Below are 117,850 nucleotides of genomic sequence, written 5' to 3'. Positions count from 1 at the left end.
TCTTACTTATTTTTGTATTTCCCTTAGTGACTTGCTGGCATGTGTGTCATAGACTATAGATGGTCAGTAAATACATGTTGAAGAAGTACCACAGAATATTTCCAATATTAGACCATCTGTGAACTTATCCTTAGGTAAAATCCGAAGCTGTTGTTTTGAACCTCTCTGAAATATGTTTTTCTTCTCTTTGGAAATCGCTCAAACTGGAGTTTCTGACTGGGGTCCATGATAATGCCTTAGTGGTCATGGACAGGAAGCAGGGAGGGAGAGCACATGGTTATTCTTCAGAAAAGCTGCATGCTCCAGTCCACAATGAAGAGCACCAGTTAAAACTGCGTGCTTTCATGTGCTGCCCTACCGCACACGTAGCCCTCTCCTTTACTCTTCTGCTCTTGGGATTTCTATGTAGTCTGCATCAGCGGAACTTCTCTTCCTTTTTTTTTTTTTTTTTTTAATATGAGGAAAACTTTTTTTTTTTTTTGAAGATTTATGTATTTATTTGACAGATCACAAGTAGGCAGAGAGAGAGGAGGAAGCAGGCTCCCCATGGAGCTGAGAGCCCAATGTGGGGCTCAATTCCAGGACCCTGAGATCACAACCCAAGCCAAAGGCAGAGGCTTTAACCCACTAAGCCACCCAGGCAGTCCTCTTCCATTTTAATTATAAATGCCTTAGTATATGTTTCTAAAATATGAGAACTATGGTATGTTTACACCTAAAAAATTAAGTTCTTTAATACCAGAAAGTGTCATTCTCAAAAAAAAATTTTTTTTTTACAATTTGTTTCAATCAGGACCCAGTTGAGATTTATTACACATTGCAGTTGCTTGATTTGTCTTTAAAATTTTAATATATAGGCTTCCCTTGCCATCTCCCCCGCCCACCACCACCTAGTTTATTTATTTATTTTTTTTATTAATTTTTTATTTTTTATAAACATATATTTTTATCCCCAGGGGTACAGGTCTGTGAATCACCAGGTTTACACACTTCACAGCACTCACCAAAGCACATACTCTCCCCAATGTCCATAACCCCAGCCCCTTCTCCCAACCCCCCTCCCCCCAGCAACCCTCAGTTTGTTTTGTGAGATTAAGAGTCACTTATGGTTTGTCTCCCTCCCAATCCCATCTTGTTTCATTTATTCTTCTCCTACCCACTTAAGCCCCCATGTTGCATCACCACTTCCTCATATCAGGGAGATCATATGATAGTTGTCTATTTTTTAAAGAAACCAATTGTTTGTTCTAAGAAGTTTCCCACATTCAGGGTTTTGCTGATTATTTCCCTTAGGTGCCATTTACATGTTTCTGTTTCTTGAATATGCCGTGAACTGTTAGGTTGAGAGGTTTGGTCAAATTCAAGATTGATTTTTTGTCAAGAATGTGTCATCAGTGGTAGTGTATACTTCCATTAGGAAACGCAGGAAGTACACACTTTTTGATGGGCCTTAATTAGGTCAGTAATTCTTGAAGTACCCCAAGGTACTTTCAGGGGCCCACAAGGTCAAAACTAATATAATCTGGGACACCTGGGTGACTTAGTTAAGTGTCTGCCTTTGGCTCAGGTTATGATCCCAGAGTCCTTGGATAGAGTCCCACATGGGGCTCCTTGTTCAGTAGGGAGCCTGCTTCTCCCTCTGCCTGCTACTGCCTCTGCTTGTGCTTTCTCTCTTAAAAATAAATAAAATCTTAAAAGAAAAAGTAGCTGTGAGCACAAATGTAAAGCGAAAACATCAAGATAATTTAAATAAAGTAACATCATATGAGTGCTCAATCATAACACATGTAAGAAAGTAAAAAACAGTGGAAAATATTTGGTAAGAGTTGAAAGCACAGAATAAATCCAAGTGATCAATAGATTGTAAGCTATGTGAGGGTAAAGATTTGTATTTTATGCTATTAAACATCTAGCACAGTGACTGACATGAAGTAGATACACAATAAGTATTTTCTGAATTAATGAATGAGATGCGACAACTATTTGATGCAAGACCTAGAAAGGAGGAAATAAAAGTCACCTACTTCATGCCACAGTTTGGTTAACTCTGCAAATAATGGCAAAAATAGTAATGAGTTTACAAAAAAAAATGGATTGACAAAAGAATTCTCACCTGTCATATAGTATCCAAGAGGTAGGAAAGCACAATTATTAGGAGAAAGGGAGGTTTTGAACACAGCCATGTGATGGCATTCCCAGAAAGTTTACCATTTTCTCAGAAAATGTCAATCGAGGATATACTCAAGCAAAAAGAAAGATAGGATCCAAATAGGAAGACGAGATAAAAGAGGCAAGCAAATATTCATAAAATATATAAATTCTAATACTTGCTGGCAAATACTTATACATGGTATAAAATTTTAAATAGAATAAAATATTTTTAAATATTAAAAGATTCACAGGAAGATGATAGTTAAGCACACTAATGGCCTCATCTATTTGGGTAAAGTTAACTGATTTTAATTGATCAAAAACTACTTTTAAGTATGGGTACTATCCTGACTGATTATATGATCTCAAGAAACTAAATAAAATTTCACACACAGTCAATACAAGCCATCTAGAGCTTAAAAACCAAGTAGACTGACAAAATAATGGTATCCCTTGTTATTCAAACTTTGGACCCAAATAGATGAAGGTAATAAGGGGCTACTTGTACGTTTGTTAAAATACTTAAACAATCCAAGAATATAAAAACAATGTACAACTTCTAGACAAGAGTCGGAGGTGAGGTTTTAAAAAGTTAATCCAGGTGTGCCTGGGTGGCTTGCACCTGGGTGGCTCAGTGGGTTAAGCCTCTGCCTTCAGCTCGGGTCATGATCTCAGGGTCCTGGGATCGAGCCCCACACGTCGGGCTCTCTGCTCAGCAGGGAGCCTGCTTCCCCCTCTCTGCCTGCCTCTCTGCCTACATGTGATCTCTCTTCTCTCTCTCTCTCTCTGTCAAATAAATAAATAAAATCTTAAAAAAAAAAAAAGTTAATCCATCAAAGAAAGAAACAAAAAATAACAGAGCCAGATTCCTTTCTTTTCTTCCTTTAGACATTCACAATTTGGTTTAAAAACCATTAGTTGAGACCAATTTTGGTGGGCCTGGGATTGTTGCTAAGCAGCAGTGATCTAGTATAAGGTGTCAAGGAAGCAGGGTGAGGATGAGGTGTGTGTAATGTAATTGGGGGGTGGTGGAGAGGGGCAGCAGCAGCAGATCAGTTACATGCCTAGGGGTTGATCAAAAGGAAACATACTGAAGACAACAGTGAGCTGTGACTCTGTAATAGCATGAGTACATCTAGCTTCTAGATCTTGGCTTCTATATACTAATCTCTAAAAGGAACCAGGGCTCTTAAAGAAATGATTAACTTCAGGACGGGGGCAGGTTAGTCTAGAAGATCTTACTTCGCCAAAAGTAAGGAAGTATTCAAAGAATGATGGGGACCTATCAAACAGGTACAGAAAACCTCTTTTTTCTTTTTAAGATATTTATTTATTTATTTATTTGACAGACAGAGAGGGAAGGCAGGCTTCCCTCCAAGCAGGGAGCCTGATGTGGGGCTCAATCCCAGGACTCTGGGATCAGGACCTTAGCTGAAAGCAGATGCCTAACGACTGAGCCACCCAGGCACCCTGGCACAGAAAACATCTTACAGAGCCCCTCTGCTGGCTAATCTTGAAAAAATTTGTGCTCAAAAATAAATTTTAATGGACTATAATCTACTGAATAATGTAGGAATTTATGAGTCCACACTGATTTTTTAAAAAATCTTTGAAGATTTTATTTATTCATTTGACAGAGAGATCACAAGTAGGCAGAGAGGCAGGCAGAGAAAGGGAAGAAGGCTCCCCGCTGAGCAGAGAGCCCGATGTGGGGCTCAATCCCAGGACCCTGGGATCATGACCTGAGCTGAAAGTAGAGGCTTAACCCACTGAGCCACCCAGGCGCCCCTACACTGATTAAAAGAATAAATGAATGGGGAAAAAAATTCTCTTTATAGTATGTTACCAGCTGATAAATGTAGTTGGAATAATGGCATTAGAAAAATCACCATTTGGGGACGCCTGGGTGGCTCAGTTGGTTAAGCAGCTGCCTTCGGCTCAGGTCATGATCCTAGCGTCCTGGGATCGAGTCCCACATCAGGCTCCTTGCTCAGCAGGGAGCCTGCTTCTCCCTCTGCCTCTGCCTGCCATTCTGTCTGCCTGTGCTTGCTCTCTCCCCCTCTCTCTCTCTGATGAATAAATAAAATTAAAAAAAAATCACCATTTGGCAAGCACTATAGTTATAATTAATTCAGCCAAGCAACAGCAATTAATGTTAAAACTAGTTTGTGAAAGTTTGATGAGAAACAGATCATTTATATTGTCTCAAAGTTCTCCCTACAGAATACTGATTACAGAAGGGAGAAGTAACTACAGTAAAGGAAACTGGCAGACTTTTTCACTTAATCACTTTTTTCACTTATTCACTTTTGAATGATTACAGTGAATATCAGTGTTGGAACAATTCAAAATTATGTAGTACCTAGTACAATGCAGTAAGAAGAGCACAGCATTACTACTGTGATATTCCTACTAGAAATGCATAGTGTGAATCTTATCGTGAGCAAACATCAGACAAATTCAGGGATATTCTTCAAAATAACTAGTCAGTAGTTTTCAAAAGTGTCAAGCTCTTGAAAGTCAAGGGGATGCTTAAGAAAGATTTCAGGATAAAGGACCCTAAAGAGATAAGAAAACTGAATGCAACATGTGATGCCAGCTAAGCCATGCCTGGACCCTGACCTACAGAAACTATAGATAATCGACGTGTGTGTGTATGTTTTTAAAGATTTTATTTATTTATTTGACAGAGATCACAAGTAGGCAGAGAGGCAGGCAGAGAGAGGGAAGCAGGCTCCCTGCTGAGCAGAGAGCCCGATGTGGGGCTCAATCCCAGGACCCTGGGATCATGACCTGAGCCGAAGGCAGAGGCTTTAACCCACTGGAGCCACCCAGGCGCCCCTTGTGTTGTTTTAAACCACTAAGTTGGTGACAATTTGTTACACAGCACCGAACACTACTACATGGGTCATTTTACTCATGAACACAGATATAAAACTCTTGAACCAAAGATTAACAAATAGAAAGCGGCAATTCATGAAAATGATACTACATCTCTAACAAGGTAAGTTTATCTGAGGAATAGGAGACTGGTTTAATATGTGACCCATCAATTATTAACCACAACAACAGACTAAAGAAGAAAAATCTCATGATTTAAATCAAAAGATACAGAAAAACCTGATCGCACTCAATCTCTGTTCATGATTACAACTCTCAAAAAAACTATGCCTTTAGGGGCACATGAGTGGCTCAGTTGGTTAAGTGTCCAACTCTTGATTTCCGCTCAGGTCGTGATCTCAGGGTCTTGAGATCAAGGGCCACATCATGTGGAGCCTGCTTAAGATTCTCTCTCTTAGGGCGCCTGGTTGGCTCAGTGGGTTAAAGCCTTTGCCTTCAGCTCAGGTCATGATCCCAGGGTCCTGGGATTGAGCCCCGCATTGGGGGGGGGGGTTCCCTGCTCAGCAGGAAGCCTACTTCCTCCTCTCTCTCTCTCTGCCTGCCTCTCTGCCTACTTGTGATCTCTGTCAAATAAATAAATAAAATCTTAAAAAAAAAAACAAAGAAATATTCTCTCTCTTTCTGCACCCCTCCCTACTCTCTGTCTCTGCCCCTCCCCCCTCTCACTTTCTCTGTGCCTCTCCCCCTCTAAAGAACAACAACAACAAAACTATGCCTTCATTCATACTTACTGGTGAATTATTCAAAGCCTTCCCTCTTAGTTCAAGAGTGAGCTAAGGGTGACTACTATCTCCACTTCTATTCGGCATTTTACCGGAGATGCTAGCTAGTTCAAAGGATAAGAAATAAAAAACATAAAGTTCTGGGGCGCCTGGGTGGCTCAGTGGGTTAAGCCGCTGCCTTCGGCTCAGGTCATGATCTCAGGGTCCTGGGATCGAGTCCCGCATCGGGCTCTCTGCTCAGCAGGGAGCCTGCTTCCTTCTCTCTCTCTCTCTCTGCCTGCCTCTCAGTGTACTTGTAATTTCTCTCTGTCAAATAAATAAATAAAATCTTTAAAAAAAAAAAAAAACAAAATTCGGATAGGAAAAAAGAAGACTGATTTTTTTTTTTTTGCTGATGACTTGAATGTTTGTAGAAAATCCAAAGCACCTATATAAAAATTAGACTTCGAGTTTTGAAAGGCCCCTGGATATAACAGTGTCAACATACGAATATGAGTTGTTTTTTTACCTGTAAATATCAATCATAAAATGAAATTTTAACAAGACTCCATTGATGAGAAACTGAAGTATTTGGAAGAAGTTCACTGACCGAAGGAGGAGCAGGGTGACAGGATTTAAGTCCTGCAGAATCACCACTGAGGTGACTTCATGAAACCCCTTTGTAAATAGACCACAAATACAAAATAGCTGTAAGACTCAGCACCTCTAGTTGCCAGGATCCCTTATACAGGCAGCAAAGAATGATCGTTCTTAATGTCTCTGGGCAGTCTGACATAAAGCATTTGGAGATAAATGGGATGACTGCTATAGAGAGACTCTTTCAGAACCTTGCTTTTCTGATGGCCCAGCAATATATCTTGGAGATAAATCCATACAAAAATGATACTTACTACATTCTTGTTTCTTTGAACTCTGTAGTTTGAGATAATTTCAGACGTAGAGAAGAACTGCAAGAATCACACAAAGAACTCCTATACCTTCACCCAGAATCACCCATTGCTGACATCAGGCTGTATTTGCTTCATCTTTATCACTTTATCCCCTTCTCTCCTTTCTTTATGTGCATCTATGTCTCTGTGTGTTTCCCTGAACCATTTCAGAGCATATATCAGGCCCTTTTAGCCCTAAATCCTTCAGTGTGTATTTCCTAAGAACAAAGGCATTCTCTTTCATAAACAGGATACCATCTTATAAATTTCAGAAGATTTGGTGCGCCTGGGTGGCTCAGTCGGTTAAGCATTTGCCTTCGGCTCGGCTTATAATCTCAGGGTCCTGGGATTGAACCCCTCATCACACTCCCTGCTCAGTGGGGAGTCTGCTTCTCTCTCTCCCTTTGCCCCCCTGACTAGTGTTTTCTCTCTCTATCAAATAAATAAATAAATAAATCTCTTAAACATTTTTCACAGGATTCAACACTGGTACAAAACTATTCCTATATAATCCTATTTAGATTTTATCCTTTTACAGCAATTTTTTTCCTGATCCAGGATCCTACTCTGCATTGGATACTATATGTAATTGTCCTGTTTCTCCAGTTTTTAAATTTTTTTTATTTGTTTGTTTATTTCTTTTTGAGAGAGAGAGCAGGAGGGGAGAGGGAGAGAGAGAACCACAAGCAGCCTTCACACTAGCACGGAGCCCAATGCAGAACTCGATCTCACAACCCTGAGATCATGACCTCAACCAGATGCTCAGCCAGCCGAGCCACTCAGGTGCCCCTTCAGGTCTGAAGCCAAGAGCTGGACGCTAACCAGCTGAACCACCCAGGCACCCCTATATCTAATACTTTTAAAGTTTTTAAGCATCTGAGTCATGGTATCTCATGGCAACATGCTAGAATCTTGAGGGTGAATGGAAATTATTATGATGCGTAGGAAATCCAACTTAGAAGGTACCAGAGTACAGAGAGAAATCAGTCTGCAGCTCCTGCAAGGGGAGAGAAACACATACATTGTTGATTACAAACAAAAAGAGCCAAAGTAACAAGTTTGGAGAAATGAAGTTAAAAGGATTCGATGCAGCACCTGAGTAGAAGTGAAAGTTCACCGTGGTCTCACTACAATGACCTCACGGCGGCCCCTCCCTGCAGATGACTTCAGCATCTACTATGTCCTGTGAGCCACTCTCTACTATAGCTTTCTCAAGACCTCGGGGGGTGTGGGGCAGCACAAAATGCCATGTCGAAGGAGTCAGGGGGTACATGCTGCATTTGGGAGGGTTCCCTCAGGTTTGACCCCATGGAGCTCCCCCAAGAGGAAGGGAAGATGCTCTTTGATATTTAGGCAATAGACACCCCTAACAAGGGACCGTGCAGGACCTCTGAAGACGTCAGAAAATAAACATGAAAATGACCATGTGGTAATAGCGGACATGTTTCAAACTGGCAGAATTGTAAATAAAGATGCTGAGGTGAGGTAACAGTCTCATGGAGACCCAGTTTTAGATCCTGCACATGGGAAGAAAAGTCATAAAGGATGCCAGGCTGCCTTGAGCAATAGCTAAAGGACAAAAGGAAGCTGTGTGTGGACAGAGGAGCCCCCCCCACCCCCCCGGAGCCTCTGGCGTTCTCTCTGCACAGGACTGGCCCCTGCAAAGAACTCTCTAACTCCATAGCTTCCTGTTGAGGACATCCTACATCAGTCACTTGGTCAAAAATGGGTTTAGGTTTCTGTTTATTAACTATGTAATCTGCACCTTCTTCATAGATGTATTTATGCTCTTAGAATGTGCATATGCTCTCAATATGTATATATGCCATATATATGTATGTGTACACACGCACACACGCACACACACACACACTGTTAATGTACGATACATAAATCCAAGTAACTCGATAGGTAGGTAGGTAGGTGGATATTCCTTCTCTCCACATACCATCACACATAATATATATATTCTAGGCAAATGACTAAATTATTTAAATGTGGTATCTGCTCTGTAAAACAGGATTTATTTTTTTTAAAGATTTTATTTATTTATTTGACAGAGAGAAATCACAAGTAGATGGAGAGGCAAGCAGAGAGAGAGAGAGGGAAGCAGGCTCCCTGCTGAGCAGAGAGCCCGATGCGGGACTCGATCCCAGGACGCTGAGATCATGACCTGAGCTGAAGGCAGCGGTTCAACCCACTGAGCCACCCAGGCGCCCCTGTAAAACAGGATTTAAAAACAAATATACACACCCCATAAAATTGTGGAAAGAATTAAATGGGAAAATGCAAAATCCATCCATAATAGCTCTTGTTATTATTAACTACTATCTATTGCTATTATTGTTACTACTAATAATAATTAAATTACTTGCCCAGAAAAAAAAAAAAGAAGTACTTTGGTATTGATTTATTTAAGATTTATTTATTTATTTTAGAGCGAGACAGAGCGTGTGGGTGAGCAGGGGGAGGGACCGAGGGGGAGGGATAAGCAGGGTCCCTGCTGAGTGCAGAGCCCCACAGGGGGCTCAATCTCACAACCCTGAGACAATGACCTGAATTGCAATCAAGATGACTGAGCCACCCAGGTGCCCCAATACTTTAGTATTTAGAGGGAAATTCTGCATTTTTAGCCAAGCAATTCTAGGTCTCTGAAAGGCCACTGTTTTCTGTCCTCTGGCTGTGGTTTCAGGAAGAGATTTTTACTTCTGCTGCTTCAGCCGCTGGCACTGTTCAGAGTTCCAGAATAAGTGATGGGATTTTAGACTCGGGTTCGACATTCTGTCCCTGGTCAGGAATGTCTTCAGCAGAAGTCTCGCTGAGAACTATAGGAGGCATGGGCTTGAGAGGTCCTTTCGATCATGGGTACATATTTTGGTCCTTCAAGATGCTTTCCTTTCCTCCCACATGGCGCCCACACAGCGCAGAGTGCACAGATCATTATGATAACTGCCCTGTGAACGAGGCCGAAGAGAACCAGCCCCATTTCCAGGGAGTGACCGGCCTGCGGAACTTGGGCAACACGTGCTACATGAACACCATCTTACAGTGTCTTGGCAGCATTTCGCCGCTGGTGGAATACTTTCTCTCGGGAAAGTACATTACTGCTCTTCAAAAGTAAGACCATTTGTGTTCCCTGCCACCCAGCCCCCACTCCCTGCTCCCCCAAGGTGAAGTTAGAGAGGGAGACCTCTGAAACCCGTACTTAGGGCTAACCAAGAGCCCCAGAGACCCCTGAAGACCATTGCTGGGGTGAGTAATGACGTGAGAAATTCAACTAAGAAAGGAATTCTTTTTTGGTCTGATGCCGCATGCTTGAGTTTTTAGGTGCCTTCCTGTCATTGAATCAGCTGGAAACATTTTCTGTCCCTCTTCCAAGGGAGTGCAGTGAGGTTGCCACCGCTTTTGCCTATGTGATGACAGACATGTGGCTTGGAGACTCAGAATGTGTCTCACCAGAAATATTTCGGTCAGCTCTTGGCAACCTCTACCCAGCATTTATGAAGAAGACACAGCAAGATGCTCAGGAATTCTTGATTTATGTCTTGAATGAACTTCATGAAGCCCTGAAAAAGGTATGTAGAATTAATGGCCTTTGAAATAAGAGGGACCCTTCAGCTCTGTCAGCAACTTTCGTTTTTTTGTTCTTTCATCTGTCCTGTCAACATGTCCTGCCCCCTCTCTGCCAAGCACAGGTCCTGGAGTACTGCAGGGCACATTCAAGTTGTATTTGAATTGGTCTGTGTTTACCAAATAATCATCCGAATCACCTGGGAAGAGTTTTACGACACACATCCTAAGCCCCTCACTCAGTGTTACTGAATTAGAATGTCTTGGGCTGTCCCTTGGGAAAGCTCACATGGTGTTTCAAGTAATCATCAGGTGTGGGAACCACCAATCTGTTCCCTTTGCAAATAACATCTGCACAGACTAGTTTTTTTTGAAGTGAAAATCTCATTTTTAAAAAATATATTCTTCGTGAGATATACAGAGCTTTACAATATACAACATGCAATATAACATACAGAGCTTTACAATACATGTTCTTTAAGTACAAACCCAAGAAAATATGAAGCTGGGTATCAAAGGAGACACCCAAACTGCAAAGTTTCATCTTCATGCCAAACATTCCAAATTGGAGTTCTTCACCGATCAGCATGTATCACTATTTAATAAAACATGAGCTGGCCAGTTACGAAGGGTTTTACTCTTCTTCGTAAGACTCATTGTCTTCAGCCTTGATCTGAGTCACATACCCTCCAAAGATAGGTCCTTGGTTTTATGCAGTGTCCTTGTGCTGATGTTAGCTTACCTCATACTTCCCATCCAGGAAATGCTTTGGCAAAAGATCACAAACGATAACCATTAATCATTCTCATCTGCAATCCTCAGTTCCATTTTTCATTTTTACTGCTACTAAGATACTCACAGTAGCACTTTTTTCTTTTTTTTTTTTTTTTAGCCAAAGGGTAGGGCGGTGGTCAGCAAAAACACGTAGGTCCTCATCTGCAGCCAATAAATAAATAGCATTCTCACTCCCAAGACCAGAGCTGGAATTAGGGGCATCAGAAGACCATCAGGTGGAAGACCTCGGCAGCAGAGCCTGATGAAAGCAGCAAGGGGGTGGGGGGGTGGGAACAGTGTGCATGGCTCAAAGCAGAGCTGGCTGTGGGCTAACGTGTCTTCCAAATGGACCTTCTAGTGAGGCCGTTCAGACACTGAGAAGTCAGGCTACGCTCCCGGGAATGGTACCCTTCAATGTGAGTGAAGTTCAAATCAGTCCGCAAGGCTAACTTGGGCTGCCTTAAGAATTTAAGATTTGCTCTTTTAAAAAAGTGTTTTCTAACAATAAAAGTAAAAGAGGGCCAATCTGAAGGGGCTGGAAGGAGGACAGTTTCCTCCATTTCACTCCTCCACCAGTCTGCATGACCGAAAGCTAGCTCAGAACCCTACTCAGCCTCTTCCCAGGAAGAACTGCCTCTAGGAGCCTGCACCACGTTATCACAGGCTGGAGTCTTCTGGGGCTCAGACATGTGTTTTCACAGGTTAGCATGTCATCATCCTCCGCTTCGCTGAAGGAGGAAAATAATTGAATTATCAGAAATCAAACCTAATAGATACCTTTATAAAAGGTTTTATGTATTTATTTGACAGGCACAGAAGAGAGGGAATACAAGCAGGGGGACTGGGAGAGGGAGAAGCAAGTTTCCTGCCGAGCAGGGAGCCCGATGCGGGGCTCAATCCCAGAACCCTGGGACCATGACCTGAGCTGAAGGTAGATGCTTAACGACTGAGCCAGCCAGGTGCCCCCATTATATACCTTTTTTTTTTTTTTTAGATTTTATTTATTTGCTTAACAGACAGAGATCACAAGTAGGCAGAGAGGCAGGCAGAGGGAGAGAGGAGGAAGCAGGCTCCCCAAGGAGCAGAGAGCCCGATGTGGGGCTCGATCCCAGGACCCTGGGATCATGACCTGAGCTGAAGGCAGAGGCATTAACCCACTGAGCCACCAAGGCACCCCAATATATACCTTTTTAAGAAAGATTTATTTAGAGAGACAGCATTGTGGGGGGAGGGGCAGAGAGAGAATCTGAAGCCGACTGATTCAGACTCCCCGCTGAGTGTGGATTTTTTTTTTTTTTCCCCATGCAGAGCCCACTGTGGAACCCCACTGGGGCTCCACACAGGGCTGGATCTCACAACCCTGAGATCGTGACCTGAACTGAAAGCTGGAGTCGTAGGCTTACCCTACTGAGCCACCCAGGCGCCCCACCTAACATGTATCCTTAAGAGGATCTGACTCTATGTATCGTCTAAATCCAAAACTAACTGGTTTCTGGTAGCAATGTATCATCCTGATAGAAAAAAATGTCAAGTCATTCCATCAAAAGATTTTTTTGATAACCAAGAGTTGATCCGGGGCTAATTTGTTCCTTGATTCAGTACCATCGGAGAAGATCATCCGAGAAAGGGTCTATTCCAAGGTGCTGCAGGAAGGTTATTACCAGTGAGTCCTCCATCATCACACAGCTGTTTGAAGGGCAGCTCAACTACAGCTTCATGTGTTTGAAGTGTGAGAGCTGCACCTTCAAGAATGAAGTCTTCACCGTCCTCTCTCTCCCCATTCCATCTGAATACGAGTGCTCTCTTCAGGTAGGGAGTGATTCTTGCTCCTGGATGCTCCCTCTCAGGGCTGTTCCCCACACTGTGTTATGAGGATGCTGCTTTGTCACTTAAAGCAAATTGGAAGCCCATGAGGACAACATTTATAGCCGAAAGTGACTGTGAATTTGGTTGTAATCCTTTTTTTTCGCAAGTTTTTAAAATTAACATGTATTATTTGCCCTGGGGGTACAGGTCTGTGATTCGTCAGTCTTACACAATACACAGTGCTCACCACAACACATACCCTCCCCAATGTCCGTCACCCAGCCACCCCATCCCGCCCAGGCCCCTTCCCCTCTAGCAACCCTCAGTTTGTTTCCTGAGATTAAGAGTCTCTTATGGTTCGTCTCCCTCTCTGGTTTCATCTTGTTTCATTTTTCCCTCCCTTCCCCCACGATCCTCTGTTTTGTTTCTCAAATTCCTCCTATCAGTGAGATTATATGACAATTGTCTTTCTCTAACTGACTTAGCAATAACACCCTCTAGTTCCACCCACATTATTGCAAATATCTTGATTTCATATTTTGATGGCTGAATATAATTCCATTGTGTGTGTATATGTGTGTGTGTGTATTTATCACATCATCTTTATCCATTCATCTGTTGATGGACATCTAGGTTCTTTCCATAGTTTGGCTATTGTGGACATTGCTGCTATCAACATGTGGGTGCACATGACCCTTTGGATCACTACATTTGTATCTTTGGGGTAAATACCCAGTAAATTTGTATCTTTGCTGGGTCCTAGGGTAGCTGTATTTTCAACTTTTTTTTTTTTTAGATTTTATTTATTTATTTGACAGAGAGAAATCACAAGTAGATGGAGAGGCAAGCAGAGAGAGAGAGGGAGGAGGAAGCAGGCCCCCCGCTGAGCAGAGAGCCCAATGCGGGACTCGATCCCAGGACCCTGAGATCATGACCTGAGCCGAAGGGAGCGGCTTAACCCACTGAGCCACCCAGGAGTCCTGTATTTTCAACTTTTTGAGGAACCTCCATATTGTTTTCCAGAGTGGCTGCACCAGCTTGCATTCCCAGAATTCGGTGGTATTTCTAAATGTACTCATTAATACAGCCTCACTGTAAAAGTGAAATGACAGGTGGGCTTTATTCAGTCTACTGAGATGGCTTGGTGCATATAGGGAATTTACCTCTTGAATTTTATTCACCGTCATACCTAAGATTAATCTGTAAATCGGAGTGGTTGTGGAAGGCAGAGAGCAGTAAGTTTCCCTGCAGAATAATACCCATTTGATTCTTCTACCTCAATTATGAAAGCACATCTGCGAAAAGTTTTCACATACCAGAATTGGAGAACAGAATCCTACTACTTATTTAGAAGTGGGCGTTGTTCTCAGAATAAATTGTTAAAGATGACTGGAAACAAATTCCCAAGAGACTAACATGTATACTGAACACATGATCTGTGCTCATCGTCCTTGTGAGGTTAGTGGCTGGCAGAGCTGGGGGTCTGGCTACACTCAGGGTGGCTCCCATGCGCACAGGATCAAATTCTGTCCGTTCCACTGTCTTTATTACGGGCCACCCCCCAAAACACTGCATATGGTCATTTTTCAGTCTCTGGATCGCTTCTGTGATGAGACGCATAACATAAAACAGCTGCCTGACTTGGTTAGTGGAAACTGCACCGTCAATATTATTCTGAAATAAACCAGAAAGATTATAATGCTGACCCAGAGATTGGAAGTGAGATGGGCACTTGGATCCATTTCAGTAACTGAGGGAGAAAGAAGCCCCTCCTTCATCAGGTAGACTTTACAGCTGTGCAGGCTGCCGCTTGTGACGCTGGGACCTCCTGGGTATGTTGACTTTGAGGAAAGCGCTGAGGATCACTTTTCCACAGCTGTTACAAAGTTGTAAACAGAGAACCCTAGCTGTCCTTGATCCAATGTAGTCACCAAATTTGTTTTTCCTCCACAGGACTGTCTCCAGTGTTTTTTTCAGCAAGACACACTGGCCTGGAATAACCAAATTCACTGTTCCTTCTGTGAAACCAAGCAAGAAACAGCTGTAAGAGCCAGTATCTCCAAGGCACCAAAAATAATTATCTTTCACTTAAAAAGGTATGGATTTTGGCATTTTGTGAGATTTTTTTAAGCCTTTATCAAAATATCACATATCATGCAGTTCACCCATTTAAAGTGTATAATTCAGGGGAGCCTGGGTGGTTCAGCCGGTTAAGTGTCCGACTGTTGGTTTTGGCTCAGGCTGTGATCTCAGGATCATGAGATCGAGCCCTGTGTTAGGCTCTGAGTGCTTGTGTTAGGCTCTGAGTGCTTGAGATGCTCTCTCCCTCTGCCCCTACTGCTTGTTCATGCTCTCTCTCTCTCAAATAAACAAAAATAAAAAGTGTATAATTCAGTGGCATTCAGTTTATTACACTAATTTTTAAAAATCTGTGATAAAATGTATGTAACATAAAATCTGCCATTTTAACGTTTTTTATTGAACTCGAACAGTGTTATATTAGTTTCAGGTGTACAATAGTGATTCAGCAATTCTATACTTTACTCAGTGCCCAGCACGATAAGTGTGCTCCTAATCCCCCTCACCTGTTTCACCAATCCCCCTCCCTTCCCCTCCTCTGGTAACCATTAGTTTTGTATTTGAATCTGTTTTTGTGGGTGTATGTGTTCGTCCTTTGTTCATTTGTTTTGTATCTTAAATTCCACACAGGGTATTTGTCTTTCTCTGACTGATTTTACTCAGATTTACACCCTTTAGATCCATCGTGTTGCAAATGACAAAATTTCATTCTTTTTTATGGTTGGGTAATATTCCACTGTATATATACACCACATTGTCTTTAGTCGTTCATCTATTCATAGACACTTACGTTGCTTCCATATCTTGGCTACTGTAAATAATGCTGCAATAAATATAGGGGTACGTATATCTTTTCGAATTAGTGTTTTTGTTTTCTTTGAGTAAATACCCAGTAGTGGAATTACTGGTTCATATGGTAATTCTATTTTTAATTTTTTGAGGAAACTTCATACAGTTTTCCCCAGTGACTGCTCTAGTTTGCATTCCCACCAATGGTGCATGAGGGTTTTTCTCCGCATCTTCACCAATACTTGTTATTTCTTATCTTTTTAAATTTTAACCATTCTGACAGGTGGGAGGTGATACCTTACTGTGGTTTTGATTTGCATTTCCTTGATGAGTGATGCTGAGCATCTTTTCATGTGTCTGTTGGCCATCTGGATGTCTTCTTTGGAGAAATGTTTATTCAGATCCTCTGCCCTTTTCAAATTGGGTTTTGTTTTGTTTTGTTTCTTTTTAAGTAAACTGTACCCTGAGACCAAGAGTCCCACGCTTTACTGACTGAGCCAGCCAGGGCCCTGGGATTATTTGTTTTTTTGGATGAGTTGTGTAAGTTCTTTTTTGGTAGTAAGAAGTCTAACGTGAGTCTCACAAGGCTAAACTCAAAGTGTCTGTAGGGCTGCATTCCTTTCTAGAAGTTCTAGAGAACAATCTGATGCCTTCCCTTTCCAGCCAGAGACTGCCCAAGTTCTTTGTGTTGTGACCCTTTCCTGCCATTTTCAAGCCTGCAGCCATTTTAAGTGTATAATTCATTGGCATTCATCACATTCACAATATTGTGCAAAAATTACCCCTGCTTCCAAAACTTTTTCATTTTTGTAGCAAGAATCCATCTGGGGGGATGTTCTGTATTTGTCACCACATTATATCAGGAGGCACATTGTAAAAGTTTGTCTCACTATTGGTGATGTTAAGTTTGACCCTGAGTTAAGGTAGTGACTCTAAGATCCCATCATTCAGAAAAGTCTAGTTTCCCCTCTGTAATCAGTGTGACTCTGGACTCTTGGATATTTTTAAACTTAATGGGCTTAATATCCAATACTATCATCATTCTTAATGTTTAAGTTGTTCAAAACTGGCCTGTGGGAGCTCCTTCAAGTCTGTTCCTCTGAGCCCATCAGTTAGTATATGTTTATTAAAGTATAATTGCAAGTATAAAATGTATCCTTCTTAGGCATACAGTTCTGTGAACTGTAACAAATCCATGCAGTCCTGTAACTATCAGAGCCAACATACAGACTATGTCCATCACCCCAAAAAGTTTCTCATGTTTTTTCATAATCCACCCTTTCTCCCACCGTCAGCCCCTGGAAAAGTCTGATCTGTTTCCATCTCTATAGTTTTACCTTTTCCAGAATGCCCTATGTTATACCATATGTTTGTGTGGTTTACTTCTCTCTCTCTCTCTTTTTTTGATTTAAACTTCTTTCACTTACCATAGTGTTTCTGAGATTAATTCATTAATGGCAGAAGTTAGTGGTTCTTTCTTTTTATTGCTGTGTAGAATTCCCTTTTGTGAATGTACCACACTTCTTTTTTTTTTTTTTTTAAATTCAGTAGTCTTCACGCCCAGTGTGGGGCTTGAACTCATGACCCTGACATCAGGAGTCACATGCTGTACCAACTAAGCCAGCCAGGCACCCCTTATATCATAATTGTTTATCCGTTCATCAGTTGATGAACATTTGGGTTGATTCCAACTTGTGGATGGTATGAACACAGCTGCGGTAAACGTTAGCATATAGGTTTTTATGTGGGTATAAGTCTTCATTTCTTTTACTGTGATGCATAGGCATGGGATTGCTGGGTCAGATGGTATTCCCTTAGTTTTTGCAAACAAGTTTTCTTGCTTTTTGGCATGAGACTGTCTCAGGTTCACACACTAATTTCCCTGCACTAGACCTAAATCAGCCATTCAGTCATTTTTCCAAAAGAAACTTTGTTTACTTACTCCCTACTTATTTACTTATTTAGAGGGGGGAGGGGCAGAGGGAAAGAGAGAGAGACAGCGAGTGAGCATTTAGGTAGGTTCCATGTCCAGCTCAGGGTGCAGTGTGGGGCTCTACCCCCCAACCCTGAGATCATGAGCTGTGCCAACCCTGAGTTGGATGCTTAGCTGACTGAGCCAACCAAGTGCCACCGAAATTTATTTTTTAAAAAGCTCTAGGGAGTCTACTATGAGTTCATATTTGGGAGCTGTTGATCTATATAGCAAATGGAGAATGTGACAAGATTTTCAGAAAATTTTATCTTATTAAAGATATATTGAAACCTCAGAGCTGGGAAACAGGACACTGCTGAGATAACAACGTGTTAAAAACTGAGTCAGTCAATGTGATTCCTACTCCCTGATGCCAAGCCTGGCTTTGTCCCTGTCTTCTTTTGTGCTGGACTCTGCACCATCTCACCCCTGGACTCACAGCCCAGGCACAGTTTCATTTCAGGTGACACTGTGGAGTTGCCCATTATTAATACACATAGAAAAGAAAGAAATGTATGTACAGGTCTGTGCCAAATTAGCTTTCCAAGAAATTCCTTCTAACTGTAGTTGGAATTTACCAAGGTATGTAGACTTCATTTACAAATGATTTACAAACTTACTTTATATTTTGCACATTTATTCTCTCTCCAGATTTGACATTCTGGGCACAATGAAAAGGAAACTGAGAACAGACATTCATTACCCACTCACTAACTTGGACCTTACCCCTTACATTTGTCCAGTTTTTCGGAAACACCCGAAATATAACCTCTGTGCAGTGGTGGTAAGTAAAATACTATTTAAAACAGCATAAATTTAAAGAAAACTGAAGCATTATCTACTTGAACATCCACTCTCACCTTTCCCTTGCTTCTCCTATATTCTCTTTTTCAAAGCAAAATATATAGCCTGGAACTTTCTGTGTTGACTTCAAACAGTAGAATAACGAAAGAATAAAATGTTCTGTCCACAGCTTTGTTACTTTCCCTCCACTCACTGGCTATTTCAGATCGGAGGCATTTGCAAGTTGGGCTGTGGGGGCAGCAGAAGTTAGTATGGATAGCTTTGTGTTGAATATTCGTGAGCCATTCTATGGCTAAAGTCCCCTGACACTCCACGCAGAATAGTCCCAGAGTCACTGCCTGTGTGCTTCCAGTCCTAAGGAAACTCTGGCTGGGTTGGGGAGGGGGTCCCCTTTGGCTCTAAGTCAACCATCACTATTGAGGATTCCCTGAAGGAAAGAAAACATGGAGTATAATTCAGACCAAATCACCCAAGAACTTCCCACAACATCAAACAGCCCCAGGCACCAAGCCATTCTCCAGGTTTCTGTTCGGGATCACAGTGTTAAGAGTCTTTAGAACCTGGAGGTCCAGTGTGGTGCACAGCAGATGGTGCACAGAATGTTAGTCCTGCTCTTTAACCTCTTTCACATCTCAGAACCATAACTTCAACCTTTAAAAAATAATCCTTTTTTTTTTCTTTTTATTTCAAGCCTTGACATTCCCCCTCTTTCTCATTTATCCTGACCTCATAGGAGCTTTTCCTTCTCTCATTTCCCTCCTGGAGATCTAAAGTGATGTCCTCTTCTCTGTCATATCAAATATAGACTCTACTGTGGATTCCAAAAGGAGCTGCCCCCTTGTATTTCACTGTTTACATTTCTCATTACATGTTTCTTCTTTAAGAAAATCCAAGAGACAGAAAGTTGAATTTGTCAAAAAAAATGTAATTATCTACATCATGAGAAGATAGACATTTGTAAAAAGAGTCACCCCAAGCCTCCTATAAATTTGTGATCTTTCTAGTGTTTAAATCATTATTAACTGAGGGGCCAAAAATTGGTTTCCAAAGAGAAATAGATTTAGAATTTAGAATCAACTGCCAGATGATGATGGAAAATCAGCTGATAATCTTATTGGGGTCCCTTGTACACAACAAGCTGTTTTCTCATGCTGTTTTTAAGATTCTCTCCTTATCTTTCACTTTTGACCTTTAATTTAATTTAATAATTTAATTTTTTTTGAGGTGGGGAGGAACAGAGGGAGAGAGGGAGTAAGAGACTTTTTAAAAAAACTTATTTATTTGACAGAGAGATCACAAGTAGGCCGAGAGGCAGGCAGAGAGAGGGGGAAGCAGGCTCCCTGCTGAGCAGACAGCCCAAAGTGGGGCTAAAACCCAGGACCCTGAGATCATGACCTGAGCCGAACCTAGAACCTTAACCCACTGAGCCACCCAGGTGCCCAGGAATAAGAGAATCTTAAGCAGGCTCAATGTCCAGCACCAATATAGTACAGACTCAACGTGGGGCTCAGGACACTGAGATCATGACCTGAGCTGAAATCAAGAGTAGGACTTTTGACCAACTGAGCCATCTAGGTGTCCCCACTTTTGACATTTTAATTATAATGTGTGTTGGTATGGGTCTCTTTGGAAATCTCTGGACCTGGATTGTCTGTTTCTTTCCCTAAGTTAGAAAATTTTTCAGTCATTATTTCTTCAAATAAGTTTTCTTCCCCTTTCTCTCCCTCTTCCTTCTGGAACCCCCATCATGCGAATGTTAGTCTGTTCAGTGTTATGCCGTAAGTCCCTTAGCTCTCTTCATTTTAAAATTTCATTTATTTTTGTTGTTGTTGCTCTGACTGGGTGAATTCCACTGCCCTGTCTTTAAGTTAACTGACCCTTTTTTTCTGCCTCAGCTAGTCGCTGCTGAACCCCTCCTGTATTTTTCAGTTCAGTTACGGTGTTCTTCACCTCTATGACTTCTGTTTGCTACTTTCTTCTATTTTCTGTCTGTCGAAGTTCTCACTGTATTCATTCATTCAGTTCCTGAGTTTCGTGAGCATTTTTATGACCGATACTTTAAACTCTTAATAAGGTAAATTACTTACCCCTGTTTCATTAAGGTCTTTTTTGGGGTTATCTTGTTCTTCTAAGACATATTTCTCTTTTATTTTGCTTAATTTCCTGTGTTGGTTTCTGTACAACAGAAGCAACGGCCACCTCCTGTAGCCTTGAAGAAATGGCTGTATACAGCGCAGGAAACTTACTGTTCAACCATGCCCTAGCTTTTGTCTTTCAACTATTTGTGATTTATCCAAGCTGCCTATTTGATTTTTGATGGTTCCCAGTAGTTGACAGTGTTAAATGTCCCAAAGGGGAGGATCTTGGTCAGCAGCTAGATTTAGGCATACTGGAAGCCAGACCCTCGGACAGCAGCTTTTAAAGTATGACAGTACATACCTACAGTTCTGTGGGACCACATGCATAAAGGCTTGCTGGCCACCAGAGGCTGGACAATCTGGAGGTGTTCCAGAGTTGGCTGGACAATCTGGAGATGTTCCAACAGTTGGGGAAATCAGGGCCCCAGATGAATGTAGAAGCTCCCTCCTGAGAGACAGCAGTAAGTTGTAGCAAGGCAGAGGGAGAACACAAAGATGGCATCTACCAGCCCAGGACCTGGACGGCACCTCTGCTGGACCCTAGTTGTGTGCCAAACCTAAAGCCTTCTCCTCAGGCTTCATGAAGCCCCAGGAGAAGAAAATAGGCCTCTTTCACAGAAAGACTGGGTGTGTATCTCATTCTGCCATCTGTCTGTCCAGTGCCCTGGGGGCGATAGCCAGCCAGGAACTGTCTCTGATGGTTATAATCCTGTAGGACCCAGGAACACAAGCCGTCGTGCCCACCAGAGCCAGGTAGTTATAGAGAATCCCTTGGTTGGCATTCACAAAAACCAGGGCACCAGACAAGGGTTAAAGCTGCACTCTGGGAAACATCAGCACTCTGGAGCATGGAGAGGGGAGGGCAGGGAGGGGGTCTTGAAGATGGCTCTCGCTGGCCAGCAGGACTCTCCATGTGTGCTGCATTAGATGCCTGCCTTTCAGGCCAGGGCTTTGAAATTAGCAAATGAGCTGCATTCACGTAATGCTGCAATTGTCTGCCTCTTGCACCCTGGGACAAGCGAGTCTGAACCCTTTAAGAGCCGCGATAGCTCGCTATAGCCTTGTGGGTCTCATGGATGCAAGCGGTGCTGGGTTTTGGTGTGTTCCTGGGAGGAGGTGAGCCCAGGATTCTACCGTCGCTGTCTTGGGTGAGTATCCCTTTTTTCTTGTTTTTTTTTAAAGGGAATAATCAAGAATAATGCTTGCCGTGTTTTAGTAGCTGTACTTTGTCAGGTAATTGATATTCCCTTCTATTTTGATTTTGCTAACACTTTTTGTGCCTGTTTGTAAAGGGGGTGATTTTATTAAATCTGTGTCTCTACAACAACTGAGAAATGGCCCTCCTGAACCCTTTTTAATTCTGTTAATATGTTGAATTATATTTATAGATGTTCCAACTTATCTACCCTTTATTTTTGTTACTCTTGTGCTGCTGGGATAAATACTATTTGGTCATTATTATCTGAGATGTATTTTGCTTGATTTGGTTTACCACACTTTAAGATTTTTGCAATAGTCTCTCAAATGAGCTTTATCTCTGCTTTTCTTCCTTATACCCTTTGTCTAGAAACTTATCATAGCCTTATACACAAACTTCTATACGAAAGGAAGAAAAGCTCCTCTAACTCAGAAGGTTAGAGGAGCTTTTCTTCCTTTCGTATAGAAGTTTGTGTATAAGGCTATGATAAGTTTCTTTACGAATTGATAGAACTTACCTGTAAACGCCTCTGGGCATGCGTTCCCCTTTGAGGGGTGATTGTTAACTCCTGGTATAATTTCTTTAATGCTTGTAGGTCTATACAGGCTTTGTATTTTCTTCTTCCATCGGTTTGGTAAGTTATAATTTCCTGTGTATTTGTCCATTTCATCCGAGTGTTCAGTTTTCTGGCATAACTTTTTTTGGGTATTAAAAATTTTTTAAATTTGGGTGCGCCTGGGTGGCTCAGCAGGTTAAAGCCTCTGCCTTCGGCTCAGGTCATGATCCCAGGGTCTTGGGATCAAGCCCCACATCGGGCTCTCTGCTCGGCGAGGAGCCTGCTTCCTCCTCTCTCTCTCTGCCTGCCTCTCTGCCTACTTGTGATTTCTGTCTGTCAAATAAATAAAATAAAATCTTAAAAAAAATTTTTTTTTAATTTCTGCTGGATCTGTAGATATCTGTACTTCTTTCATTTCTAATTTTATGTACTTAATATTGTTTTGTATTTTTTCTTGATTAATCTTATGTCTATATTGTTGAAGCCTTTTCAAAGGACCAACTTTTGATTTTTGATCCTCCTTATTATATCTTTGTTTTCTGGTTCATTAATCTAATTTTATTATCTATTTCCACTTAGGTTCATTCTCTTTCTTACTGTTTTTAATTAGGAACTTAGTTCCTTAACATTCACTCTCTTCTTTCATATATAAGCCTTAAAACTCAAAAGTTTCTCTGGATAATACTTTCACTGCCTACCACATTTTAAATTCTCGAACCCTTGAATACAAAATAGAGAGGGTAATAATCATCCATTACCAGCATTATAGATGAGCTATCAATTCACCTGTAACACCTGGCCCGCTCTGCTCCCTGGACCATATTATCTTTGTATTACATATCTCTTATGCATTAGTTTTATTGTGTTAAAAGATTATGATCTGTATGAATCCAATTCTTTTACATCTGTTGAGGCTTGTGTTTGTCTGTTTATAGGAGCCAGCTTCCTTATGTCCTGGAAGTTAAATTTGTGTTATTCAAAGCTATCTCAACTGTTTTTTTGTTTGTTTGTTTGTTTGACTAATTGGTGGTTGAAAGAAATGTGTTGAAATCTTTATTCATTTTGTTAAGAACAATCATGAATGATGCTGTAGTTTTTAGTAGCTACACTTTATCAGGGTATGGATTTTTCCTTTTCTCTGGTTTTGCTAATAGTTTTGTGCATGTTTGTAAAGGCATTGAATTTTATTAAACTTTTTCCCCCAACAATTGAGATGCTTTGGTTTTCCTGAAATCTTTATAATCTGTTAATATGGTCAATTACATTTACAGATTTTCTAATTTTACTATATTTTCCTTGCTGGGATAAATACTATTTGGTCATTTTAAAATTTTTTATTTAAATTCAATTAATTAACACATAATGTATTATTACTTTCAGAGGTAGAGATCAATGATTCATCAGTCTTATATAATACCTATGCTCTTTACATCACGTACCACCTTAATGTCCGTCATCCAGTTACTCCAACCCCTCTACCTCAGCCCTCCAGCAACCTTCATTTTGTTTCCTATGATTAAGAGTTTTTTACGGTTTATCTCCCTCTCTGTTTTCATCTTGTTTTGTCTCTTTTTCTCTTCCCCTATATTCCTCTGTTTTGTTTCTTAAATTCCCCATATGAGTGAGATCATGTGATAATTGTCTTTCTCTAAGACTCATTTGCTTAGCCTGATACCCTCTAGTTCCATCCATTTTATTATAGCTATTTTGCAAATGGCAAAATTTCATTTTTTGATGTCAGAGTAGTATTCCATTGTGTATGTATATATACATATATATACACACCACATCTTCTTTATTCATTCATCTATCAGTGGACATCTGGGCTCTTCCCACAGTTAGCTATTGTGGACATTACTGCTATAAACATTGAGGTGCAGGTCCCCTTTCATTTAACTACATTTGTATCTTTGGGGTAAATCCCTGATAGTGCAATTGCTGGGTCATAGGGCAGTTCTATTTTCAACTTTTTGAGGACCCTCCATACTGTTTTCCAGAGTGGCTCCACCAGCTTGCATTCCCACCAACACTGTAGGAGGGTTCCCCTTTCTTTGCATCCTCGCCAACATCTGTTGTTTCCCAACTTGTTAATTTTAGTCATTCTGACTGGTGTGAGCTGGTATCTCTTTGTGCTTTTGATTTGTATTTCCATGATGCTGAGTGATGTTGAGCATTTTTTCATGTGTCTGTTGGCATCTGGATGTCTTCCTTGCAGAAATGTCTGTTCATGTCTTCTGCCCAATTCTTGATTGGATTATTCTTCAGGTGTTGAGTTTGGTAAGTTCTTCACGGATTTTTGGATACTAGCCCTTCATCTGATATGTCATTTGCAAATATCTTTTCCCATTGTGTTGGTTGTCTTTTGGTTTTGTTGACTATTGCCTTCACTATGCAAAAGCTTTTTATCTTGATGAAGTCCTAGTAGTTCATTTTAAATAAACTTTTTTTTTTAAGATTTATTTATTTGACACAGAGAGATCACAAGTAGGCAGAGAGGCAGGCAGAGAGAGAGAGGAGGAGGAAGCAGGTTCCTTGCTGAGCAGAGAGCCCCATGTGGGGCTTGATCCCAGGACCCTGGGATCATGACCCGAGCCGAAGCCACCCAGGTGCCCCCCTAGTAGTTCATTTAAAATCTTTGTATACTTACCTTTGGAGACGTGTCCAGCAAGAAGCCATTGCGGCCAAAGTCACAGAGCTTGCTGCCTGTGTTCTCCTCTAGGATTTTGGTGGATTCCTGTCTCACAATGAGGTCTTTCATCCATTTGAGTCTATTTTTGTGTGTAAGGAAATGGTATAGTTTTATTCTTCTGCCTGTGGCTGTCTAATTTTCCCAACACCGCTTGTTGAAGAGACTCTTTTTTCCATTAGATATTCTTTCCTGCTTTGTCAAAGATTAGTTGACCATAGAGTTGAGGATCCATTTCTGGGTTCTCTATTCTGTTCTATTGATTTAGGTGTCTGTTTTTGTGCCAGTAGCATACTGTCTTGATGATCAAAGCTTTCTAACGGAGCTTGAAGTCTGGAATTGTGAGGCCACCAATTTTGGTTTTCTTATTCAACATTCCTTTGGCTATTCATGGTCTTTTCTGGTTCCATACAAATTTTAGGATTATTTCTTTTAGTTCTGTGAAAGAAAGTTGGTATTTCGATAGGGGTTGCATTGAATGTATAGATTGTTCTAGGTAGCATAGAGATTCTAACAATATTTGTTCTTTCAATCCATCTTTCATCAGTGTTTTATAGTTTTCAAAGTACTGGTCTTTCACCCCTTTGGTTAAGTTTATTCCTAGGTATTTTATAGTTCTGGTGTAGTTGTAAATGGAATTGTTTTCTTTCTTTTTTTTTTAAGATTTTATTTATTTATTTGACAGACAGAGATCACAAGTAAGCAGGGAGGCAGGCAGAGAGAGGAGGAAGCAGGCTCCCTGCCAAGCAGAAAGCCCGATATGGGGCTCGATCCCAGGGCACTGATCATGACCTGATCCAAAGGCAGAGGCTTTAACCCACTGAGCCACCCAGGCACCCCTGGAATTGTTTTCTTAATTTCACTTTATTCTGCCTCATTATTAGTGTACAAGAATGCCGCAGATTTCTGGACATTGATGTTTATATCCTGCAACTTTACTGAAATCATTTATCAGTTCCAATAGTTTTTGAGTGGAGTCTTTAGGGTTTTCTACATGTCATCTGCAAATAGGATTTTACTTCTTCCTTACAAATTTGGATGACTTTTATTTCCTTATATTGTCTAATTTCTGTGGCTAGAACTTTCCTGTACTATGTTGAATAAAACTGAGAACCGACATTCTTGTCTTATTCCTGACCTTAGGAGGAAGCTCTCACGTTGTTCCCATTGGGTGGCTCAGATGGTTAAGCCTTTGCCTTTGGCTCAGGTCATGATCTCTGGGTCCTGGGATCAAGCCCCATGTTGAGCTCCCACCTCAGCGGGAAGTCTGCTTTTCCTTCTCCCTCTGCCTCTCCCCGTGTTTCTGTGCTCTCTCTCTCTCTCTAATGAATAAATAAAATCTTAAAAAAAAAAAAAAGGATGATTGTTAGCATCCAGTTATACAACATTTATTATGTGGCAAATATCGATTGCTTTATATATTTGAAAAATATGTTGTCTCTGGATTTTCACTTATGGCCTTTATTATGTTGAGATTATTGTTCCCTCTAAGCCTACTTTGCAGAGTGTTGTTATGAGTGAATAAGGTATTTGGTCAAATGCTTTTTCTGTATCTATTGGAGTGATCATATAGTTTTTATCATTTCTCTTATTGATGAAATGAATAACACTGATTGTTTTGCAAATTATGAATGACCTTGCATCCTAGTATTGAATCCACTTGTGGTATATGATTTTTTAAATGTGCTGTTTGATTTGGTTTGCTAATATTTTGTTGAGGATTTTTGGATCTATAGTCCTGAGAGATATTGGCCTATAGTTTTCTCTTATTGATTTTTTTTAAACTGATTTTAGGATCAGGACAATACTGGCCTCATAGAATGAATTTTAAAATTTCTTTCCTCTTAAATTTTTTGGAATAGTTTGAGAACAATGGCATTGGTTCTTCTTTACATGCTTGGTAGAATTCACCTCTGAAGCCATCTGGTCCTGGACTTTTGTTTTTGGGCAGTTTTTTGGTTACTGTTACAGTTTCATTGCTGGTCATTGATCTGTTCGAATTCTCCATTTCTTCTTGCTTTAGTTTTGGTAGGTTTTATCTTTCTAGATATTTATCCATTTTTCTATGCTGTCCAATTTGTTGGCATACAGCTTTTCATAATACTCTTACAATTGTTCTTATTTCTGTAGTGTTGTTCCTCCTTTTTGTTGGTAATTTTCTTTATTTGGGTTTTTTTTTTTTTTTTTTGTAAATGAGTCTTGCTAGAGATTTATTAAATATGTTCACTTTTCAAAGAATCAGCTCCTGGTTTTATTGACCTGTCTTATTGTTTCTTTTAGTTTATCATTTATTTTTGCTCTAATCTTTATTATTTCTTTCAGTCTTCTGTTTTGGGGTTGTGTTTGTTCTTCTTTTTTCTAGCTCCTTTAGGCATAAGGTTAGGTTTTGAGCTTTTTTTTTCCTTCTTGAGGTAGGCCTGTATTGCTATAAACTTCCCTCTTAGAACAGCTTTTGCTGCATCTCAAAGATTTTGGACCATTGTTTTTCATTTTCATTTAATTCCATGTAATTTTTAAAAAAGATTTTATTTATTTATTTGAAAGAGAGCACAGCAAGAGACACAGCAAGAGAGGGAACACAAGCAGGGACAGTGGGAGAGGGAGAAGCAGGTTTCCCGCTGAGAAGGAAGCCGGATGTGGTGCTTGATCCCAGGATTCTGGGATCACAACCTGAGCGGAAGGCAGACGCTTAATGACTGAGCCACCTAGGCGTCCCTCCATGTAACTTTTAATTTCTTCTTTGATTTCTTGGTTGACCCACTCATTGTTTAGTAACATGTTATTTAACCTCCAGGTATTTGTGCTCTTTCCTGATTCTTTCTTGTTGATTTCTAGTTTCATAGCGATGTGGTCAGAAAAGATGCATGATATGCTTTGATCTTCCTGAATTTGTCAAGACTTGTTTTGTGACCTAACATGTGATCTATTCTGGAGAATGTTCCTTCCCCATTTGAAAAGAATGTATAATCTGACATTTTAGGATGGAATATTTGAATATATATGGTGAATCCATCTGGTCCATTGTGTCATCAATCAAAGCCATTGTTTTCTTGTTGATTTTCTGTTTAGATAATTTGTCCATTGATGTAAGAGGGGTGTATAATAAGATACAATTATTATCAATTAGTTCCTCTAGTGTGTTGTTAACCATTTTATGTGTTCGGGTGATTCCATGTTGGGTGCATAAATATGTACAATTGTTACAGCCTCTTGTTGGATCATCCTCTTTATTATTATATAGTGATGTTCTTTGTCCCTGTTAGTCTTTGCTTTAAAGTCTATTTTGTCTGACATAGGTACTGCTACCCCAGATTTCTTTTGGCATCTATTGGCATGATAAATGTTTCTGCATCCCCTCAGTTTCAATCTGCAGATCTCTCTTGGTCTGAAATGAGTTTCTTGTAAGCAGCATATAGACGGGTCTAGTTTTTGTATATTTTGTTTTGTTTTGTTTTTTATCCATGCTGTCATCTTATGTCTTTTGGCTAGAGCATTCAGTCCTTTTACATTCAAAATAATTAGTGATAGATATGCATTTATTGCTATTTTGTTACTTGGTTTGTGGTTGTTTGTATAGATATTCTCTGATCCTTTCTTGACTCTTTAATGTTTTGTAGTCTTTCTTAGATATACTTGGATTCCTTTCTCTTTATTCTTTGCATATACAGCATTGTTTTTTAATTTATGGTTATCATTAGGTTTGCATATAACATCTTCTGCTAATAGCAGCCTATATTAAGTTGATGGTCACTTAAGTTTAATCCCGTTCTTTTCTTCACTGCCCCCACGTTTTAGGTATATGATGTCTTATTTTGCATCATTTTATTTTGAGTCCCCTGACTGATTTACAGAAATACTTAATTTTACTGCTTTTGTGTTTCTTACTTTTCATATTCTCACTGATGGTCCTTTTTTCCACTCAAAGTGTCCCCATTTAATATTCCTTGTAAGGCTGGTTTAGTGGTCCTGAAGTCCTTCAGTATTTGTCTGTGAAACTATTTATTTCTCCTCTTTTGAATGATAGCCTTGCTGGATAGAGTGTTCTTGGCTGTAGAATTTCCTTTTTTCAGCACTTAGCAGGCCAGAAGGGAGTGGCATCACATATTCAAAGTTCCTGCTGAAAAACCCTCTTACAGGGGTGCCTGGGTGGTTCAGGGGATTAAGCCTCTGCTTTTGGCTTGGGTAAGGATCTCAGGGTCTTGGAATCGAGCCTGTGTAGGGCTCCCTGCTCAGCAGGGAGCCTGCTCCCCCACCCACTGCCTGACTCTCTGCCTACTTGTGATCTCTCTCTCTGTGTCAAATAAATAAATAAAATCTTAAACAAAACCGAACTCTTTTATAGCCTTACGGGGTTTATCTTGTATAACTGTCTTCTTTTTCTTGCTTTTTTTTTTAAGATTTTATTTATTTATTTGACAGAGATCACAAGTAGGCAGAGAGGCAGGTAGAGAGGGGGAGAAGCGGGCTCCCTGCTGAGCAGAGAGTCCGATGCAGGGCTCGATTCTAGGACCCTGGGATCATGACCTGAGCTGAAGGCAGAGGCTTTAACCCACTGAGCCACCCAGGCACCCCTTTTTCTTGCTTCTTTATAAACATTTTTATCACTATTTTTTTTTTGCCATTTTAATTACCTTTTGTCTTGATGTGGACTTCCTTGTGTTGAATTTTGGTGGGAAATCCCTGTCCTCCCTAGATCTGGGTATTTGGGTCATTCCACAGATTAAGGAAGTTTTTAGTTATTTGTCAAATAATTTTTATGCCCCCTTACCTCTGTTTCTTCTGAGATCCCTATAATGTGGATGTTATTATACTTGATGGGAGTCACTGATTTACCTAGTACTACTCCCAATTTAAATAATTTTCTTTCTTCTCCTTTGCTCAGCTTTTTTACTTTCCATTATTCTGCCTTCCAGGTCATTGATTTGTTCCTTTGTTTCATCTAGCCTGCTATTTATGCCATCAAGTGTATTTTTAATTTCATTTTTTGCATTCTTCATTTCTGATTGGTCAGAAAATAAATCTTATAAATATTTTTTTAAAAGAACCAAAGTACAATGATTTTTTATTTTTAAATCTCCTTAATAACCAAAAATGTATTCAAGAATGTAAAACACAAATATGACATTAAACATTAGATGTTTTTACTTCATACCAACCCGACATTTAGTCTAGAAAATAAACAAAAACATGTTGAATGAAGTGTTACTAAAATGCTAACAAAATCATTTTATCATAAACCTAATACATGCACTTGAAGGTTCGACTGCTAGGAATTTTAAGATCGGGTTTTTAAAAAAATTTTTTTGTCACTTATTTATCCTTTTTGTTTTTTTCTTTTTAAAAAATTTTTAATTAATTTTTATTAACATATAATGTGCTATTTGCCTCAGGGATACAGGTCTGTGAATTGTCAGGCTTACACACTTTACCGCACTCACCATAGCACATACCCTCCCCCATGTCCATAACCCAACCACCCTCTCCAACCACCTCACCACCAGTAACCCTCACTGTTTTGTAAGATTAAGAATCTCTTATGATTTGTCTCCCTCCTGATTCCATTTTCTTTCATTTCTTCCTTCCCTAACCCCCCCAACCCCTACTCTGCCTCTCAAATTCCTTATATCAGGGAGATCATATGATAACTGTCTTTCTCCGATTGACTTATTTTGCTCAGTGGAATACCTTCTAGTTCCGTCCATGTTGTTGCAAATGGCAAGATTTCATTTCTTTTGATGGCTACATAGTATTCCATTGTGTACATATACCACATAATATCAGTTTAGTCATTAATAACAGTATATAATAAAGCACAGGAACACAGGCCCATAGATGTCATCCTTGCCCCTTCCCCTCAGAATCATGTCAGAATGAAGTTGACAGTTTTGCCAGGCTCTGAATCCCCAGTGACCCCTGTCCCTGGAAGCAAAGAGGATACTGTCCCTCAGCTCCATATAAGCCGTAATAAAACAAAGCCTAAGCTTTCTTACCTTCATAAAGGAAATGGCCAGTTTTTTGATAAATACAGAAACACTCTAGGAATTCACTTTATGAGTTTACTAAACACATTTTGCAAGAACCAACTACACAAAAGTTTCCTTTGAAATTTGGTCTGCAAATTCATGTAACAGGTTGGAAATTCAAAACCTATAAGAAAATGAGAAGTAGGGAATCCCTAATCCTAACCTGTTGCAATTATTAAAGAGATATACACACATACTAAAAAGTTTTGCTCACGGAACGCACAAACTAGAAAAGGGATATGCTTTTTGAGTAAAAACAAAGAACTAGCCGATATCCTTCTTTGTTTTTTATCTCTGTGTTAAGGGTCTCACGGATGCCCTCTACTCCAGTGAATTTCTTTGTGGTCATTACTTTAAATTCTCTATCAGGCATATCACTTGTATCCATTTCACTTTGGTCTCTTTCTGTGGTTTGATCCTGATCTTTCATTTGGGAGATACTTCTCTGTCCCTTCATTTTGTCTAACTCTCTGTGTCTATTTCTGTGTGTTTGGAAAGTCAGCTACATCTCTTGCTCTTAGTGGTAACAGTTCTATGAAGAAGAGGTCCTGCAGCACAGTGTCGGCAGTCTCCCAGCACCTGGTGCATCAGGGAGTATGTATGTTGTATGTGCTTTGCTGTTGAATCATGGCCCCTTTTTTCTTCAGTCCTGTTGTCAGCAGAGGCTGTCTTTGCCTGTTGTGGGTGGGCCCTGAGGTGTGTCTGCTTGCAAAAGGAGACCTCCCCCCATCGCTGCTGGAAGTGATGTCCCGTGAAACACGCAGTTCAGGAGGTGTGGGGTAACAGGTTTGCGACGGTCTTCTGCGGGGCCTGACCGACGTGAGTGGGTCTGGGAAAGGTAGATCCGCCCAAGTGTAAGGGGCTGGGGTTTGATGCAGGCATGCTAGGAGCATCGGTGCCATGCTCTGGCCTCCATGTGGCCTCTTTCCTGTCTTTAGTTGTGGAGTTTGTTGGCAGACTTTGGGTTGTTTTTTGGGTGATTCATGCTGATATGGGTGTTATCCGTGAGATGAGCTCAACTTCAGGTCCTTCTACTCCACCATCTTCCCAGCCCTCTGGGCATTAGTTTTGTATCTTGCAACTTTACTGAATTCATTTATTCTGGTCACTTTTTGGTAGAGTCGTTAGGTTGTCTACGTATAGCTTCATGTCATCTGCGAATAATGACAGTGTAACTTCTTTACCAGTACAGATGCCCCTTTTTTCTTTTGGTTGTCTGCTTGCTATAGCTAGGGCTTCCAGTATTATGTCGAATAAAAGTGACAGTGGGCATCCTTGTCTTGTTCCTGATTTTAGAGGAAAAGTTCTGTTTTTCACCATTGAATATGGACCTGTCATATATGGCCTTTGTTATGTTGAGGTATGTTCCTTCTAAACCCACTATTGAGACTTTTAAAAATGAATGTTGTACTTTGTACTTTGTTGATGATGTTGTACTTTGTCAAATGCTTTTTCTGCATCTATGGAGGTGATCATATGATTTTTATGCTTTATTGATTTGTGAATATTAAACCATCCTTGCATTCCTTGCATCTCCAGGATAAATTCTACTTGATTGTGGTGAATGATTTTTTTTTTTTTTTTACAAAATGTTACAAATTTGAATGTCATTCTGAAGCAGGGGTCATGCTAATTCCTATCCTTCCAATTTTAGTATATGTGCTGTTGAAGTGAGCATAGTGAATTAGCCTTTAACATGTAGTTGATGCAGTTTAATATTTTGTAGGGTTTTTAAAAAAAATTTTTATTTATGAGAGAGCATGAGAGATAACAAGTAAGCACAATCATTGGGGGTGAGGTTTGGAGGAAGGGCAGAGGAAGAGGGAGCAGCAGACTCTCCAGTGAGCAAAGAGCCTGATGGGGGGCTTGATATCAGGCCCCTGGGATCATGACCTGAGCTGAAGACAGCCACCTAAGGACTGAGCCACCCAGGTGCTTTTATGGGGGGATTTTGCATCTATGTTCATCAGGGATATTGGCCTGTGGCATTTTTATGGTGTCTTAGTTCTGGTATCAGGATGATCCTGGCTTCACAGAATCAATAAATTTGGAAGCTTTCTTTTGTCTTCTATTTTTTGGAATAGTTTAAGAAGAATGGGTATTAATTTTTCTTTAAATGTTGGGCAGAATTCCCCTCTGAAGCCATCTGATCTGGAATTTTAATTGGTAGTTCTGTTCTTTTTCTTTTATTTTTTTCTTTCTTTCTTTCTTTTTTTTTTTTTAAGATTTTATTTATTCATTTGAAAGAGTGCACAGCACCAGCTGTGGGGAGAGGCAGAAGGAGAAGCAGACTCCCTGTTGAGTAGGGAGCCAGATCCCAGGCTTGATCCCAGGACCTGGAGATCATGACCTGAGTGAAGGCAGATGCTCAACTGACTAAGCCACCCAGGTACCCCTTTAGTAGTTTTTTAAATCCAATTCACTTTTGTTACTAGTGATTGGTCTCTTCAGGTTTTCTATTTCCTCCTGATTGAATTTTGGAAGATTATGTTTCTAGGAATTTATCCATTTCTTCTAGGTTTGTCTAATTTTTAGTGCATAATTTTTCATAAATTTTTAAAGATTTTTATTTATTTGACAGAGATCACAACTAGGCAGAGAGGCAGGCAGAGAGAAAGGAAGGGAAGCAGGCTCCCTGCTGAGCAGAGAGCCTGATGCGGGGCTCGATTCCAGGACCCTGGGATCATGGTGTGAGCTAAAAGCAGAGGCTTTAACCCACTGAGCCACCCAGGCGCCCTGTCCCTTTCCTATTTTTTTTTTTTTTTAATCTCTCTACCTCTAGAAGGAGAGGAGAAGGGAGTCAGGAAAATTGGAGGGGGAGAAGACTCCATAGGAGACTGTGGACTTTGAGAAACAAACTGAGGATTTTGGAGGCGGATGGGTTGGTTGGGTGAGAGCCTGGTGGTGGGTATTAAGGAGGGCACATATTGCATGGAGCACTGGGTGTGATGCATAAACAATGAATCTTGGAACACTGAAAAAATAAGATAGAGTTTAAAAAAATAAGATAGCAAATTCTATCATTTGCATTTTTTAACAAATCTTTTCCTACTACAAGTATTAAAATGCTGAACCTTTCAAAAAAAAATCTCTATACCTCTGTTTCTGCTCTGATCTTCATTACTTTTTCCTTCTACTAAACTTGGGCTTTATTTGTTATTTTTCTAGTTTCATTGGTGTGAGATTAGATTGTTGGAGATTTTTCTTGTCTTTGAGGCAGGCCTGTATTACTATAACTTCCCTCTTCGAGCTGCTTTTGCTGAATCCCAAAGATTTTGGACCATTTGTGTTTTCATGTATTTTTTTTAATAACTTCTTTGATTGCTTCATTGACCTCTTTGTTGTTTAGTATCATGTTTATTAGCCTCCCTGTTTTTTGTGGTTTTTTTTTTCAGGTTTTTTCTTATGATTAATTTCTATTTTCATACTGTTGTGGTCTGAAAAGATGAATGGTATGGTTTCAGTCTTCTTAAATTTACTGCCAATTTTTTGTGGCCTATCATCTGTTTCAGAGAATATTCTGTATGAACTCGAATGTGTATCCTGTTGTTTTGTATGCAATGTTTGTTTATATCTGTTATGTCTGCTGGTATAAGGTTTCATTCAAAGACATGGTTTCCATATTGATTTTTCTTCCTGGATGATCTACCCATTGATGTAAATAGGGTTTTAAGGTTCCCTACTATTATTGTATTAAGTTATCTCTTTATGTCTGTTGATATTTACTTTATATATTTAGGTACTCCAATGTTGGGTGCATAGATATGTACAATTGTTATGTTCTCTTGTTGAATCGATCACTTCCCTGTTACATAATGCCCTTGTGTCTTCTTAGTCTTTGTTGTAAAGTCTGTTTTATCTGTGCTACAAAGTATTGCTACTTTGCTTTTTTTCTTGGCACTTCCATTTGCTTGGTAAATGTTTTTCCATCTCTTCACTTTCAGTCTATAGGTGTACTGAGGTGTGAGAGGTCTCTTATAGGCAGCATGTAGATGGTTTGTGTTGTTGCTGTTTTTAATCAATTCCACCACCCTATGTATAGGCCATTTACATTTTATTACTGATAGGTATGCATATGTTTTCTGGTTGTTTTTGTAGTTTTGTTCTGGTCCTTTATTGTGATTGATTTTCGGGGTGTGTTATGTTTGGCTTTTTCACTCTCCAAATTTTGTGTTCTTAAAGCAGGATGTCTGTTTCCTTCCTTAGGTTAGGGAAGTTTTTAGCTATTATCTCTTCAAATAGTCTTTCTTTTCCTAAAAATAAAATCTTTAAGAAAAAAGAAATCTCTATATCCAACATGGTGTTTGAACCCCCATCCCTGAGATCAATGTTGCATGTTCTACTGACTGAGCCAGCCAGGTGCCCCTCCACCAATATGTTTTCTGTCCCCTTCTCTTCTTCTGGGATCCCTATAATGCAAAACTTCACTCGATGTTTTCCAAGACATACCTTAACCTATCCTCATTTTAAAGATTCTTTTGTTTAGCTTGCGTGCTTTCTATTACCTTGTCTTCAAGATTTTTGATATGTTCTTTTTCATCTGCTAATCTGCTGATTGCCTCTAGTATATTGCCTCTAGTATTCTTCAACTCTTTTAAGAGACTCATGCTCTACCGACTGAGCTAGCTGGGCACTGACAACTCTGTTGTGTGTGTGTGTGTGTGTGTGTGTGTGTGCGCGCGCGTGTGTGTGTGAGCGTGTATGCGTGTGTGTTTAGTATTTTCTATTTCTTGAAGTTCTCATGAAGTTCTACACTTCTCTCCAGCCCACTGATCATCTTTACAACCATTATTTTTGGTTCTTTTTCATTTTGCTTAGCTCTGTTTCATTTGGTTCTTTTCCTGTGATTTTTGTCTTGTTCTTTCTTTTGGAGCATATTCCTCTGTCTCCCCTTCTCTTGACTTTCTGTATTTGCTTGTATGGCTTGGGTGGAATGGCTGTTCTCCTAATCTCGAAGGAATGGTCTTGTGTTTGTTATCTGGTATGTTGACTTTGTGTGCTTGGGACTTATGCTGGCTGGTTGGATCTGTGGATGGTGTGGGCCAAGGGTTCTGGGGCTCTTGGTGTAGTGGGATCCATGGCAGGACAGCTAAAGCTAAAGTGAGTGACTGTTTGGTCCCTGGTTTCTCTATACAGTGGGTGCCCTGACAGGACAGCTGAGGCTGAAGTGGGTGCAAGCCAGGGTATGCTGAGGCTCAATGCATAGAAGGCACCTTAGCAGGGTAGCTGAGGTTAAGGTGGGTGTTGTCCAGGGTGTCCCAGATCTCTCTACACAGATGGTGCCTTGAAGGGTGACAGGAACAGATGCACTGTGGGCCAAGAGGCCCTGGAGCTTCTGCACAGCAGGCACCCCAGCAGGACTGCTAAAGCTGACGGTGCAAGACAGGGATCCTGTGGCCCTCCATGCAGTGGGGCCCCCTTTCAGGCCAGGCAAAGCTGAAGCAGTCCTGGAGCAGTCTGTGCGGGTGGTGCCTGGCAGGGCAGCAGGAGCTGAGATGCTGTGAAGGATGGGAGGTCCCTGGGTCTCTACACGGGGGCACCCTTGGAAGACAGCTCAAACAAAAGTGAGTGCAAGCACAGGGGCCAGGGCTGTACACACGAAGAGCAGCTTGGCAGGGTAACTGAAGCTGGAGTGTAAGCCTAGGGTGTTTCAGGAGTCTCCGCTAGAGTCGAGATGGGGTACAGGCCCAGAAGGTGCCCTGGCAGGCCAGTATAGTTAGAATGGGCATGGGCCAATTTGTGGTCTCTGGGACCTCCCCACACAGTGTGTCCTGGCAGGACAGCTCTGAAGCGGAAGCAGTTGCAGGCTGGGTTGTCTTAGGGCTCTTCCCACCAGTGGGAAAGGTCAGCTGAATGAGGTTCAAGCTAAGGTTTCCGAGTGTTCTGTGCAGGGTGTGTCTTGGCTGAGTGACCGGAGCTGAGGCTGGTGTGGGCAGGAGCCTTCCAGGGTGCCTGGTGCTGTGGGCCCTGGCAGGGTGGCTGGGACAGAGACAGGAGCCGGGTGCTCCCGGGGCACTCCCTGCAGGTCTGGAGTAGACGTCCATTGGCACGTTTCGCAGTGGTCTGCGTCCCAGGGGCCCTGATAAGCTGCCCGAAGCTGAAGTGGTGTGGGCCTGGAGTACCCCAGTGTGCTTTGCGCCTGGGTCACTTTGGCATAATGCTAGGGCTGTGGTAAGCACTGACCAGGGGGAGTCCCGGTATGTTCCGGCTGTGTCCCGGGTGGGACAGCTGGGGCTGGCTTGGGCTAGGCCAGGGGCAAAGTGGTTAGGGTGCCTGGACTAGGCACTGGTCTACGCTGTCAGGGTGGAAGGCAGCATAAATTGTGTCCAACAGGCCTCCCCCCCCTCCCCGAGAGTGTTCTAGCAGCTGGGACTCACTCTTGTATATGCTAGTTGCTCTCTTAAAAATGTTAGGTTTATTTTTTGTGCCCAAGGACAGAGGAATCTGTTCCCGGTCCCTCAGTATTCCTCTCCACAGACCCTTCATTCCTGGGCCCCCATTTCTCTTGTTGTTCCCTTTTGCTCTTCTCCTGTGGTGCAGAGGCTGTTAAGTTGGCCCTTGGGTCTTCAGGAGTTGCACTATAAATAGATGTAATTTGGTGTGTTCTGTGGAGAATGTGAAATCAGGGTCTTCCTACATCACCGTCTTGGATCAGATCTCCCCTGGCTGAATTTTTTTATGCTGGCCTTTTTTTTTTTTTTTAAAGATTTTATTTATTCATTTGACCAGAGAGATGCAGTGAGAGAGGGAACACAAGCAGGGGGAGTGGGAGAGGGAGAAGCAGGCTTCCAACTGAGCAGGGAGCCTGATGCGGGGCTCAATCCTGGGATCATGTACTGAGATCATGACCCTGGGATCATGTACTGAGCTGAAGGCAGATGCTTAAGGATAGAGCTCCCCAGGTGCCCCTTATGTTGGCTTTTAAGGGCAAGGACTCGGTTTCCGATTTCCTATTTCTGGCTCTCCTAGCATTAAGTCCCATTGATTATTTTGAAGCTCCCAAAGTAAATCCCCACTGGTTTTCAAAGCCAAATGTTAGGAACTCATTTTCCCAGGGCAGGTCCCCAGTGCTAAGGGTGCCCGGTGTGGGGTCTGATCCTCTCCCTTCTCTGTGCTCATGGTGTCCTCCTCTTCATGGTTAGTCCTGCCAGGGGTAGGCTGTCTCCATACCTCCTACCCTTTTTGATGTGTGGCCTTCCCTGTAGATAAACAGTGGAGGGTCTCTTCTTCCCATCTTCAGCTCATTTTCAGAGCTCGTGGCATAGATGGAGCGGGTATCTCATTGTGTCTGTGGGTCACGGTGAGCTTGGGATCCTCCCAATCCACCATCTTCTCTGACTCCATTTAATGTTGGCTTTATATACCCGGTTGCTCCTCTACTGGGTACATGGACATTGACAATTGTTAGGTCTTATTGATTTAATTTCTTATTAGGTAAAGTCCTTCCTTGTCTCTTATTATAGTCTTTGTTTCAAAATCCACTTTATCTGATACAGGTATTGCCACCCCAGCGTTTTTTGTTTCATTTACATGGACTCTCTTTCTCCATCCCTTCACTTTGTTTTTTTTTTTTTTTTTTAATTTTTAAGTAATCTCTACAGCCAACACGGGGCTCAAACCTAGCCCCGACACCAAGAGTCACACACCACCCTGACTGAGCCAGCCAGGGCCTCATTCTGTGTCTTCAGGTCTGAGGAGAGACTCTCCATGGGCCGCATAGAGACGGGGCTTGTTTTTCGCGCACTCAGTCCTGCTGTCCTTTGTCCAGCTCGTACAGTGCACTTACATTTGAAGTGCCGGTAGATGGGTACTTATTGCTAGTTTGTTCGTTGCTGGTTGTTTTTGTAGTTCCTCTCTATTCCTTTCTTCTTCTCTTGCCCTCTGACTTTATTCAGGGTTATGCTTGGACTCCTTTATTTTTTGTGTATTGTAAGTTTTTGGTCTGTGGTTAGCACAAGGTTCCTGTGTAACATCCTGCAACAGTATTAAGTTTGATGGTTAAGTTTGAACACATTCTAAAAGCACATTTTACTCCCTCCTCCAAGTTTTATGCAATATCCATGTCCTATTTTACCTCCTTTTTCATATTCCTTGAGCAACTTATGTAGAAATAATTTATACTACTTTGTGTTTTAATCTTTATACTAGCTTAATAAGTGATCCATTACCTTTCCTGTGTGTGTTTTTTTACCTGTGAAAACTTTTCCTTTCATGATTTTCTTCTAGTTTATGGCCTTTTCTTTTTCACTTAAATTTAAAGTCTCTAACCTTGCTTGTAAGGCCAGTTTAGTGGGGATGAACTCCTTTCACCTTTGTTTGGAGAAATTCTCTCTCTCAGGAACTTGCCTGGCATCTTAGTGCAGAGGCCACGCTCAGCTTCGGTCACGCGCCGGTGTTTAGTATGCGCTCTCCCAGGCACCCAGCTCCCGTCCAGTTCTGAGTGATGACCTTGCTGGGTAGAGTACCCTTCACTGCAGGTTTTTTCCTTTCAGCACTTTGAGGAGATCAGGACAATCCCTTCTGGCCTGTAAAGTTTCTGCAGAAATGTGTACTATCCTTTTTTTTTTGGTAGTTTTCAAGATTTTTCTTTGCTTTTGTTGTTCTGCAGTATTATTTTTATTTACCCTTAGTGTTCCTCGTATTTCCCAAATTTGAAGATTTATGACTTTTATTAATGGTTTCCAATCATTATTTTAATATGGTCTTGCTCCTGTAATACAGTTTTACTACTAGGCATACACGGAATCTTCTTATTCAATTTTCCATCACTACTGCGTTCAGGGTAATTTCCTTAGCTTCATTTTTATAGTTTATTCACGGTCTCTCCAGTTCTATGTACTATTTAATTTCTATACCAACTTTTTTAATACTGAATTTTGAAGTATTTTTCATTTCTGGAAGTTCTCTAGCTTTTTGTTAGCTTCCTTAAGTGTCTATCACTTTATTATTATTATTTTTTTAAAGATTTCATTCATTTATTTGACAGAGAGTGAGCAAAAGCAGGGAGAGCTACCGGCAGAGGGTAAGGGAGAAGCAGGCTCCCCGCTGAGCAGGGAGGCCGATGCGGGTCTCAATCCCAGGCTCATGACCTGAGCCAAAGGCAGATTAACCAACTGAGCCACCCAGGTGCCCCTGTCTATCACTTTAAACATGCTTTTTTGGTAGTCTGTTTGGTAAATCCATTATGTAGTCCTAGGGAGGGGGAGTTAATCATGCTCTTTATTGCCTTCTGACTCTTACTCACAGAGGGCTGTTTCCATGTGTGTTCTGGAATTCTGAACCGTGAGTGGAACATCACTGTGGTTTTCCTATGTGTGGATCTCGTACAGCCTGAATTAAAGCACACCTATCTGGAAATAGAATGTAATTCTCTCTTCTTTTGCCACATGCCACTCAAATAATTTTCAAAATAACGCCCAAAATAAATTCACAGGTTTCTGAGGCCATTGCAGGTAGCATAATTTTGAATCTCAAGTAAGTCTGTGCCCACAAATTCTAGGAATGACTGACTCTCTGCACCAAGAGCATAAGCTAAGACAAGTACAGTTTATCCTTTACTGAGGGTGAGTGTCCGTAAGAATCCTGGCTATGCGTGTGGCTCTCAGTCCAACGCCCCCGCTTGCAGAAACCTAAGACTTCACCTCCTGTGCATGTGTAACCTTTGAAATGCAGGCACCCTGCGTTCCAGAGACTAGGAATGGTCTTTACACCCAGGCAGTCATGGCATCAACCAAATATTTGGCTCTTTTATTTCCTGTTGTCGGCCCCTGGGGATTACTCTCACCATAAACTCTTTCAATACCAGTCATGGATTTCAAAGGGTGTTTACCAAGTTTATCCAACTTCCCTTAGTTTTGTAACTAAGGCTTTCACACTGTCTTCTGTAACTGCTGGAAATTCAAGTGTAGAAAGATGTTGTATCTTCGTTTGTCAAAAAATTTTTTGACATTAAGTTATCCAAACTGAATGTAACATCCAGCTGTGATCAGTTTGATCCATTCCAAAAAATACGTTGACTTCTGGATACTACATATCCACCAGATGTTTTTTTCTCAAATTATATCACACTCTTATGGGCACCATTTTATACATAAGGAAGCTGAAGCATATCAGCTTAAGGTCACAGGGCAAGGACCAGGACTAGAGCTTGGATCTTTTTTTTTTTTTTAAAGATTTTATTTATTTATTTGACAGAGAGAGATCACAAGTAGGCAGAGAGGCAGGAGAGAGAGAGGAGGAAGCAGGCTCCCTGCTGAGCAGAGAGCCCGATGTGGGACTCGAACCCAGGACCCTGGGATCATGACCTGAGCCGAGGGCAGCGGCTTAACCCACTGAGCCACCCAGGTGCCCCGAGCTTGGATCTTTTAAGTGTCAGCTTTGGGATATTTCTGTAACCTGTAATGTGAGAGGTAGGGAAGATGAAGGTCTAAGGGAACATTTTTAAGTACCTCCTACATGCTAGTTCTGTAATATCAAAGACACCTGCTGTGTAAGACATGTCTTACTACTCCATTTTCATAGGTGGGGAAATTAAAGCTCAGAAAGTTTAAGTAATTTCCTTAAGGTCACTATATAGTATTAGACCTGACTTTACAGTCAGAACGGACTATAAAGATCCATCTTCTGGGATGCCGGGGCGGCTCTGGTGGTTAAGCGTCTGCCTGCTTCTCCCTCTCCTTGCAGCAGCTGCCCCCTGCTTGTTCTCTCTCCCTCCCTCGGAGAAATAAAACCTTAAAAAAAAAAATCCATCTTTTCCCCTCTATACCAGGGGTCAGTAAACTTACTCTGTAAAAGGCCAGATAGTAAATATTTTAGGCTTCATGGGCCACATGGTCTCACAACTACACAGCTTTACTATTGTAGTGTGAAAGCAGCCACTGAGAAACATAAAATGAATGAGGATGGCTGTGTTCCCATAAAACTTTATTTACTGAAATTTGAGTTTTATATAATTTTCATGTCACAAAATATTTTTTCAAACAAATATTTTTTCAACAAACTATGAAATGCATTCTTAACTCGGGCCACGTGACAACAGGCCACATTTGGCCCATGGGCAACTGGTCTGTTACCCCTGCTCTTCACCCTCCACCTTCTGTGAAGTGGGGCTCTGTGGTGTCTGTTTCACACATTCCTTTACGGGGTGAATGACATGGGGAAGGGAATGGAACAGGTTCTTCTTCGGACGTTCCATGACGGGGGTGGGGGGGTGTTGCTGCCCAAGTTCCTCGTTGTTTAACTGTTTTTTTTTCATGTTTCTCCTTAGCCTATCTTCAAAATTAAACTGTAAGCTCACTTAGGAAAGAGCTCGCTCTTCTTATTTTACAATTTCCTTTAGTCTTTAACAGTCTATGTATAGTAGGTGCTCAGTATTCAATGATAAATATTCGATGCTGCCAAACACTATTGTATTTCATTCACAGACTCTTTACATAGTCAATGGGCCCAATTTATAAGCAGTTCAATGAATGAAAAGTAACATAGCAGTCAGGCCATATGTAGGATTTAACAATATCACCACTACCTTTTAATTTAGTGTAAGGGACAATTATGAAGAATATTTTTGGCCCTACTGTTTTGTTTCAGTAGAGTTATTTGCATGTGAATATTAAGTCTGACATTACTTCTTCCCCTAGAACCACTTCGGTGACCTGGATGGTGGCCATTATACTGCTTTCTGCAAGAACTCAGTGACCCAGGCCTGGTATAGCTTTGATGACACACGAGTCAGTGAGATTCCAGATACTTCAGTTCAAACTGCTACAGCCTATCTACTGTTCTACAGCTGCCAGCCCTTTTCTATACCTATAACAAAATGCAAAAGCTAGGAAAAAGGGTATTTCCTGGAAACTGCAAAACAAGCGATCAGAAACTGGTACTTAAGTTTTGCTTTGTCATTAAACTCTTGCAACTTACTTGCATCACTGGCATTTTTAAGTCTTTCTGGTATATTATGTGCCCTTTTACATAATAACGCTCTACGACAGACAGGTCTGGGCTTACTGAAAGAGGCAGCATGAAAATGATGAAATGCTACTCAATGGGGGCCTTCAAAGCACTGCAAATTATGTATAGATTTCAGGTTTCAGAATTCAATGTTTATTAAGGTGAAATTTTTTATCAGAGTATCTCAATTATATATATCCAACAAATTATTTTCCAAAGAGACTTCATGGCGCTAAACCAAAGTAAGTTCAAGTGGCTCTGTGACCTTAAGAAATTAATCAGACAACTTAGTCAAGAACTCTAATCAGTCTCTTAGACCAACTGCAGAACATGAAAGGCTGCCAACCTCACAATTCAAAACCCATCCTTTCATCCTTTCCCGGACAGTCCACCAATAGTGACATCTTTCAGAAGCACCTTTTACAATCTTATTTTTATATGGAGAGTTTTTATTTCATCTATAGCAACTGAGTCCATGAGGTAAATCATAAATTCTCTTTGAATACATCATTTTGTAAAGATGTGGTTCTTAATGTAGTTCACTTTGCAGTCGTGCCTGACTCCTGACTTTCTATTTTAACTCTGACTTCCAACTCTGAGAATCCCAAGTGCTATATGCAGTTTTGGATCAAGTTGAAGGCAGAGTAAAGTCAGGTCCTAATGCAACAGTATAAGTGAACTAAATATTCAGTCAATATAGTAGGATCAAGTGTGTGTGTGTGTGTGTGTGTCTAAAATGGTTTGCTAATATAAAATTAAAGACAGAACACTTACAGGGTTTTAAATTATTTTTCTCATTAAGATTTTAATGTAGGTGTAAATGAAAATTCTCATTTTAAAAAATTAAAGAAAAGTTTCCATTTATTTTTTTAGAATAAAGATTTAGTGCACAAATACAGCCCAAAGCCAACAAAAAAATAGCTTTGCCCTGTCATTTCCCTAAGAAAGCACTGCAGTTACTCAGAATAGGCCAAAAGAAAAACAAACGATCCTCTGAGTTCTAGGCTTCACAAAAAAACCACATATTATATTATGTACATTGATTTGATGTGCAAGTGTGCAATAAATATATACACATACATTCCTATCTGCTTTACATCATTCTAGAGTATTCATAGATCAAGCTGGGATTTAGAAATGTGAAAAGGCCATAACAGTGAAAAGGAAAATAAAGATATAATGGTTTTTAGAATAGAATGCTATAGAATAATAATGCTTAGCTAGTTAAGTACTTTAACTTTGGAGCAAACTATAAAGGTTTTGAAATAAATGGTACCTGTAAGGAGTGCTTACTGCGATACTTGTTAAATATTATTAGTCAGTTTTTCGATAATAGCACTGACCTAAAATATATGGTGATAGTAACACAGCCCTCACTGTCCTAGAATTCCTCTATAGGGCCAGCTACAGCTATCCAGTATCTTTGTAAGTATGTCAAGAGTGGTGTTGCGCAGCTTCTTAAAAGACAACTAGCTTAAACCTACTTCTCTTTATGTGGCTACATCAGTTGCTCGTGGTCCCAATGAAGTATAAAAGAGGATATAAGCTGCCGAAGACTTCACCGAAGAAACCGAGATATCGGAAACTTCGTGATCATCGAATTTAAACCACCGCTGTCTTGCTGCATTTTTACAATAGGCGGTGTAGTGACCTCCATCCAGCCCACCGTAGTGATTCTGTGCCAAAAGAGGTTGAAAATCAGTTTGAGTTATTCAGAATATGTTGATAATTTCAATTTAAAGCTTTGTTCTTAAAAAAAGCTTTGTTCTTTTTCTATGAAGTAAGGAACCACTTGTACTTCTTCTTTGTAAGCAAAATATGAAAATATTAAGTTCGACAAGATACTTACTGAGACAGAAAACAAATTATATTTCTTCAAATTGTTCTTTGGACCAATAACATACTGTGACAAGTCAAGATTTTCTAATGGGAAGTCCACAGAGGTCTGTAGTTTTTGTTTCCACCTGCCATCATAGGAAAAACTGCAGAGCAAAACATGACAGCAATTATACCAACAGACCAAAAATCTCAGAAGGACTCTTAATTCATTAACATTCTAGATTTTTAGCCAGGACCATAAACCATTTCAAACACGTTCGGAATTTCAGTAGTGGAAAGACCTGTAAAGACGTGTGGCTTCATTTCTACTTTACAAACGAGAACACTGAGGCATACAGATATGAAATAAGTCAAACAGCTAAGGGGAGTAAAGACAGAGTCCTACTCCTACCTTGGTCCCTAAGCCTTTGGGTCTACAAAGGCAACAAGCTATGATGTCCCAAGTTTATAATGCCAGTCACTACACAAATACAAAAGAGAGACTGAAGAGAGCAACTCTCATTTAAGATGGTACTACTGGGCACACTGGAGCTGGAAACTGCAAACACGCAGACTACACAGGACTCCCCACCTCCTCCTCAAAAGTTGGTGTGACACTGCTTTGTTTTACAAAAGACTTGGATTAGAACCTCTTTTTGCTAACCAAAAGAAATCTAAAGAGGCTTGCTGCCTTTAAGAAAAAAGGTGAAAAGCTCAGCAGCATGTGTTTTGCAATAAGCTAGTGGGGGCAGCAGGTGCCCGGCCAAGCAGCGAGAGTGGCCCCACAAGCTCCTGCCCAGAATATTCGGCATCATGCCGCAGCTCTGAACTGTTGGCATCTGTGTTGTATCTTGACTTACTCTGTGCATCTGTTTGCAAGATATGTCCTACGAAAAGCCCAAGAGAAGGTTATTTTTGGGGTCTGGAAATGTTCAAAGACTTTCCATATAAATTAATGGTTAACTGCTTCTTTGCTTTTTGCCATTTTGGCTTACGAAAGATTTCACAGGAATACGCTTTCGGCATAGCAGGGGCAAACTGTAATGGCATTCCACTGTCCTGACATACTCAAAACGCCAAAATACTGGTATGTTATAATATTACATATAATAATATATATTATAATATTAATAATGAGTTAATTTTCAAACTGAATTCTGAACCATTTATATTTTTAGATATTCTGCAAAGAATATGCATCATTAAAAATTTTAAGAAAACAAACGTATAATCATTTAAAGAATGTTTCTCTATACCTCTACAATCCTCAAGAGAAAAACTGATGTAACAAGCTTTTGTTAGAAAATTTACATGAGGAATTTGAACACATCAATGCTGAAATGGTATCTGCCAAAGAATCTTCAGTAATACAAAATGAAACAAATAATAATAGAAATGCTTTCTTTGAAACAAATTACAGCTCTCGATAAAAAGATGAAACTTAACAGTTTTTGAAAATAATGACTCGTAGTTATCACTCCATGGATAGACTATATATAAAGACAAAAAAATAAATCAAAAGACTGAGACATGTTTTATAACTCTCTGCTCTTCATCCTTCTAGTACAGGGTCAGGTTTTTCTCACAGGCTGGAAAAATCTGGACAAAAAGGTCTGCACCCAACAACAGCATCTTTAACATCTTTAAGACTACATTTTAAAAAATCCTGTATTTAAAGGGCACCTAGGTTAAGTGCCTGACTCTTCATTTCAACTCAGGGTCATGAGGTTGAGCCCCACCTTGGCTCCATGCTGATGGGGGAGTCTAAGACTCTCAAGCTTCTCAAGACTTTTCCTCTGCAGGTGCATGCTCACTCTAAAATAAATCTTTGAAACAGTCTGTATTTCATTTTCAGCACATGATTAAATCTTTTTTAGTTTAGTGTTTGATAAATTTTATTGGCTATTTTTATTTGATTTATAAATGTAAAATTCCACATTTGAAATACAGTAATTTCAATTACTAAAAATTGAAATAAAAAAAACTGAAATTACATGAAAGAGTTATGTTAACATTTTGCACTGTTATTGCAAACACTAAGGAACAAGAGTCTCCTAATTTCTGCCTTATTTCCCTAACGAGATAATTTTCCTTTCTAATGCATCCTCAGCAGGCAGTACAACAAAATTACTTGAAGGATTTAGAATTCCTTCATCTAATATTATAGAAAAATTTATTTCCTTTACCGTTTCAGATGCACTAAAAGCACAGGTGGCAGTTTCCAGATTTCTATCTTTTTTAAAGAATCCCGTCGAGTTCTGCAATGACTGCAGTAAAACCGATTGTTATCTGTGAGCTTCTCTTCTTTGGAAAATAATCTAAGGCAATCCTGGAGGCAAAAACAAGTAGTAGTTACTCATTAATTCATTTCTTCACTGTATCACTCGGTATCTACTCAAGAAATTACTCTGCGGGCAGGACGGATCCAAGAGTGAACAAAGTAAACAGTCCCCTCATAAAGGTTAGGACCTAGTGGGGAACCCCGAGGGAAGAGCCGAAAGTAAGGAGAGTGCAGTGCGTAGTGAGTGCTGCCTGTGGTGAGGGAAGCAGTCCTGGGTATCCGCCCTCTACCTGATGCCTCAGGAAGTATGGCTGGATTCTTCTCGACATTCTCGAGAAAGCAAACACAAACGTATCAACAAGCTAGCTAAATTACGCTAGTGTGAGGAAAAAAGCTATTTATTTGATCTCCAGATAGAACAAATTCTTATAAAAGTGAGCCTAAATTAGATCAATATACAATTTTCAAACTTCTTCAAAGTGTAAAGTTTAAAAACCATCAATTCTGAAAGTATTTAATAGGAAAATACCTTTTAAAAAGGAGAACTTAAAAAAAAAATCTTTTAAGTTTTTCTAATCAGACATAATTAAATTTTTTTTTTAAAGATTTTATTTATTTATTTGACAGAGATCATGAGTAGGCAGAGAGGCAGGCAGAGAGAGAGAGAGGAGGAAGCAGGCTCCCTGCTGAGCAGAGAGCCCGATGCGGGACTCGATCCCAGGACCCTGAGATCATGACCTGAGCCGAAGGCAGTGGCTTAACCCACTGAGCCACCCAGGCACCCCTAAAATTTTTTACCTATAAAACGTTTATGTAAAAAGTAAAGAGCAGAAATTGCTGAATAAAGTATATGTTTGTATGCATATAAAGAGCATTTATTCAACAATCATTTCCCCTCAAGCTTACCTGTAATGTACATTTACTTGTAGAAGCTAAGGGTAGAGACAAATACATGAAGGCCTCAAATGTCCTAGACTTTTTGTGACAGGTGAGGCACTGTACCGTGGATTTAAACTGGCCCTGAAAAAGTGCAACAATAATAGATTCATTGAGCTGCTTGTGTTTCTGCCAAGCATGCTCTGCAGCTTTAAAGTCATCAAGATGATCATTATTTTCTTCTTTATGTCTCTTCCGATTATCAGCCTGGAAATAAGATTAATATTAAAATTTATATTACTATCTCAAAGTCAACATTTAAATACAAAATTGAAAGACTATATGGCATATACTTTGCAGATTTAAATACTTCTGCCTCCTTTCATGAAGAAGTTCTAATCTCATTAAGTACTACAAAAAATTCTAGCTAAAACCCCTCCCTGTAGCCCTACTTTATCAGTAGGGTATGACTTATTTTAATTTATTAAATATTGTACATATTTATTTGAGTGTGTGTGAAAGAGAGGGAGAGAGAATGTGAAGCAGACTCTGCACTGAGCACAGAGCCCATTGTGGGGCTCGATGCCACAACCATGAAATCATGACCTGAGTCGAAACCAAGAGTCGAATGCTTAACCAGCTAAGTCATTCAGGCGCCTCACAGGACTTATTTTATAAAACAAATTAAGAAAATTTATTTTATTAAGGAATGGGGATTAAGGAGTGCACTTGTCATGTTGAGCACTGGGTCATGTATGGAAGTGCTGAATCACTATACTGTATACCTGAAACTAATATTAACTGGAATTAAAATAAAAAATTTAAATAAAAATGTATTTTTTTTTTTTTTATGTTGAAAATTTTACTTTTGAAGAGATGATATCCTAGATAGAATTTCTGTTGTCCTAAGGTCATGGACGAATACACACACATACTTTATATATATTCATATATACATGTACACAAAATATTTATTTACATGTACATGTATGAGCATATATATCTATATAGATATGTGTGCATATATATATGTTCAGTGGTAATAGTGATCCCAAAGGTATTTGAGAGATATATGCCTCAGTAACTTTTCATGTGAGTCCTCTGGTTATATGAGGTAATTCTTATTTTAAGAAAGAAGGATAAAAATATCAAATACAAAAAATATAGAAAAATACAATAATAAAGACATTCAGGTGGTCTACAGCTAATCTTTTATAAAATTTGTGTTTATGATTTACTTTCACATACATGTGGTCACAGTTATCTCCTTTTTAATATTTTTAATTTCTCACAATACAGCCTACCATTTTAATAAGCAAATGTAAATTATATATTTCTTTTAAAATATTAGACCTATCAGATATATTTGTTTTATAGTTCCCTGCCTTAGTACAAAGTTGCGAGATTTGAATAAACTAGCACTGAACAATTCCCAACTACAATTTTGAATTGCTATAAAAATTAGTGTTGAGCAACCCTAAAGAGTCTTTACAACTTAGAAAAATCAGATTTCTTACTTTATTTAGATCTTCATGGAGACCATCCATCAGGAACAGAAGCAGTTCTTGTGAATCTTGCTGGCTATATCCTGCAAACTGGTCATTGATCTTCCCAATGGTGATTTTAAAGTCTTTTGGACTGATATACCTGTACTGTCCGGTCCACAGGGCTTTCATAATTATGCCAAATTCTTCAGCCACTTCACCTTTATGCCCCAACAAATTTGACCTTTGCAAATAAAGTTAAAAAAATAAATTAAAAAAAAAGGTTTTTTTGTTTTTTTTTAAGTTAAGGTACAGTGGGTTCCTGAGGTCAATATTAAATTCTTCACATACTGTAACCTAACCCTATTTATTTATTCAGAGGTTTATTACCAAATACTCATCTGAATCTTACTTTGATTATACCCTGCCACAACTTGCTGCTTTTGGGCTGTGAACCCTGCCCTATCTCTTCCTCCTCCTCAAAAGACTTCAGTTTATGACAGAGGTTCTGCCTTTATGCACTGCTCCTCTCTTGTCTGTCCTTTACCAATCAGAGGAGGCTTTTCTCACATTTTTCTTAAGAATAAAGATGTTTTTTCCCCTTTCCTAATTTAACTTCTCTGAAGCTGGTTAGTAAGGAAGTGTTACTTAGATCACCCTTTTAATACTACATTGCAACAAGTAGGAGATTTCTTTACCTGTTAATATCATCCTGGTAACAGTTTCGGTTGAAATAATCAGCCAAATGTGGAGCATTACATAGGCACTGCAGTATCGAGTTCATATAACAAGTATTTCCTAAATTACGAAGTCCAGTGAGAGCTGGTCCAGATCCTCCAAACACAGGATTGAGGTTCCGAATCTGAGAAGCAGAAAGCCTTGTGATCTCAGCTTTAGGATAGCATGTTGGCCTGAGGAAAGAATGTACATTATGTCTTCAATTGCACTGCATCTAAAATTAAGGTTCATACTACAAATGGTAGCCAACAAGTCATAAGGTACTAGGTTTTACAACACATTTATTATCTAGGTAACACTGGTTATATTCTGTGATCTTCCCAAGAAACAAGTACCTTTAACCTCTTATGTGCGTCAATGGTTCTTACACCCTGAGACAGATTTCCCTGGCTTCTCATGAACACGTAGCGTCTTCTGGTAGAGAGGGCTCTTTCGAATTCCTTTAAATAATCCTAGGAAGTTTAGCATTACCGAATGTTGAACTCAACCAGAATGCCAAACAAAGACTAAAAAGTTTATTACTGTAGAATAGCTATCAAGAGACAGTGATTATTTGGGTACCATTATCTGAAACATAAACGTGTGCTGACAATGTGGTAGCCACTGGCCACAGAGAGCTATTTAAATTTAAAGTGAAATTAAAAATTCAGCTCCTCAGTTACACCTGCTATAATTCTAAACAACCACTACCATACTGAACAACACTGGACTAGAGAATGTCTTGAAGACTTTTGTTATGTAGTGTATTGGACTTATATGCAGAGCTTCTAGAACTGCTACAGCATTAAGAAAAATCTTATTTTTTTATTACTGATTTTAAGCATACTTTCAATCCTGAAATATTAAGAACAGATTAAACCATGTTTCAATCGGCTTTTCTTTACATGTGTTTTATGCTTAAGCTTCATGCTTTACATGAATGCTCAAGTATGCATGCATGTACCCCTCTGTTGCATACATATAAAAATACATAAATACTGCATGTGTGATTGTTTTCAAAAACTTAAAATCCTCAAGTTAACAAACTTTAATGAGAATGATGATTCATGGGTGCCTGCGTGGCTCAGTGGGTTAAAGCCTCTGCCTTCAGCTCAGGTCATGATCCCAGGGTTCTGGGATCAAGTCCTGCATCTGGCTCTCTGCTCAGTGGGGAGCCTGCTTCCTCCTCTCTCTGTCTGGTTCTCTGCCTACTTGTGATCTCTGTCATATAAATAAATAAAAATCTTTAAAAAATAAAAGAATGATGATTCAATAAAGAATTAAATCTTACCATTTTTTTAAAAAAAGACTTTATTTAATTGACAGAGACGGCAAGAGAGGCAACACAAGCAGGGGAAGTGGCAGAAGGAAAGCAGGCTTCCCACTGAGCAAGGAGCCCAAAGATGTGCGGGGCTCCATCCCAGACCCTGGGATAATGAAGGCAAATGCTTAACGACTGAGCCACCCAGGAACCCCTCTTACCAGTTTTAATAGTGAGTCCTAATATAAACCCATTTATTTGTACTTCCATCTATCCATTTCCCCTAAAAGTAAGCATTAGAAGTGATAGGCAGATTTGACAATTATAGTCTCATAATGCTATCAAATCATAAGCCAGGAGCATTGGAGAGATCACACCAGGAATACATCTAAATGAGATGTTGGTTTGGGAAAATTAATTGAACCTACCGATCAATCACTCACTACTTGTGAACAGCAGAAATGCAATGAAGAAAAAGGGAACAGAGTAAGGATGAGCAGCTGACACACACAATACCTGTTATTCAAATACTATTTAAGTTTGCTTCCACAGTACAGGTGAAGTTAAAAAAAAAGTTTGGAATTTGAGAGCTGCAACAAGACAAACTCAAAAATTCCTCTTTAGAGGAATTTAGGGACCGGGAGATTTATGAAAAACTTCTAGGTAGTCTATACCATGCTGCCTTAAAATATAATAATGTATTTTCTTTTATATCCACAATAATACTTACTATGATAATCTTCCCTGATATATTTAGGTTAGCATTTGAGATAAAAACCAAGGAATGTAATCCTCTCATTTTTCCCCTCTATGCTAAATAACAATGGCCACTATAGCCATCCTCAGAAATTTCTGACTCCCTGCTATTAATAAACTGGTATGTTTAGAGAAGAAGTTTTCAATATAGCAGATTATTCTAGTTCTAAGAGTTAGGACAAACTTACTTGTTTTCCCGATTAACTGCTGGAGTTACTGTTGGCTTCCTCTTCTCTTCCTCTTGAATGGCCTGGGTTATGTCTGGGGAGGAGTAGGAGCGCTTCAGTTTGGACGGTTCCCTGTCCCGCTCAGCAGGAATCTGTGGCTTGGCTTTATGAGTTGGAGGGGTGGAAGGAGGTGCAGATGAAGGAGCCATTTCCGGCGGATACATATGAACAGTGTTGGTGGGTGAATGATAATAACGAAAAGTTCCAGTGATTGGGTCAAGAAACTTAAATGGAAAAGAGAGAAAAACAAAAAACAGGTCAAAGAACAATGATCATTACAAACAAAAAAAGTCACTCAAAAGTACTCCAATGCTAAACTTACATTTGGATTAAAATAATTTGATAAAATGGTAATAATTACTTCTATAATAGAACTTCCAAAGAACTTTAGGTATTAAATAAACTGTTTCTAAATGACAAATGCCAGATCTGCTCTCATATATTGTAGCCAGCAGCTCAGATTGGATATACTGAGAAATATAAACATGCTGTAATTAGGGAAATGAGCTATATCTTCCATCATGAAGAAACAGAACTGACTCTGCATTAGAGAGGATATAGAATAAACAACAAAAAAAGCTTTTTAAATAAGAACACATGACCATGTTATTTATTTATGTGCTAATTTTTAGTTTTACCTTGGCCCAGCCTGAAGGCAGTCCTGGTACGATCCTTCCCATTTCTTCACTTCGTGCTCTTGTCAAAGGCTCTCGAGCCTAGTTTAAAAAAAGATAAATAAATTTAAAAAATAGTAAATTGTCCCATATACAAACTTAAGCTACCTTAAGTTGTAACATTTAAGCCTTGTGTTGGCTGCCCTTAATATATATATTTTTTAATTTTAAAAGATTTTATTTATTTACTAGACAGAGATCACAAGTAGGCAGAGAGGCAGGCTCCCCGCTGAGCAGAGAGCCCAACCTGGGGCTTGATCCCAAGACCCTGCGATCATGACTTGAGCCAAAGGCAGCGGCTTTAACCCACTGAGCCACCCAGGCGCCCCCCCCTTAATATTTTTAAAATCAAGTTTAAAAATGAGGAACTAACTACATGTGGTTTCAAATTCCAAATATTGCTCGCAAAAGGAAGAGAAATGTGTGTATGCACAAGCCCATAATGATGGTGGTTTTTAAAGTTTCCTTAAAAAAACACAAACACAAAGACAATTTCACTGCTAGCTATCAACCCAAAAGAAATGAAAACATATATCCAAACAAAGATTTGTATGCAAATGTTCACAGCAGCATTATTTATAAAAACCCAAAAGCAGCAGAAGCAATCCAAATATCCATTAACTGGTGAATGAATAAAATGTGAGATATCCACATAAGGGAATACTATTCATCAAATACAAAGTAATAAACTGTACACATTATAACTGGATGAATCTCAAAAAATTATACTAGCTAAAGACAAATGCAAAAGACACCACACACACACACACACACACAATTTAAATGATACGCCCAGAAGTCACCTATCTATGGAGACAGAGTAGATCATGGTTGTCTGTGGCTTTAGGACAAAAGGAATTTCAAATGTTCTAAACCCGGGTTAATACTTGTTTTGTAATTTAAACTGCAATCACTGAACCGTAAACTAAAAATGGGTGGATTTTATGGTATGCAAGTTATACCTCAATAAAACTCAAATAAAAACAAAGGCAAAAATATATAAGACCTAAGTATTTTTAAAATTGTGATGAACACATAGAACAAAATTTGTCATCTTAACCATTTTTAAGTGTATAGGTTAGAGGTATTAAGCATCATTTGCAGTGCTGTGCAACCAATTTCAAGAACTCTCTTCGTCTTGCAAAATGGAAACTCTGCACCCAATTAAACAACTCTGCACTTCCTCCATCCACCTGGCAACCACTGTATATAAATGGAATCATACAGTATTTGTCTATTTGTGACTGGCTAATTTCACTTGCAAAATGTCCTGAAGATTCATCTATGTTGTAGCATGTGTCAGAATTTCCTTCATTTATAAAAGGCTGAATAATACACCACTGTATGTAAATACCACATTTATTTATATATTCATCTGTGGACAGATATTTGGGATGCTTCCATCTTTGGCTATCAGGCTATTGTGAATAATACTTCTATGAACACAGGTGTGTAAATATTTCTTCCAGACCCTGCTTTCAATTCTTTTGGGTATATAACTAGAAGTAGAATTGGTGGATCACGTAGTGAGGTCTAGGTATTTTCTAATTTCTTAAAATGAGAATACACTATTGTACTTTAAACAGGAAGATAAACATCTACTCCTCTTAGCATATAAATGGCTCAATCATGTAAAAAAACAAACAAAAACACAGTTATGGAAGATAAATCTGCTTTTCCTCAGAAAGCAGACCTTAAGATGGAGGATGACAACATGGTAAAGACAACCACATGGTTATAACCCATAGGTTCCCCGCACTCAACAAACTACCACTTACTTTATTTCTTTCAGTGTCTTCTGTATTCTCTCTAAAAGTTCCAGTTTTCAGAATTCCACTTTCTGGTTGCCCTTTAATCTTAGCAGGCTGTAAAATTATTAAAATTTCAGAAGTGAAAGAAAACTCAAACTATCCTCCATGATAGACTTGCTGGTCAATCACTAGCTAATACAAATAAATCCATCAGAGTGAAAATATAATAGGAGGAAAAAAAAAGAGATCTCTGAGTTTATTTAGTTTTATTGTCAAAGTAGATATTTTTAATTAAAGGTGATAGACCCCATGTGGGATTTCCCAACACTAAAGATAAAGGAGAAAATAAACTGATGAATCAATGCGGTGGGAGAGGGAAGTGTGCAAGTCGCAGTGGATAGGGAAGCACTGACTCATGATACACGGCCAAGTGTGTTGCTGGTCATCAGTGTATATTCACCATGACCTCCTTTGAACACTGTCCTTTTTTTTTTTTTTTTAAAGATTCTATTTATTTATTTGACAGAGATGACAAGTAGGCAGAGAGGCAGGCAGAGAGAGAGGAGGAAGCAGGCTCCCCGCTGAGCAGAGAACCTAACGTAGGACTCGATCCCAAGACTCCAGGGATCATGACCCAAGCTGAAGGCAGACGCCCAACTGACTGAGCCACCCAGGTGCCCCTTGAACACTGTCCTTTTATTTTAATCTCACATGATTTGGTTGCTTTCCAAGTGGTCATGTTCTCCCAAAATGAACATATTGAAGAGAATGAATAGATTATGGGATACTCATACAGAACAATGTTCAAAAGCACAAAATCCATTTTATATCCTCTTGGAATCTATCATAGTTTCCTTTAAAAATTCACTTGAACTTTACAGTTTATTTAAAAAATAACTACAGTAAAATAAAAACTTCTAAGTATTTGTGACAATTTTAATAAAATTTATTCCAAAATAAATTACGTATTTTGCTTACTTTTAAAAGAGCACGCAATATGTAATATATATGTATATAATAACTTTTTTCAATGTGTTATATATTATAGGAAACATCAAAGACTAATGTGATTATCTCAAGGTTAGATTTGTAGAGCTATTTAGATTTGTATTTGACACCTGTATTGCTTCTCGGCCTTTTGGCTAAGATCAAGTGTGGCACCTATACTAAAAGGCCCCAGAAACATGAATACTTTAAGTTCTTAGGACGGTGTGCCTCCAAGTGAAGCAAGATAGAGAAGAAGTGGCTTTGGAATCTTATTGCACATGGGCTCCTAGGCAGAATACTTAACCTCCAAGCTTCAATTTTATTTCCAAACTGAATACCTCATGGACTTATCATTAGAAGGATAAGATAATGTAGGAAAAACACTTGGTGTATAATAGCTACTCAATGAATAATACTTAAACTGTAACAGCTCAACAATTCTGAGTCTCCCATGAATAAAGTGAGACAGCATTTTAGTACATGGGCTTCATTTCTCTAACTTTAGGTGTTTAGAAGGCTTCTGTATGATACTGATACACACACACACACACACACAAACACACACACTTTTTTTTTGCTTTTTTTGGCGAGTGAGCATGCATGATGTGAGTGGGGTAGGCGAAGGGCTGAGGGATAGGGAGTGAGAGAATCTTATGCAGGCTCCATGCCCAGCACAGAGCCTAATGTGGGACCCAATCTCACGACCCTGAGATCATGATGTGCACAATGCCACTCAGGTGCCCAGAGAGCTTTATTTTTGACAGTTAAGGTTACTAGGTATGTGTCCCTGGATAAGTACGCCATTAATATGAATTCTTAATTCTGGTCTGTGCCTGAACTGCTGCTTCAGAAGTTATAAAGATTGACATTCTGTAAAGACAGTATTTTTGCCTTCTATCTGAAGTCATTTTTACACTACCAAAAATGTATTTCCATTTATGTGTACATAAAAAGGGCTATAACTGTTCCTGTTATTATAAAAACATATTTGTTGTTCAAAAGGGAAAAGCACCGTTAATTGTATAATACAGGGGGGAAAAAAGCACATATGATACCATTAGGTTAGAGAAGAGTAACAATGAAAAATGTTCCCCCAAATTATGGGAGTCAATCTTGGGGAGTAGCCAGGGGCAAAAAAAGGCAACACTAATGGGATTACTGCCAGTATTATTGACTAGATGAAGCAACAAACAAAATGCCATAGACATGACCACAAAAAATCACTATACACAATGAGAAATGTTGAGGCATTTAGATGTCACTCATTTTGGACATATTCTAAGCAGATACAAGCTCTATCATATACACATTTGACACCTAACTCCTTCACTCTGAGAGGGAGGTTATATTTACATTTTTTTCTAGATAAAAAATTTTTTTCTAGATAAAAATTTTCTGGATAAAAAAATTCCATAAAAATGAAGAATGCAGCAAGTTATCTCAATTGCTAAAAAAATACTGCATTTGGGGCGCCTGGGTGGCTCAGTGGGTTAAGCCGCTGCCTTCGGCTCAGGTCATGATCCCAGGGTCCTGGGATCGAGCCCCGCATCGGGCTCTCTGCTCAGCCGGGAGCCTTCTTCCTTCTCTCTCTTTCTGCCTGCCTCTCTGCCTGCTTGTGATCTCTCTCTGTCAAATAAATAAATAAAATCTTAAAAAAAAACAAACAAACTGCATTTCACAGACATAAAAGCAATCCCATTCCCAGTCAATCAAAGGAGAGTGGGTGAACTACAAATGTAGATGGATTAGGACAAATCTATCACCCAGTAGAAAATCACTTAAAAGGTCCGCCCTATTTATGGAATGCCCCTGGTGTCATCTTTTTATCTAACAATTTATTTCACTTACTTGGCAGTTTGTACTGTTTGTTTCTGCTTACCTTGACTGAATTTGAATCTCCTGCCACCGAAGCATGGGGCACATCTCCCACCGCCTTTTGCTGCAGTTCTGGGGTGGGACACCTTTTGTCCCTATCTTCTGCAGACTTCTTGGCATCGGTAGTTTCATGTTCACTTTTACTTTGTCTTTTTACTCCTGTTATTTCTCTGCCCCTCTTTGCTGAAGTTTCTTTATCTTCTTTCTTGGCCTCACTTTCTCTCTTTTCCATTTCTTCTTTTGCTTTCTGTTGCTTTTCTGTGATTTCATTTTCTTCAGCTTCTTGTTTCTTTCTGGCTTTTTGTTCTTGTTCTTCTCTCCTCAGTTTCTCTTTTTGTTCTTCTTGCTGCCTTTCTCGGAGTTCTTTTTCTTGTCTGTTTTTCTCCATTAGAAGAGCAGTTTCTGCATGAATACGAGCTTTTTCTTCATCTGTTAACATGGCAGTTGGAGGGGGAAATACTGGCTTTGTGGAACGATCAGGAACAACTTTCCCATCCTTAGGAGACTGTTGCTCATGATCTTTATTTTCAGATTTTATTCTATGATCTTCAGGCAATCTGACTGCTGGTTTTTTAGTACGATCAAACTAGATCAACAAAAACAGAGCAAAACATTCTTTTGTCAAGATCCAGGAATGTAATCTCAGTTCTTAAAATCACCTTGTTGTAAAAGAACCATCACTTTATGGAGACAACACGTGCCAGAGGATCTATTTGTGTCTGTCAAGATTTCTCATAAGGCGCTTGGCACTTACTACCTCTTGATTCCATACTTTCACTATACCATGATATGTTATGTACTTGGAAGAGTTCATCTAAAACATAAAACCTAGACCTGGCCATACCTAAATTTAAGTTCCATTTCCACATATCCAAATGCTTACTCAGTATCTCTATGACAGTGTCTCACATATATACCACAAACCTAACATGGCCAAAATTGATTACACAATATTCTCCCTACAAACATGGTCCTTATCTCACGGATGTAACCACAATCCAAATAGCAGCACACACCAGAAAGCTGAGTTTCATGTGTCCTCCCCCTGACCTAGTGCAGTCTGATGATTTTCTTCCTCTATCTGTCCCTTTCCCCTAGCACCAACCAAGTCCATGCCAAAATCCTCCCTACACTGTTTCTAACTAGTTGCCCCATCTCTTTTCTTGCTTCCCTTCTCTTTCCACACTGTAGCCAGAATAATCATTTTAAAACAAATATGACTATGTTCCTCCTATATATAGAACCCTACATTTTTTTAAAAAAGATTTTATTTTTTTAAAAGATTTTATTTATTTATTTGACAGAGAGAGAGAGAGATCACAAGTAGGCAGAGAGGCAGGCAGAGAGAGAGAGGGAGAAGCAGGCTCCCCGCTGAGAGAGAGCCTGAAGTGGGGCTTGATCCCAGGACCCTGGGATCATGACCTGAGCTGAAGGCAGAGGCTTTAACCCACTGAGCCATGGCACCCCTAAAGATTTTATTTATTTGACAAAGAGTGGGAGAGAGAGTGAGAGAAGGAGAAAGAGCACATGTGGGGGAGCAGCAAAGGGAGAGAGAGAAGCAGACTCCCTACTGAACAGGGAGCCTGATGCACAGCTTGATCCCAGGACTCTGGGATCATGATCTGAGCCCAAGGCAGACGCTTAACCAACTGAGCCACCCAGGCACCTGTAAAACCCTGTTTTAAATAGCTACTCACTGTACTCAGATGACATCTAAAGTCTGTGTGGCCCTATGTGGCCTCATCTTCCCACCTCTACCTATCCTCTACCTAACTCTCTATCTTATCTCAGACTAATCTACACACCAGCGCACCCCCGTCCCTGCCTTTTTAATTCCAAAGATGCCAAGCTCCTTCCCAACTCAGGCCTTTATACCAGCTGTTCATCTAGAATACACCTACTACGACTTTAGGTTGTGGCTTAAGTATCTTTCCCTTAGGAAAGACTTCCTAAATCCCCAAAGTCTCCTGATACATGCTCTCCTAATATCCTATTTTTCCCCTCATATTTTTATTGGGATCCTTGATTAAATAACTATAATTACTTGTTTAAAAATCTTTCTTCCGTCCTAGACTATAAACTCCAGGAGGGTAAAGACTGTGCTTGAGACATAGTAAATAAATATGTTGCCAAAGGATTGGGTAAAATATTCCACAACACCTTTCATAACAGGTAAGCTACTAAATTAATAAGTTAAATGTTCATTCCCTCAATTTAATAGGATACTAACCCTACAGAATTGTTAGAAATGACCCAAACATCTTTTTTTTTCTTTTCTTTCTTTCCTACCTTCCTTCCTTTTTTTTTTTAAACAAATTGAGGGTTTTATTTACATAATAGGACAAGAAAAGTATATAAAAGACTCTTTGTCAAGTGGGTAAAGGCAAAGTTCTAAAATTTATTTTGCAGTAGGGTGTGGAACTGGACATTAAAAAAAAAAAAAAGAAGAAGAAAGAAAGAAAAACTAAAGACAGAGAAAAAGGCAGAAAGGTAACCTGCAACATGGATGTCCTGTCAGGGGGAGAATGAGCACTCAGTGACAGCTGGGACAAGTTTCACCTGTACACAGAAATGGGACAATTCCTGTAAGGTTCCAACTAATGAAATTTCTAGGTTAATTTTTAATCAGACTATTCGAATTTCAGGGCCAAATGTGCTTGGCCTGGTATGTCTACATTCTGGGGCTGGGACAGGGAAGGTCTTTGCCAGACAGGCCTCAGCGGCTCTGGTCCCTTTCTGTGTCACACTTCCATTCCCCCACGGGAACTCAATAGTCTTCTCTGGGGTATGTCAGCATCACTGAGCCACTGGGGAGGGACATCCTCCAAGCCTACCACAGGTTGCTTCCTCCCATCACCCATGGGCCACAAAGGTCTGGCTCTCCCATTAAACTATGTTTGACTTTTTCTTCCACTTACATCTCTTCCCCGAGTCTCAGCATGACTGGGCAAGCTGTAGTTACCTTACATGTGTGAAAATGTGCCATTATCAACTTTCATCATTTGAGTTAAAACAAGACTGTTTTCTCTTTTCCTCACAAATATTAATGATGCAGAACTGGATCCAAGTTCATCTTCAACATGAGCCTCCAGAATGTCTAGCTACAACTTTCTCCTACACTGGTTCCTTTTTCTGTACATTTGTCTTTCTTCCCCATCCACCTTCTCCACATGCTGGTGCCACCTGGTTGGCTTGAGCGGTGAAGCATGAGCACTGAGGCCTTCTTTGCAAGGCCTGGGAAACTTAGGGAAACATGCAGGTATTGCTACCAACCCTACAGATTGATCAGCAACAACTATTTGGACTTCTGGATATTCTGGAAACAGAACTGTGGCCCATCACAGAGGCTGGTGGAGGGGTATGTTAAAAGGAGTCTCTTCTTTCTTTCACCTCCCTGGCCAACGGTCCAATGGCAGTCTCAGGGTTGTCCTGGTGGAACATCCAGCTCAGGACCCATGCGGCGCTGCTCTCTGAATCCAGGTGAGATGTAGACAAACTTGGTAGCATCAAAGAGGAAAGGATGCTACAAAGGCAGTCAGTGAGAGCTCATGGGCTTCAGAGGGATTTAAAGCACCTGTAGCCACCCATCATCCCTTGTCCCTGCACAGAACTGAAATCCAGCCCAACTAAGATTCCCCAGGGCTCATAAACCAGACCTGGCTGTCCTACTTCCACTCCTCCTGTTCACCGTCTTTCTTGTTTTGACTTCCAGCACACCTGTCTCCTACTTACTGGTTCCTTCCCCAAATCACACACTTTCCTTGCAGGCGTAGCGTCTCCCTCTCTCCCAAGACAAAGGGCCTTTGGTGGCTTGGTGTAGAGGTGATGAACAGTCAGGAGTAGGTGATGATGGCCAGCAGTTGAGGTGTACAGCTCCAAACACAGAGCCAGACTGGGCTGGCTGAGTATGACAGGAGCACTTGCTCAAGCGACCTCTTCAACCCAGCGTGCATCTGACCTCCCTCCTTCCTTCACCGCTACTGCACATTTGTGTCATGGGGCAGGGGGATGGGAATCACAAGTTTTATCTGCTTTAAGCAGTCATGCCCGTCATCAAGTTTTCAAAGCATCACACCTTCAAAGAGATTTTCCTTCCTTCCTTCTTCTCAAGACCATAATTAAACTCCAGGTGACAAAGGGGTAGAGGCAGGAGCTGGGGTGCATGACTGACAGACAGCTCCTTTGCTGCCCCCAGAACAGAAGCAGCCAAGGGCTGTAGTGCCGTGTCAGGGTGACCTTTCCAGAACATAACAGATCATCTTAGCCCAGGTCAAAATTCCCTTTCTCCCTTATAATCACCACTCCGCCACCCACCCAGAGTGCTTCCCTATGTCAAGTGTCTGCCTCCATGCCAGCCCTTGTGGGTTAGCACACTAGAATACCAAACCTAAGGTGGGCCTAATTCTCTGTGGGACTGTCCATCAGAGCCACCTGTGTGCTAGTCATGAAAAGCTCAGAGGATGGGCAGGGATATTTCGTTCATAACATTCATCCAATTCACTGAAGACACCTTGTTTTCCTCCAAGGATTTTGTGGGTTCAGGTCTGAAATGGTCCTGGATTCGCACAGCTCGCAGAGCTTCCAGAGCAGAGCTTTCATCTATTTGTGTGTGTTTGCCCTCGCAGTTCCCTTTGGCAGAACGAGACCAGGCTGGTGACTACTCCGAACAGGGCAGGGTAGACCACAGCGAAGCTGGGCAGGCAATGATCATGTAGTGGCTTCCTTTGTTGATGACCTTCCCAACATTCTTGCCATAGTTCTTCAGCTTGGCAGGTACCTCCTCTTGGGCTTCTCGCCAGGTGCTGGCTCCTCCAGGGGCTCGTAGCACTCCAGGAGGACAGGGAGGTGCACCTTGTGTGTGCTCCAGACCCCTGGGGGCCTCGTGCTCACACCGCTCACCATCTTGTCCTCGTGTACCGGCTGCTCCAGGAGGGCGGCTGCCTCTTCGGCCCACTCTGTCCACATCCACCACCGGGGCCTGCAGCCAAGGAAGTCACTCATGGCTTTGCTTTGGAGACTGTTATGATGCTGCAGCCCCTCTGGCAAAGGTTGTGGTGAGAAGACGCCAACCCCCAAAAACATATTTCTTGAGAATACAACTTACTGAAACAAGTATAAAAATTTACAAGAAGATTTGCCAATAACAACCTGTATGGTTTTTACAAAACGTATTATACATTCTGCAACTAGGAAATACCACCACAGGAAGAATTAAGTTAAGAAGTCATTCTTTTGCTTCTTGCTCATTTCTCTTCTTGCCTCCTTACTTTAAAAATCTATTCCCTTCTCTTATTTTTCTCTATTTGAGATTGAAGTAGGAAGAACCACTATGAGGATAAGGATAATAAAAGGTGGACAGGAACCAAAAAAATGTTTCCATTTACATTTTAACAATTCCATCCATTTCCCCCCTAGTTTTAAAAGCAAAATTATGGTAATGTTATTTTCAACTTGAAATTCTTTAAGTTTCCTTGTGCCTACAGGATAACTCCAATTTGATCCAAGTATCTCTTGATGACTCTTGTCCATCTTTCCGATCTTATCTACTAACACGCTGGTCTAGACAGACAAGAGAGAGCAGTGTCCAAGCATGTCAAAACTACTCACTGGTCCCAGAGCATGCTTGTTCCTTTAGTCATGAAATCTTCTACTTGTCTCTTTAATCCTCAAATCCTATTGTACTCTTATAGCCTGGATAAAATACGTCCTGTTCCATGAAGACCTCTCTGACACCCTCAGTCAAAATTTTCTTCTTTCTCGTGCTCCAATGACTATAAGAGCAATTATGAAATTCTACCTTCTATTTTGGCTGTTTTTGTGTAAGTCTCTCTTTCTAAACATCAGATAGAATCCATAGCTTAATTGTATTTGTAAATCTTCATGTTGTCTTTCACACAGAGAACCCTCAAAATATGTCAGAAAAATTGCTTGTATCTCAGAAAGTAACAAGAGGATTACGGTTCAAATAACATGTTCATTAAATTTAAAGGAAGTGCAATAACATAAGCTCTTTTTTCAATTTCTTAAAATTTATGTCTTAAGAAAAGTTGCCTAGTCAAATACCATTTAGTCTTAAGATTTAGTTTGAAATATTTAGAGCAGAAGACCTTAAAAAATGAAGAAATGAACCATCTCATTTCATAATAAAAAAATGAGTTGTTTTCTATTCACAGCCTGTTGCACAAATCAAATGGCAAATTCACTTCAAATGTGAAATACTGTTGAAATGTATTGGAAAAAAATTAAAAATGAAGGCTATAAAAAAATCTCATTGGAAACTTCATAAGGGAGAATGAGTTTACCTTCCTTTGAGTAAAATGCAGAGGTAAAAAGCTGCATTTTTTTGTAACATACTGGTTATTTAAGATCATTTAAATAATTATTGCTAAAACATGCTTTTGGAGAGGGGATCAAGATGGTGGAATAGGAAGATCTTGAGCTCACCTCTTTTTACAGACACACCAAAACTACAACTAAATATAGACGAACTCTTGGAATGACCTGAATACTAGCAAAACAGCTCTTCCACAACTAAAAATATAAAAAGCCATGTTCCGAGAGGTAGGAGGGGCAAAGGCACAGTCTAGTCAATATTCAGACACCTGGAACAGCAATATACAAAAGGCAGGAATAATCACAAATATGGAGGTCCTCCCGAGGATCAAGGGGTTTAAGTCCCACATTAGGCATCCCTAACCAAAGGGCCTGTATAGGAAAGATGAACCCCAATAATGTCTGGACATGAAAATCAATGGGGTTTATATCCAGGATAGCAAAAGGGCTATAGGACCCTGAGACTCTGCTTTTAAAGGGCGAGGCCACAAACTCACTTGTTCCCAGACCCAATACAGAGGCAAAAGTTTGAAAAACACCTGGGCCATATGTGAAGGCAAGTTATTAACTAATTTTAAGGTATTTGCAGGAGGGGTAGGGATCTATAATGACATTTTCTAGGAATGGAAGTGCTTGTAGGCACCATGTCTGATACTTTCCATGTGCCCTGCTACCACCATTTACCCCACTTGGTATTCCCCCTACCCATGGATCAGCCCTGCCCAAGAGCATACTTTGGCAGGTACCCATCCAAAGTGGTTCCTGCTCAGCTACACCTGGCAGGCAGCCTAAGACAAAATGATAGCCCCCCAAAGCAGCTCCTGCTGGGGTGGGGAAGGTGTCAGTTTTACCCAACATCATGACCTGAATGGCTGTGACTGGGCTTCTCAGCCACTTGAACCAGGACTAGTCCTGCCCACCAGTACGCTACAGCAGTCTCAACCTAGCCATATCAGAAGGGCACACAAAGCCCATACACGGGATATCCCTGGAGTGCCTGGTTCTGGTGACCAGGGCGAGATTGCACACCTGGGCCCCAAAAGGCACCTTCTACGTAAGGCCACTCCTTCAAGACTGGGAGATGCAGCTGACCTATTTAACACAGAGAAACAGAGAGTCAAGCAAAATGAGGAGGCAGAGATATACTTCAAAACAAAACAACAAGATAAAACCTCAGAAAAAGAACCAGAAATAAGCAATCTTCCTGATAAAGAGTTAAAAGTAATGGTCATAATGATATTCACTGAACTTGGAAGAATGGATGAATGCACTAAGAACTTCAACAAGGACGTAGAAAATAGAAAAAAGAACCAATCAGAGCTGAAGAATAAAAGTAACTAAAATGAAAAATACACTGGGAAAAAAATATATTGAGGGAATCAAGAGCAGCTTAAAAAATGCAGAAGAACATATCAATGATCTGGAAGACAGAGTAGTGGCAATCACTCCAGTTGAACAACAAAAAGAAAAAAAGAATTTAAACAAAAGAGGGTTAAGAGATGACTGGGACAATAGCAAGTGTACTAAGATTTGCATTACGGGGTACCAGAAGAAAAGGGAAGAGGCAAAGAACTTATCTGAAAAAATATAGCTGAGGGGCGCCTGGGTGGCTCAGTGGGTTAAAGCCTCTGCCTTCAGCTCAGGTCATGATCCCATGGTCCTGGGATCGAGCCCCGCATCAGGCTCTCTGTTCAGTTGAGACCCTGCTTCCTCCTCTCTCTCCACCTGCCTCTCTACCTACTCTCTCTCTGTGAAATAAATAAAATCTTAAAAAAAAAAAAGAAAGAAAGAAAAAATATAGCTGAAAACATTCCTAACATAGAGGAGAAAACAGACAGTCTAGGTCTAGAAAGCACAGAGCCCAAAAGAAGAGGAAAACAAAGCAATGTGCATCAAGACATAATAATTAACATGTAAAACATTAAAATTTAAGAGAATTGGGGCACCTGGGTGGCTTAGTGGATTAAGCATCTACCTTCAGTTCGGTCATGATCTCAGGGTCCTGGGATCAAGCCCCGTGTCAGGGTCCCTGCTCAGCAGGGAGTCTACTTCTCCCTCTGCCTCTCCCCCTGCACATGTCTTCTCTCACTAAATAAAATCTTAAAAAGAAAAAAAAGATAAAGAGAAGTTTTAAAGCAGCAAGAGAGAAGCAAAAAGTTACCTATAAGGGAAACCCTACAAGGCTCTCAGTTGATTTTTCCACAGAAACTTTGCAGCCCAGAAGGGATTGTCATGATATAGTCAAATTGTAGAAAGGAAAAGCCAATAATCAAGAATACTCTACTTGGCATGGTATCACTTGGAATTAAATAAGAAATAAAGAGTTTCCTTGACAAACAAAAGTTAAAGGAGTTCACCATCACTAAACCAGCCTTACAAAAAAGGTTAAAGGAACCCACGTGGAAAAGAAAAGAAAAGGCCATAACCAGAAGTGACATTTTAAAAGAAAAATATCACTGATAAAAGCAAACATAGTAAAGGTAGGGAATCAACCAATTCTAAAGCTACTATGGAGATTATGACAAAAGTAATAAAATATAAAAATAAAAAATATAAAATATGTCAGAAATATAAAATGTGTGGGGGTGCCTTGGTGGCTCAGTCAGTTGAGTGTCCAACTCTTGGTTTCAGGTCAGGTTGTGATCTCATGGGTGGTAAGACTGAGCTCTACAATGGGCTTCATGCTTAGTGGGGAGTCAGCTTGAAGATTCTCTCCCTCTGCCCCTCTCCCCACTTGAGCACACAATCTTGCTCTCAAATAAATAAACCTTAAAAAAAACCACACACAAAATGTGGAGAGGATAAGTTAAAATGTAATGATGTTAAGATGTGTTTGAAGTTAAGTGACCATCAACTTAAAATAAACTGCCGTATATATGTAACGTGCTATTTATGTACCCAAAACCAAAAACCTCTAATAGGTAAACAAAAAATAAAGAGAAGGGAATCTAAATAAAACACTAGAGAACAAGGGAAAAGAGCAAGAGAAGAAACAGAAAAAAGCTATAGAAACAATCAGAAAAGATTAAAAAAATGGCAGTTAGTACATGCCTATCAATAATTAGTTTGGATGTAAACAGACTAAGTGCTATAATCAAAATACAAAAGGTGGCAGAATGGATTAAAAATAAAATAAGACCCATCTAGTATTCTGCTTACAAGAAACTTCAGACTTAAAGACATATACAAAAGTGAAGGGATGGAAAATGATAGTCTATGCAAAAAGAAGCTAAATAAAGAAAAAAAACAAAGAAAAAAGAGCTGGGGAAGCAACACATTTATCAGACAAAGTAGACCTTAAAACAAAGACTGTATGTAACAAGAGACAAAGTGGGGCATCCTAGGATGATAAAGGGATCAATCCAGCTAAGAGGATATAACAATTCTTAAATATCTATATACCCATCTCAGGAGCACCTAAATATATAAAGCAAATGTTAATACACAGAAAGGAAGAAACTGATCAGACTACAATAAAAGCAGGGGACTTTAACACCATACTTAAATCAATGGCTAGATCATCCAGACAGAAAATAAGGGAAAGAGCAGCTTTGAAGGACACATTAGACCACATGGATCTAAAAAACATATATAGTACATTGTCTCAAAACAGCAGAGTATACATTCTTTTCAAGTGTACATGAAACTTTCTCTAGGACAGATCACATGTTGGGCCACGAAGTAAATCTCAATACATTTAACAGGACCAAAATCATATCAAGCATCTTTTCCAACACAACGATATGAAACTAGAAATCAATTATAAAGAAAAATCTGGAAAGAATACAAATATAGAGAGCTACTAAACAACAAAGGGGTCAACCAAGAAATCAAAGAGGAAATTAAAAAATACATGGAAACAAATGAACATGAAAGCACAATGGTCCAAATCTTTTGGATGCAGCAAAAACAGTTCTAAGAGGGAGGTCTAGACAGAGGCCTACCTTAAGAAACAAGAAAAGTCTAAAATAAAAATACCTAACCTTATATCTAAATAAACTAGAAAACAACAAAGCCCCAACCCAGCAGAAGGAAGGAAATAAAAAAGAGTAGGGCAGAAATAAATGAAACAGTTGAAGAATAGAAAAGATCAATGAAATAAGAACTGCTTCTTTGAAGAGAACCAAACTTTGAACAAAACTGATAAATCCTTAGCCAGACTCATCAAGAAAACATGAATGGACTCAAATAAAGAGAATGAGAAATGAAGAAATAACAACTGACACCAAAGAAATACAAAAGATTATGAAAAATTGTATGTCAACAAATTGGACAACCTAGGAGAAACGGATAAATTCTTTAAACATATAATATTCCAGACTCAACCAGGAAGAACAGAAAATCTTAGCAGATTAATTACAGGTATACTTTGCTTTACTTCACTTCACAGACACTGTATTTTTTAAAAACTAAAGGTTTATGGCAACACTGGATCAAGCAAGTCTGTTAGTGCCACTTCTCCAATAGCATTTGCTTACTTCATGTCTCTGCATTACATTTTGGTAATTCTCACAGGCTTTCAAACATTTTGTTATTACTTTATGTCATGGTGATTTGTGATTAATGATCTTTGATGTTACTATTTTAATTTTTTTCCAGTGCCATGAACCATACCCATATACTTTAATAAATGTTGCATATGTTCTGACTGTGTCATGGACCAGCTGTTCCCTAGTCTCTCTCCTTCTCCTTGGGTCTCTCTATTCCCCAAGACACCATACTGAAATTAGGCCAACGATTAACCCTGCAATGGCCTCTTAAGTGTTCAAGTGAAAGGAAGAGTCACACATCTAATCTTTTTTTTTTTTTTTTAAAGATATATTTGTCACAGAGAGAGAGACAGAGACAGACAGAGTGAGCACAAGCATGGGGAGTGGCAGGCAGAGGGAGAAGCAGGCTCCCTGCAGAGCAAGGAGCCTGATGCAGGACTTGATTCAGGACGCTGCAATCATGACCTGAGCCGAAGGCAGATGCTTAACCAACTGAGCTACCTAGGCGTCCCTACCTAAAGATTTTTTTTAAAAATTTTAGAGAGAGAGTGTGATGGGAGGTAGGAGCAGAGAGAGAGAAAAGAGAGAATCTCAAGGAGACCCCATCCTGAGCATGGAGCCCAATGTAGGGCTTGATCTCACCACCTTAGCCAAAATCAAGAGTTGGATGCTTAACCGACTAAGCCACCCAAGCGCCCTTACATCTATCACTTTAAATCAAAAGCTAGAAACAGGTTTAATGAGGAAGGCATGTCAAAAGCTGAGATAGGCCAAAAGCTGGGCCTCATGTCAAACAGCCAAACTGGGAAAATGCAAAGAAATTCTTGAAAAAAAAAAAAAGAAAGAAAGAAAAAAAACCATGATGCTGGCAAAGGTTGTCAGGTTTAAGGAAAGTAGCTGTCTCCATAATATACAAGATCAAGGTGAAGCAGTAGGTACTACTGTAAAATCTGCAGCAAGTTATCTAGAAGATCTAGCTAAGTTAATATAGATGAAACAGCTTTATACTGGACAAAATGCCACCTAGGACTTTCACAGCTGGAGAATAGAAGTCAATGCCTGGTTTCAAGGCTTCAGAAGATAGGCTAACTCTCTTGTTAGGGGTCAGTGCAGCTGGTGACTTTCAGTTGAAGCCAGTGCTCACTGACAACATACCTGGTAACTCAAGAGTTCTGATTGAAAACATTAATGTTTTCATGTTTGTTTTTTGTTTTGTTTTGATGTCTGTTAACATCCATTCTGCAGCCCACTGATCAAGAAGTCATGATAACTTTCCAGTCTTATTACTTAAATTCATTTTGTGAGGTTAAAACTGCTTAGATAGTGCTTCCTAACAATGGATCTAGGCAAGGTCCACTGAAAACCCTCTGAAAAAGATAAACTATTCTACATAAAGTTAAGAACATCAGTGATTCCTAGAAAGATGTATGTCAAAATTTCAACATTAACAGGACTTTGGAAGAAGTTGATTCCAGGCCTCATGGATGACTTTGCGGAGTTCAAGACTGAAGTGGTAGAATTAACCTCAAATGTGCTGGAAATAGCAAGAGAACTAGAATTACAACTAAATTGCTGCTATATCATGAAAAACTTGAAGGGATGAACATTTGCTTCTTTTGGATGAGTAAAACATCTGGTTTCTTGAAATGGAATCTTCAATAAATGGTGTTGGTAAGACTAAACAGCTACATGCAAAAGAATGAAATTGGACCATACTTTCTTATAGCTATATGAAAATAAACTCAAAATGGACTAAAGACCAACATGTAAGACCTGAAGCTATAGAACTAAAAGAAAATATAGGTAATAAATTCCTGGACACTGATTCTAGTAATATTTTTTGGATGTGTCTTCTCAGCCAAGGTCAACAAAAGCAAAAATCAACAAATGGGACTCATTCATCACTATAAAAAGCTTTTACACAGTGAAGGAAACCATCAACAAAATGAAAAGGCATCCTACTGAATGGTAGTATATATCTGGAAATTAATACCCAAAACATATAAAGAACTCAAGCAACTCAACACCAAAAAACCCAAGTAATCTGATTTAATAATGGGCAGAGGACCCAAATAGACATTTCTCCAAAGAAGTCATACAGTAGCCAAGAGACACATAAAAAGCTCAACATTACTAATCATCAGGGAAATGCAAATTAAAACTACAATGAGGTATCACATTTTTTTTTCAATTAGCAATAACTATGACTTGGATATACTTCATTGGCTACGATACTGCCACTGCACAAAGCTTCACGTTCTTTTTTAAGATTTCTTTGAGAGTGAGCAAGCAAGCACATGGTAGGTAGGGGGAGAGAGAGAGAGAGAGAGACAAACTTAAGTATAGTATATGCTGAGCATGGAGCCCAGTGTGGGGCTCGATCCCCAAACCCTGAGGATCATGACCTGAGCCAAAACCAAGAGTCAGAGGCTTAACCAACTGAGCCACCCCAGCACTCTGAAGTATCACTTTATACCTGTCAGAATGGGTAAAATAAAAAAGAGCAGAAATAGCAAGTATTGGTGAAGATCTAATGAAAAAGAAATCCTGGTACAGTACTGGTGGGAATGTAAATTGGTGCAGCCACTAGAGAAAACAGTATGGAACTGCCTCAAAAAGTGAAAAACCATATGATCCAGCAATTCCACTTCTGATAATTCCATTCATCTGAAGAAAATGAACATACTAATTCAAAAAGATATATGTACCCCATGTTAACTAAAGTATTTACAAAGCTAAGATATGGAAACAACTTGTGTTTATCAATAGATGAATAGATAAAGAACATGTAGTGTATATATAGTGTTACAGCACACATCCATAACAAAGAATAAAATCTTACCACTTGTAGTGCGTGGATGGACCTCAAGGGTATTATGTTAAGTGAAATAAGTCAGAGAAAGACAGATACTATATGATTTCACTTATATGTGTCATCTAAAATGCAAGACAAACAAAACAAAACTGAAACAGACTCCTAAATAAAGAGAACAAACTGGTGGTTGCCCAAGGGGGATGGGTTTGAAGAGACTGGATGAAACAGGTGAAGGGGATTAAGTACAAACTTAGAGCTAAGAAATGAGTCACAGAGATGTAAAGTACAGCACAGAAAATATAGTCAATAGTATCTTAATAACTTTGATGACAGATGGTATCTAGACTTGTGATGATTTCATAATGTATACAAATGTTGAATCACTGTATTGTACATCTGAAACTAAAATAATATTGTATGGTAACTATACTTCAATAATAATGAAAGAAGTAACAATAACAAAAAACATGCATGATATTAACATATCAAATTCTAAGGAAATGGAACTACAGTATTATTTTGAAAGCAAAGTATTGATATCACACATCTATCATCTTTAAGCTAAAACTATTTGGGAAAATACTTAAATTGTTAAATTTTACATTTTACAACTGCTAAACTGTAATACAAGAAAACACTGAAAATGTTCACGTTTTCTGTGGTAATACAATCTTCCACTGGTACTGCCTATAGTAAATGGGCTGCTAAGCTGGCTTTGAAATCTTGTGAATTATCTATTCTAATACTACAACAGGACTGAATTATAATGAAAAATCTTTACAGCCAAAGGCACCAAAACATAAATTCTCTTCACTGGTATTTTTCTTTATAAAATAAAAAAGATGATATATAAAACTTCATTTGTATACTATGCATTTAATATTTTAAAAAGAGAAGCAATATAGTTAAAAGAAATCAAGAACATACCTGTGGAACATTCTTTATAATAGGCACTGGCTGAATTATGGGTAAAACATCAGATTTAGAAGCAGCAATTGACTCAGCTGGAGTTGGTATGTTCAGTGTTGCCATTCTCTCATCTTGATCATTTATCAGTTCTCTATTTTCATCTACTTCTACAGAAGGAGGTGGCATCCGGGCAGTAGGTTTAGAGGGAACTGATTCTTCCAATGAAGGGTAAGTAAAATCCACTAAAATCCCCAAAAGAATAACATTTTTCAAAGAACAGCAAACACCATAAATAATACTTACATATCTCATGCATGTTATATGTAATAATTAAAGTAAATGAGGTGACAATCACAACAAGCTTTAAAAATTAATTTAACTTCCAGGCTGTGGACACCTTCTATTTTTTAAGCCTGAAAACAAACTGCTATCCAATAGGACAAGTACACACACAACCAAGAACATAGCCAAGAACACAAATAATATAAGGCTTATTTTACCAAAGCAATATTAAACAAAAATTTTCACATACATACATGAGATAGACACCTCTTCATTCTTGCCTCGTGGGGGTGGAGTGACTTTAGCATTTGTAGTATACTGAGGATAACAAAGGAGCCAGTTTTCATAGCCTCCTTCTAAAACCAAAGGCTCATTGCGCAGGACAGTTTTACTTTCCCACTATAAAATAAGGAAATAGTATTTTTAATATGGCAGCAGTCTCTTCACAGTTAAAAACACAAAAAACTGAATTTTAAAACTGTTCTCTTAAAGATTCATCTTTGAAAAAAATAAGAGCTGAATTCAAAATTCAGCACTGAATGAAAGAAAAGGATAGATCAGGTTTTTAAAACCACAACTAATCTAAGATCTTAGGAGAAAGTTATGAAAAAGTTCATATACAATAAAAGTCATCCATAATTTAACCACCCAGAGATACCACTTTAACATTTTAGGGTTTATTCTTAGAGTTTTCTATGCAGATGTATACCTTTTAAAGTTTATTTTTATGAAAAGTGAAACTTCTATGCTGTTGCTTTTCTCTTTTATGAACACCTTTTATTACGTTTTATCACCATCTGTAATGACCTGATAATATTCTGTTTTATACACACACACACCACACCCAAACTGAATCAATCACTGGAACACATTATGGTTATTTTCCCCATAATCAAGGCTGAGATAAACACTGAAGATCCTTATATATGCACACACCCAATCAACTCCATTAGGGAAAATCCCCAGAAGTGGTGTTGCTGAGCCAAGGGCACATGAACGTTTTAAGGCTTTTGGTATACACTCCTAACTTTTAAATCATCTTTAAAAATATATATCAATGTATTTTTATAGGGTAATTTACTAGAACTAGAACTGCTGGATTAAAAATTTGGTAGATGCTGCCAAATTACCCTTCAAAAAGATAATACCAGTTTATTTATTTGTCAACAGTGTATGAGATTGCCTATTATAAATCTTCATAATTTTTACCAGACTGGTGGACATAAAATGGTATCATGTTTTAATCAGCTTTTATTAGTGAAGCTTATCTTTTAGTATATTTATTAACCATTAATATTCTAGGACCTAACTAATCTCCCTTGTCTATTTTTCAGTGGAGTTCGCTATTTTCTTAGTAAATAGTGAAGGTACTCTGAATATCAAGAAAAGCAGTTCTTTGTCATGTATGTTACAATTATTTCTCCTGATTGACTTTCACTTTACTTATGGGATTTTTAACACAGTCAAATATATAGATCTTCCTTTGCCGTGTTTTGACTTAGGATCAAGATAATAAAAAATACCTACAATAAATGGTTTTTCCTAGTATTTCCTGTTTCAATCAACGTATTTATGCCATTGACTCATTTGAGGTATACTGTGATCTAAGAAGTAAGGTAGGAGTCCCCCTTCTTTACTTAGTGGCTAGCCAGACGTCCCAAACCATTCATTTCAATGCATCTTTTCTACAATAATTTGTTATGTCATCTTTATTGCACACTCAACTTCCATTTATCCTAGGTTGTACTTTATGAAACTGCCACTTTTGTGGGTGGAAACTAGTTGATTATTAGCAGTTTCGTATTTGAAATACACTTGTATCTCTAGATTCTCAATTTTAAAGCATGAATTGCTTTAAAATTCATTACTCCTGAAGAGTAATGTTCCATCAACTGACCTTCTACCAGCACTAAGTTTAATTTTACCAGCATTCAGTGCTATCAGTTTAATAATTTAACAAATTAAACTGAGCGTTATTTTTACCTTTGTTAATCAGCAAAATGGCATTCACTATTTCAATCTGCACTTCTACTAGTAAAGATGATCATTTTTATATTCTGTCACTTGTTCAGGTCTGTGTCCACTACTTATTTTACTATTTCATCTTAAATAATTTTCTTATTTGCAAAACTATAGTTGACTGTTAAACAACATGGGTTTGAAGTGCGGAAGTCTACTCACACACTTCTTTTTTTTTTTCTTTTGAGTTGACAGCAAAAGCCATAAACATTTATTTACAACTGCCCCCCACCCCAGTCTCCATGAAACAGATCAAGTGACTGGTTCAGAGGTAATGCCTGCTGCCCACTGAGTACCTGGGGGAACCTACTGAGGCTGTCAGCAGCCTTCAGTAATCTCCAGGAGCCCTGAACTGGACAGGGCTAGAGGTCACCCTGTGACAACAGAGTGGTTAGGTTGAAAGCCCTAGGCTGCTGAACAGGAGGCTGGGCTGAAGTGGAGGAATGCACCAAGAGGGCAGTACGGTGCTTGTTCAGGAAGCCCAGTATTCCTAACACTCCCCCCTCCCAGCTCTGGTCCTCTTTGGGTTTAGGATCCTCTCTTGCAGGGGTGTATCACTTGCCACAGTGGTTCCTGGAGGCCAGAACACACTTGTGTGGCTACAGCTGCCAATAGCCAAAGGCTGGTGGTCCATCTCTAGGTAGACGGGGCAGCTGTACACTGTGCTCCAGGGCACTGTTGCTACTTGCACGCCTACCTGGCAGCTGCCACTGCTGAGCAGAGGCTACCAGGCTGTGGAACACTGCCATCCCAGGGCCAGACCCACTGTTGCCACCAACCTTGTCCTGACACTGCCCCTCCACCTATATGAGCAGATAAATATATGTACAATACATGTACAGTACTATAAATGTAGTTTCTGTTATAATTTTAATAACATCTTTTCTCTAGCTTACTTTACAGTAAGAATACAATGTATAATATATATAATATACAAAATACGTGTTAATTGACTGTTTATGTTATCAATAGGGTTTCTGGCCAACAGCAGGCTATTAGTAGTAAAAGTTGGGAGAAGTCAAAAGTTGTGGCAGGATGTCAGCACCCCTAACCCCTGTATTGTTCAAAGGCCAACTGTACTGCCATATTTGTTGGAAGTATTTTTGTTTGTCTCCTGCATTCTAATCTTGTATTTTTTCACACTTTGGCTTTATCAAGTCAATCTTTCTCTCCTTAGGGACTACTTTCTTTGCTTTTATGTTTTCATAGTCTAATTAAAACAAAAAATAATGCTTTTTTCAGATAATTTATGTTCCTGGAAATTCTAATCCTACATAACATAGATCAGTTTATTGTTAGTTGGTGATTTAAAACTAGTCTTTCAGGTCTGAATTTAAAAAAATCTACAACCAAAGCTGACAGATCTTCTTAAGATAAATAGCTAGTTGATATACCTTTCTAACAACCAAATAGGGCTTACAATTATAGTAGACTAACAAGGAAACTTGCTAACCTTGAAAAGTGCATCTTTCAGACTCCGTAGAATTGTTCCAAGTTGTAAATCTTTTGTAGAACTAAACCAGTCAAGAAGTACCACATATTCCACATTCCCCCTCTTCTTCCATGTGTCCTTAGAATCATCTGGGAGTTTTGCTTCAATCCAACTAGCAGTGACTCTGAAATGTATTAACATTTGTATGGGGGCAAAGGTAGACAAGAGGTCCTAATATACTAATATAAGACACTGAGTTTTCTTCTAGTCTGTATCACACCATAGCAAACTTTAAGAAACATTTCCTTCTAAGGCCAAGCTGTGTATCAGGGTATTAAATATCCCAAAATATTTAACAACTTCACCTTTGCATAACATTGGAATATATTTTAGTAATCAGCAGAAACTAAAAGAAACAGCCTCAACTCTGATCCTTCACAAAAAAGGGGCCAAAACTGAAAATACAGGAAGTCATCTGAGCATCTCTCTCAGCCACATTTAATAACTTTTGGGAGGGGCTGGGAAGGGACACTTGAGTATCATTATTTATACTTCAGTTTTCTTATACCTACATAATAGTTAACCAAATACCAAAATGTTTATTTAATACGCAGAGCATTTACTATGTGCCAGGTACTATTATAAATGCTTTATTCTCACAGAATCTGACTGAATCCTCACTACAAATCCTACGAAGTAGAGATTACTATCTCCATTTTATAAATGGAGAAATTGAGGCACAAAGATGTTAAGTAACCTTATAACTGCTAAGTCAAGTCAAATTCAAACTCAGGGAATCTGGTTCTTGTCCATGCTCTTAGCTGCTCTGTGGTGCTGCCTCTTATCATCAACTGTGAATAATATCAACTATCTATTAAAAGCACATTGTTCACATCCTCTTTTGCTCACAAGGAAGTTAAAAGTTCTTACCTCAAGTCTTTAGAATGGGCCTGTAGCATGCCCCCGCCATCCTATTTTACCAACCCCTCATCACTAACTACTTGCCCCTTTACTCCACGCCATGCCAGCTGTTGGCTTCCTTGTAGTTCCTGGTTATCAAAGTACTTTCCTGCCTAAGGGCCTCTGCTCCTGCTGCCCTTCTGTCTGGAATCCTTTTCCCTCAGAAACTGCATCATTCATTTCACTTATCCCCTCAAGATCTACTCAGTAATAATTTCTCTGTGAAGCCTTTTTGTATTAAAATTTTAATACCTATCCCAGGGAATACAGTTGACACACCCATGTCCATAGCACTTATTAGTAGCAGGCATACATTTTAAGTTTTACTGTTTTGCTACCCCATCTCCCTGTTAAAATACAAATTCTGTGAAGCAAAATTTCTGTTCAACAGTTAAGTCCCAGCGCTTAGACTACAGCAATCCAGCCCACAGTAAACTAATGCTCATTAAATATCTGCTGAATGACTGAATGAATAATACAGACTTGCTCCTCCAGGCGAGGAACTCCATATTACTCCTAGCAAAGCACCTAAGCATTTTAATATTTAAGTGATGATGATGACAAAGCAGGACTGGTGCACATTTATTCATAAGACAGAATGGTTTAGATTACTTGAAAGAAAAAAACAACCTTGTTCCTATATAATAATGTTGGCTACTATATCTTCTAGGAAATAAAAAGAGAAGAAATATAAAATACTGTCTCATAACATTCTCACCTGATACACAGTGATCAGAAGGATGTCTGGTCAACAAAGAATGAAAAATATTGAAATGTCATATTCTTAAGGACTATTTCTGACTCTAGGGATATATTTGCCTAAATATTCTTTGTCGAAATACTTGAGATCAGTATTCTATAAAAAATACTTTAGGAAATAAAAGTATTAACCAGTATTTCCCAAATTTCAGTCTTTCATGTATCATCTTCATATGCTAATTGTTTTGCTCTACTTTGCCTATTATTTAATATTCAACTTAATTACTCAACTGAAAGTGATCCTTAACTTTAACAGGAAAATGTATATTCTCATATACATGGAAAAACAGCATAGCAAATAAAGGACAATCATAAAAATACAACAGATCAGTAAATTATGTTATATTCACACAACAAATCAGCATACAGCAGAGGATAAATGAACCACAACTATACACAATAATACAGATGACTTTCACAAACACAAAGTTTTTATTTCTTTTTTTTTTTAATTTTTTTTTCTAAGATTTTATTTATTTATTTGACAGAGATCACAAGCAGGCAGAGAAGCAGGCGGAGAGAGAGGAGGGGAACCAGGCTCCCTGCTGAGCAGAGAGCCCGATGCGGGGCTTGATCCCAGGACCCTGGGATCATGACCTGAGCTGAAGGCAGAGGCTTCAACCCACTGAGCCACCCAGGCGCCCCAAAGTTTTTACTTTTTTAAAGACTTTATTTATTTGACAGGGAGACAGAGAGAATGAGCACAAGTAGGAAGAGCAGCAGGCACAAGGAGAGGGTCAAGGAGAAGCAGGCTTCCCACTGAGCAGGGAGCCCAACACAGGGCTCCATCCCAACCTGAGCTCAAGGCAGATGCTCAACTGACTGAGCCATCCAGGCGCCCTGACAAACACAAAGTTGAGTATAAGGAGCCAGACATAAAAGACTATAGATTGTATATTTCCTTTTATATAGAACACAAAAACAGACAAAAATAAATCTGTCTGTTAAGAAGCTGGTGGTTCCCTTTGGTGGGTGGGGACATGGGTAGTAACTAATACAGGCTTGGTCATATTCTATTCTGTGTTCAGATGTTAGCTATATGGGTGTGTTCGGTTTCTGAAAATTCACTGGGTTAAATACTTAGGAACACTTTTGTATGTATACTATACTATATTAAAATGCTAAAAAAAGACAATGAAGGAATATAGTAATCATCATCAGGTGGTTGCAAATACTGTTACCTACGAAAAGTTCTGCTAAGAAAGGAGATTAGCAAATATTAAAAAGGAATGCTAATAGCAAACAGACTTCTTGTAACTGCTTCTGAAAGACTGAAACAAAAATTAAAGGGGAATAATTTTCTTGGCATGCAGTTCATTGTTCTTTAATCTTCAACCTGAACTCATCATGAGTTTCACAGCAGCCAAATTTCTTGTATTTTGGGAAACATTTAAGCTCAATAAAAACCTCAAACTTTCTGCTACTACAGATTAGACCATCTAAAGATTAATTACAATTTTGTCTTTTCAAATCCTGGAAATATATTCACACCTACTTGATTACATTAAGCACTCCAGTCTCACTTTTAAACAGCATATTTATAAGGCGCCCTATTCTTCAAGTCAAACATTTGTCAAGCATCAACAATGTGCCAAAAACTATGCAAATTTTATTATCTAATTTAAAAAGTGTATCTTTTCAATGTTGAGTTAAGCCTTAAAATGGGCCACAGATTCTAACTAATCCAAGTCCATAAACTAAGTCCATAAATGTAATTTATATAACACTCAAAATAGTAAAAATAGCTCTGGATATGAACTTTTAGCTCTGTTGCTATTATGATACTTTTTAATATGTAATATATCCATGCAAATAACTTTACAGATTAAAGCCTAATCAAAGAAGAAAAAAAACTTTAGTAAGCCCCTACTAGTGCCAGCCAACTAAAGTGTGTGTGTATAAAATTTCTCACTTAAACTTCTCCAAACTTCTGAAATACATAGTTTTACTATCCCTATTTCACAGATGCAAACACAGGCTTAGACAGGTGGAGTCAATGGCTAGATGTAGTTGATAAAAGACAGTTATGATCTGAATATAGTCTGACTTTAGAGTCTATTTGTTTCCAGAATCATTTGGCTATTACTGCCTCCCCACCGCCTTCACAAAAAGTGTTTGTGTACTCTTTTACCACAGATAATAGCATGGGGTATTTCAAAATAAGAAACAATTAGTTCACAATTTTAGTCAATTTGGTACACATGCTTCACGGACTCAGAAACAGAAAATAATAGGTGAAACTAGTCAACAAAAAGCTCAGGAGAGAAGGCTCACAAAGGCCGCTTGATTTCTTTTCTAATAAGACTACAAATGCCATAAATAGGAGAAAACAGCCAAACCAGAATGTCCTTTATACCACCCTTTGGAGAAAAGGTAGAGTGTGCCATTAAGGAGTAACAGGAGGAGAAAAATCTACTTTATCATATGTAGGTTGGATGCTAAGTAATAACATTAACTACTGTCCACAGTTAACCATTTTACCTAAATACGATGACTCACCCCGGTCTGATGGCTTCTTCAGGAACACTGAGAGAATTTGAAATATGGGAATCCTGATAATCCTGCATTCTTCGAGCATCCATTATAATCAAGCTGATGTTTTCATCCATCATCATTGTGTATAGCTCCTTTGCTGTGATTGTTCCTTGGAATCAAAAGAGACAATATAAGGAACAAGAAACACGTAGTTCTGTTCAGTAAACACAGAACAATCATTTCTTCTTCTAGAAGAATGAAGGGTACTAAGTATATATACCTGCTATCCCATCATTCTACTTCTATTTTTTAAACTAACATTATATGTAATTTGTGTTTTTGACATTTCTCAAGAAACTAGTTCAATGCTGAAGGCTTAAAACACCAAAACTTGCTCTTGAGGTTATAACTACATCTGGTGCTGGTTCTGCTGCTGGAATAAAAATAAAGGAAATTAATATATGCATCTCATGAAAATATTCTTATTCTCAGTAATTAAATCATTTGACAAAAGTCAACCAGAAGAAACATCTGTGGTTCAAAAATTCTTGACAGGTTCTAAATTTTTAAAAAGTCTTGAGGTCTTATGGGGAGGAATTGCGCTCTGAATCAGGGGTTGACAAACTCTGGCTACCTGTTTTTAGTGGAACATAGCTGTAGAAAAGTGTTTGCATATTGTCAATGGCTTTCTAGCTGAGACAGCAAGAATGACAGCATCCTCCACCCCGAAGCCTAAAATGTTTACTCTCTAACCCTTTAATATTTAGCCCAAATAAATATTTGTTATGTTGCTATCTTTCTCTTCCAGCTTCTACCACCTGAAAGGGAAGATTAAAATACACAACGAGGTCAACTATACTTCAATAATAAAAACTTTAAAAAAACAAACAAACAACAAGAACCAAATAAAGATTTAAAAAAATAAAAAGCTACTACCAAAGGAGCTTAAAATGTGAAGACCTATTTTGGCAGTGAGATATGAGAAGAATGTAGTCACAATATCTCCTAAGCTAAAATACCCACCTGCTAATAACCATCCTACTTCCCTCTCTAACCATCAAGATCATTTTGACAACAGAATTATCTAAAAAAGTTGGGAACAAACCACTTAGAAAAGTAACAACTAAGCAGGATGAGATACAAAAAAACATAGATTAAAAACAAATCTTGGGGGCACCTGGGTGGCTCAGTGGGTTAAGACTCTGCCTTCGGCTAGGGTCGTGATCCCAGGGTGCTGGGATCAAGCCCCACATCGGGCTCTCTGCTCAGCGGGGACCCCCTCTCTCTCTGCCTGCTGCTCTGCCTACCTGTGATCTCTGTCTGTCATATAAATAAAATCTTTAGAAGAAAAAACAAATCTTGGAATAAATTAATAACAACTTTTAGGAAGGTATCTTACTATACTATTTTTTTAATTGTTGTATGGTAATATTTAATTTTTAAAAATATTTATTTATTATTTTAGAACAGGGGCGGGGAAGAGGGAAAGAGAGAGACTCTAAACCAAACTCCCCTGCTGAGCACAGGGCCTCGTGTAGGGCTTAATCTCATGACCCTGAGATCATGACCTAAGCCAAAATCAAGAGTTGGATGTTCAACTGACTGAGCCATCTAGGTACCCCTGTTGTACAGTAATTTTTTTTTTAAGATTTTATTTATTTGTCAGAGAGAGAGAGCGAAAGAGAGCATGCACACAAACAGGCAAAATGGCAGGCAGAGGAAGAGAGAGAAGCAGGCTCCCCAAGGAGCAAGGAACCTGATGTGGGACTCCATCCCAGGATCCTGGGACCATGACCTGAGCCAAAGACAGCCACTTAACTGACTGAGCCACCCAGGTGTCCCTGTACAGTAATATTTTAAATAGAGAATTTACTTCAATGTTACATACAATTGATATTTAAGCTGAACCTTTCCTGAGAGAGGAAAACTTACACGATTGTCCAAGTTTTACTGTTTAGGTCACATTTTTTGACTGGAGTATCAATATCACATATGGATAACATCCAAATTACTAGTTTGGATTTTTTTGAGGGAAATGGAAAAGACTTTCAAATAATTAGCTCTACAAACTAGAGTCATAATAGTAAATATACAAATCCTTTTATAAAGTTCACTTATAAAAAGTCACTAAGAGTTTCACACATGCTAACTTACTCAATCTTTCTAAGTCTATATAACAGATACTACTATTACCCTCACTTTGCAGGATAGGGACATTAAGGTAGAGAGGTTAAGTAACATGCTCAAGATCACATGAAAATTCAGAGACAGTATTCAAAATCCAGGCAGTCTGACTTTGGAGAGTCTGTGCTCTTAACCGCTTTGCTAAACTGTATCTTGGGGGGGAAAAAAAAACCTGAAAAGTACAAACTGTGGCTTTGATTGTTTTTAATCACAACTTAACATAAATATTCCCCATGACATATGCAGAATATAAACACGTTTTCGATATAACTGCACAGACTAAGAAAAATGATAAAGCTTACATACAAAATGTATGTAAACATTGTTCACTTACATACAAACAGAATGTAAAATCTGAAGCTTATTTGCATTAAATATTAAATACTATATCTCAATAATGACTCAAAAGAACTCCCTCCCTTCTGTACACACTTACCTTTCTCTGTGGTCTCACTTTTTTCACTCTTTTCACCATTTATCTGTTTCACAAAAAGAAAGTTTCAACTTTAACAGAAGTAAAAATTTTTTATAGAAATAGAAAGTTCAACTCTATTACTTCACTGAAACTGAAAGCCCAGAAAATGAAGTGTGCGAAGTACTGGCATTTTATTAAAATACCAATGAAGAGTCCTGGCTTCATCAGGTTATCTGGCAGCAGAAAACAGCTAAAATAACTAGCAATACAACAGAATCATGTAACACTTCCTTGAAATTTTCTTCAGTTAAAGGCTAAATATAATATAAAAGCACAGTCTGTTAAGAAATTTAATATTTAATTCAATGACAGAATATTTCTTTTTTTTATTTTTAGATTTTATTTATTTATTTGACAGAGAGAGATCACAAGTAGGCAGAGAGGCAAGCAGAGAGAGAGAGAGGGGAGAAGCAGGCTCCCTGCCGAACAGAGAGCCCAATGTGGGGCTCAATCCCAGGACCCCGAGATCATGACCTGAGCTGAAGGCAGAGGCTTAACCCGCTGAGCCACCCAGGTGCCCCAATGACAGAATATTTCTTACAATGAAATAAAAATTCTGGCTATTCCTTTCAGAGTTCAATATTACATAATTGAAGGAAAACAAAAATTTGTAAAAATATAATTGTATTTTCTAACCAAGACAACGCAGGTTATTTCTGTAAGATACTAATTCGTTTTATAGAGGAAAAACCTACAACCACTTGAGAAGTGATCAATTTTAGCATCACTAAAATTAAAAAAGGAGTGTATGTAATGTGCCTCCTAATACAATGCAGTTATGAAGTGCACAGAGTCACCTATGAAGTGCACTTGCCAAAAGCAAAAACTGAACCTGAATCTCATTAAGCTTCTAGGTTGAACTTCTAGGCTACAACAAATATAGAAGATAGATGTATAGATTAAATGATACAAGATGGAAACAATTAGATAAATCCAGGATGTGGTTGGTTCATTTCACAGATCTGATCTGTATTAAAAAGTCAAAGGCAAGAAATTAAAAAAGTGAAATGGGGGACTAACGCAGAGAGTACTACAGAGACTTAATTTAAGAGATAAAACAATCAGAAGACTATGAGTGGACCTTATCTGGATCCTAATTCAAACAAATCAACTCTAAAATATCATTATGAGCAGTGGGTAAATAATATAGTCTGGGCATTAGATTATATCAGGGAATTATTGTTAATTTTATGGGGTGAAAAAACAGTATTGTCATTAAAAAGAAAATGTCCCTTTCTTTGAGATGTACACTGAAACATTTAGTAGTAAAATGATATGTCCTCTATAACATGCTTTGAAATGATCTAGCAAAAGGGGGAAGTGCAGGTACAAAATGTGACAAGTGTTAGGTGACAAATGTTAGCTGATTATTGACACTAAGTAATGGTGTCTAATTATAATTTTTTTTCAGTACATAAAGGCTAAACAAAAGTAAAAGTAATAAGTTGGCTTAGTAAGTAATAAAAGTTGGCTCTCCTGCTGGAAAGGCAACAAAATAAAGACATTTTAAAGTCCCTTTCACACAGTTCTTTGAAGTTTTGCTTTTTATCTGTATCCGCCACTTGACCTACAAAAGAACATTCCACTATGGCAGTGTTACTTAAATTATGAGTTCCTAAAATCAACAAACCATATTTCTTCACTTCTTTTTAAATAGTGCTTAGTACAATGTCACAAGTAATTCAACAACTATTTCTTAATGAAACCGATGATGATTCACATACAAATGATAGATGAAAGCTACAAAATCCTTAAGAAAAAGTAAAGCAGAAATCTTTATATGAATTTTGACAGTACATAAGAAATTGTATTCTAGGAAACACACATACACACAAAAGAAAAGAAAGAAATCGTATTTTAGGAAGAGTAGTTTCTCAGAAGGTGAAGGGAAGGAGCTACAGTGGTAGCTGGCAGGTACAGACTGAGTCACTGATGGTTCTTGCCAACAAGATTGTGGCTAGATTGCAAGTAGTCACTGAATAAATGGAACAAATGAGGAAGAGGAAAGGGAAATGGTTAGAAAAGAAGAAAAAGCGAGGGAGAGAGTATGAGACCTTACAAACACTTAAGACTGGGCATCAAGTAAGTAGCATACCAAATCTTTTTCAATTTAAATTACATTAGAAAGAAGAGGCCTTAAAGATACATCTATTTCAAGATCTTCCTTTGGCAATGAGGAAATGAAGTCCTAGAAGGGTGAAGCAAGACTTGACATGGGACCAGAACTCAGATATACTGAATTACAACTTAACTGCTTTCTACTGCTCTAATCAAGTTAATAATAACTGTAAAAAACTAATTAATCTGTAAAGATCCAAAAGAAACACGGAATCAAATGAAGCTAGGATATTTAATTCAATTTCTAATAAAAACACTAAATTAAATTTTACCCTTGTTGCCTAAAAGTATGTTGTAGTGGTTATCTCAACTTGCACTAAGCAAATTATCTGGGGGAAAAAAACAATCTTTTTACTTCACAGAATACATTTGAAATACCTTTTGGGTTTTGTCTCTGGAATCCATTACATTTTCCAAGGAACTTTTAGGTGATGTGCCACCATCCTCTCTTCCTGCTTCATGCCTTTTCTGTTTCTGCAGCTGCTCTTCTTCCTGTCTGTCCTTTTCTTCAAGTTTTTTCCGTACTTCGGCTTCTTCATATCTAGTTGGGAAAAGAAGTCAAGATGTCTTTTACTGGCATGACATGAAAAATAAAGAGTTCCAGTTCCATAAAATTAGTACCCTACTGTGGGGTATTTTATGGCAGCAAACTTCCTCCCTCCAGCTGAAATTTTATCTGCCAGTGTTCTGTTCCAAACCACAACTCATAAATTTGCCCTCTGTAGATTTTAAATTGCCCAAAAATCTTGAAGAAAGAAACACTATGCTCTTAAGTTAAGGTTGTTTAATGCTCTTTTTGTTCTTTCCTTCCCACTAATTTCAACCTTTAAAAAAATTCAAATCTCCTGCAGTTCCTTTTTCAAAGGACTTATACTCTTAAAATGAACTAATTCACATATAAAGTAATCCAAAATATAAAAAGGTAAAGACAACAAATAAGTGAGAAAATGGTTTACATGACCAAAAGATAAAGGAGTATCTCTGGTAACAGTACAAGTAGGGAAAAACTAGACAAATCCAAGAGAAACATCAGTAAGGGGTAACCTAAAAATTAGGAGAAATTCTCTTCTACTCAGTTGATTAACTGGTGAAAAGAAGAAAAGAACAGTGATTCTAAATTGTACCAACCACCCTAACACATTCCAGCCCCAAGATTAGTAATTTCTGAAAAGGATAAAAGGAATATATTAATTCGAGAAAATAATTTCTAAGTAAAGACTATGATATATATAACTAGAATAGTTCATTGATTCAACCGTGAAAAATCAGTTAGAAAAACAGCTCCCTTTTATTCTGTTAAAGAATGATTAATAACTAAAAATTGAAACATACCGTTTTTAATTTCTTACTACTTTATAAGCCTGGCAAGCCGGTCATGGTAAATACTAGAATTAGATCTGTTTTAAACATAATAGCTACTGCAAACTAGGCAGTTCAAAACTAATAGTAAATACTTCATTCCCATAAGACCAGTGTCCAGTAGCATGTTACAACCTGGGGCATCTGAGGAATTATATTTTTCTAAAAAATCCTGTCAGAGAGTTAGGAAAACCTGAACCTGAGCTCTGATATACTACACCAAGGCTTATCACAATAATCTATCATTCTGAACATTTTCAGGTTTTCAGTAAAAAATATGAATGTAACACATAAACATAATAAAGGCAATACAGCAGAAGATTCTAATTTTTGTTAATGTAAAATTTATTTCTAGGAACTGGGATTCATACGCATGGTCAGATATAAATCGACAAGTTCTAAATATTATTTGTATCTTCTAAATTTATGTTCTTTTAAAGATTTTATAATAATGTCTGTACCTGAGTTTAAGACTTTCAGAGAGTCTTTCAGCTTCTTCAATAGCTTTTTTGATGTTTGCAAGTCCAAGTATTGAGTGAAAGTAGTCCTAAAATTATAAGAAAACCATCCCATATTTTTAGTACTGGTCATTGTACACAGCACTAATGCTAAAAACGTTACAATCATGGTGCTATGTGAAGGAAAGACTGGATGAAAACAAACTGAATGTTTTTTTTTTTTAACTTTTAACCTACATAAACACACAACTTGCTTTCCAAATGTTTCAAAAGCATTTCTTCATACAATTAGTTTGCACAAACACACACAAAAAACCCCCAAACAAACAAAAAACCCAAAACCCTAAAAGGTAGTAATTTTATTTATTTGGAAGACACCTTTCAGTATAAATACTGGGGGTGCTTGGGTGGCTCAGATGGCTAAGCATCTGCCTTTGACTCAGGTTATGATCTCAGGGCCCTGGGATCAAGCCCCACACTGGGCTCCCTGCTCAGCTGAGAGTCCACTTCTCCCTCTCCCCCTGCCTCTCCCCCTGCTTCTGCACACTCTCTCTCTCTGTCTCAAATGAATAAGTAAAAATCTTAAAAATATATATATAAAATACTATTCCTATTATTTATGAATAAGACCAAAAAGCAAAGCTTTCAGGAAAAATATATATTTTCCTATTGCAAATATGTTACTTAGGTTTCTTTCTCTAGAATCAGAACCAGTAAAGCAAATTGTATATTAACCTACAGCATGGTATTTATTTTGTTTTCCTTGTTTTAAACTGCGAGGTTTTTGCCTCCATCTTTATAATAGCAACCCACCTCTCAACTGGAGTCAAAACACTTTTGACATAAAACACTTGAGGAAACCTTGAGTAAGTATCAGATGACAGAAATAAATCATTAATAATATAATCTTTAAAAAAAACCCACAAAACGTTTGGCACATAACTTAAGCAGAATAAAGTTAAGAAAAATAACTTCTCTAAGAGGTCATTGATTAGATCCTGCAATCAGAGATATTTTCAAATTAAGGTTGGCTGAACATGACAATAGCACAGTGAAACTCAGCTGATTTTTGGATCTAATTATCTAACTGGCCACAACTTGTCAGTGTGACTCTGAAACAGAGCCTAGTAGCACAGTTCATCACAAATGATATAGCAATAAAAAATTAATAAAAAGAAAGACCAAGACGCAAGATACGCACTGCTGGCTCTTTGAAAAGCAGTCACTAAGAGCTGGTTTGGGGTAAATCTATTGACAACCGCTACCATATGTCTGTTTAGCCAAAAAGAAGATCATGTTTTGGACTCCTGGCTGGCTCAGTAGGTAGTACATGTAGCTTTTGATATCTCAGGGTTGGGGCTATGAGTTTGAGCCCCATATTGGATGTAGAGAATACTTAAAATACATAAATAAAGTACATCATGTTTTAGGTTAGGCTTATTCTTCTAAATAAAGACTAAATAAATTAAAAGGCCCTTCATTATGTAATTTCAATAAAAGTAAAGTTTTTTCAATATTGTATCAACTGAAAACTTCAGCTGCCACAAATGTCCAGAATTTTGATGCAGTGTTTTTTGTTTTTTTTTTTTTTAAGATTGTACATATTTATTTGTCAGAGAGAGTGAGAGAACATAAGCACAAGGAGAGGGAGCAGAAAGCAGAGGGAGAAGCAGGCTCCCCACTGAGCAAGGAGCCCGATGTGGGGCTTGATTCTAGAATCCCGGATCATGGCCTGAGCCAAAGGCAGATGTTTAACTGACTGAGCCACCCAGGCATCCCGATGCAATGTGTTTTCAAAAGAAAACAAAATTTAATCATTATTTTAAGATTTCTCTCATAAAAATAAAACAAAAATTACTGTGACTTGTTTTTTAATTTTTTTGACATGAACTCATTAAAAAAAGCCAGCCTATAAGCTTAACCCCGTTTAAATTCTGAAAAAATTGTTTGTGTTTGGGCATGCCTGTTACAAATTTCCAGAAGACACTCCCCTAGTATTAGTGAGGGGTTTTTGGTCAGTAATTATATCTCTCTGTGCTCTTAAAGGAGAACAATTAATATTTTCAAGTTGACAGAATAGAAAAATAACATCCAATTTTTTACCCAACTAAACCATTTGTTTCTCAGGTTTACCCAAATAGAACTTTCTTATTCCTGAACACAAAAACTCAAGTCTCATGATTTCACAAATAAAAAGGCTTACCAAAAATATTTAGGAATAATTATCATGTATACCATGCAGATTTGAAAATATAATTCTAATTTATCTAGACTTTGCTACACTAATATTTTCAATATTATTTCCCTTTTCAGATAACCCTGAAAAAATTATTCATAAAGGGATTTTTTTCAATGAATAAGAAATGTAATGCATCCTTTACTAGTGACCTTCCTAAATTAACATTTTATGTAAATCTTAAATACTCCCTCGTGTAAAACAAGAGTGAAAGATACAGGTTTCTGAAGAAGACTAGTGACATTATATTCTGCCCCTACCTGATTTAAAGTGTAAATCCTAGAAAATGTCTAGTTGGTAAATTTAACACTTCACATACTTGAAGTGCACTGGAGATGCTGGGTTAAATAAAACAAAAACAGAAGGCAGAAGGAGATATGTACCCTGGACAGAGCAAATGAACAACTCCAGTGCATGAAGTAACAGCCTGAGTTACCTGAGCCTTGGGAGGGAGCTTCCTAAACTGAACAACTCCTGTAACTTTCAACTACTCCCTCTGGGAATGTAATAGATACTCTGTGGAAATGGAAAAAAATTCTTATCGATTAAACTTCACTCCTAATCTCCTCAAGTTAAAAAAGTAGCTATAAGAACACCCCCAATCTTCTCAAAGAAAAAAAGCAACCACTAACTTAGAAAACTACAACAAAAAGTCAGGGTGCCTGGGTGGCTCAGTTAGTTGAGTAGCCACCTTTGGCTCAGGTCATGATCCCAGGGTCCTGGGATCAAGTCCCACATCTGTTTCTCCCCTGACTCTGCCTGCCCCTCTCTGTCAAATAAATAAAATTTTAAGAAAAGAAAGAAAGAAAGAAAAGAAACGAAACTACAGCAAAAAGTAAATACATACAAAATTTGCCCTACCACAACAGACGAAACAGGAGACACCAAAACTACCAAGCTATCCAAAATTGTAAATCTTTCAAAAAAATTTACTTTACTAAACACTTCTACCCTTCTTTTAAAAATAATTCCACTTTAATAGATATTATAAAAACCATCAAAGAGCGTACAGAAACTTGTTTGAATTTGGGCAAGCCTCTGTATTTGCAGACAGGTATGCTCAAGAATGTTCTAAGATTAGGACCAATCTAGCCAACTGTGGACAGAAGGATGAACCTAACATGCAAGGGGCCACTTTTCCAAAGCTACAACTAAATCCCTGTAACTATTATTAACATAACTTTGTTGGTGAAAAGAAATACCAGCAATGACTTAGCACTATTAAATAAAACACTAAAGTCATCCCTTAACCAACAACCAAAAGAAATTATATAGGTCACACCACTCTGGGGGAAAAAAAAGGTTATTTCAGGGGCACCTGGGTGGCTCATGGAGTTAAGCCTCTGCCTTCGGCTCAGGTCATGATCCCAGGATCCTGGGATTGAGCCCCCAATCTGGCTCTCTGCTCAGCAGGGAGCCTGTTTCCCCATGCTTCTCTGTCTGCCTCTCTGCCTGCATGTGATCTCTCTCTCTGTCAAACAGATAAATAAAACCTTTAAAGAAAAAAATCTTAAAAAAAAAATCTTTAAAGAAAGAGTTATCTCAAAGAATGAGAGAACATTTTTCACTTCTGTAAGTCAATTTAAATAAGGCAAACCAATTCAGTGATCAACAACAACAAAATCTCAATATTATTTCAAGAAGGCTTCTCAACCAGGTGAGAAACCTATATGCAGTATAAGTTGCTGCTGCTTATTGTCTGGTAGCAAGGCTGCTGGTGGAATCACCCACACAATATTCCTCCAATTTCTCTAACCTACTCGCTGTGTTCTTCTTTTGTCCATTTCTGGTACAGCTGAAATGCAACCATGTTCTCTAGCAAGACATACCTAGTTATTAGTTCTCTTTATCCATTTATATCCTTTCCCACGGCTTCAGCAAAAGAAAGGAACTTACTCAAAGGATAAAAAGGAAAAGTAATAGTAATAATAGCAAATAAAAATGGAAGCAATCAATATTAACTGATTCTTTAACACAGCTACAATGTCACTCAAATATAAAAAGCTGCCACATAAAAACAAGAGACAGACCAACCAGAGACTGAAAAATGAAACAGGAAGATGTGGTGTGTACACATACACACACACATACACACACATACACTGGATTATTACAAAGCCATTAAAAAGGATGAGGCTGTATAATTTGTGACAACATGGATGAACCTAAAGGGTATTATGCTAAATGAAACAAGTCAGATTGAGAAAGACAAATATCATATGATTTCACTCACATGCAGCACCTAAAAAAACCCCAAATGAATAAACAAACGAAAAGTAGAATCATACATGTAAATTTAGAGAACTGATAGTTACCAGAGGGGAGGGGGAGGAGAGGGGGAAAATGGGTGAAGGCAAGTGGGAGACAGGCTTCGAGCTATGGAATAGATTAAGTTACAGGAATAAAAGGCAGAACACAGGGAATGTAGTCAATGATATAAAAGTGTTGTATGGTGACCGATGGTAGCTACACTTGCGGTGAGCACAGCATAATGTATAAATTTATCTAATCACTATGCTGTATACCTGAAACTAATGTAACATTGTATTCAACTACACTCAAATAAAAAAGTAAAAATGAAACACATACACACATACATTACTTGACAAAATCCTGAATCCTGAAAAAGTATGACTGCAGACACATGTTTCGTATTTAATGCATGAGTAAACTGAATCCTTCCACTTGATCTGGTGATCATTTACTGTAACAGAAAACTTAGGCATCTTTACATTGCTATAAACTTGTACTAATCCAAGGCAAATGAGGTATGTGTATACAGTGTGATTACATCCACATATATACAGTTAAAAATGAAGAAACTAAACATTTAGTTTACTTTTTCTAGCTGCATAAGAGTTTGAACTTGGTCCTACACAGTGTGACCTAATTTCAGTATCAGTTAACTTTTAGAGGAAATCAGTAGCTCTACTGCGCAAAAATAACTTAGCAAATAAAAATGCAAAAATAAAAGGTACCTGCTGTTGCTTGAAATCAGGCCTTTTTTTGATAAGATTATAAACAGTCACATATTTCATATACAGTACATAGGCCTTTTCCTCATCACGATCTAATCTGCATTCTTCTGCTGTCTTGAAGATCTTCAGGGCACTCTGTACATAACTTCAATTAGAGAAAAAAATAATTAAAACACCTGATATAAAGGCAGGGGGGAAATCATGATAAGGTCTACAGAGAATCTTGGTAAGTGAATTTCATAATTCAGACTGCATGACTTTGTAAATTATACAAAGTTTCATATATGTTTGGATGCAACCTGAAAATTCCCCTATCCTACTAATAAGTACTTCTGCTTCCCAAGAGTTGTTTATATACCATTGAACTGTTCAAAATGCACTGAGTCCAGTTTTAAAAGATTTGCTATGGTAGATAATCCTGAGACAAGTGGTCCTCGGGCAGTCATTTAATAGTCATACTCTACTATTAAGGAAGAGAACTCCATACCATTTGCATTGAAGTAGGGGAGCTAAAATCTTTAGTTAATGTTTAATGTTAAGATACTTTTCAATTCTCCTCACCCCTTTCTAAATATGCTGTAAAAATCTCCCCACCTAAAATCCAAGAAATAAGGGGTAGGGAAAGAAACATAAGTTCAATCTTTTTACTTGGTTAAAGTCTTCTACAAAATGACCAAATTGCACTCTGATTCACTGGTGCTGGAAGGAAAAGGGATTTAAAGTCTAAAAATAAGTGATCTTAAAATTCCACTTTGGTAAATCTGAGGATTCTGTGGCATTCAGTCTAAGGTCATCTGCCTGGTAAAGTCTTTAGAAAGCAAATTAATAAAATAGGCATTCCTTTGGGAGGAATTCAATCACTGCGGACTAAAGTTTTGGCAACCTAGTTATAGTACTAATGTTCACGTATAATGTGCTTTATCAATTTTATCTATACAGAAGAGTGTTTCTTGTTTTCTGTAATTTTCAATCTGCTCCACAACTAAAACATGAATTAGTGATGAAATTGGTCAGGCCAAGACCACCACATAAAGAACAGGGCCAAAGTTTTTTTACAACAAAAGATACACTCTGCTTAGCATGTGTACAACCTGCCTAGCATGGCATCATGGTCCTAAAATCAGATAAATCAAACCAAAGCTAGTGAGCAGATTCTCTTTGGAAGAGTTTAGGAGTGGAAGCAACAGTCCTTGGGTTTTACATAAACTTCTTTCTAAACTTTTATCTAAACTTCTTTCACTCTGATGCATGTATATCTCACAAGCTTATATGTAGCCGACCAAGCTGAGATGGCCATAGATGGCACTGTTTCACTGTGCGTACAGTGAAACAGCTAAAAATCCTAAAAAGATCCTATCGTTCTTTAACAGTGCTATGCCATAGCAAGAACATAAAGAGGTATATTTAAGGAAGTCCTGCTGACATACATTTCCTATGCAATCAAGGTGGTCCCAGAGCTAACCCAGACATGACTAGAATGAATTGATCTGTCTCAGGATTATGTGAAGATCTCTGAGAAAGCTTTCCCATTGTTTTCTATTTGAAAGTCATTCAGAAGTCTTTAATTTATTTTTAAATCTATCTTTATTTTAGAGAGCACCTATTCAAGAATGGGGTTGGGGCGGGGGGAGAGGGAGAGAGAATCTTAAGCAGGTTCCATGGGGGGGAGGGGGAAACTCCTCATAGGGTCCAAAATGGAGTTCAATCTCATGACCTGGAGATCACGACCTGAGCCCAAATCAAAAGTTGAATAAACAGACTGAGCCACCCAAGCGCCCCATCAGCAGAAGTTAAATAGAACTGTTTTTTCTGTTATCCCATCAATATTACCAACTTAGGTCAAGAAGTAGGCCAATCCTTCTCTTATTCTTCCTGTCCCTGAAAAGATCGGTTTTTTAAAAGACCCTTTTGTCCACTGTAATGGTTAGAAATATCAGTTCATTTTGGGATTTTCTTTTGTGACCTTCTTTAAAGTTCCTACTGTTCTGTCCTCTTCATCCCTGATGTTTTGTTTTCTTTCCAGCTTCTATTTCCTTTAGAAAATGATGCATAAGGCTGTCCCTGTGCATTCACAGGTCTCTTCAGATTCCTCTTCACAGGTTCATTTGGGATCATATATATCATCTTTTTTAGAGCCTCCCATTTATGGAGGAGCCATGGAACGCCTCTTTCCCGCTTTCTAAAATTTGCTTGCCCCAAGTCTGGGATATATGGCTGGCAAAATACACCTTTCTTTCTGAAACCTCAATTTCCAACTCTATTAATTATGTAGTAACTTATCTCCAAATCTTCTCCTTTGTCTGTCAAAATTAATTCAGAAGAAAATTTCCACTATTGCCTCTTGTCCCATATCAGAGATAAAACTATCAAGTTAACAATTTTACTGATACCTGATTTTAAGCAATATTACTTTCAGTAAATACCAAAATACCTGGACCTCTCCCTATTATATTTTATCTCAGGACAGATTTTGTAATCATTAAGAGTGAAGTATCGTCTCTAGCCTCCACGTCAGCAGGTAGATAGACTGTGTGTCTTCAAAAATAAAAACTCGGGGGCGCCTGGGTGGCTCAGTGGGTTAAACCTCTGCCTCGGCTCAAGTCATGATCTCAGGGTCCTGGGATCGAGCCCCACATCGGACTTCCTGCTCAGCAGGGAGCCCGCTTCCCTGTCTCTCTCTGCCTGCCTCTCTGTCTACTTGTGATCTCTCTCTCTGTCAAATAAATAAAATAAAAAATCTTTTAAAAAATTAAAAAATAAATAAATAAAATAAAATAAAAACCCATATATCATTACATTGAAAGTTCATGTCAAATTGGCACAAATTAATACTTCGCTAAATATTAGACAAAAAATACATTTCTCCTCTTTTAATCAAAGAAAGACTATGCTAGGATCATATCTTAGATGTGAAATATACATGGATAAAATGACCTTTAATTAAAGTATATCTATACTGTTTTATAAAAGACATTAACTGTGGCTGAATGAATTTTGTAGAAACCTTGTAGTCTTTACCTCTTAAACTTAGAATTGTTACACTGTCCAGAGAACAGAAAATATTCATATCAGCAGAATATATATATATATTCTGCCAAAATAAAGTTAAGAACTTCTCTAAGGAGGTCTTACTTTATTCATGTGATGATGCCATTTTTCAAATAAACTTCAAATTGACTATTTATCTAACCCACTTAATAATATGGAAATGAACTAAAAATTAATATGATTCAGTGAAACTAGCAAAGGATACATACTTCCTCGTGCTTATTTTCTCTGGCTTAACTTCTGTCTTCTTATTGAGGTCTTTTAGTGAAGAACTGAGGTAGAGTTCTTTAGGAACTGAAGCCACAGCAGGCATGATGAATAATCTTTACTTTTACTTTTCCACTTTCACAATGGATGGTGTACTTCATTAAAAGCAGTTCTTTCTGAAAGAAAATGAACACAAATATTTCCAATTAACAACAAAATAAATGAACAGTTAAAAAGCATCAAAGTCCTAAACTAAGATGGGCACGTGTTATAATGAGCACTGGGTGTTATATGCAAATAATGAATCATGGAACACTACATCAAAAACTAATGATGTGGACGCCTGGGTGGCTCAGTGGGTTAAAGCCGCTGCCTTCGGCTCAGGTCATGGTCTCAGGGTCCTGGGATCGAGTCCCACATCGGGCTCTCTGCTCAGCAGGGAGCCTGCTTCTCTCTCTCTCTCTCTCTGCCTGCCTCTCCATCTACTTGTGATCTCTCTCTGTCAAATAAATAAATAAAATCTTAAAAAAAAAAAAAAAACTAATGATGTACTGCATGGTGGCTAACATACATAATACAAAAATAAAATCTGAAAAAAAAACTTAGTTTTAAATTACCGTGAGTATCCATTTTGGGAATTCAAGATATTCAGGTTATCAATAAATTAATTTTTCCAAATATTCTTTAACTAAATGAATTATTTTTTGTATCACTGTCTTAAGTATTAAGAATTTTCCTGTCAAATACTCAACAGAGTAAGAGCTTTTATATTTTTCTACTGCTAAATCTGTTATTAATATATAGATCACAAATAGAAAGAAGTTTCATTTAGAAATATTTCCCTTCCTCATTGATAATACTAGTTAATAAAAACAAGCAAGCTGAACAAGTTAGTGCGGGATGGGGAGTAGGCAGGGCCAATTTATACAGACCTAGGGATATATGAACAGAATATACCCAAGTACTTTGGTTTCTCTAAGTCTTTGATGCTTTATTACGTTCTTTGTTCCTCCCATGCTCTAGTAAATTCTGACAAAGGAGATGGAGAAAGTATTAAACAAAACGAAGACAAGAGGAAGAAAAGCTGAATATCAATTAAGCTGTGTGTGTACATGTGCAGGAATGCATACAGATGCATATAGGAGATGCATAGAAGAGGACACCAAATAGGGAGTCCTGGCAAGATCCCAAGTGTTACCAAATGAAAACTTCAAAAGAATCCAATTAAATTTATACCATGTTTCTGCTTTAAAGAACTAATTACAATTCAAATAAATACAGGTATACCTCATTTTATTTTGCTCCACTTTACTGTTCTTCACAGATAGTGATTTTTTTTTTTTTTTACAAACTGAAGGTCTGTGGCAACACTATATCAGTCAAGTCTTTTGGTTTCATTTTCCCAGTATTTGCTTATTTTGTGTCCATGCATATATTACATTTCAGTAATGTTCACAATATTTCAAAGCTTTTTATTATTGTATTTGTTATAGTGATTTGTGATTAGTGATTTCAACTTACTGAAAGCTCAGATCATAGTTAGCATTTTTTAGCAATAAAGTATTTTTAATTAAGTTTTTAATTTTGATCCAGTTTAGTTAACATACAGTGTTGTATTTAGTTTCAGGTGTACGATATAGTGATTCAACAATTCTATACATTAGTGCTCTTCATGTTTAAGTGTACCCTTTACTACATATTACATATTTCACCCATTTCCCCACCACCTCCCCTCTGGTAATCAACAGCTTGTTTTCTCTAGTTAAGTGTCTGTTTCTTGGTTTGTCTCTTTTTTTCCTTTGCTTGTTTGTTTTGTGTCGGTGAAATAATATAGTGTCTTTCTAAAAATTTTGCTTATGATTATATTCTCTAGTTTCATCCATATTATATTGTAAATGAAAAGATTTTTTTTTTTTTTTTAAGAGAGCAAGAGTGTGTGTGATAGGGGGTTTGGAGAGGTGAGGTGGGGCAAAGGGAGGAGGAGGAGAGAGAATCCTAAGCAGGCTCCGTGTTCAGACTGGAGCCTGATGTAGAGCTCAATCTCATGACCCTGAGATGATGACCTGAGGCGATTATCAAGTCAGATGCTTAACCAACTGAGCTACCCAGCACCCCAAGATTCCATCCTTTTTTAATGGTTGAATAATACTCCATTACACACACACACACACACACACACACATATAACATATCTTCTTTATCCATTCACCTATCAATGGACTTGGGCTGATTCCATAATTTGGCTATTGTAAAGAATGCTTCAATAAACAAAAGTGCATATACCCCTTTCAATTAGTGTTTTTATATTTGGGGGGTAAATACCTAGGAATGCAGTTGCTGGATTGCAGCGTACTTCTATTTTTAATTTTTTGAGGAATTTCCCAACTATTCTCCAGGGTGGCTATACCAGTTTGCATTCCCACCAACAGTGCATAAGGATTCCTTTTTCTTCACATCCTTGGCAACACTTGTTTCTTGTGTTTTTAATTTTAGCCATTCTGACCGCTGTGAGGTGATATCTTACATTTCCCTGATGATGAGTGATACTGAGCGTCTTTATATGTGTCTGCTGGCCATCTACGTCTTTGAAGAAAAGTCTGCTCATGTCTTCTGCCCATTTTTTAAAAAAGATTTTTATTTGGCAGAGAGAGATCACAAGTAGGCAGAGAGGCAGGCAGAGAGAGAGGGAAGCAGGCTCCCTGCTGAGCAGAGATGCCTGATGCAGGGCTCAATCCCAGAACCTTGAGACCATGACCTGAGCTGAAGGCAGAGGCTTAACCCACTGAGCCACCCAGATGATCCTCTTCTGCCCAGTTTTTAATTGGATTATTGTTTTGGGGGTGTGGGGTTGTAGGAGTTCTTTATATATTCTGGATACTAATCCTTTATTGGATATGTCATTTGCAAATATCTTCAGCTATTCAGTAGGTTGCCCTTGTTTCCTTCTTTACCATGCAGTTTTTTACGTTGATGTAGTTTCAACAGTTTACTTTTGCTCTTTCCCCTCTTGCCTCATGAGACACAAAAATGTTGCTATGGCCAATACCAGAGAAATTACTGCCTGTGATTTCTTCTAGGATTTTTAACGTTTCAGGTCTCACAGATCTTTAACCCATTTTGAGTTGTGTGTGTGTTTGTGGCTAGAGAATGTGGCCCAGTTTCATTCTTTTGCACTTAGCTATCCAGGGAGCCCAAAACTATTTGTTGAAGAGATCGTCTTCCCCTCACCCCACACATACTGTACATTCTTGCCTCCTTTGTCAATGACTGACCATATAATTGTGGATTGATTTCTGGGTATTCTAGTCTGGTCCACTGATCCATTAATCCTCTGTCAAAACAGTATCATACTGTTTTGGTTACTACAGCTTTGTAATATAACCTGAGGTCTGGAATTCTGACATCTCCAGTTTTATCTTTTTCAAGATTGCCTTGGTTATTTGAGGTCCTCTGGGGTTCCACACAAATTTTAGGATCGTTTGTTCTAGTTCTATGGAAAATGTTGTTGGTATTGTGATAGAGATTGCATTAAATCTGTAGATTGCCTTGGGTAGCATAAACATTTTAACGGGATTTGTTCTCCTAACCTATGGGCATGGAATGTCTTTCCATTTCTTTGTGTTGTCCTGAATTTTTTTCATCAATGTTTAATAGTTTTCAGAGCACAGGTCTCTCACATTCTTGGTTAAGTTTATTCCTAGATATTTTATTGGTTTTGGTGCAAATGTAAATGGAATTCTTAATTTCATTTTCTGTCACCTCATTATTAGCATATAGGAATGCTAACAGATTTCTGTACATTGACTTTGTATCCTGTCACTTTACTGACTTATCAGTTGTAGTTCTTTTACAGTGAAGTCTTTAGGGTATTCTATATATAGTATCATGTCATCTGCAAATAATGAAAGTTCTACTTCTTCCTTATCAATTTGGATGCCTTTATTTCTTTTTGTTGTCTAATTCCTGTGGCTAGGATTTCAAGTACTATGTTGAATAAAAGTGGTGAGAGTGGACATTCTTGTCTTGTTCCTGACCTCAGGGGAAAAGCTGTCTGTTTTTCCCCAGTAAGGATGGACATTACCTGTGGGGTTTTCACAGATAGCCTTTATTAAGTTGAGGTATGTTTCCTATAAACCTACTTTATTGAGAGTTTTTATCATGAATGGATGTTATACTTTGTCAAATGTTTTTTCTGCATCTGTTGGAATAACCATATTGTTTCTATTCTTCTTACTGATGTGATGTATCACGTTGCTGATTTGTGAATATTGAGCCACCCTTGTATCCTGGGAATAAATCCACTTGATTGTGATGTATGATTTTTTTAAAATGTATTCTTGAATTCAGTTTGCTATTTTGTTGAGGATTTCTGCATCTATGTTTATTGGGATATATTGGCCTACAGTGCTCTTTTTTGGTGGTGTTTTTATCTGGTTTTGGTATCAGGATGGTACTGGCATCACAGAATAAATTTTGAAGTTTTCCTCTCTCCTATTTTTTGGAATGGTTTAAGAAGAATATTATTAACCTTTCTTTAAATGTTTGGTAAATTTCTCCTATGAAGTCATCTGATCCTGGACTTTTGTATGTTGGGAGTTTTTCATTACTGACTCAATTTTCTTACTGGTAATTGGTCTGTTCAGATTTTCTCTCTCTTCCTGTTTTTATTTTGATAGGCTAAATGGTTCCAGGAATTTATCCATCTCTTCTAGGTTGTCCAATTTGTTGACATATAATTTTTCATAATATTCCCTACAATTGTTTTTATTTCTGTGGTGTTGGTTATTTCTCCTCTTTCATTTGTACTTTTTTTGCTTATTTGGGCCCTCCCTCCTTTTTTGTCTGACCAGAAGTTTATCAATTTTGTTATCTTTTCAAAGAACCAGCTCCTAATTTCATTTATCTGTTCTATTGCTTTTTTAGTTTTTGTATTATTTATTTCTGCTCTAGTCTTTGTTATTTCCTTCCTTCTGCTGTTTTTAGGCATGTTTGTTCTTCTCCATGCTTCTTGAGGTAGCCCTGTATTGCTATAAACTTCCCCCTTTAAACTGCTTTTGCTACATCCCAAAGATTTCGGACCACTGTGTTTTCATTTTGTCTCCATGTAATTTTTTATTTCTTTTTTTTTTTTAATTTTTTTGGGATGACCCACTTATTATTTAGTAGCATTTTATTTTACCTCCATATATTTGTGGTCTTTCCAGATTTTTTCTTGTGGTTGACTTCTAGTTTCATAGTGTTGTGGTCAGAAAAGATGCACAATATGATTCTGATCTTCCTGAATTTGTTGAGACTTGGTTTGTGGACTTACATGCAACCTATTGTGGAGAATGTGTATTCTAATGTTTTAGGATGAAATGTTCTGAATATATCTGGCAAATCCATCTAGTCCAGTGGTCATTTAAAGCTACTGTTACCAGGTGCTGGCTGGCTCAGCTGGAAGAGCAGGTGACTCCTGATCTTGGGGGTCGTGAGTTTGAGCCCCATTTTGGGTGCAGAGACTATTTAAACAGTTAAAAACAAACAAACAAGCAAATAAATAAATAAAGCTACTATTTCTCTGTTAATGTTGTCTGGATGATCTCTCCACTGATGCAAATGGGGTGTTAAAGTCCCCCTATTGTTACTGTATTACTATTGATTATTTCCTACTGTTTTATGTATTTGGGAGCTCCCGCACTGGGTGCATAAATATCTACAATTGTTATATCTTCTTGCTGCATCGTCCCCTTTGTGATTATTTAACGTCTCTGTCTCTGTTACACCCTTGTCTTAAAGCCTATGTTGTCCAACATAAAGTATTGCTGCCCTGGCTTTCTTCTGATATCCATCTGCATGGTAAATGTTTCTCCATCCCCTCACTTCTATCTATCTATCTATCTACTTATTTTTAGTTTACCAGAAAACCATGGGTTTATTTGGGAATAGCAGAGAACTGCAATCTGAAAAAGTTACCTGTGGCAAACCCATAGGCACAGCTACCTCCACCCCCTCACTTTTAATATGCAAGTGTCTTTTAGTCTGATATCAAGTCTCTTGCAGGCAGCACCTAGATGGGCCTTGTTTTATTAACCACTCTGCCACCCATGTCTTTTGACTGGAGTGTTTAGTCTACTTGCATTCACAGTAATTATTGACATATATATAATTACTGACATTTTGATACTTGTTTTGTACTTTTTTTATAGATGTTTCTCTTATTCTTTCTTCTCTTGCTCTCTTTCATGGTTTGTTGGCTTTCTTTAGTGATATACCTGTACTCCATTTTCTTTGTGTTTTTGCATATCTATTACTGCTTTTTGACTTGTGGTCACCATTAGGTTTGTGTATAACATCTGCCTAGTTGTCCATATTAAGATGAAGTCTGAACCTATTCTTTACTCCTCTCCTACCCCATGTTTTAGGAATATGGTGTCACATTTTATATCCATTTATTTTATGAATCTTTTAACTGATTTTTAAAGAAATACTTATTTTTACTGCTTTTCTGTTAAAAAAATTTTTTTATTAATAAATAATTTATTATTTGTTTTAAGGGTACAGGTCTGTGATTCATCAGTCTTAACACAATTCACAGCACTTACCATAGCACATACTCTCCCCAAGGTCTATCACCCAGCCAACCCATCCTTCCCAACCCCCTCCTCCACTCCAGCAACCTTCAGTTTGTTTCCTGAGATTGAGTCTCTATGCTTTGTCTCCCTCTCTGGTTTTGTCTTCTTTTCATTTTTCCATCCCTTCCCCTATGATTCTCTGTCTTGTTTCTCAAATTCCTCATATCAGTGAGATCACAAGATAATTGTCTTTCTCTAACTTATTTTGCTTAGCACAATACCCTCTAGTTTCATCCATGTTGTTGCAAACGGCAAGATTTCAATTTTTGATGGCTGCATAATAATCGTGTGTGTGTGTGTGTGTGTGTTTACAACACATCTTCTTTTGGATAGAGTATTCTTGGCTGCAGATTTTTTCATTTCAGCACTTTGAATACATCATGTCACTCTTTTCTGGCCTGCAAAGTTTATGCTACAAAATATGCTGATAGCTTTATGCGATTTCCCTTTTCTTTGAAGCTTTAAAATTTTTTCTTTACTATTACTTTTTGCTTTTTTAATTACCATGTGTCTTGATGTGGACCTCCTTGCACTGAACTTTTGGGGACAATCTCTGTGCTTCTATACCTGGGTATGTTTCCTTCCCCAGATTAGGGAAGTTTTCAGCTAATATTTCTTCAAATAAATTTTCTGCCCCTTTATCTTTTCTTCTTCTGGGATCCCGATAATGTGAATGTTACTAGACTTTGATAGAGTCACCGAGTTCCTAAGACTTCTCAATTTACGAAATTTTCCATCCTCTCCTTTGCTCACCTTACTTCCCATTACTGTCTTCTTTTCATTTCTCTGCTTCATCTATCCTACTTATTTTATCAAATGTATTTTTAATCTCATTTATTGTGTTCTTGATATCTGATTCTCTTTTCTCTTTGCTAAGAGTCTCACTGATGTCCTCTACTCTTTTCTCAAGTCCAGTAAGTATCTCTGTGATAATTGCTTTAAATTTTCTATCACGTGTACTGCTTAGGTCTCTTGGTGTGGTTCTTTCCTTTGGGACATATTTCTCTATCTCCTCATTTTAATTCTCTGTGTCTGTTTTTGTGTGTTAGGAAAGTCAGCTACATTTCTTGCTCTTCGCAGTAACGGCCTTACGAAGAAGAGGTCCTATAGTGCCCTGTGTCCAATGTCCCTTGTTCCCCAGAGCCTCGTGCTTCAAGAATTGTCTCCTATGTGTGTTATATGTGCTCTATTACTGAGAGCCTCTTTTTCCTTCAGTCCAGTGGTCGGCAGAGGCTCTCTTTACCTGTTATAGGCAGTCCTTGGTCCCAGGTTGGGTGGGGTATGTTTTAACAAGGTATGTGGTGGTCTGCTTGCAAAATGAGATGTACCACTGCTGCTGCCAGAACTGAAGTCCCACAAAATGCAAGGGTCAGGAGACAAAATGTTGGTGGGGTTTTCACTAGTATTCCAAGGCAGGGGAACTGCAGTGCCCAGACCAAGCCAAGTGAGACTTCTAGGGCAGATCTGCTGAAGCGCAGGGATAGCACGTAGTGTAAGCAAGTTAAGCAGTGAATGTTGGTACTGTGCTGATTATTGCAGCTGGCAGTGTGTTTATACTGGGGGGTAGGGGAAGGAAATGGCATGTGCCAGCTCCTTTGTTCCTGATGTGGTGTCCCTGCGATCCCTGGCTCTCCAGGCCACACTCTGAGATGAGTAAATCACTCTCCCTCCCCGTCTGCCTCCAGTATTTCTCAAACTACTGCTTCCAGGCTGTAGTTCCGCAGACTGTTTGTTGTGCTGTCTCTATAAGGTTGGGGACTCCACTTCCTAATGTCCTCCTGGCTCTTCCAGAACCAAGCTGGCTGATTTTTAAAATTCCAGGTGGTAAGTCCCACTGGTTGTAGGAACTCACAAAATGCAGCTCCTCTCACTTTCAAAGCAAATGGTAATGGGAAATCATCTTCCCTGTGGGCTCTTTGGTGTGAAAGTCTCTTCCTTGCCCTTCTCAGCAACAGTTCCCTCCTCACCACAGACAGCTGCAGTCCATTTTGCTCTCGAATCATGTCTTTGCCCTTCCTACCATCTTTGATGTGGCCTCTTCTGTATCTTTGTTTTTTTTTTTTTTTAAAGATTTTATTTATTTATTTGACAGAGAGAAATCACAAGTAGATAGAAAAGCAGGCAGAGAGAGAGAGAGAGAGGGAAGCAGGCTCCCTGCTGAGCAGAGAGCCCGATGCGGGACTCGATCCCAGGACCCTGAGATCATGACCTGAGCCGAAGGCAGCGGCTTAACCCACTGAGCCACCCAGGCGCCCATCTTCTGTATCTTTAGTTGTGAAGTTTGTTCTTCAAACTGTTTTCTGGGTTATTTATGCTGATGGGAGTGTTATCTAGTATTACCCCTGGGACAAGGTGCACTTAGGGTCCTCCTATTCCACCATCTTCCCAGTCAGCAATAAAGTATTTTTTTAACTAAGGACTGTACATTTCTTTTAGACATAATGCTATCACACACTAACAAGACTACAGTACAGTGTAAACATAACGTTTATATGTACTGTGAAACAAAAAAACCTCATTTGATTCTTTTTATCGTGATATTTCTTCTATTGAAGTGATCTGGAACTGAATTCATACCTCCAAAGTATGCCTGTTGTTACATATATGCATTTAAGAGATTATAACTTTTTTCCCCTATCACCTCACTATCTTAATGTTCTTTATTTTACCAGTTCACTTTTTTTTTTTTTTTTTTTTTTTTTTTTTTAAAGATTTTATTTATTTGACAGAGAGATCACAGTAGGAGAGAGGAAGGGAAGAGATCACAGAGAGAGAGGAAGGGAAGCAGGCCCCCTGCTGAGCAGAGAGCCCGATGTGGGACTCGATCCCAGGACCCTGAGATCATGACCTGAGCCGAAGGCAGCGGCTTAACCCACTGAGCCACCCAGGCGCCCCTTACCAGTTCACTTTTATTAAATAAATGGTCATCCATGAACATCTAATTCTGAAAAGCTGAGTAAGGGGGGAAAAGGCATCTGTTCACCTATGTGAAACTCCAAAGGTGTCCTGATTTGCTTTGATTCGAGTCATGTTTTATACTAATGCTCTGGATTTCTTGAAAATCATCCCTTCTAACCCTGTGAAATTAACCCACTGTCTTAGTCACCAAACCTAGCTATTTTTCCTCAATATGTTACATGTTAGAAATGGTTATTTTTTTCCATCTATACTTACTCCATGTATCTACAAACATATGCTTAACCAAACACTTTATTTAGTAATTTCAGATCTATGCATTTAGAGACTATGATCTCATATGTAAGTACTTTCTACACTTTTCCCTCCAGTCTGCATTGTGTCTAAAGCTACAGTGAGAGGAGAGGAAAAAAACTTCTGGACCACAATCAAACCCAAATGAATCAACAAACGTTAAATATGTCCTTCTAGTTAGATATCTAATTCATTAACAACTCATCACCAAACCACCTAAGAGTGCCCACCTAAGAGTATGATACGGATCCCTTGGATTTCCTCACAATTAGAGACAACAGCATCATCTGAGTATCTTAACCTGAAAAAAACACTACGCTATGTGTTAAAGACATAAGACATGGTCCTTGACATCCCAGGATAAACCGTTTAACCAGAGAACACCCTCTCATCCCACACCCACTACATTCTCACATCCTGCCTGTCCCCCCAGTGAGTGAAAAAGTAGGAATACATGTAACATCATTTGTGTAAAGTTTAAAAACAAACTAAATTGAACAGTTACTGCTTAAGGATACAAATAAGGTATCCTATACAGACAGACAGGAAATGCTAAACAGAAAATTCTATTTCTGGGGAGGGAGAGGATGTAATCAGGAGGCAAACATATAAGAAGCTTTAGGAATATCAGTAAGGTTTTAGTCCTCAAGTTGGGTGGCACATTCAAAAGTGATCACAGGGTAATCATTTTACTATAATGCTTTATAACATATACAAGAACATAAGTAACATACTTTACATATACTTCATAAAAATATTTAAAGAAAGCAATTAACTATATTGCATAATAATGCAAATACAAATAAAAATGTGCAATTACTTATAAACATGAAAATACCCAGACACATGTGAAAGTTAGGAAGTAAGGGTAAATCAAGTGAATACAAAATATGTATGTTTTAAAATAATGATTTAGGGGCGCCTGGGTGGCTCAGTGGGTTAAAGCCTCTGCCTTCGGCTCAGGTCATGATCCCAGGGTCCTGGGATCAGGCCCCACATCGGGCTCTCTGCTCAGCAGGGAGCCTGCTTCCTCCTTTCTCCCTCTCTGCCTATCTCTCTGCCTACTAGTGATCTCTGTCTGTCAAATAAATAAGTAAAATCTGTTAAATAAATAAATAAATAAATACTGATTTTAAAAATGTATTTGAATACTGGAAGAGCCTGATACATAAAACTTTTGGAGTACAGACAGCTTCCATACAGCGGTATGAATGGAAGCAAGAATATGAGCATTAGACAATAAAGAAACGGAAACAACAAAACAGCAAACACACTGGCAATAAAAGAGAGTGTTAGGATAGAATGGGATGGTGCTCCAGGAACATGATTTCTACTGAAATATAAAAAGCAACAGTTGAGGAGAAATACATTCGACTAAGGGAAAGCAAGGTGAGGTCAAGATACTATCTCTTCAAGAAGGTGTTTAAGGGGGCGCCTGAGTGGCTCAGTTGTTAAGCATCTGCCTTCAGCTCAGGTCATGATCCAGGGTTCTGGGATCCAGCCCCGCATCAGGCTCCTGGCTCAGCAGGAAGCCTGCTTCTCCCTCTCCCACTCCGCACTTGTATTCCCTCTCTAGATGTCTCTTCTTCTCTGTCAAATAAAATTTAAAAAGGTGTTTAAGGAAACCTGTGGTAAAGGCAGGGCACATTGGAGTTGGGGCTATTATGAGGGCCAGAGGACAGTAAGATAATAGTAACAAGAACTACTCTTGACTTTTCTGGCCTCAACCAGTTCAGCTAAGATCTGAAGCTTATTTAAGCAACAGAAAGCCAACATTTGCTCCCTTGATATAGGCTACCTCTCGAAATGTAATTCCCCAAGAGCCCAATCACTTTTTGTTGGTGATACCAGTAAGTGTACTAAGAAAGGGACTGAAGCCAGAATTAGGCAGATTAGCCAGGTACCAGAGTCTGAGAGTATCTGTTTTTCCAGTTCTATCCTCTACCTGGGTCACAAGTGCTAGTGGTCTAACCACAGAATGTATGTTCAAAAAGTCAGAGTCTATTTTGTTGATTCATGACAATTAGGTTTCTAATTGGGAAAATTAGGCTTTTCTAGGCTGGGAAAAGAAAGCTATTGATTCAAACCTTTTAAAATAAAGGTCTAGGGGTGCCTGGGTGGCTCAGTGGGTTAAAGCCTCTGCCTCCAGCTCGGGTCATGATCCCAAGGTCCTGGGATCGAGCCCCACATCGGGCTCTCTGCTCCACGGGGAGCCTGCTTTCTCCCCTCTCTCTCTGCCTGCCTCTCTTGCCTACTTGTGCTATCTGTCTGTCAAATAAATAAATAAAATCTTTAAAAAAAGTAAAATAAAAATAAAATAAAATAAAATAAAGGTCTAGAATATATTCTCAGATGAATCTGTTTCTCATGATTACCTTTAAAGTTTGGATCCTTGAAAAACAATGTAAAATCTACATGTGCTACCTAGATAACTTAAAATAGTAAACCATTAGCTATCTCAAGGTTAAATTCAATTCAAACATTCACAGATATCTTGCTGTATAGAAAACATTGTGTTTCCGGCAACTCAAACGGATGTGATACCTTTCCCCAAAAAGTTTTAAAAAAACTAATGCAAAAGAAAAAGTTGTAAGCAGTGGTAATTTAACACAGTAAGATATCCAACTATAAAGAATTAAAAATAATGTACAATAAGAAAAATTAAGAAGGAAGATTAAGTATGACTAGAGGCATCTTAGAAAAGACAAGCATTTTGTCAATCTTGGTAGGAGAAAGGCTTTTGATAAGAAGATGTACCATATGAGGGGGAAAAAAAAATCAAGAAGTAAAAAACATCTTTAGGAACTAGCCAATACAGAGAATGAGCAAGGATCTACCAGACAGGAAAGCCTGAAAAAATAGGGAACAGAAAACAGAAGACCTTGAATGTCACATTAAAGCATTAACTTTGTTTTCTAAAGGTAATAGAGAACCATAAGGTTCTGAAGAAGAGTTATGTGATCCAAGCTGAAATGCTACAGAGTTAGGCTTCAAAAAAGACAAGGAAGATACTAGCAATCTATATAATGATCCTAAGGAAAGATGATGAAGGGCAGGAGAGATGGAATGGAGGAGGCAGATACATGAGACACTGCAAAGATACAGGCCTTGGCTAACAATTAGACACATGGAGGGAAGGTACAGGGATAAGATTATAGTGACAAAGTTTTTACTCAGAGTTTATTTATTTTTTCTTAAGATTTTATTTATTTGACACAGAGAGAGATCACAAGTAGGCAGAAAGGCAGGCAGAGAGAGGGGGAAGCAGGCTCACCACCAAGCAGAAAGCCTGATGCGGGGCTTGATCCCGGGACCCTGAGATCATGACCTGAGCTGAAGGCAGAGGCCTAACCCACTGAGCCACCAGGCGCCCCTTTACTCAGAGTTTAAAGTTAAATTTTCTATCCTTAGTTTATTTTTAAGAAGTTCTTTTTAATTTTTTTTTTTAAGATTTTGTTTATTTTAGAGAGAGGGAGGGAAAGAGGGAGCACAAGCAGAGAGAGGGACAACCAGACTCCATGCTGAGTGAGGCTTGATCTCACAACCCTGAAATCATGACCTGAGCTGAAATCAAGAGTCGGACACTCAACTGACTGAGTCAGCTAGGTGGCCCTCCGTAATCTCTACATCCAGTGTGAGGGTCAAACTTACTATGCCTAGATCAAGAGCAGCACGCTCTACTTACTAAGCCAGGCAGGTCCTGTCCTTATATGATTTTTGAGAACAGCTGAAATAAGTAACAATTTTCTCTGATAATGTCATCAAGGGACCACAGTTGTTTTCAATTTTCTTTCACAAAATTATATAAGTTACACTGTCAAATAAGATGCCTGGTGTTAAAAATACTTACCGCATTGCCTTAATTACTGTTTGAGCCTCTACAATCACAGATTTCTGCAGAAGCCAAAGTATAATATAAAGGGTATTAATCAAATGAGAAAGCAAACAAGGATACACATAAAACCTAAATCTATGTGAAATTTAATGTGCTAAATTCTTGAAAAGTTATTCTGCTGCACTTTGTCTTTAAGACGATTTCAAAATAGGTTGACATAAAATAAATTAAGGCCAGTATGACTGAATGAATTCACAATTTCTTAAGTTTGGCTGCAATAGTAAAAACAAGGAAAAGAGCAGCAACAGTTTTTTGTTGTTGTAACAATCCTACTGATATTTACAAAAGAATGTTCAGTAAGTATAGAACTCAAATAATTTACAGAACCTACCTGTTTATATCTAGAACTAAATACAACATATAGCCTATTAAAACTACGTTATGTTTCAAAAAGGAGAGTTAAATAAAAACAAAGTACATGTGAGAAAAATTAAAGTTCTTCTAAATATTAATTTTCTTAAGATGTGTAAACCCGATAAAGGTGAAATACTTCAGCTTTACTCACACAGCAATGCTTCAAAAGTGAAATCCAGACAGTGCTGAAAATTAGTTAACAAAATGGGAGGGGGGGAGGAGAAGACATATATATCCCCCTCTCTGCTGATGACAGCCTTTTGATTCTTCCAAAAGAGAAAGAGTAGAGACTGGATAGATGACCTGAACCACAGAGTGAAGACTAAAAAATAAAAAGGTGAAGACTGAGGTTTGTACTCATTCAAACTGGTCCTGATATCTTAACTAGTACTTCACACCAGCCACTACCTTGGTCTTTGGCAAAGGAGAGCAAAGTCTGTCTCCATTGGGCATTTATCATCTCAGTCCATCTCTGTCCTTAAACAGCAACAGCACTCTTCTGATTGCCTTAAATTTCACATAACCCATTCTATACTCATTCTAGTTTAAATGCCACAGACAAGTAAGTATTCATGAAATGTTTTAAGGTAATCCTAAAGTATTAAGAAGACTCAACCCTTTCAAGAATTAGTCACTGATAAAATTTCTGGCATTTTCTGAGCATCTACTATGTGTCTAGCACTGAGCTAATAACTGTGAGAGCAGTGTTGTTGTTGTTGTTGTTTTTAAGATTTATTGATTTGAGAGGGAGAGGGAGGCAGAGAAAAAAAGAGGGAGGGAGAGAAGAGACAGATGGAGAGGGAGAGAATCCCAAGCAGAATCCCCACTGAGCACAGAGCTCAACACAGGGGCTTGATCCCACCACCCTAAGATCATGACCTGAGCTGAAACCAAGAGTGGAATGCTTTACCGACTGAGCCACCCAGGTGGCTGGAGGGCAATGTTTTCAAATCCATTTAGAAGGTCACAATCAGCATTTAAAAAATAAAATTGAAGAGAAAATATCAGAGCATGTCACATTATAGTACGGTTAAATATTGTTTCATGAAACTTCAGTTGGGTTGTGTATGTGTATGCATAAAACACTGGGTTGAAAGGTAAAATGTATTTCTTTCCATAGGTCACAACCAAGAAAGTGCTGAAGTTCTACAGAGCAATGCTACTTCAATTGTGGCCCATTGGCCAGATACAGTTGGGGGACTGTTACAAGTCTGTAACAAAATAAAAAATTTATGACAGATGTTAATCAAGAAAGCACGCAGAACTTTTCATACTAGCAAGAACTTTCTGTGAAGAAAGGAGTCTACTAATTTATACTGTGGTACAGGCTTCAAGTCTGTAACACAGACTGGCTACTTTGAGTGACACTGCTCTAGGGGATAAAGAGTACCACAGGCTTCTGACCCAAATGTCTTAGTTTAGTTACCAAGACCAAGCTAATATCTATTAAATAATAAGCCAACAATTAATAGTTATACCATATATTAATATGTGACCCCAGTCACTGGGAAGTCAAAAGGAGAGAAAATTGGTGTAGCTTCTTCCAGCCTAGAATGCACTCTCTTTGTGCTGTTCCCTCTTCCTTCAAGGACCAACTTAAGTTCCACTTCTTCCATCCTTGATAGTCCCAGTTATGGGAAGTTCATTTCTTGGTCTAAATTTTATGGTATGTATAATCTGGTATGTATAACATAATGTATGGTATGTATAATGTCATTGACTCAGTACTGTATTTCAAACAAATGACAATTATGCCTAGTTTTTAAGACCCTCTTAACTATGAAGTGCTTATGATAACATGATGAGGCAGAGACAGAAACTAGCCCTAAAGGTAGTATTTAGCTATGGACTGAGTAAGAAAGAGGGGTATTCCAGAAAAAGGAAACCCACATGAACAAAGACACAAAATGAGGAATTAGTATGGGAAGGCAATGAGAAAAATAAGGAATACTACAGGGATTATAAATCCTTCTCAATTCATGATGGGGTTATGTCCGAATAAATCCATCATAAGTTGAAAATACTGTCAAGTAAAAAAATATGTGTAATACACCTAATCTAAAAAACATCAGAGCTTAGACAAGCATTAGCTTAAACATGCTCAGGACACTTCACTAGCCAATAGTTGGGCAAAACCATCTATCACAAAGCCCATTTTATCATAAAGTGTTAAATATCTCATGCAGTTTACTGAATAATATACTGAAAGTGAAAAACATAAGAGTTGGAAGTTTATCAGTTGTTTACCCCCACCATCACACAGCTGACTGGGCATGTGGCTCACTACCACTGCCCAGTACCACCACATACTGCTGCCTGGGAAAAGATCAAAATTCAAAATATGAAGAACAGTTTCTATTGAACATGTATTACTTTTACATGATCATGAAGCTGAAAAATCCTAGGTCAAACTATTTTAAGTTGAGGACCATCAGTATAGGGAAATAATCAATTTGATCAAGGGATCATATCTTCTTTACATGTCACTACTTTTACATGCTAGATCCCTAGTGCCAACCTCAGTCCTTACAGTCAACACTTATTAACTGTTGGCTAATAATAAATTATATTAGGTAAGGAGATAGAGTCATTTTATGGAGGGCTTTTGAAGTCATCAAAAATTGTTTATAATTTATTCAGCAGGAAATAAGCCAGTTCTTGTAGGGGAAAATGATACCTTAGGGCAGATCAAAGTGGGGATATGCCAGATGGATTTGAAAGAAATAGAACAAGGAATAATACTTTGGATAAGAATATCCAGGCCACTGCAGGCCACTGCAAAAAAGAACACAAAAAGGCAGAAACATGCTTTTGTTTCTGACTGACTGAAGCAGCAAAATCTTCTCTTGTGCATACACACACATAGAATGGTAGTGCTGTCAACAACAACAACATTAGTTTAAAAAACTGATTAGTTTATAGCAGCATTTCTCAACCAGGGCACTACTGCTATTTTGAACCAGATTAAAACTTTGCTACAGGAGGCTGCCCTGTGCACTGCAGGATATTTAGCAGCATCCCTGGCCCTACCCACTAGATGCCAGTAGTAATTCATTCCCCTCCAGTAGTGACAACCAAAAATGTCTCCAGACGTTACTGAATGCCCCCTCATTGGCAAAATTACTCCCAAATAAGAATCCTTGATTTACAGGAAATTTTGAACATGTACGCAGAAGGAAAAACATTTAAAGATGCCTTGACAGAGATGTAAATGTAAGTAGAGATCGGGTCCACAGAGATACCAGACAAATATTAAACCAACTATTAAGGCATTAATGTTAATTTTGATAATCCCTATTATTTTGGGAAATAACAAACTACTGACACTTAAATGATGTTTTAATCTAGGATATGATATCTTTCTTACATTTATGTATATTTTTAAATTTCTAGAGTAGTTTTTAAAACACAGACATTATTTATACTAGTAACTAAAATCAGGAGAATGAATCAACAAGGAAATGAGATTTTGTTTCTCTACAGCTGACAAGATATTTTTTGAAAGGCCTGGAGGGAGGGAGGAAGATGAAGGTGAATGTTCCCTAAAAAGGAAGAAACAGAAAACCAGGAAAGTGCAATATGATGGAAACCATAGAAAAAGAACTTCAATCAACTTTTATAAAGTTCTTGCAAAGCAAAAAAAGAAAAAGTAAAGTAACTAGTCCTAGTTCTGAAGATTAAATATATAAACCAACTTCTTGGCAACACTTGGAGAACCTACATCTACTCAAGCTGCAGTGTCAGGAGCTATGGGGAATATAAAAAGTATACCTCCTGGGGTGCCTGGGTGGCTCAGTAGTTAAGTGTCTGACTTGATCTCAGCTCAGGTCTTGATCTCAGGGTTGTAAGTTCAAGCCCCGAGTGGGGCTCCACGCTAGGTGTGAAGTCTACTTTAAAAAAAAAAAAAAAAACTAGGTGTGGAGTCTACTTTAAAAAAAATAAAAATAAAAAAGAATATATATCCTAACAAAGTTTCTACCTCTTAAGGTGAAAGGTAAGCTAACAATGTTAATACAAAGCAAAGTATCATCAGATAGGTACTAACAAACCATGCCAAAATCTGTAGCTTTTATTAAGACTATTCCTAGAAAAAACCTAGAAGGGTAACTGTTTTCCATAACAGGTGTCTACTTACATTATAACCCTAATCTATTTCATAATTCTCTTACTCCTTATCTCCTTAAATTTTTTAGCACATGCAAAATAGATGAGTAGGGAACCAGATCATACTTAGTATGTAGGAAAAAAAAAAAAAAAAGACATAGTTCTCATTCTTAGCCATGTATTAGACTCACCCACAGAACTACAAAATAACAATGCCCAGAACCTACTCCTAAATGGTTAAATCAGAATCTCAGAGCATGGGACATGCACACAGATATTTTTAAAAAGCTCCTCAGGTAAATTCTAACACACAGTTTAGACAGAGATCCAGGGAGGGGCACCTGGGTGATTCAGTGGGTTAAAGCCTCTGCCTTCTGCTCAGGTCATGATCTCAGGGTCCTGGGATCGAGCCCCACATCGGGCTCTCTGCTCAGTGGGGAGCCTGCTTCCCCCCTCTCTCTCTGCCTGCCTCCCTGCCTACTTGTGATCTCTGTCAAATAAATAAATAAAATCCTTAAAAAAAAAAAAAAAGACAGAGATCCAGGGACATAAGAAATGGATATAAACATGTTACTAGAAGTAGTAAAACAGTATGAAGATGACAAATAGGTTCTAGCTGAAATCAACATTTTAAGTCATTTAATTTCCAGGATATAAAAATTATGAGAAATCATTTTCATTTTTAAAATTCTGTAACTGAGAAATTAAAATAAAACTTTCAAGATTCCTAGATGTATAACTTCTAAAGGACTCCTTGTTTCGAAACTGGTATTACAATGTGTAACAATTTCATTTCACTATATTCAAAATTGGTATTGTGATGTGTAATAATTTCATTTCACTATATTAGAAAGACATACATTATTTGTATGTTTCAGAGAATTTAGGACCATGAAAAACTAAACTAACTTTCAGAGGAGACACTGACTTTAGACTTTGAGCAAATTCCTTAAATCCTCCCTCCAACACTAATAGTTACTCCTCAGTTTACTTCCATGTGCAAAATGGGAAACAATTATCTGCTTCTACAGAGTTCTCATCGATATCAAATGAAAAGGTACATACAGAAAAAATGCTCTGAAAATTATGTGCCATGAAAATACAAAATATTATGGTTAAAGAAACCAGAAGCATTACCTTATACCTTATCCTGCATCTACTATTAAATCCAAAATTACTTTAATACAACTTTATCGATAAAATTATGGTAGGTTAAAGAGGGCCACAAATTCTTTGATATTCTTCTCTCCAAAGTATCTAGGTGTTTATCATCTGGTGGGACAGAGGGCTCTGATTGCTCTAATAGAGAATGTTGGAAGTAATGCTATGCCAATTTCTGGGTTCAAGCTAAGAGACAGCTTCTACTTCTGCCTCTTTAAATACTTGCTTTTGAAACTCAAACTCATGTTATGAGAAGTCCAAGCCCCATGAAAAGGCCATGTGCCAGCACTCCAGGTGACATCCCTAGCTGAACTACCAGCCAACATCAACTGCCATTCATGCAAATGAACCTTCAATGTCCAACTCAGTTAAACTTTCAGATAACTTCAACCCTAGCTGCCCCACAAATGCATGAAACTCTTAAGTGAGAACCAACCAGCTGACTCCAATTAGCCCAGAGAAATATAACAGATAAAACATAATAGTTTGAAGCTACTTTGTTTGATTTGTTATACAGCAATAGGTAATAAGGACAATAATCAAGATTTTAAAAAAATGTTTCCTTAAGTATATCCAATTTGATTAGCAACTCATATTTGATGGGCACATTTTTCCTTTATCTCTACAAAAATAACTGCATCTTCATGATGAAAAATTCATAATGGAAATACAATGCTAGACATTTTATGGAAAAAATTTGATGTGCTGGATTTATTTTCCAACTACCTTACTTTACAAAAGCCATTTTGGATCTTTCCCAGTATGTTCATATTAATAAACAGAGTCACAATGATTATTAAAGGTTAAGTAAATATATAAAGTTGAATACTGAAAGACATCTTTAAAATGTTGTTAGTTTTTCTTATGCATTGTTTTCTCAAAGAATACGACACATACCTACATATTTATATGCAATTAATGCATATTTATGTCATTAATAACAAGTTGTTGTTTTACTATTACAGGGTTCCTACTATCTAATTTTAAAGATGCACCCAATGTGTCACAAGAAAAAGAATACACATTTCAAGGCAGCCATAGCAATAGTATAAAGGCATAACACAACCTACATCACCTTTCAGATAAAATGTTCCAATACTGTGGAGTCATGACAAACTATCTAAAGACATTCAACCATGAATCTTAACCAGAATCTGTTGAAATGCAAAATCTGCTTACATAGCAAAGCCGCAGACCAGGCCTAGAAAAGGTACAGTTCCTTAACAAATACCACTTGACACTTTTAATGGCTGCAGCAAAAGATACACAAAACTAAGACAGCTTGCAGATTCAGAAAGAGTAACATCCCTTTCATCTGAAACCCTCAGGGTGCTTAACAAATATTAAATACCTTCAGGTAAATATTTTGTTAGTGATTAAGTGACTTGCTTCAAGGTCACAGAATGAACTGGAGAAAAGAATTTTAAAAAGTGTAGTCTGCAGCTCTATGTATAAATGAACAGCACTGTGATTCAGAGTTCTGAAATTTCCAAGGTGGAGTGGAGGTGAAATTAACTTGTCCCACAACTCTAGGAGAGGGACTACATTTTAGCAAAGAAAAGCTTTTATTTAGAGAAGTCATAATTTTAACTGATGGGCTTATACGTTCTTTAAGCCCACACCTGGACTTCATTAAAACTAAGTTTGATTGGGACAGAGAAGATATTGGGAGACCCCCTGAGGGTCTGTATTAAAGGCCTGGGACTGTAGTTCGATAGCAAAAAATTAGAAAACGGAGGCCAGAGGAAGGAGGTCAAAGTCGGGTCTAAGTGTTGAAAGAAAACAAGGAACGGTCAAGGCCACCTTCTAAGGCCGGAAAACCTGAAAAAACTACACGAAACTCACTGGACAACCCTAGGTACGCAGCGGGAAAGACTCGAGATCGGGCCCTTCCTCTAAAAGCCGATTCTAGGTTCGGGGTTGTCCCACCCCTCTCGGCGGACAGGGCTGGTCTCCCCGGTGACCAGACGCTTGTAAAAAGAAAGGGTGTCCAATGCAGCAGGCTACCCGAGGAACAAAGGCCAGGATCCAGACCCACACTCACCGTGGCACCGGGAGCGCTTGACTAACGCCGCCCTCCTCTCCAAAGGCCCATCTTCCCGCAACTCGAAGAATTAGTCTTCCCCAGCCCGACGGAAACCAGCCCAGCTCATCCCCTTTTCCCAGTCTGCACTGCGTTGCGACGCGTCGCGTCTCCTACGTCACGGATGGGAGGGGCTACGGGGCGCGCGCCCGCCTGTGACTGCTTCCTCTTCCGCAGTCGGGCTCACAACAGGGCGGTGGGAGGGTTAAAGAGAATTTCACGGGTGGGCGGCGAGGGCCGGGCCCAAGCGAGGCTTAAGCTTCTGTGAGCTTTCCCACCTGTCTCGTTGGTCTAGTGTTTGTCGGGATTTTTCGATCACCCTGGTGTTACTCCTATTCTGGCCTTTGCTGCAGCGGAAGCCGGGACTCTTACCTACGTAGTTGATTTTTCAGAGTGGACACTTAGGACTAGAAAAGGGATTTGAAACCCCTCAAGTTCTGACTAAAAGCTAACATTCTCCAAAGCCTCGCCTCTGGTCAAAGAAGAAACATGATCCTAAACACATTATATATACACATCTTAACACCAGTTAAAGGCTCAGTCTTAGGGGCACCTGGGTGGCTCAGGTCATGATCCCAGGGTTTTGGGATCAAGCCCTGCATCGGCTCTCTGCTCAGCAGGGAGTCCGCTTCCTCTTCTCTCTCTGCCTGCCTCTCTGCCTACTTGTGATCTCTGTCAAATAAATAAATAAAATCTTTAAAAAAAAAAAAAAAAAAGCCCAGTCTTACAAAAACAAAACAAGAGGTCTGAACTTTCTCGCAAGGTGATCTTTGTACTCTCTTAGAGAAAAGTGATTGGATGTTCCAATTATTTGTAAACAAAGTTGCATGGATGGAGTTGGAGTTGCTGACCATGGTCACAAAGTCCCCAGGGACAGGCCAGGTGTCTCATTAATGGGAAAACTGGAGGGTGAGGTCTAGTAAATGCCTTAAGTGTCTGCCAGATAGGGGTCCAATAAATTTGTAATTTACAAATAGAGTGCTTTACATATAGTAGTAACAGTAAATGTTAATTTCCTTTTTGTTACAATGAAATACCCGCAAAAATATGGTAGCTCTTTTTTACCTAAGTTATACACTGTTTCCCCCAAAGATTTAAGACCCATATGACATGAAGTATACTGTACTGCTTAGAACTGCTA

General features: G+C 38.6%; 2 protein-coding genes and 1 pseudogene across 5 annotated transcripts; 1 reads left to right on the top strand and 2 right to left on the bottom strand.

Annotated features, from left to right (window-relative positions):
- Nucleotides 1-7,649: 7,649 nt before the first annotated feature.
- On the top strand, nt 7,650-43,041 carry USP50 (ubiquitin specific peptidase 50). 2 transcript variants are annotated; one of them, XM_045067614.1, is made up of 7 exons: nt 7,650-7,888; nt 9,631-9,820; nt 10,083-10,278; nt 12,647-12,856; nt 14,807-14,949; nt 18,345-18,477; nt 42,735-43,041. In XM_045067614.1, exons 2-7 carry the CDS (start codon nt 9,735-9,737, stop codon nt 42,924-42,926), a joined length of 960 nt encoding a protein of 319 aa, XP_044923549.1. In that variant the 5' UTR covers nt 7,650-7,888; nt 9,631-9,734; the 3' UTR covers nt 42,927-43,041. The 2 variants fall into 2 exon arrangements, with proteins under 2 accessions (XP_044923549.1, XP_004755504.1); XM_004755447.3 differs by having other exon boundaries at nt 9,626-9,820.
- Nucleotides 43,042-43,887: 846 nt separating this feature from the next.
- Nucleotides 43,888-116,810, bottom strand: USP8 (ubiquitin specific peptidase 8). 3 transcript variants are annotated; one of them, XM_004755446.3, is made up of 20 exons: nt 116,671-116,810; nt 95,291-95,464; nt 92,034-92,178; nt 86,823-86,908; nt 85,381-85,543; nt 82,846-82,888; nt 80,250-80,394; nt 76,053-76,215; nt 72,835-72,979; nt 72,317-72,540; nt 57,756-58,337; nt 54,917-55,003; nt 53,103-53,180; nt 52,426-52,688; nt 50,202-50,414; nt 49,537-49,747; nt 48,050-48,286; nt 47,049-47,191; nt 44,894-45,026; nt 43,888-44,720 (listed from the first exon to the last, which is right to left on the bottom strand). In XM_004755446.3, exons 2-20 carry the CDS (start codon nt 95,392-95,394, stop codon nt 44,535-44,537), a joined length of 3,351 nt encoding a protein of 1,116 aa, XP_004755503.1. In that variant the 5' UTR covers nt 95,395-95,464; nt 116,671-116,810; the 3' UTR covers nt 43,888-44,534. The 3 variants fall into 3 exon arrangements, with proteins under 3 accessions (XP_004755503.1, XP_012913142.1, XP_012913143.1); XM_013057688.2 differs by lacking the exon at nt 54,917-55,003; XM_013057689.2 differs by lacking the exon at nt 57,756-58,337.
- Nucleotides 70,646-70,826, bottom strand: LOC123388422 (annotated as a pseudogene).
- Nucleotides 116,811-117,850: the final 1,040 nt, after the last annotated feature.

The sequence above is a fragment of the Mustela putorius genome, unplaced genomic scaffold, assembly GCF_011764305.1.
Source record: "Mustela putorius furo isolate JIRA1106 unplaced genomic scaffold, ASM1176430v1.1 tig00003898_pilon_pilon_pilon, whole genome shotgun sequence".
Taxonomy (NCBI): domain Eukaryota; kingdom Metazoa; phylum Chordata; class Mammalia; order Carnivora; family Mustelidae; genus Mustela; species Mustela putorius.
Note: the sequence above shows the minus strand (reverse complement) of the source record. Positions and strands in the feature narration are given on the sequence as shown.

What these genes read in the sequence shown, in the direction of transcription:
- USP50 (XM_004755447.3), top strand. Translation starts at nt 7,836, where the DNA reads ATGACCTCACGGCGGCCCCTCCCTGCAGATGACTTCAGCATCTACTAT. An exon ending in TTCAGCATCTACTATGTCCT is followed by an intron (nt 7,889 to 9,625) that starts GTGAGCCACTCT and finishes GCGCCCACACAG; the next exon opens with CGCAGAGTGCACAGATCATT. An exon ending in TTCATGAAGCCCTGAAAAAG is followed by an intron (nt 10,279 to 12,646) that starts GTATGTAGAATT and finishes TCCTTGATTCAG; the next exon opens with TACCATCGGAGAAGATCATC.
- USP8 (XM_004755446.3), bottom strand. Translation starts at nt 95,394, where the DNA reads ATGCCTGCTGTGGCTTCAGTTCCTAAAGAACTCTACCTCAGTTCTTCA. An exon ending in TGAAAGATGCACTTTTCAAG is followed by an intron (nt 72,980 to 76,052) that starts GTTAGCAAGTTT and finishes CTTATTTTATAG; the next exon opens with TGGGAAAGTAAAACTGTCCT. An exon ending in CAAGTAAATGTACATTACAG is followed by an intron (nt 47,192 to 48,049) that starts GTAAGCTTGAGG and finishes TTTTGCCTCCAG; the next exon opens with GATTGCCTTAGATTATTTTC.